Genomic DNA, 128,818 nt, shown 5'->3' with positions numbered 1-128,818 from the left:
ATAAATAAATAGAGCCAGGCATGGTGGCTCACGCCTGTAATCCCAGCACTTTGGGAGGCCAAGGTGGGTGCATCACCTGGGGTTGGGAGTTCAAGACCAGCCTGACCAAACCCCGTTTCTACTAAAAAATACAAAATTAGCCCGGCGTGGTGGCGGACGCCTGTAATCCCAGCTAATTGGGAGGCTGAGGCAGGAGAATCGTTTGAACCTGGGAGGCAGAGGTTGCGGTGAGCAGAGATCTCACCATTGCACTCCAGCCTGGGCAACAAAGAGCGAAACTCCATCTCAAAAAAAATAATAGGCCGGGCACGGTGGCTTATGCCTGTAATCCCAGCACTTTGGGGGACCGAGGCGGGCGGATCACGAAGTCAGGAGATCAAGACCATTCTGGCTAACACGGTGAAACTCCGTCTCTACTTAAAATACAAAAAATTAGCCAGGCGTGGTGGCGGGTGCCTGTAGTCCCAGCTACCCAGGAGGCTGAGGCAGGAGAATGGTGTGAACCCAGGAGGCAGAGCTTGCCGTGAGCTGAGCTGGCACCACTGCACTCCAGCCTGGGCGACAGAGCAAGACTCCGTCTCAATAATAATAATAATATTAGGCCGGGCGCGGTGGCTCAAGCCTGTAATCCCAGCACTTAGGGAGGCCGAGACGGGCGGATCACGAGGTCAGGAGATCGAGACCATCCTGGCTAACACGGTGAAACCCCGTCTCTACTAAAAATACAAAAAACTAGCCGGGCGAGGTGGCGGGCGCCTGTAGTCCCAGCTACTCCGGAGGCTGAGGCAGGAGAATGGCGTGAACCCGGGAGGCGGAGCTTGCAGTGAGCTGAGATCCGGCCACTGCACTCCAGCCTGGGCGACAGAGCGAGACTCTGTCTCAAAAAAAAAAAAAAATAATAATAATAATAATAATAATAATAATAATATTATTAATAAAGTAGGCTCACAACCGTAATCTCAGTACTTTGGGAGGCAGAGGCGGGTGGATCATGAGGTCAGGAGATCAAGACCTTCCTGGCTAACACGGTGAAACCCTGTCTCTACTAAAAATACAAAAAATTAGCCGAGTGTGGTGGCGGTTGCCTGTAGTTGCAGCTACTCAAGAGGCTGAGGCAGGAGAATTGCTTGAACCCAGGAGACGGACATTGCAGTGAGCCAAGATCGTGGTGCCACTACACTGGAGCCTGGGTGACAGTGAGACTCCGTCTCAGAAAAAAAAAAAAAAAAGAAAAGAAAATTCCTGATAAAATGCTTAAAATAGCCGGGCGCGGTGGCTCAAGCCTGTAATCCCAACACTTTGGGAGGCCGAGATGGGCGGATCACGAGGTCAGGAGATTGAGAACATCCTGGCTAACATGGTGAAACCCCGTCTCTACTAAAAAGTACAAAAAACTAGCCGGGCGAGGTGGCGGGCGCCTGTAGTCCCAGCTACTCCGGAGGCTGAGGCAGGAGAATGGCGTAAACCCGAGAGGTGGAGCTTGCAGTGAGCTGAGATCCGGCCACTGCACTCCAGCCTGGGCGACAGAGCAAGACTCCGTCTCAAAAAAAAAAAAAAAAATGCTTAAAATAAATTATCAGTGGATGAAACTTGTTTTGAGAAGCTGGTGCTCCCCCTACCATCCCACCTGGTACCCCAGTTGATAGTCAGCTGACTGCCAGCCAAGAACTGTGTTACCTTTACCCTGACTATCATCTTTCTGGATCCAGTCTCAGATCTAATGGTTAGATAATGATTCTCTTCTCCTATAAAATGTCCCTATTAGAGTGAATCTTAATTGGCCTACAAGGGACCTTTTTTCCTTGCATGTAAGATTGTAATAAAGTGTTCACTCATGCTCATAGCTATGTTGTCCAAAAAAGTTTTCTTTAATACACCAAGAACTAATACTGCAGGTTTGTAGGAATGGAAAGGAAGGACACCAAAGTAGCTCACTGTGCGATTGTGGATGGTGCCATTCCTTCCTTTACACCTTGATATTTGGACCTCATGTATTGTGTTATGGACAAAAACCACTGATAGAGAACATAGACCACATCTAAGAGGACCGCTATTGTCTTTTCAAGGTACGGTCCTGAAGGGGCCCCATCTCTGAAGTTTCAACAGGGCCATTCTACAATTCTAGATGGCCATCTGCTTTTAAGTAATGGGGAAAACGAAAATCCCACCAAGCAGGAATTCCCTGTACTTCTTCAGTTTTATACTGGAACATTGTGGAACATTGTCTACCAAGCTCTTCTGACACTTCATCTGATTTTTTTATTTTTATTTTTATTTATTTTTTTGAGACAGAGTCTCATACTGTCACCCGGGCTGGAGTGCAGTGGTACAATCTCGGCTCACTGCAACCTCTGCCTCCCGGGTTCAAGTGATTCTCCTGCCTCAGCCTCCCGAGTAGCTGGGATTACAGGCGTGTGCCACCATACCCAACTAATTTTTTATGTTTTTAGTAGAGACAGGGTTTCACCATGTTGGCCAGGCTGGTCTAACACTCATGACCTCATGATTCGCTTGCCTCGGCCTCCCAAAGTGCTGGGATTACAGGTGTGAGCCACCATGCCCTGCCTATTTATTTAGTTTTTGAGATAGAGTCTCACTTGTCTCCCAGGCTGGAGTGCAGTGGCGCAATCTCGGCTCACTGTAACCTCTGCCTCCCAGGTTCAAGCGATTCTGCTGCCTCAGCCTCCCGAGTAGCTGGGACCACAGGCACGCACAACACCCGGCTAATTTTTTTTTTTTTTTTTTTTTTTGAGACTGAGTTTTGCTGTTGTTTCCCAGGCTGGGAGTGCAATGGCTCAATCTCAGCTCACTGCAACCTCCACCTCCCCCGCCCAGGTTCAAGTGATTCTCCTGCCTCAGCCTCCCCAGTAACTGGGATTACAGGTGCCCGCCACCAAACCCAGCTAATTTTTTTTTTTAATTATTTTTAGTACAGATGAGGTTTCACCATGTTGGCCAGGCTAATTTTGAACTCCTGACCTTAGGTGATCCAACCACCTCGGCCTCCCAAAGTGCCAGGATTACAGGTATGAGCCACCATGCCCGGCCTATTTATTTATTTATTTATTTTGAGACGGAGTCTTGCTGTGTCTCCCAGGCTGGAGTGCAGTGGTGCAATCTCGGCTCACTGTCACCTCTGCCTCCCTGGTTCCAGCGATTCTCCTGCTTCAGCCTCCCATGACTTTTTTTTGTTTTTTAATTTTATTTATTTATTTTTGAGACAGAGCCTCACTCTGTCATCCAGGCTGGAGTGCAGTGGTGCAATCGTGGCTCACTACAGCCTCGACCTCCCTGGCTCAAGTGATCCTCCTACCTCAGTCCCCTGAGTAGCTGAGACTACATATGTGGGCAACCAGATCCAGCTAATTTGTGTGTGTGTGTGTTGTCTGTTTTTTTGTTTTTTAAACAGGGTCTCACCATGTTGCCTAGGCTGTTCTTGAACTACTCCTGAGCTCAAGTGATCCTCCCATTTGACCCTCACAAAGTCTTAGGATTACCAGCGTGAGCCACTGTGCCTGGCCCATTATTTTGACTTTAGCTACTTTCTTTTTTTTTTTTTTTTTTTTTTTTTTTGAGACGGAGTCTCGCTCTACCCAGGCTGGGGTGCAGTGGCCGGATCTCAGCTCACTGCAAGCTCCGCCTCCTGGGTTCACGCCATTCTCCTGCCTCAGCCTCCCGAGTAGCTGGGACTACAGGTGCCTGCCACCTCGCCCAGCTAGTTTTTTTGTATTTTTTAATAGAGACGGGGTTTCACCGTGTTCCCCCAGGATGGTCTCGATCTCCTGACCTCGTGATCCACCCGTCTCGGCCTCCCAAAGTGCTGGGATTACAGGCTTGAGCCACCGTGCCCGGCCTCTTTTTTTTTTTTTCTTTTTCCTTTTGACAAAGAGTCTTGCTCTTGTTGCCCAGGCTAAAATGCAATGGCACGGTCTTGGCTCACTGCAACTTCTGCCTCCCAGATTCAAGCGATTTTCCTGCCTCAGCCTCCTTAGTAGCTAGGATTACAGGCACTTGCCACCACGTCCGGCTAATTTTTATACTTTTAGTAGAGACAGGGTTTCACCATGTTGGCCAGGCTGATCTCGAACTCCTGACCTCAGGTGATCCGCCAACCTTAGCCTCCCAAAGTGCTGGGATTATAGGTGTTAGCCACTGCGCCTGGCAACTTTCGCTACTTTCTGTCAATTTCCTGTTCCTTTCCCTCTCTCCTACTTTTTGGATGCTCTTGTAACTGTTTATTTTCTTTCTTATTATTTTTTTTTTTCCAAGACTGAGTCTTGCTCTGTTGCCCAGGCTGGAGTGCAGTGGCCGGATCTCAGCTCACTGCAAGCTCCGCCTCCTGGGTTTACACCATTCTCCTGCCTCAGCCTCCCGAGTAGCTGGGACTACAGATGCCCACCACTACACCCGGCTATTTTTTTTTTATTTTTAGTAGAGACGGGGTTTCACCATGTTAGCCAGGATGGTCTCCATCTCCTGACCTCGTGATCCACCTGCCTCAGCCTCCCAAAGTGCTGGGATTACAGGTGTGAGCCACCATGCCCAGCCAACTATTTATTTTCAAGTAGAGTCTTGCTCTGTGCCTCAGGCTATCATGCAGTGGCACTATCATAGCTCACTGCAACCTTGACCTCCTGGGCTCAAACAGTCCTCCTGCCTCAGCTGCCTGAGTAGCTGGGACTACAGGTGTGCACCACCATGCTAATTTTTTTTGCGTTGTAGTAGAGGTGAGGTCTCCCTATATTGCCCAGGTTGGTCTCAAACATCTGACCTCAAGTGATCCTCCCACTTCAGTCTCCCAAAATGTTGGGATTACAAGTGTCAGCCGCTGCACCCAGCTAACTTACTATTTAGCTGTTGATTAGTGTCTAGACTCAGTAAAGTTAGATAGTAATTTGCATAATATTCTCCTTTGGAATAACTGCTCTGGCATAACAGACAAGCCTGAAAGAAATTTACCAGTTTTGTATCCAATTTCCCAACATAATTGCAACATCCTTACCGCCCCCAACACGGTCTAGAATATCCATTGCTCCTTCTTTCAACCATCTCTATTTTTCTGCTGCTTTCATCATTAATGAGTTCAATAACATCTTTGACATCTGCTCACCCTGTTTTTGTATGAGAGTCATGTGTGTTTGTTCTTTGAGACAGGGTCTCATTCTGTCACCCAGGCTGGAGGACAGTGGCATAATCATGGCTCACTACATCATGGACCTCCTAGGCTCAAGCAGTCCTCCTGCCTCAGCGTCCTGAGTAGCTGAGACCACAGGTCGTGCCACCACGTCCAGCTAATTTTTTGAATTTTTGGTAGAGATGGGGTTTCACTATATTGCCCAGGCTGGTCTTGAACTCCTGAGCTCAAGTGATCTGCCTTCATCAGCCTCTAAAGTGCTGGGATTGCTGGCATGAGCCACCATGCCCAGCCTGGGGAAATTTTTTTTTTTTTTTTTTTGAGACAGAGTCTTATTCTGTCGCCCAGGCTGGAGTGCAGTGGTGGGATCTCGGCTCACTGCAACCTCTGCCTCCCAGGTCCAAGTGATTCTGCTGCCTCAGCCTCCTGAGTAGCTGGGATTACAGGCGCCCATCACCACGCCTGACTAACTTTTGTAATTTAAGTAGAGACGGGGTTTCACCATATTGGCCAGGATGGTCTCAATTTCCTGACCTCCTGATCTGCCTGCCTCGGCCTCCCAAAGTGTTGGGATTATAGGCATGAGCCACTGTGACCGACCAGGGACACATTTTAAAAGTCAAAAACGTGACTCTTAGCCAGGTGCGGTGGCTTATGCTTGTAATCCCAGCTATTTGGGAGGCTGAGGCACAAGAATCACTTGAATCCTGGAAGTAGAGGTTTCAGTGAGCCGAGATGGTACCACTGCACTCCACACCTGAGTGACAGAGCAAGACTCTGTCTCAAAAAACAGAAAATGTATATATATGTAGATAGATAGATAGATACACATACACACACGCACACACATATATATCCCTATTTTATTTCATTTTTATTGTGGATTTTTTTTTTTTTTTTTTTTGAGACAGTCTTGCTCTGTGGCCCAGGCTGGAGTGCAGTGACACATCTCGGCTCACTGCAACCTCCACCTCCCAAGTTCAAGTGATTCTCCTACCTCAACCTCCTGAGTAGCTGGGACTATAGGCGCCTGCTGCCACACCCGGCTAATTTTTGTATTTCTAGTAGAGACAGGGTTTCAACATGTTGGACGGGCTGGTTTTGAACTCCTGACCTCAGGTGATCTGCCCGCATCGGCCTTGGGCTATTTTTTATTGAAGAATAACATATGTACAGAAAAAGTATATAATCACAGGTATGCGGCTTGACACATTTACGCAAAGTGAATGTTCTGTATAACCAGCAGCTAAATCAAGAAACCCCATATAGTCACTGCTCCTTCTAAAGCAATCACCATTCTAACTTCTAGCCACATACATAAATATTCTCTTAATTTGTCTTAATTTTCTCATAAAAATTGAAAGTATAATATGTACTCTTTTGTATCTGGCTTCTTTCATTCCACATTATATTTATAGCATATAGTTATAGTTCATTCATTCTCATTTCTGGATAGTATTCCACGGTGTGACTAAAGCAGGTATTACATGATTATGTGGAATGATTGGAACGCTCTTACACTGCTGTGACTTTAAATAACCACTTTGGGGCCAGGCGCAGTGGCTCACGCCTGTAATCCCAGCACTTTGGGAGGCCGAGGCGGGCGGATCACGAGGTCAGGAGATCGAGACCATCCTGGCTAACACGGTGAAACCCTGTCTCTACTAAAAATGCAAAAAATTAGCCGGGTGTGGAGGCGGGTGCCTGTAGTCCCAGCTACTCGGGAGGCTGAGGCAGGAGAATGGTGTGAACCCAGGAGGCGGAGCTTGCAGTGAGCTGAGATGGCGCCACTGCACTCGAGCCTGGGCGACAGAGTGAGACTCCGTCTAATAAATAAATAAATAAACAACTAAGCACTTTGGGCTGGGTACAGTGGCTCATGCTTGTAACCCCAGCACTTTGGGAGGCTGAGGCAGAAAGATTGCTTGAGCCTAGAGGTTTGAGACCAGTAGGGCAACATAGTGAGTCCCTGTCTCTACAAAAAATACAAAAATTAACAAAGCATGGTGGTTTATGCCTGCAGTCACAGCTACTTGGGAGGTTGAGGGAGGAGGATCACTTGAGTCCAGGAGACGGAGGTTGCAGTGAGCCAGAAAACAAAACAAAACAAAAAACAGAAAAGAAAAGAAATAGTCCCTAAATGGCCAGGCACGGTGGCTCTCACCTGTAATCCCAGCACTTTGGGAGGCCTAGGAGGGCAGATCATTTGAGTTCAGGAGTTCGAGACCAGCTTGACCTACATGTAAAACCTTGTCTCTACTAAAATACAAAAATTAGCTGGACATGGTGGTGGGCACCTATAACCCCAGCTCCTCGGGAGGCTGAGCCAGGAGAATCGCTTGAATCCAGGAGGTGGAGGTTGCAGTGAGCCAAGATCGTGCCACTATACTCCTGCCTGGGTGACAGAGCATGATTCCTTCTCAAAAATAAACAAACAAAAAATGCCCCTAACTGGGAACTGCTTAAATGTCCATAATAGAAGAAAAGACAGGGCCAGGCGAGGTGGCTCATGCCTGTAATCCCAGCACTTTGGGATTCCAAGGTGGGCAGATCACTTGAGGTCAGGAGTTCGAGACCAGCCTGACCAACATGACGAAACTCCATTTCTACTAAAAATACAAGAAATTCAGCTGGGCGTCATGGCGCACGCCTGTAATCCCAGCCACTCGGGAGGCTGAGGCGTGAGAATCACTTGAACCTGGGAGGTGGAGATTGCAGTGAGCTGAAATGTTGCCACTGCACTCCAGCCTGGGTAACAAAGTGAGACTCTGTCTAAAAAAAAAAAAAAAAAAGAAAAGAAGAAAGAAAAAGAACAGTGTATTGTACTGCACGCACATATTTTGTGCATCTGCTTGGTTATAAAACCTAAATGGTAGAGTTGATTGCACCACATCCTGGACAGACTAGAGAATCTCCCCTTGCACTGGGCTCCACCAGCCTTACAGTTTTCTTTGCTGACGAGTGAGAGGAGCAGGTCTCCCAGCCATGATACAAGCTGCCCCCAAAATTTCTTTTTTTTTTTTTGGAGACGGAGTCTCGCTCTGTTGCCCCAGGCTGGAGTGCAGTGGCGAGATCTCGGCTCACTGCAAGCTCCGCCTCCCAGGTTGACATCATTCTGCTGCCTCAGCCTCCCAAGTAGCTGGGACTACAGGTGCCCGCCACTACACCCAGCTAATTTTTTGTATTTTTTAGTACAGACGGGGTTTCACTGTGTTAGCCAGGATGGTATCGATCTCCTGACCTCGTGATCCGCCCGCCTCGGCCTCCCAGAGTGCTGGGATTACAGGCGTGAGCCACCACGCCCGGCCCCCAAAATTTCAAAGAGCTTTTTCTTACCACATTTTCCATTAAAGGATGGGTGGGTAGGGGATGAAAGTTTCAGCAGCTTGCCCTGTATTTAGGGAAAAATAAAATTCTTTTTTTTTTTTTTTTTTTGAGGCAGAGTCTCTCTCTGTTGCCCAGGCTGGAGTGCAGTGGCCGGATCTCAGCTCACTGCAAGCTCCGCCTCCCAGGTTTACGCCATTCTCCTGCCTCAGCCTCCCGAGTAGCTGGGACTACAGGCGCCCGCCACCTCCCTGGCTAGTTTTTTGTATTTTTTAGTAGAGACGGGGTTTCACCGTGTTAGCCAGGATGGTCTCGATCTCCTGACCTCGTGATCCGCCCCTCTCGGCCTCCCAAAGTGCTGGGATTACAGGCTTGAGCCACCGCGCCCGGCCGGAAAAATAAAATTCTAACATAACTCTTCTCAGGGACCTCCAAAATATCTCTGGGCTGGCAGGTCCCTGTAGTTTTTTTTATTGAATTTCCTCAAATGCATGTATGTCAGCTAATACTTCCATGGTACCTGTTTCTTCTGCTCTTGGTACATCGATATTATTATTATTATTATTTAATTATTATGAAACAGGGTCTTGCTCTGTCGTCCAGGCTGAGGTACAGTGGCACAATCACAGATCACTGCAGCCTCCACCTCCTTGGCTCAAGTGATCCTCCAGTCTTAGCCTCCCAAGTAGCTGAGACCACAGGTGCACACCACCGTGCCTGATAAATTTTTTTTTTTTTTTTTTGAGATGGAGTCTCACTCTGTTGCCCAGGCTGGAGTGCAGTGGCACGATCTCTGCTCACTTCAAGCTCCGCCTTCTGGGTTCACGCCATTCACCTGCCTCAACCTCCCGAGTAGCTAGGACTACAGGCATCCGCCACCATGCCCGGCTAATTTTTTTTTTTTTTATTTTTTTTTTGTATTTTTAGTAGAGACGGGGTTTCACCGTGTTAGCCAGGATGGTCTCGATTTCCTGACCTCGTGATCCGCCTGCCTCAGCCTCCCAAAGTGTTGGGATTACAGGCATGAGCCACTGCACCTGGCCAATTTTTGTATTTTTAGTAGAGATGGGGTTTCACCATATTGGCCAGGCTGGTCTCAAATCCTGACCTCATGATCCGTCTGCCTCGGGCTCCCAAAGTGCTGGGATTACAGGTGTGAGCCACCACGCCCAGACAGAATTTTTTCTTTTTTGTAGAGAAGGGGGTCTCCCTATGTTGCCCAGGCTGGTCTTGTACACCTGACCTTAAGTGATTTTCCTACCTAGGTCTCCCAAAGCGGTGGGATTACAGGTGTGAGTCACTGCAAAGGGCCAGTACATTATTATGCTGATGAAAGACCTGTTTTTTTTCTAGTTCCTGGGATGGCTGTAGGGAGAGTTATTCACACTGTGAATGAGGAGGCATTCTCACAGAAGTTCCTCCACAGTGTGGAAGAAGTACTACCATTTGGCCCCAACCCCTGGAGACACCTGGAGAACAGAGGAGGAGACCATTGGCCAATAAGAGGCATTCCATTGTGTTGCAGCCTGCTGACCAGCAAGCTATAGGTTTTTTCCCTTTCTTCCTTGCTGATCCAATCGCAGAGTCTTTGAGGAGGTGAGAGGTACCGAGATCCAGGCTGGAAGCGGAGTGATTCATCTACCTGGTTCTGAAGGGATAATGTTGCCCCCTAGAGGACATTTTGGAAATTATTAAATTATTAAGGAAAATTAAGGACTTGTTTTTGGTTGTCGTCTGGTTCTCAAGGGAACAGTGGTGCTTCCTTGGGATCGTTTTGGAAACTTACCTTTTTTTCATCATCATAATGGTGAGGGGTTTGTTACCGGGACTAGAGGACAAGGACCAGACATGCCAAGATGTTCTGCAATATAGCATTCCTAGTTAATAATCACCTAATGAATAAAGTTAATGGTAGCTCTTAAAAAGTGGGGAAAGGACAGTTTATACTAAATTATGCTAAGCTGTAACACTAAACTGTACAGTTCTTTTGAAATTGTTCACATAGCAAGGTCATAGTTGACTCCTGGCCATTTGAAAGATTTAAGCCACCACTCTTGGGATAATGAAACTTTTCTTTCTTTTTTTGAGACGGAGTCTTGCTCTGTCGCCCAGGATGGAGTGCAGTGGTACGATCTCAGCTCACTGCAAGCTCCGCCTCTCGGGTTCACGCCATTCTCCTGCCTCAACCTCCCCAGTGGCTGGGACCACAGGCGCCTGCCACCAGGCCCAGCTAATTTTTTGTGTTTTAGTAGAGACGGGGTTTCACCGTGTTAGCCAGGATGGTCTTGATCTCCTGACCTCATGATCCGCCTGCCTTAGCCTCCGAAAGTGCTGGGATTACAGATGTGAGCCGCCGCGCCCGGCTGAAAGTATTTTGGAACTAGATTGAGGTGGTGGTTGTATAATATGGTGAAAGTACTAAAGGCCACTGAATTGTGCACTTCAAAATGCTGCCTAATTTTATATTATGTGAATTTCACCTCAATAAAAATCTCTCTCTCTCTCTCTTTTTTTTTTTTTTTCTTGAGAAGGATTCTCGACCTGTAGCCAGGCTGGAGTGCAGTGGCACAATCTCAGCTCACTGCAACCTCCACCTCCCAGGTTCAACCTGTTCTCCTGCCTTAGATTTGCGCCACCACGCCCAGCTAAATTTTTTTTTGCTTTTTTTTTTAGTGGAGACGGGGTTTCACCATGTTAGCCAGGATGGTCTCGATCTCCTGACCTTGTGATCCGCCCGCCTCGGCCTCCAAAGTGCTAGGATTACAGGCGTGAGCCACTGCACCTGACCAATAAAAATGTTTTTTTAAAAAAGGATGTATGTTTCCAAACATGAGACTATAACATCACATTTAATTTTTCCCAGAAATTATAAAAAAGTAGAAGTGAGGAGAGGAAAGGGAGACACTTTTAGACATTTAATGAATCTACAAGTACAGGAGAAAATAATTTATGCAGCAATTAGCTTTATTTCCAGGGCTCTTTTTCACAAAGTGATCATTTTACAAGAGTTATGGCATAGGCACGGGTAAGAACCCGGGTCCCTCCCTAACCAATTACGAATTACTATATGCCGTAGACCTTCAGGATTACTTTCTTTCTTTTTTTTCTTTGAGACAGAGTTTTGCTCTTGTTGCCTAGGCTGGAATGCAATGGCATAATCTTGGCTCACCGCAACCTCCACCTCCCAGGTTCAAGCGATTCTCCTGCCTCAGCCTCCCGAGTAGCTGGGATCATAGGCATGTTGCCACTATGCCTGGCTAATTTTTTTTTTTTTTTCTGAGACAGTGTCTCGCTCTGTTGCCTAGGTTGGAGTGCAGTGGCACGATCTCAGCTCACTGCAAGCTCCGCCTCCTGGGTTCACGCCATTCTCCTGCCTCAGCCTCCTGAGTAGCTGGGATTACAAGCGCCTGCCACCACATCCAGCTAATTTTTTTTTTGTATTTTTAGTAGAGAGGAGGTTTCACGTGTTAGCCAGGATAGTCTCAATCTCCTGACCTCATGATTTTCCCGCCTTGGCCTCCCAAAGTGCTGGGATTACAGGCGTGAGCCACCATGCCCGGCCTAATTTTGTATTTTTAGTAGAGATAGGGTTTCTCCACTTTGGTCAGGATGGTCTCGAACTCCCAACCCTCCCGGGTTCCAGTGATTCTCTCCCCTCAGCCTCCTGGGTAGCTGGGATTACAGGCACACGCTACCACACCTGGCTAATTTTTATGTTTTTAGTAGAGACGGGATTTCACCATGTCGGCCAGGCTGGTCTCGAACTCCTGACCTCAGGTGATCCTCCTGTCACTGCCTCACAAAGTGCTGGGATTACAGGTATGAGTCACCGTGCCTGGCCTAATTTTTATTTTATTTTATTTATTTATTTTTTTTGAGACGGAGTCTCGCTCTGTCGCCCAGGCTGGAGTGCAGTGGCCAGATCTCAGCTCACTGCAAGCTCCACCTCCCGGGTTTACGCCATTCTCCTGCCTCAGCCTCCCAAGTAGCTGGGACTACAGGCGCCCGCCACCTCGCCCGGCTAGTTTTTTGTATTTTTTTAGTAGAGACGGGGTTTCACCGTGTTAGCCAGGATGGTCTCGATCTCCTGACCTCATGATCCACCTGTCTCGGCCTCCCAAAGTGCTGGGATTACAAGCTTGAGCCACCGCGCCCGGCCAGTTTTTATATATTTTTTTGTAGAGATGGGGTCTGGCTGTGTCTCAAACTGCTGGCCTCAAGTGATCCTCTCAAAGTGTTGGGATAACAGACATGAGCCACTGTGCCTGGCCTGTTGAAAGTTTTTCAAACATTATAGGTCCTTTGCCCCATACTTGCAGCAAGTCAATAGTGGGAGACACCAGGTTGCAGCAGAGAAAGAGGTTTAATCATAGGGCCACTGAAAACCAAGGGAGGAGATGGAAGGAAACCACGAATCCACCTCCCCAGGGAGTTCGGGGGTTTTTAAGGGTTTTGGAGTGGGTTGAAGTGTGGAGATCATTGGTTGGTTGAGTGCAGGGTGAAGTAATGAAACAGGGAGTTGAAGAAACTCTATTCTCCTGTCAATTTGGTTCCTCTCTGGGGTCTTCACACTGGTTGGCATCAGCTGTTCTGCTGGAATTCAGGATCTGAAAAACATCTTAGGCACTTTTTGTTTTTTTTTTGAGACAAGGTCTGTTGTCCAGGCTGGAGTGCAGTGGTGCCATCATATCTCATTGCAGCCTCCAATGCCTGGGCTCAAACGATTCTTCCACCTTAGCCTCCCAAGTAGCTGGGACTACAGGCATGCGCCACCACACCCAGCTAATAAATTTTTTTTTTTGTAGAGACAGGGGTCTTGTCATGTTGCCCAGGCTGGTCTTGAACTCCTGGTCTCAAGTGATTCTCCTACCTCAGTCTCCTAAAGTGCTGAGATGGGATTACAGGCGTGAGCCAGCACGCCAGGCGCCAACTCTTTTTTTTTTTTTTTTTTTTGAGACGGAGTCTCGCTCTGTAGCCCAGGCTGGAGTGCAGTGGCCAGATCTCAGCTCACTGCAAGCTCCGCCTCCCGGGTTCACGCCATTCTCCGGCCTCAGCCTCCCGAGTAGCTGGGACTACAGGCGCCCGCCACCTCCCCGGCTAGTTTTTTGTATTTCTTAGTAGAGATGGGGTTTCACCGTGTTAGCCAGGATGGTCTCGATCTCCTGACCTCGTGATCCACCTGTCTTGGCCTCCCAAAGTGCTGGGATTACAGGCTTGAGCCACCGCGCCCGGCCTACCAGGCGCCAACTCTTAAATAAAAATACATGATTCCGCCAGGTGTGGTGGCTCGCGCCTGTAATCCCAGCACTTTGGGAGGCCAAGGTGGGCGGACCACTTGATGTCAGGAGTTCGAGATCAGCCTGGCCACCATGGTGAAACCCTGTCTCTACTAAAAATACAAAAATTAGGCCGGGCGCAGTGGCTCAAGCCTGAAATCCCAGCACTTTGGGAGGCTGAGACGGGCGGATCATGAGGTCAGGAGATTGAAACAATCCTGGCTAACACGGTGAAACCCCATCTCTACTGAAAAATTAGCCCGGCGTGGTGGCAGGCGCCTGTAGTCCCAGCTACACAAGAGGCTGAGGCAGGAGAATGGCGTGAACCTGGGAGGTGGAGCTTGCAGTGAGTGGAGATCGCGCCACTGCACTTCAGTGTGGGCGACAGAGACTCTCCTCTCAAAAAAAAAAAAAAAAAGGCCGAGCGCGGTGGCTCAAGCCTGTAATCCCAGCACTTTGGGAGGCCGAGACGGGCGGATCACGAGGTCAGGAGATCGAAACCATCCTGGCTAACACGGTGAAACCCCCTCTCTACTAAAAAATACAAAAAACTAGCCGGGCGAAGTGGCGGGCGCCTGTAGTCCCAGCTACTCGGGAGGCTGAGGCAGGAGAATGGCGTAAACCTGGGAGGCGGAGCTTGCAGTGAGCGGAGATCCGGCCACTGCACTCCAGCCTGGGGGACAGAGCGAGACTCCGTCTCAAAAAAAAAAAAAAAAAAAAAAAAAAATTAGATGGGCGTGGTGGCTTTTTTGTTTTTTTTTTTTGAGACGAGCGTCTCTGTCGCCCACACTGAAGTGCAGTGGCAGGATCTTGGCTCACTGCAACCTCTGCCTCCCAGTTCAAACAATTCTGCGGCCTCAGCCTGGCAACTGGCTGAGACTATAAGCATGCGCCACCACACCCGGCTAATTTTTGTATTATTAGTAGAGAGGGAGTTTCACCATCTTGCCCAGGCTGGTCTCAAACTCCTGACCTCGTGATCTGCCCTCCTCAGCCTCCGAAAGTGCTGGGATTACAGGCATGAGCTACCGTGCCCTGCTAAAAAGCGTATGATTCTAACATCAGAAATCCTCCTACCTCAGCCTCCCACGTAGCTGGGACTACAGGCTCAGTGCCACCACACCAAGCTAATTTTTGCATTTTGAATAGAGATGGCGTTTCACTATATTGTCCACCTGGGGCCATCCCTGTTTTCTTTTCTGTTATTTTTATTTTATTTATTTATTTTTTTGAGACCGAGTCTCGCTCTGTCTCAGGCTGGAGTGCAGAGACATGATCTTGGCTCACTACAACCTCCAACTCCTGGGTTCAAGCGATTCTCCTGCCTCAGCCTCCCAAGTAGCTGGGACTACAGGTGTGAGCCACCATGCCCTGCTATTTTTTTTTATTTTTATTTTTAGTACAGACGGGATTTCACCATGTTAGCTAGGCTGCTCTCGAACTCCTGATCTCAAGTAATCTGCCTGCCTGGGTCCTCTGAAGTGCTGAGATTACAGGTGTGAGTCACCGCGCCTGGCCTATTCCTGTTTTCTTAATGCTTCTCTCTCCCACTGGGCCGTGACTGCCTCTAAAGCAGAGATGTGTCCATTTTTATTATTATTGTATGTCCAGGGCTGGGCACAAAGTGCAACACATAGTAGGGACATGAAAGGCTGGGAACAGTGGCTGATGCCTGTAATCCCAGCACTTTGCAGGGCAGAGGCGGGAGGATAGCTTGAGGCCAGGAGTTCGAGACCAGCCTTGGCAACACCGCGGGACCCCATCTGTATGGGAAAAAAAAAAAAATTGACAGTTCAATGTCGCCTCTGATAAGCCTTCCCTGACCACCCCTGTTACTCTGTAGCCCCATGTCCTGCTTTATTTTTCTCCAAAGCATTTATCATCGCTGGGTTTATATTTATTTCTCTTTGGGTTTTTCTCACTGGATCGTAAACTCCATGAGGACAGGGCTTTGTCGATTTTACTCAATACCTTATTTTACAACATCCCTATTGCTGGGATCTCAGTATGCGCTCCTTAAATATTTGCAGAATTTAAGCGCCTCATAAGTGACCACGTGAGCAACGCCCTCGGGGCCTCAACCCGCGCCATTTTGGGGGCTAGGATTGGTTGGACCCTCCGTCACGTGACATGCAGTCGCCCGACCGCCTTTGAGTCTCGTGAGGTACTTTTGGTCCCAGGCTCTGCGGACGAGGTACTGCGCAGGCGTGGGAGGGGGGGGGGGGGGGTCTGCGCACGCGCAGAAGCACCCCGGGTGTGCTGCCGGCGGAGGTTGGTGGCGCGCGGGGCCGGCGGGCGGTTGGCGTGAGCCGGACCTGAGCTGAGGCAGGAAGAGCCGGCGCCATGGTGGAGAAGGAGGAGGCTGGCGGCGGCATCAGCGAGGAGGAGGCGGCGCAGTATGACCGGCAGATCCGCCTGTGGGGACTGGAGGCCCAGAAACGGTCAGCGCCGGCGCGGCTTGAGGCGCCGAGGGTCTGGAGGGGGCGTCTAGTCTGAGGCGTTTGCGGCCCGGAAGGAGCGGGAAGGTGTGATTTGAAGGGAGGAGGCGGGAATTATGTGCCCCGGGATCGTCTCGCTCCTGAGGGAACTGGAGGAGTTGATTGGGGATGTTTCTGGAAGGTCTGGGAAGTGGTTGGGAGGGCCGTTCCGAAGGATGGGAGCTCTGAAGGGGGCGTTGGGGAGTCCTGAGAGAGCGGGAGAATTCAAACTCAGGAAATCCGAGGCCCGAAAGCGGTGATTGTGGGATTTAGGCCGCGGTTAGGGGATAAGAGGGGCTGGGGTACGTGGAAGGGGTGAGGTGAAGGACATAGTTCATTCATTCGATGGTGTGGGACCCGGTTCCGTGTGGATACGGGGGAGACTGGACTGGCCAACCGGGCCGACGGGAGCTTCCATTCTTGTGGGTGCTCAGGGGCGGGCCAGTCTGAAAGAATGCGGGTTTTGAGGAGTTTTGGAGCAAGTTATGTCAACTGGAACTCTTGAGAGGCTCGGAGAGTCTGGAGGGGGACGGCAGTAGGCTCCCGAAAAGGTTGCTTGTGTCTGGTATGGGTCTGTGCCTTGGTAAGACAGGAGACATAGTTTGGGCTTTGTGGAGTAGCTTAGGGATGGGGTTTTCTTTTCTTTTTTTCTTTTCTTTTCTTTTTTTTTTTCGACGGAGTCTCTCCCTGTCGCCCAGGCTGGAGTGCAGTGGCGCGATCTCAGCTCACTGCAAGCTCCGCCTCCCGGGTTCAAGCGATTCTCCTGCCTCAGCCTCCCGAGTAGCTGGGATTATAGGGGCCCGCCACCACGCCCGGCTAATTTTTGTATTTTTAGTAGACACGGGGTTTCGCCATGTTGACCGGACTGGTCTCGAACTGCTGACCTCAAGTGATCCACCCGCCTGGGCCTCCCGAAGTGCTGGGATTACAGGAGTGAGCCACCGCACCAAGACATCTTTTGTTTTGTGCAGTTGGGTGATCTCGGCTCACTGCAGCCTCTGGCCTCCCAGGTTCAAGACTTCCTCTCACCTCAGTCTTCTGATAGCTGGGATTACAGGCTCATGCCACCACACCCGGCTAATTTTTGTATTTTTAGTAGAGACAGGTTTTCACCATGTTGGCCAGGCTGGTCTGGAACTCCGGACCTCAAGTGATCTGCCCGCCACAGCCTCCCAAAGTGATGGGATTACAGACTTGAGCCACTGTGCCAGGCTTTTTTTTCTTTTTTTTTTTTCCTCCTCTCTGTCGCCCAGGCTGGAGTGCAGTGATGGGATCACAGTTCACTGTAGCCTTGACCTCCAAGTCTCAAGTGATATTCCCTCTTTAAGCCTCCCAAGTAGCTGGGACTACAGGCGCACCCCACCACATCATCCGACTAATTTTTGTATATTTTTTTTTGTAAGATGGGGTTTTGCCACGTTGCCCAGACTGGTCTTGAACTCCCAAGCTCAAGCGAACCTTGGCCTCAAGAGATCTACCCCCAACTCAGACTCCTAAAATGCTGGGACTACAGGCCTGAGCCACCATGCCTGGCCTCACCGATCAATATTTTTACTTAGCCGGGAGGCAGTGGCTCACACCTGTAATCCCAGCACTTTGGGAGGCTGAGTTGGGGGGAGGGGATCTCTTGAGTCCAGGAGTTTGAGACCAGCCTGGGTAACGTTGCCAAAGCCAGTCTCTACAAAAATACGAAAATTAGTCAGGCATGGCGGCATGAGTTTATAGTCCCAGCTAGTCTGGAGGTTGAGGTGGGAGCATCACCTGAGCCCCTAGGAGGCGGAGGTTGCAGTGAGCCGTGGTTGCGCCACTACACCCCAGCCTGGGTGACAGAGTGAGGAGGCCCTGTCTCAAAAAAAAAAAAAAATTCCACAAATGTGTACATATGTGTCAGTCATTAAAGGATGGTGAAGTGGGAGGGTTGTTTTGATAGGTTGGCTGGGAAAGGGCTCTGAAGAGGTAACATTGAGCCTCTTATGAAGGGAAAAAGCCTTGTGATCATCTAGGAGAACTTTCTTTTTTTTTTTTTTTTTTTTTTTTTTTTGAGACGGAGTCTGGCTCTGTCGCCCAGGCTGGAGTGCAGTGGCTGGATCTCAGCTCACTGCAAGCTCCGCCTCCCGGGTTTACGCCATTCTCCTGCCTCAGCCTCCAGAGTAGCTGGGACTACAGGCGCCCGCCACCTCGCCCGGCTAGTTTTTTGTACTTTTTAGTAGAGACGGGGTTTCACTATGTTAGCCAGTATGGTCTCGATCTCCTGACCTCGTGATCCGCCCGTCTCGGCCTCCCAAAGTGCTGGGATTACAAGCTTGAGCCACTGCGCCCGGCCTAGGAGAACTTTCCTAGCAGAGAGAACAGCAAGTGCAAATTCCCAGAGGCCCAGGCATGATCGTCAAATTAGAGAAATAAGGTGGCAAGAACCAAATGAGTTGAGTAGCTTTTATTCTAAGTGTGTGGGGAAAACCTGTTGGAGTGTTTTGAGTGTGGGAGTAACATGATCTGTGTTTTTTTTTTGTTTGTTTTGTTTTTTTGTTTTTTTTTTTTTGTTTTGAGATGGAGTCTTGCTCTGTCGCCCAGGCTGGAGTGCAATGGCTCAGTCTTGGCTCACTGCAGCCACCGCCTGCCAGGTTCAAGCAATTCTCCTGCCTCAACCTCCTGAGTGGCTGGGACTATAGGCACCTGCCACCACACCCGGCTAATCTTGTGTATTTTTAGTAGAGACAGGGTTTCACTGTGTTAGCCAGGATGGTCTCCGTCTCCTGACCTCGTGATCCGCCTGCCTTGGCCTCCTAAAGTGCTGGCATTACAGGCGTGAGCCACTGCGCCTGGCCTGGTTTGTGTTTCCATTCCTGGCAGAAATGGAAGTAAAGATTCTGGCTGGACTGTTGCAGTAATCTAGTTGAGACAAAAGTATTGGTGGCTTGAAACTCAAGAGAAGAGGTCAAATATATATATTCTGGATATATATATGTTTTGAAGGTAGAAGAGGGAACAGGATTTGGGGCAGAAATCCAGTATGACACCACTGTTTTTGGCTTGAGCACCTGGAATGATGGAATTGCCATTTTGAAAGATATGGGGAGCTGTAGGTTTGGTGGGGTCAGGGAAAAGTCAGTTCTCTTTTAGGTTTCAGATTTTTTTTTTTTGAGACGGAGTCTCGCTCTGGCCCAGGCTGGAGTGCAGTGGCATGATCTCGGCTCACTGCAAGCTCCGCCTCCCAGGTTCATGCCATTCTTCTGCCTCAGCCTCCCGAGTAGCCGGGACTACAGGCGCCCGCCACCATGCTCGGCTTTTTTGTTTGTTTGTATTTTTAGTAGAGACGGGGTTTCACTGTGTTAGCCAGGATGGTCTCGATCTCCTGACCTTGTGATCCACTTGCCTCGATCTCCCAAAGTGCTGGGATTACAGGCATGAGCCACCATGCCCTGCCCAGATTTGTTTTTTTATACAACTAAGTAGAAATATGTGAGGGGTTGAGTTCAGAGGTAAAATCTGGGTGATGGTGGGCATTGTGTGAGTACAGTGTATAGAATTAATGGAGGGGTTGGGGAAGCAGACACGTCAGGAGAATTTAGTTTGAGGGGGTGGGAGCTTTCAGGAGGTTTTGGAGTGTGCAGTGGTGGGATGGGAATTACCTCAGGCTCATTTCAGATCTGTGGGGTCTTTGATGGGGTCGGGGATGTCATCATGAGGCATTAACATTGGTGGGAAGGTTGAAGCCACCTGGAATAGATTGGGAATTAAGTGATGAGAATATGCCTCTGGACATAGGTGGGCTGCATTGATTTTAGGGGCTGCTATTTTCTGGATGGAGTGGAAAGAGGGTTTATGTGAGTTGGAGGAAACTTTGAGGAAGCTTGGGGTGTTATGAGGTCCTAAAGGGTTGAGGAGGGGATTCTAAAGTCCTGGAAGGGTTAATCGAAGGGGTTTGTGGCAGTAGATAGTTTTGTTTGAAGTGGGGCAAAGTTGGTGAGATTTAAACTGGAATGTAGTTAGGGAACTTTCGCAGGGATAGGGATCATTTTTCTGAGAAGCAGTGAAGAATGGATGGGGGGCCTCTGAGTGGTAGATGACCTAAGGGACAAGTCAAGGTCAGGGCATGGAATTTGTGGGAGGTGGGAATTATTCTGAGGGAGTGGAGCTGTACTGAATTTGATGGAGAACATGAAAAGGACTGGCTGGGGGTTGTAGGAGGGAGGGAAGAGGTTATTTGTAATTTGTACTCTATTTTTAGACAGTCTTAGAGAGTTTATTAAAGTGTTTTTATGTCCATTTTCAGCGAAGTCTTTAAGAAATTAAACATTTTTTGTGTGTGAGTACACAGGTGTATATATTTTGGGGGTATGTGAGATACTTTGATACAGGCATACAATGGGTAATAATCACATGAGGGTAAATGGGGTATCCACCACCTTAAGCACTTATCCTTTGTGTTACAAACAATCCAATTATATTCTTTTAGTTACTTTGAAATGTACAACAAATTATTGTTAACTAGTCACCCTGTTACGCTATCAAATACCAGATCTTATTCATTGTATTTAATTATATTTTTGTACCCGTTAGTCATCCCTCCTTCCCCTCTACCCCCCACTATCCTTCCTAGCCTCTGGTAACCATCAGTCTACTATCTGCATAAGTTCAATTGTTTTTTTTTTTTTTTTTTTTTTGAGACAGAGTCTCGCTCTGTCGCCGGGGCTGGAGTGCAGTGGCCGGATCTCAGCTCACTGCAAGCTCCGCCTCCCGGGTTCACGCCATTCTCCTGCCTCAGCCTCCCGAGTAGCTGGGACTACAGGCGCCCGCCACCTCGCCCGGCTAGTTTTTTTTGTAGTTTTAGTAGAGACGGGGTTTCACCGTGTTAGCCAGGATGGTCTCGATCTTCTGACCTCGTGATCCGCCCGTCTCGGCCTCCCAAAGTGCTGGGATTACAGGCTTGAGCCACCGCGCCCGGCAAGTTCAATTGTTTTAATTTTTTTTTAGTTCCCATAAATAAGTGAGAGTGTGCAAAGTTTGTCTTTCTATGCCTGACTTATTTCACTTAACATGATAACCTCCAGTTCCTTCCATGTCGTTGTAAATGACAGGATCTCATTCCTTTTTTTTTTTTTTTTTGTAGGCAGGGTCTCCTTCTGTTGCCCAGACTAGAGTGCAGTGGTGTGATCACAGCTCACTTCAGCCTTGACCACTTGGGTGCAGGTGATCCTCCCACCTCAGCCTCCCAGTAGTTGTGACTACACCATGTGCCACAAGCCCAGCCAATATTTTAGTAGAGGTGGGGTTTCACCAGGCTAGTCTCGGGCTCCTGGGCTCAAATAATCCTCCTGCCTCCCTTCAAAGTGCTGGGATTAGAGGTGTGAACCGCCATGCCCAGCCTTTGTACCAGGATTTCTTTCTTTCTTTTTTTTTTTTTTTTTTTGTTGAAACAGACACTCTGTCGCCCAGGCTGGAGTGCTGTGGCGCCATCTCACCGCAAGCTCCGCCTCCCAGGTTCCTGCCGTTCTCCTGCCCCAGCCTCCCGAGTAGCTGGGACTACAGGCGCCCACCACCACACCCGGCTAATTTTTTGTATTTTTAGTAGAGAGGGGGTTTCACCGTGTTAGCCAGAATGGTCTCCATCTCCTGACCTCGTGATCTGCCCGCCTTGGCCTCCCAAAGTATTGGGATTACAGGCGTGAGCCACCGCTCCTGGCCTTTTTTTTTTTTTTTTTTTCTTTTTTGAGACAGAGTCTCCCCCTGTCGCCCAGGCTGGAGTGCAGTGGCGCAGTCTCGCCTCACTGCGAGCTCCGCCTCCTGGGTTCACCCCATTCTCCCACCTAAGGCTTTGGAGTAGCTGGGACTACAAGCGCCCGCCACCACGCCCGGCTAATTTTTGTATTTTTAGTAGAGATGGGGTTTCACCTTGTTAGCTAGGATGGTCTTGATCTCCTGACCTCGTGTACCACAATTTCTTTCCTTTTTTTTTTTTTTTTTTTTTTTTTTGCTCGCTCTGTCGCCCCAGGCTGGAGTGCAGTGGCGTGATCTTGGCTCACTGCAAGCTCCGCCTCCTGGGTTCATGCCATTCTCTGGCCTCAGCCTCCCGAGTAGCTGGGACTACAGGCGCCAGCCACCACGCCTGGCCAATTTTTTGTATTTTTAGTAGAGACGGGGTTTCCCCGTGGTCTTGATCTTCTGACCTCGTTATCCGGCCGCCTGGGCCTCCCAAGTGTACCACAATTTATTTATCCATTTGTCTTTTGATAAACACATGGGTTGCTTTCAAATCTTGGCTATTGTGAAGAGTGCTGTAATAAACATGGGAGTGCAGATACCTTTTTTTTTTTTTTTTTTTTTTTTTAAGACCAAGTCTCACTCTGTCGCCCAGGCTAGAGGGCAGTGGCATGATCTCAGACCAGTACAACCTCCGCCTCCCAGGTTCAAGCGATTTTCCTGCCTCCGCCTCTCGAATAGCTGGGATTACAGGCACCTGCCACCACGCCCAGCTAATTTTTGTATTTTTAGTAGAGATGGGGTTTACTATGTTGGCCAGGCTGGTCTCAAACTTTTGGCCTCAGGTGATTGGCCCTCCTTGGCCTCCCAAAGTTTTGGGATTACAGGCGTGAGCCACCACACCAGGCCTGATTGATTTTCATTTGGGTATATACCTAGCAGTGGGATGGCATTTTCACCTAACTCTTTTCTTTTTTTTTGAGATGGAGTTTCACTTTTGTTGCCCAGGCTGGAGTGCAATGGTACAATCTCAGCTGACCACAACCCCTGCCTCCCGAGTTCAAGCAATTCTCCTGCTTCAGCTTCCCGAGTAGCTGGGATTATAGGCGTGTGCCACCACGCCCGGTGTAAAATTTTGTATTTTAGTAGAGGTGGAATTCCTCCATGTTGGTCAGGCTGTGAACTCCTGATCTCAGGTGATCCACCCACCTTGGCCTCCCAAACTTCTGGGATTACAGGCGTGAGCCACAGCCCCCAGCCTTCACCTGAGTCTTATAGCAGCTCTCTGGAGTAGGAAGGGCAGTGATTTCCTTCTCTGTTCAGATGAGGAAGGAGGCTCCACAGAGCAAATTGACTTGCCTCTAAGAGGGCTCTAGGTGGGATAGGAGAACTCTGGAGACTGGAGTTCCTTTATGAAATGGAAGCCCTGAAAATATGCAGACTGATAAGATGTACAAATTGTGGGGCATTATATAAGACAGTTGTCCTAGTTTTCTTCCAGAAGTCAGTTTCATGGGAAAAACAAGTGAAGGGACTGTTGTGGATTAAAAGGCCATCACGGTAACTCAGCCTGTAATCCCAGGACTTTGAAGGGCTGAGGTGGGTGGATCACCTGAGGTCAGGAATTCGAGACTAGCCTGGCCAACGTGGTGAAACCCCGTCTCTACTAAAAATACAAAAAAAAATTAGCCAAGTGTGGTGGTGGGTGCCTGTAATCCCAGTTACTTGGGAAGCAGAGGCAGGAGAATCACTTGAACCCAGGAGGCGGAAGGTTGCAGTGAACTGAGGTCGTGCCATGGCACTCCAGCCTGGGTGACGAGAGTGAAACTCCGTCTCAAAAATAAATAAATAATAAATAAATTAAAATGGAGTAAAGAAGCAGCTTCCTAGAGCAGATTTGGTTGCTTAAATTGAGGCCAAGTTTCTGGAGTTTTTATTGATATTTGATAATTACAACTAAAATTTTTTTTTTTTTTGAGACAGAGTCTCGCTCTGTCGCCCAGGCTGGAGTGCCGTGGCCAGATCTCAGCTCACCGCAAGCTCTGCCTCCTGGGTTTACGCCACTCTCCTGCCTCAGCCTCCTGAGTAGCTGGGACTACAGGCGTCCACCACCTCGCCCGGCTAGTTTTTTGTATTTTTTAGTAGAGACGGGGTTTCGCCGTGTTAGCCAGGATGGTCTCGATCTCCTGACCTCGTGATCCACCCGTCTCAGCCTCCCAAAGTGCTGGGATTACAGGCTTGAGCCACCGCGCCTGGCCAACTAAATTTTTTTTTTTTTTTTTTTTTTTTTGAGACGGAGTCTGGCTCTGTCACCCAGGCTGGGGTGCAGTGGCCAGATCTCAGCTCACTGCAAGCTCCGCCTCCTGGGTTTACGCCATTCTCCTGCCTCAGCCTCCCGAGTAGCTGGGACTACAGGCGCCCGCCACCTCGCCCGGCTAGTTTTTTGTATTTTTTAATAGAGATGGGGTTTCACCGTGTTAGCCAGGATGGTCTCGATCTCCTGACCTCGTGATCCGCCCATCTCGGCCTCCCAAAGTGCTGGGATTACAGGCTTGAGCCACCGCGCCCGGCCCCCTAAAATTTTTTTTTCTCACTCTGTCACCCAGGCTGGAGTGCAGTGGTGCAGTGATGTGATCTTCAGCTCACTGCAACCTCCCCCTCCCCCCCGCCAGGTTCAAGGGATTCTCCCACCTCAGCCCCACAAGTAGCTGGGGACCATATGCCATAACACTCAGTTAATTGTGTGTGTGTGTGTGTGTGTGTGTGTGAGAGATGGAGTCTTATGGGAATTAACTGACATAATACATACAAAGAGCCTACAGTGCTTGGCACATAGTAAATGTTAGATAAATGTTGGCTATTATTATTTTATTATGTACCAGATTTCTATAATTCTGCTGATGGACACAGATTTGTTTTGGTGTGTATATTAATTCATAGCCATTTGAGTAATAGTATGTCCTAAATGCCAAGGAAGTTATTGGTTCTAGGGATACAGTGGTTTCTGGAGTTTACATTCTAATGGGGGGGTCAGTAAACATATAAACAAGTAGTGTAGCTTTAGCACAGTGATGTGTGCCTGTGATCCCAGCTACTGGAGAGGCTGAGGTTGGACGATCACTTGAGCCAGGAGATTGAGACGAGCTTGGGCAACGTAGTGAGGCCCTATGTCAATCAAAACAATGGGCAACATAGGCCCCATCTCAATAAAAACAAAAACAAATAGCATAATTCGAGATAGAGGATGTGGACCTATTTTAAATTAGGTGGCCAGTATGGACCTCTCTGAGGAGGTGACAGTTGAGCTGAGACCTAAAGAATGTGTCCCTCAAGAAGTTGAGGGAAGAAGCAGCGGGAAGCACTAATGCCAAGGTCCTAACGTGGGAGCAAGGTTGATGTTCTCTAGGATCAGCCTCCCGAGTAGCTGGGCCTACAGGCATGTGCCACCATGCCTGGCTGATTTTTTTTGTTTGTTTGTTTGTTTTGAGGTGAAGTCTCACTCTCTAGCCCAAGCTGGAGTGCAGTGGCGCGATCTCAGCTCACCTCAAGCTCTGCCTCCTGGGTTCACGCCATTCTCCTGCCTCAGCCTCCCGAGTAGCTGGGACTACAGGCGCCCACCACCTCGCCCGGCTAGTTTTTTGTATTTTTTTTAGTAGAGACGGGGTTTCACCATGTTAGCCAGGATGGTCTCCATCCCCTGACCTCATGATCCTCCTGCCTTGGCCTCCCAAAGTGCTGGGATTACAGGTGTAAGTCACTGCGCCTGGCACACCCAGCTAATTTTTATTTTTTTTGTACAGATGGAGTCTTACTTTGTTGCCCAGGCTGGTTTCCAACTCATGGGCTCAAGTGATCCTCATGCCTTGCCTTCCCAAAGTGCTGGGATTACAGGTGTGACCCACTGCATCCAGCCTGCTGTAGTTTTGTAGGACAGAAATGATGGTGGCTCAAACTAGAGTGGTGGATGTGGAAGTCGAGGGAAGTAGATGGATGATGCTACCGTGAATGTGTATATTTTTCTTTTCTTTTTTTTTTTTTCTCCAGACGGAGTCTGGCTCTGTTGTCCAGGCTGGAGTGCAGTGGCATGATCCACTCACTGCAAGCTCCAGCTCCCGAGTTTACGCCATTCTCCTGCCTCAGCCTCCCGAGTACCTGGGACTACAGGCGCCCACCACCACTCCTGGCTAATTTTTTTTTTTTTTTTTTTTTTTGTATTTTTAGTAGAGATTGGGTTTTTATGTGTTAGCTAGGATGGTCTCCGTCTCCTGACCTATGATCTGCCCGCCTGGGCCTCCCAAAGTGCTGGGATTACAGGTGTGAGCCACCGCGGCCGGCCGAATGTGTATCATTTTTGTGCCCACTAGGGTTTTTTTTTTTTTTTTTTTGAGAAGGAGTCTTGCTCTTTCACCCAGGCTGAAGTGCAGTGGTGCGGTCTCGGCTCACTGCAGCCTCCGCCTCCTAGGTTCAAGCGATTCTCCTGTTTCAGCCTCCCAAGTAGCTGTGATTACAGGTGCCTGCCACCACGCCTGGCTAATTTTTTTTTTGTTTTTGAGAGGGAGCCTCGCTCTGTGGCCCAGGGTGGAGTGCAGTGGCGCCATCTTGGCTCACTGCAAGCTCCGCCTTCTGGGTTCACGCCATTCTCCTGTGTCAGCCTCCTCAGTGGCTGGGACCACAGGCGCCTGCCAGCATGCCCGGCTAATTTTTTGTGTTTTTAGTAGAGACAGGGTTTCACCGTGTTAGCCAGGATGGCCTCAATCTCCTGACCTCGTGATCCACCCACCTCGGCCTCCTAAAGTACTAGGATTACAGGTGTGAGCCACTGTGCCACACCCGACTAATTTTTGTAATTGTAGTAGAGATAGGGTTTCACCGTGTTGGCCAGGCTGGTCTCTAACTCCTGACCGCAGGTGATCTACCCACCTCGGCCTCCCAAAGTGATGGGATTTGTAAACCCAGCACTTTGTGGGAGGCAGAGGCAGGAAGATTGCTTGAGCCCAGGAGTTAGAGATCAGCCTGGGCAACATAGTGAGACCCTGTGTCTACAAGAAAAAAACCAAATCCTTAAATTAGCCAGGTGCAGTGGTGTGCACCTGTAGTCCCAGGACTCAGTAGACTGAGGTGGCATGATCACTTGAACCTAGGAGGTTGAGGCTGCAGTGAGCCCATCTTGCCACTGCCCTTCAGTCTGGTTTCACAAAATGAGACCCTGTTTCAATAAAACAAAACAAAACGTAAGCATGATATTTGGTGTCGATGGCAGTTGAGTAATGAATTTTATTTTATTGTATTTTTTTGAGATAGAGTCTGTCACCCAGGATGGAGTGCAGTGGTGCAGTCTTGGCTCATTGACACCTCTGCCTCCCGGGTTTAAGTGATTCTTCTGCCTCAGCCTCCCAAATAGCTGGGATTACAGGTGCCTGCCATTAACACACCCAGCTAATTTTTTTTTTTTTTTTTTTAAACAGGCTAATTTTTTTTTTTTTTTTTTTTAAATAGTCTCGCTGTGTCGCCCAGACTGGCATGATCTCAGCTTACTGCAAAACCACCTCCCGGGTTCAAGTGATTCTCCTGCCTCAGTGTCCCGAGTAACTGGGATTACAGGCACCCGCCAGCACGCCTGGCTAATTTTTGTATTTTCAATAGAGACGTAGTTTTGCCATGTTGGCCAGGCTGGTCTCGAACCCCTGTACTCAAGTGATCTATGCCCGTCTCGACCTCCCAAAGTGCTTGGATTACAGGTGTGAATCACCACACCTGGCCATAATTTTTTTTGTATTTTTAGTAGAGCGGGGGTTTCACCAGGTTGGACAGGCTGGTCTCAAACTCCTGACCTCAGGTAATCCACCCATCTCAGCCTCCCAAAATGCTGGGATTACAGGCATGAGTCACTGGGCCCAGCTGAGTAATGAATTTTTAAAAACTGCAGAGCAGAGTCTGTGGAGCTATGTAGAAATGTGGGTCGTGGAAAGGAGATTTATTGTCAGGGACTTTTTATATGTAGCTGTTGCTGAAAGAGTTCGGGGAGGGGGAGTGCTTGCTGGTGTCGACTCAGCCATGATTAAAAAGGCTTTTTTGAGGAAATGGCATTGGAGTTGGGTTTTGAAGAGGAAAGGCTTAGCTAGGCATTGAGAGGAAGAAATGGTGCATTTTGTGAGGGTGGAATGTTGTGATTAAATTTTATTTAATTTTTAATTAAATTAATAGCAAACTTATTAGCCAGCAGAACTTGAATTGTGTGAAACTATTCTTAGTTATTACTAAATCCTTTTCAGTATGAATAATACATTTGCTGCAGAATTATTAATGAGTTTGGTTACATGATGCAGCCCAAGATCTTGATGAGTTGTTTCATAATATATGATGTAAAGTCTATATTTCCTTTTTGAAATCTGAAAAATTGTGATTCTGAAATACTTCTGGTTCAAGAAATTTCAGATAAGATATAGTGGATCTGTTCTGCTTCTTATTGACCTCAGACAAGCCTTGGGATGGCCTGACCTCTGATTGCCTTTTTTCAGCCTCATCTTCTGTCACTTTACAGATTTAAAAAGCTAAAAACAAGGCCGGGCGCGGTGGCTCATGCCTGTAATCCCAGCACTTTGGGAGGCTGAAGTGAGTGGATCACTTGAGGTCAGGAGTTCGAGACCAGCCTGAATAACATGGTGAAACCCTGTCTCAATCAAAAATACAAAAACTAGCTGGGCATGATGGCAGGTGCCTGTAATCCCAGCTATTCGGGAGGCTGAGGCAGGAGAATTGCTTGAACCTGGGAGGTGGAAGTTGCGGTGAGCTGAGATCAGCCACTGTACTCCAGCCTGCGTGACAGAGCAAGACTCCGTCTTTAAAAAAAAAAAAAAAAAAAAAAAAGGGTTAAAACAGTTGCCTGTGTACATCCTCTTTTCGTGCCACTGTGTGTTTTGCTTGTGTATTATACCTAACTAGTGCCTCTTCTCAGGACCTCTTCTTCTGTCATACTAGTTTGAGCCACCATCATCCTCCCTCACCTTAACTGTGACATCTTCCTACCCCCATGGCTTTCCATCATGCTTAGAAGAAAATCCAGAATCCTTCTATTGCATGTAAGAGCCTTCATGATGTGGCCTCTGGTTCCAACTTTTCAGCCTGTCTGTCATTCCTATCCCTAGAACATGCCAAGCGCTCCTGCTTCAGGGCTTTTGCATTTGCTGTTTTCTCTATCTGGAATTTTCTGCTCCCAAGTATCTGTGTGTTTGTCCTTTATTTCATTTTGATTTTTGCTCATATGGCATTTCCTCAGAAAGGCTTGTGTGATTTCTCTGTCTCAAATAGTGTTTTCATCATTCTTGATTCCTGTCACATTTGATTTTTATCACTTTTTCACATAATATGTATCTATTTGTTTATCTGTCTCCTACTTTTTCATGAGGGCACGGACTGTGTCTTTCTGATTCACTGCCTTATTTCCATACCATAGAAGGATGCCTGGCATAGTAGGTACTCAATAAATATTTGTGGAATGAATTATTATGTGCAGTATGGATTGGAGCCTGTCTCTTTCCTAGATTTGAGGCGTGATGGCTCAATGCAGTTAGAACCAAAATGATTTTTTTTTTTTTTTTGAGACAGAGTCTCAATCTTGTTGCCCAGGCTGGAGAGCAGTGGCGTGATCTCGGCTCACTGCAACCTTCACTTCATGGTTTCAAGTGATTCTCCTGCCTCAAACTCCCAAGTAGCTGAGATTACAGGCGTCTGCCACTACACCCAGCTAAGTTTTGTATTTTAGTAGAGATGGGGTTTCACCACGTTGGTCAGGCTGGTCTCAAACTCCTGACCTCAGGTGATCTGCCCATCTCAGCCTCACAAAGTGCTGGGATTACAGGTGTGAGCCACCGTGCCTGGCAAACCAAAATAATTTGTGTATTTTTTGTTCTGTGATTCTGCAAGCTTACTGTTCTGTATCATCAGGTTAACAATGTTTGTCTTACAGGCTGCGGGCCTCCCGGGTGCTTCTTGTCGGCATGAAAGGACTTGGGGCTGAAATTGCCAAGAATCTCATCTTGGCAGGAGTGAAAGGACTGACCATGCTAGATCACGAACAGGTGCGCTGTTGTCAGCTCATTCCTCCCCTGCTCTGGCTCCCCTTTCCAGTATGAAGACCTGCAGGTTTTGTGAGTTCCTACTTGTGCCTTAAGGGCTGTGAAAGGAGGGCTAACATTAATGAACCATTGCCTCTGGAGACTGAAGGTGCTATTGTTGGGTTTGAATTCCAGCTCCACCACATCTAGCTGTATGAGCAGTGGAGACTCACATCCCCTCATTGAGCTTGCCTGTCTGTAAAATGGGATTAATAATATCTCCCTTGGTGGTTGCTTGTGAGGCATAGAGAAGTGTTTTTCCAGTTTGTGCCTGAAAATGACCTGAGTGACTAACTGAAAATGCAGAGTGGCCTGGAGGCTTTGTGGTGCCCTAGCTTTCACCCCTAGTGATTCTCATTTAGGTCTGAGATGAGCTCAGGAGTATGTGCATTTAAAAGATATTTTAGGGCTGGACGCAGTGGCTCATGCCTCTAATCTCAACACTTTGGGAGGCTGAGGCAGGTGGATCATATGAGGTCAGGAGTTTGAGACTAGCCTGGCCAACATGGTGAAACCCTGTCTCTACTAAATATACAAAAATTAGCCAGGCATGTTGGTGTGCACCTGTAATCCCAGCTACTCGGGAGGCTGAGGCACAAAAATCACTTGAATTTGGGAGGTGGAGTTTGCAGTGAGTTGAGATGGTACCACTGCACTCCAGCCCGGGCGACAGAGCAAGACTCCGTCTCAAAAAAAAAAAATAATAATAAAATAAAATAAAATAAATAAATAAATAAATAAATAAATAAATAAAAGGTGTTTCAGGAGATTGTGATTTAGGTGGTCCACAGTCATCACTTTAAAAAACACTGGATCAGAGAGAATGTGTGCAGACTGCTTTGTATAGTGCTTGAACCTAACAAGTATCCAGTAATTAGGAATAATGATCTGACATGCTGTTTGTTTGTTTTTGTGAGACGGAGTCTCGCTGTGATGCCCAGACTGGAGTGCAATGGCGCAATCTCGGCACACTGCAACCTCCACTTCCCAGACTCAAGCAATTCTCCTGCCTCAGCCTCCCAAGTAGCTGGGATTATAGGCACGTGCCACCACGCCTGGCTAATTTTTTTTTTTTTTTTTTTTTGAGACGGAGTTTAGCTCTCGTTGCCCAGGCTGGAGTGCAATGGCATGATCTTGGCTCACTGCAACCTCAGCCTCCCAGGTTCAAGCAATTCTCCTGCCTCAGCCTCCTGAGTAGCTGGGATTACAGGCATGCAACACCATGCCCTCCTAATTTAGCATTTTTAGTAGAGATGAGGTTTCTACATGTTTGTCAAGCTGGTCTTGAACTTCCCAACCTCAGGTGATCTGCCTGCCTCGGTCTTCCAAAGTGCTGCGATTATAGGCGTGAGCCACCGCGCCCAGCCATGCCTGTCTAATTTTTGTATTTTTAGTAGAAACGGTGTTTCACTATGTTGGCCAGGCTGGTCTCGAACTCCTGACCTCAAGTGATCCACTGGCCTCAGCCTCCCAAAGTGCTGGAATTACAGGTATGAGCTACCACACCCTGCTGACATAATGCTGCTTGATTAATATGATGGTAGAGCCCAACTCCAGTGTAGCTTTCTCTGACCAGGCTCATCTTCAAGGTGAAAATAAGTGCTTCTTTCTCTACATTCCCATGCCTCAGTGACTTTTTATTTATTTTATTTATTTATTTTGAGACAGAGTCTTACTCTGTTGCCCAGGCTGGAGTACAGTGACGCAACTTCAGCTCACTGCAACCTCTGCCTCCCGGGTTCAAGCACTTCTCATGCCTCAACCTCCCTAGTAGCTGGGATTACATAACTACTTCATCTGGTTGCAAGAATCCAACATTGGAGGCCAATCACAGAACAGTGATTCTGACACCACAGGTGTGAGCCACTGCACCCATCTTAGAACATACTATTTAGTTTATGTTCAAAAAGCATCTGATAGTACCTACTGGGTGCCCTGAAGTCTGCTAGGTGCTGGTGATAGAAAGATGCTCACGGGGCCGGGCGCGGTGGCTCAAGCCTGTAATCCCAGCACTTTGGGAGGCCGAGACGGGCGGATCATGAGGTCAGGAGATCGAGACCATCCTGGCTAACACGGTGAAACCCCGTCTCTACTAAAAAGTACAAAAAACTAGCCGGGCGAGGTGGCGGGCGCCTGTAGTCCCAGCTACTCCGGAGGCTGAGGCAGGAGAATGGCGTAAACCCGGGAGGAGGAGCTTGCGGTGAGCAGAGATCCGGCCACTGCACTCCAGCCTGGGTAACAGAGCCAGACTCCGTCTCAAAAAAAAAAAAAAAAAAAAAAAAAAGAAAGATGCTCACGGTTTGATTCCCATTCTCGAGTTGTTTTTTTTTCCCCCCCAGAAACCAGAGCAGGCTACCTGACTCAGGTTGCGAGACATGAAAGATTTCCTGGAGTCCTGATCTAAGTCTTAAAGAACAAGGAGGATTTGTCAAGATAAGGACCTGTGTTTAGGCAGGGGACATAGCAGTGTTACAAAGGCACCCAACAGTGTGGTAGAAATGGAAGATAAAAGTAATTTGGTGTTTTTAGAGTGTGAGATCCAAAGTGGTGGGTAGGGACAGGTTGCTGGTGAAGTCCAAGTCAGGAGGGGCTCCTAGGAAGCCCCACTGTAAGCTGTTACTTAATCCTCTGGGTGGTGCAGATTCACTGAAGAGTTTCAAATGACAGGAAGGGTGACATGGTTAGCTTTGGGCTTTATGTGTAGATCACTAATTACTGTATTAACTATGGTTGGCACAAAATACAGGGCAGAAGACCACTTAGACAGCAGTTTTTAGTAGTTTAGGTAAGAGGCGAAAGTGGCCTTGCTGATAGGGATGGCAGGAAGCACACAGATGTGAGAAATAGATTTAGGTGGTAGAATCGGGAGGTCTGTGTATGGGAGCTTAAAGAAAGCCAGGAATAACCAGAGCAGCCAACACTAAAGGGGCTAGGCACTGTTCTCAGAGCTGCAGTTGTATTATCTCAGAGTCCTCACCACACATCTGAGATAAGGACCCATTATCATCCCTGTTTTATAGATAGGAAAACAGAGAAAAAGGAAAAAAAGTATTGGCCCATCCAAGGCCCCAGTGGTATGGCCGAGACCCAGGCATCTTGACTCCAGAGCCCATGTTCTCAGCCACCTCACTATGGAATACTCTCGTGGAAATAGCAAGGCTATGAAGACCAGGCTTCTGGCTTGAGTGACTGGGTGGGTGGTTGGTGGACTCCGGAGACAGCACACAGAAGCAGACAGACACGTAGGGTCTATGTATATCTGAGAGGAAATGGCTGATGGGCAGTACAGTACAGAAGACTCAGGTGGATCAGGAAGAAATCTTTACCAGAAAGAGTGATTTGAAAAATAACAGCAGATTTTGGTAGAAACTAAAGAGGCATTGAGTTGGTTTATGGAGCTATACAGAGTGAAAAGATGAGTAGTTCTGAGATGGAATCTTGGGGACAACCACACCTAAGAGGGCCCAAATTGAGACTAGAATGTGTAGCAGGGGAGGAGAGCATAGCAAGGAAGGTGTGATCTGTGGACTGATATTGATGAAGTGATAATTGTATGTGTATTTTTATTTTTTTTGAGACAGTCTCACTGTCACCCTTGCTGGAATGCAGTGGGCATGATCATGGCTCACTGTAGCCTTAACTTCCTGGGCTCAGGGTATTCTCCCACTTAAGCCTCCCAGTAGCTGAGACTACAGGTGCACACCACCACACCTGACTAATTTTTCGTATTTTTTATAGACACTGGGTTTCGTGATGTTGCTCAGGCTGGTCTTGAACTTTCTGGGCTCAACCGTATTTTCGTTGTTGTTGTCTGTCTTTTTGAGATGGAGTCTCACTTGTCACCCAGGCTGGAGTGCAGTGGTGAGATCTTGGCTCACTGCAACCTCCGCCTCCTGGGTTCAAGTGATTCTCCTGCCTCAGCCTCACAAGTAGCTAGTATTACAGGTGTGTGCCACCACACCTGGCTAATTTTTGTATTTTTAGTAGAGATGCGGTTTTACCATGTTGGCCAGGCTGGTCTCGAACTTCTGACCTCAAGTGATCCTCCCACCTCAGCCTCCCACACTGCAGGGATTACAGGCATGAGCCACCGTGCCCGACCTCAACTGTATGTTTTTATCCGTGTCCTCGTTTTGTATGGGATTCCCACATTCTTGCTCAAGGTCACACAGTTGTTGAGCCAGGATTTGAATCAAAGATTGAATTCAGCCTGAATTATTTCAGAGCCTTACTGTTAACCATTGTGTGGTGCAGCTTCTCAGCACGTAATGAGATCCCTGAAAGAAGCAGGATGGGATGGGTCAAGGATACAGGGTTAGCCTGGAATGGGAAGTGGGCCAGCTCATTTTCTTGGAGGAAAAGGTAGTAAGATAGAGAGTGTGCTATGGATGGTTGGTAAGAGGTGATGAGGGGAGATTACTTTTGTTGAATCTAGTCTTGGTGAAGGTGGCAAGGTTATTTGCAGAGAATAATGGTTCAATTAGTTGTTTGATGTGTGAAGAAATCCTTTGAGAGCAGTATGGAATCTCTAATCTTACTGGTGGCTGTTAGGGGATTATATTATTCTGTCTTTGAGGCTCTGCTCTGCTGATATTCAGCCTTAGGAGTGAAATAATTCCCCTGTTTCAGTCCCCACTCATCTCTCCTCCTCTCTGAGTTTTTTATTTTTTATTTTTTTTGAGACGGAGTCTTCTTACTCTGTTGCCCGGGCTGGAGTGCAGTTACGTGACTTCGGCTCACTGCAGCGTCTGCCTCCCAGGTTCAAGCAATTCTCCTACCTCAGTTTCCTGAGCAGCTGGGATTATAGGCGTGCCCCACCATGCCTGACTAATTGTATTTTTAGTAGAGACGGGGTTTCACCATGTTGGCCAGGTTGGTCTTGAACTCCTGACTTTGTGATCTGCCCGCCTCGACCTCCCAAAGTGCTGGAATTACAGGCCTGAGCCACCCTGCCCAGCCTCCTCACTGCAAGCTCCGCCTCCCGGGTTTACGCCATACTCCTGCCTAACCCTGCTGAGTAGCTGGGACTACAGAGTAGCTGGGACTACAGACGTCCGCCACCTTGCCTGGCTAGTGTTTTTGTATTTTTAGTAGAGATGGGGTTTCACCATGTTAGCCAGGATGGTCTCATCTCCTGACCTCATGATCCGCCCATCTCAGCCTCCCAAAGTGCTGGGATTACAGGCTTGAGTCACCGTGCCCGGCCCCTCTCTGAGTTTTAATCTAATTTAAGAGTTCATTAAGAAACTGGATGTGAGGCCGAGCACGGTGGTTCACTCCTGTAATCCCAGCACTTTGGGAGGCTGAGGCAGGCGGATCACGAGGTCAGGGGATTCGAGACCATCCTGGCTAACACGGTGAAACCCCGTCTCTACTACAAATACAAAAAATCAGCCGGTCGTGGTGGCGGGCGCCTGTAGTCCCAGCTACTCATGAGGCTGAGGCAGGGGAATAGCGTGAAGCTGGGAGGCGGAGCGTGCAGTGAGCCGAGATTGCGCGATTGTACTCCAGCCTGGGAGACACCAAGACTCCGCCTCAAAAAAAATAAAATAAAATAAATAAACAAGGCCGGGCACGGTGGCTCATGTCTGTAATCCCAGCACTTTGGAAGGCCGAAGCGGACAGATCACGAGGAGATCAAGACCATACTGGCTAAAACGGTGAAACCCCGTCTCTACTTAAAAAATAAAAAACAACACACACAAAAATTAGTCGGGTGTGGTGGCGGGCACCTGTAGTCTCAGCTACTCGGGAGGGTGAGGCAGGAGAATGGCATGAACCCAGGAGGCAGAGCTTGCAGTGAGCCGAGATCGCACCACTGCACTCCAGCCTGGGAGACAGAGCGACTCTGTCTCAAGAAAGAAACTGGATGTGGTGGCTCACACCTGGCAGCCCAGCTAATTGGGAAGCTGAGGTGGGAAGATCACTTGCGCCCAGGAGTTTGAGGCTGCAATGTGCTATGATCGTGCCTGCGAATAGCCACTGCACTCTAGCCTGGATGACATAGCCTGTCTATATATATATATTTATTATTATTATTATTTTGAGACGGAGTTTTGCTCTTGTTGCTCAGGCTGGAGTACAAATGGCACAATCTCGGCTTACTGCAACCTCTGGCTCCCCGGTTCAAGTGATTCTCCTGCCTCAGCCTCTGGAGTAGCTGGGATTACAGGCATGCGCCACCATGCCTGGCTAATTTTGAGGTTTCACCATGTTGGTCAGACTGGTCTTGAACTCTGAACCTCAGGTGATCCGCCTGCCTTGGCCTTCCAAACTGCTGGAATTACAAGCGTGAGCCACCGCGCCTGGCCTTAGTCTGTCTATATTTTTTAAAAGTTCATTTCAAGCATTGTTAATTTTGTCTGATTTTTGAACTGGTTTGATTTTTTTTTTTTTTTTTTTTTTTTGATATAAGTTTTCTCATGAGGTTGCAGTTTTTTGTTGCTTTTTGAGAGAGGGCCTTTCTGTGTTGTTCAGGCTAGTCTTGAGCTCCTGACCTCAAGCAGTGGATCCTCCTGCTTTGGCATCCCAAATTGCTGGGATTACAGATGTGAGCCACTGTGCCAGGCCACACTCCACACTGGTCTAGTTTTTTTCTTTGAGACGGAGTCTTGCTCTGTTGCCCAGGCTGGAGTGCAGTGGTATGATCTCAGCTCACTGCAGCTTCCGCCTCCCGAGTTCAAGTGATTCTCCTGCCTCAGCCTCTCAAGTAGCTGGGATTACAGGCACACACCACCACACCTGGCTTATTTTTGAATTTTTAGTAGAGACAGCATTTCACCATGTTGACCAGGTTGGTCTCGAACTCCTGACCTCAGGTATCCACGTGCCTCGGCCTCCCAAAGTGCTGGGATTACAGGCGTGAGCCACCGCGCCCTGCCCACACTGGTCTACTTTTAAACCACTGGAAGACAGAGACTTAATCCTGTAAACTACTGGTGTATTTCCCCAAATGCTTATAGTTGGGCACATGCTAAGTATTTAGTCAATTCTTGCCACTGGTCATCAGTCATTTGTTAGCAGTTACAAATTTGCATAGGAGAAGAAAGCATGGATTTTTTGTTGAGAGTGAATTTTCTTTATAAACACAAGGGGGTGCTCTTTAACCATCAATGACCAGTTTAAAAAAAGTTTAAAGTCATTTTAAAGCCTTGGAAGGAAGCCTGCATAAGGAAAATTGCTACAGGAACAATAATACATTTTAGGGCCGTGCTCTGTGTTTCATGCCTGTAATCTCAGCACTTTGGGAGGCTGAGGCGGACGGATCACAAGGTCAAGAGATCAAGACTATCCTGGCAAACGTGGTGAAACCCCGTCTCTACTAAAAATACAAAAATTAGCTGGGCGTGGTGGTGCGCGCCTGTAGTTCCAGCTACTTGGGTGGCCGAGGCAGGAGAAGAATCATTTCAACCCGGGAGGTGGAGGTTGCAGTGAGCCGAGATCACGCCACTGCACTCCAGCCTGGCGACAGAGCAAGACTCTGTCTCAAAAAAAAAAAAAAATTTAAGTGGTAGGTATTTTAGCTGTGCTTTAAAATTTAAAGATTGTCTTTGAGATTTATTTTCCCTAAAAATTCAATAATTTAAAAAATACATATATTATTCCTAGGTATCTCCCGAAGATCCTGGAGCTCAGTTCTTGATTCGTACTGGGTCTGTTGGCCGAAATAGGGCTGAAGCCTCTTTGGAGCGAGCTCAGAATCTCAACCCCATGGTGGATGTGAAGGTGGACACTGAGGATATAGAGAAGAAACCAGAGTCATTTTTCACTCAATTTGATGCTGTAAGTTTCTTAATGTAAAATCTGCTGTGGGAAGTAAACAAATTAAGGTGCTAGTTGTGTACTTTCAAATCCCAAAGCAATCTGAGAGCATTCAAATATCAAATTCTGAGCTTTTTCCCAATAAAATGTATAAGCTGTTCTGTTGTTTAGGCTTAGTATATTGTGTGAATGTGTTGCCAGAGAGGTCCAGTCTGTTGGATCTGCTGTAGTTATTGGTGACTTGCTGTCTGCTGGCTTCTTCTCTGGGCATATGTTCCCTCAGCCAGGTTTCGTCTTTGGTGTTTTGTCTTCCTTCCAGAATCTTTGCACATAACTTTAATCCATGTTATTGCAAATGTTTTCTTCCGAAAACTTAACAAGTTGGTGATTAATTTCTGTGGCAGAGGCATTTTTTTGTTGGAAATATCAAACTACAGCTTGTGTTTTGTCTTAAGAAAAAGCACACCTGATCTTGGTCTATCTATGTCTGTCTGTCTGTTTCTCACAGTCACGTTGACCATGTTGCCATGGATAACTAGAGAAAAATCACTGTTGTCATAAACCAAATGAGGCATATCCAGCCTCATTTGGTTTCACTGCCAAATCTATGTGGAGGTGAAAGGATAAATTAAATTCTTTGTCAATGTCTGCGACCTTTCAGACATAGTTCCCTGCATTCTGGAAACGCTTAACAAATCTTGAGAACTGTGAAATAGTCATAGATGAGCTACTAGTTTTTCAAATGAAAGGTCCCAGTATGTTATATGAGAGGTTAGAATTTGGGTTAGGTAGTTTGTTTTTTAACGCTTTTTTTTTTTTTTTTGAGATGGAGTTTTGTTCTTGTTGCCCGGACTGGAGTGCAATTGTGTGATCTTGGCTCATTGCAACCTCCGCCTCCTGGGTTCAAGTGATTCTCCTGCCTCAGCCTCCCAAGTAACTGGGATTACAGGCATTGACCACTATGCTTGGCTAATTTTTTGTATTTTTAGTAGAGTTGGGGTTTCACCATGTTGGTCAGGCTAGTCTTGAACTCCTGACCTCAGGTGATCCACCTGCCTCGGCCTCCCAAAGTGATGGGATTACAAGTGTGAGCCACCGCACCCAGCCTGTTTTTTACACTTTTCTTTCTTTCTTTCTTTCTTTTTTTTTTTTGAGATGGAGTTTCACTCTGTCGCCCAGGCTGGAGTGCAGTGGCATGATCTCAGCTCACTGCAACCTCCACCTCCCTGGTTTAAGCAGTTCTCTGCCTTAGCCTCCCGTTTTTACACTTTTCTATTTCATATGTGCATCTGTTCAAATATGGGCTTGGAAAGATGGATCATCTGTGCATTTGTCCTGTTTTCTTTTTCCTAGTCCCTTCTATTTTTTAACTTCAGGTATTGGGACACTTTCCATTTGGACATAAGTCTTCATTTTCTTATCTGTAGTAACCACATTTATTTTATGCCAGGTGTCCCTCGAACTCGTAGAAGTAGAAAGAGGGTTTGTTAAAACTGAAGTGTGAGGCCAGTTGATTGTGTAATGTGTGTGCATGGGACCATGTTGTCTGCCTTGCAGGCCGTGTTTGGCTGGTCCTTGCGGGTTTGATAGTTACTTTAGACTCTGCAGGGTTCCATTTGATCAATTGGTTGCATGTTCACCTGTGGATTTCTTACCTTTTAGATGGGATTTTTCCTTGGGTGGCTGCATCCTTTGAAACACCAAAGGAACACATTTCTCTGTGAGTGTTATTTCGGTATTCAGGCTGCTAGACAACAGCAAAGAGGGTCTATCAAGTGAAAATGCCCTTTTGTTCAGGAGAAAGCATGTGCAATTTGGAAGTTGTCTTTTGACCATGATCACAAAGCTTCTCCCAGAAAGACGGTATTTTGTGCAGTAGAACTTAGCCATTTCCAATACCTCAACTTACTGGAATACAACCTGGAGGCCCCAGAGCAACACTGATAATTCCACTGAGTGAATCACCAGTTCATTGTCTAAGCCCGAATGGAAGGTCACTTGGTCTATAACCTTTTCTTTTGTCCTTAAATTCAGATAAAGTTTCACACCGCAATCTGTGGAAAAATGATCTCAACAGGACTTGTTTATCTTCTTTATCTTAACATATCAATCAAAAGGAGGGGGAAAAAAGCGCTTGCATTTAAACATGACCTTTGGGTCAGTTTAAAAAACTGGTTTTACTTCTCACTGTAGCTTATTTGGATTTTTTTTTTTTTTTTTGAGACAGAGTCTCGCTCTGTCGCCCGAGCTGGAGTGCAGTGGCCGGATCTCAGCTCACTGCAAGCTCCGCCTCCCGGGTTTATGCCATTCTCCTGCCTCAGCCTCCCGAGTAGCTGGGACTACAGGCGCTCGCCACCTCACCCAGCTAGTTTTTTTTGTATTTTTTAGTAGAGACGGGGTTTCACCGTGTTAGCCAGGATGGTCTCGAACTCCTGACCTCGTGATCCGCCCGTCTCGGCCTCCCAAAGTGCTGGGATTACAGGCTTGAGCCACCGCGCCCGGCCGCTTATTTGGATTTTAATAGATTTAACGGTTTAGAAACAACTTGCTAAGTTATTTTTTTTTTCATGAAAACTATGAGATGTGTATATGTTCATGGATTACAGAAAACATTTGTTGAATGGCTTTTACTTTTTAGCTAAACATTTTATTTTGGCTGCAGAACATGACAGTCTCATAACTTATATTTTCTACACATTGAAACCTGCAACTTTTCTTTTGTCTTCTAGCCATAGGACGCAAAGAACCTGTTGTACCAGTTTGAAACGTGTTTTAAACATGCCCAGAGAGACTGTTCATTAAGATTTATTTAGACATCAGGGCAGTGATTCACAGTATGCAAAACTCACACCCAGCCAATTTCTTTCTTTCTGCAGGTGTGTCTGACTTGCTGCTCCAGGGATGTCATAGTTAAAGTTGACCAGATCTGTCACAAAAATAGCATCAAGTTCTTTACAGGAGATGTTTTTGGCTACCATGGATACACATTTGCCAATCTAGGAGAGCATGAGTTTGTAGAGTAAGTGTTGGGAGAGGTGGGGAGAATGTAACATTTTCTCCTTTTTATACTTTTAAAAAAAAATTATGTATGTATGTATTTATTTATGTGTAGAGACAGGATCTAAGCTATGTTGTTCAAGCTGGTCTTGAACTCCTGGGCTCAAGTGAGCCTCCCACCTTGGCTTCCCAAAGTTCTGGGATTACAGGCATGAGCCATTGCGCCTAGATGACAACATAACACTTTTCAAAATTTAGTCTTATTTACTGGTAGAAAACACCCATCTAAGGAAATAATTTGATTATAATACTTAGAACATTCTGAAACCAAGTCATTAACAACTTGCCACATACAATAGATTGTGGGTTCAGAATTTTAGGAGGTATGCCCCTGCTCTCCAAAATGATGGACTAAATCTAAAGCCTAAAGCAAGCAGAGTTTTACAGCAATAAAAGTACACCACATAGGCATTTGTTTGATCAGTCTGGGCTTCATGTGGTAAAGTCACATTTTCTGCATAGGGAAGGCTTGCTCTGATTGTAAACATTTGTTCTCCAGCCTGGGCTTACATGTTTTCTTTTTTTTTTTTTTTTTTTTTTTTTTGAGACAGAGTTTTGCTCTTGTTGCCCAGGCTGAAGTGCAATGGCGCAATCTCGGCTCACCTCAACCTCCATCTCCCACATTCAAGCGATTCTCCTGCCTTAGCCTTCCCAAGTAGCTGGAATTATAGGCATGCACCACCAAGCCTGGCTAATTTTCTATTTTTAGTAGAGATGGGGTTTCTCCGTATGGGTCAGGCTGGTCTCGAACTCCTGACCTCAGGTGATCCGCCCACCTCGGCCTCCCAAAGTGCTGGGATTACAGGCATGAGCCACCGCGCCTGGCCTACTTACATGTTTTCAAGTTGAGAGACAGTAAAATGAGTACAAAATAGTTGAGTGACTCTGGAGGCACATTCAGCCAAAGTCTACCTTGGAAAAGGTATCCAATATACAGAGAGACGACTCTGGTAGAGCAAACAGACCTCATCCTCTCATGTTGAACATTGAGGCTGCAGAATTTGGTAATTCTCACATGACAGGACTTGTAGTGTTTTGACTTTGTAGTCTCTGGGTGAAAGATGGCAGATGATCTGTTATTGTAAAACTATATGAGTTAGGTATTTTGGCTGCAGTTTCTGACCACCCCCTCCAAAAAGAAAGACAGGCTCTGTGAGGTAGGAGCTTCCTACCAGGACACTGAGAACTGTTCTCTTGTTCAGCCTCTCAGGCAAATCACTGAAATTTCTCTGGTCTCCAAGTTTCTTTCCTGTAAAATCAAGATGGGGGAAGGACAGTCATGTTCCAGACATCTCCTAACTCTAGTGTTTTATGGCTTTAGGATAATCTAGTTCTTTGGGCATATTATTATTATTTATTTATTTTTTAGGGACGGAGTTTTGCTTTTGTTGCCCAGGCTGGAGTGCAGTGGCGTGATCTCGGCTCACAACAACCTCCGCCTCCCAGGTTCAAGCCATTCTCCTGCCTCAGCCTCTGGAGTAGCTGGGATTACAGGCATGTGCCACCATGCCCGGCTAATTTTGTATTTTTAGTAGTGACAGGGTTTCTCCATGTTGGTCAGGCTGGTCTCAAACTCCGGACCTCAGGTGATCCACCCACCTCAGCCTCCCTGAGTGCTGGGATTACAGGCATGAGCCACCGTGCCCGGCTATTATTTTTGAGATGGAGTTTTGCTCTTATCACCCAGGCTGGAGTACAATGGCACGATCTTGACTCACTGCAACCTCCACCTCCCGGATTCAAGTTATTCTCCTACTTCAGCCTCCCGAGCAGCTGGGACTGCAGGCGCCCACCACCATGCCCGGCTAATTTTTGTATTTTTAGTAGAGATGGGATTTCACTATGTTGGCCAGGCTGGTCTCGAACTCCTGACCTCAGGTGGTCCACCCACCTCAGCCTCCCAAAGTGCTGGGATTACAAACGTGAGCCACTGTGCCTGGCTTCTTTGGGTGTGTTTTAAAGAAGTCATAGTAGGCCGGGCGCGGTGGCTCAAGCCTGTAATCCCAGCACTTTGGGAGGCCGAGACGGGCGGATCACGAGGTCAGGAGATCGAGACCATCCTGGCTAACACGGTGAAACCCCGTCTCTACTAAAAATACAAAAAACTAGCCGGGCGTGGTGGCGGGCGCCTGTAGTCCCAGCTACTACGGAGGCTGAGGCAGGAGAATGGCGTAAACCCGGGAGGCGGAGCTTGCAGTGAGCTGAGATCAGGCCACTGCAGTCCAGCCCGGGCTACAGAGCAAGACTCCGTCTCAAAAAAAAAAAGAAGTCATAGTAGTGGAAAGCAGTCTAGATTATTTTAATATAAGATGCCCACAGCAGAGGGGCAGAATTAAGTTTGGCAATTTTTTTTTTTTCCTGAGACGGAGTTTCACCCAGCTGCCCAGGCTGGAGTGCAATGGTGTGATCTCAGCTCATTGCAACCTCCGCCTCCTGGGTTCAAGCAATTCTCCTGCCTCAGCCTCGCGAGTAGCTGGGATTACAGGCGCGCACCACGACGCCCGGCTAATTTTTTGTACTATTAGTAGAGATGGGGTTTCGCCATGTTGGCCAGGCTGGTCTCAAACACTTGACCTCAAGTGATCTGCCCGCCTTGGCCTCCCAAAGTGCTGGGATTACAGGCGTGAGCCACTGCACCCGGCCAAGTTTGGCTATTTATTTCATGATTCAAGTAGAGTCTTTACAAAGTAATCACTTTGATTTATTCAGAGCAGCTGTGTGCCTGGCAGTGTGCTGAGCAACGTATGCTGCTCTGTTTTTCCCACTGTAATTTCCTGAGTGCCCAACAGTGTGAGTACCAGACTCATCATGTTATCAATGGCAGAGCTGGGATTTGAACCGAGATCTGACTCCAAAGCTTTTGCCCTTAACCACCATCCCAATCTGTGACCTGGAGAGGCTTTTTTTGATTCCAGTAGCATGATTCCTAGGGTAAAATTACATTCCCTCCCCTTGTCACCCTCTAGGGAGAAAACTAAAATTGCCAAAGTTAGCCAAGGAGTAGAAGATGGGCCCGATACCAAGAGAGCAAAACTTGATTCTTCTGAGACAACGATGGTCAAAAAGGTATGTGTAATGTGGGAGCAGAGGTCAGAAACCCTAGGGCCTTGGAGGGGACGGGCAATGATGATTGAAAAGGAGAAGAGAAAGCACTTCTTGAAGGGGTGGGGCGAGTGCTTGTCCTATCTAAAGGGAGACTGCCACAGCTTAGTGTCAGCCAGCTGTTGCTGTGAGGGAATGTGGGCCCAGTGATTCCAGATGGGATTTTTCAAGACAATGAGAAATGCAAACTTTTGTAGGCTCTGTCCCATACTTTTTTTGTGTGTGTGTGAGATGGAATTTTTTTCTTGTCGCTCAGGCTGGAGTGCAGTGGCATGATCTCGGCTCACTACAGCCTCCACCTCCTGGGTTCTAGCAGTTCTCCTGCCTCATCCTCCCAAGTAGCACCCCTGGCTAATTTTTTTTGTATTTTTAGTAGAGACAGGGTTTCGCCATGTTGGCCAGGCTGGTCTCGAACTCCTGACCTCAGGTGATCCACCCGCCTTGGCCTCCCAAAGTGCTGGGATTATAGGCGTGAGCCACTGTGCCCGGCTCCAAACTTCTTTTTTTTGTTTGTTTTTTTTTTGAGATGAAGTCTCACTGTGTCCAGGCTGAAGTGGTGCAATCTCAGCTCACTGCAACCTCCGCCTCCCAGGTTCAGGAGGTTCTCTTGCCTCAGCCTCCTGAGTAGCTGGGACTACAGGCATGTGCCACCATACCCAGCTAATTTTTGTATTTTTAGTAGAGATGGGATTCCACCATGTTGGCCAGGATGGTCTTTATCTCTTGACCTCGTGATCCACCTGCCTCAGCCCCCGTCAAAGTGCTGGGATTATAGGCATGAGCCACCATGCCCGACCAGAAAACTTTTTTTTTTGTTTTTTAAGTGGCAAAACACCAGCCCTTGTTACAATAGCAAGACCCTGTGTCTACCAAAAAAAAAAAAAAAAAATGTAAAAATGTGTCTGGTGTGGTGAGCACCTGTGGGCCCAGCTACTCAGAGGCTGAGCGTGGAGGACTGCTTGAGCCTGGGAGGTGGAGTCTGCAGTGAGCCATGGTCACACCACTGCACCCCAGCCTGGGCAACAGAGCAAGATCCTGTCTAAAACAAAAAAAAAAAGCAAAACAAAAAATTTTTTGTATTTTCTCTGCTAAAAATATAAAAATTAGCCGGGCAAGGTGGTGCATGCCTGTAGTCCCAGCTACTCAGGAGGCTGAGGCAGGAGAATAGCTTGAACCTGGGAGGCAGAGGTTGCAGTGAGCCGAGACGGCAGCACTGAACTCCAGTCTGGTGACAGAGCGAGACTGTCTCAAAAAAAAAAAGTTTTCTTTGCCTGTTTTTTCCTTTTGCCAAACAACCTTTAATAAGAAAAGTCTTTCAATGTTGACAGGTGTTATCAGATTCATATTTGTTAAATGTAGTTTATATTAGGGTGCTCAGCCTCTATTTGGATCAGGTGCAATAATTACATTTATAGAAAGGAGTGAAGAAGAGGTCAGAAGACGATGGTTTCTGTTGCTAGTGCTGGAATCTGAGATGGGAACCATGCGATGGGGAAAGCAAGATGAAGGGGCCAGAATTGGTTTCATTGAACTGAGAGGAAAGACATGACCAAGCCCATATTTACTCTTTGCTTTGTAGATTTAAATGTTGAGAAAGAAAAACAGTTGGTCAGAATGTTGAGTTAAATTACGCTAACGAGGGGATTCTAAAGAGTTCAGAAACCACAAAAGAGACTGCAGAAAACCACAAAAGTGGAACTCTCAGACTCTCCAGCAAGGCGGCGTTGGAGATTTTCTTTCTCTTTTTGTGTTTGTGTTGGAGTAGTTTGGTGCTGTAAGTGTGATACAGAGGAATTAAGCCCTAATTTTAGTGTCTATTCACAGAACCATAATTATCCAGAGTGAACCTTGGTGTTTTGGCCAAAACTTGGGTCCCTTTCTTTCTGCCTTTCTTTCTTTTTGAGGCCCAGTCAAGATTTATCTGAATAGCTCCATGAATTTGGTGGGGGGAGATAAATTGTTAACAAACGGAGGAGTACAAAAGCTGCTTTGTGGGTGCTGTCAGTTTATAAATCACACCCTCTTACAAGTGTGACACTTGGCCTTGGTGTGAAGGGTTTTATGGCTTAAGGGCCTTCTCTGATTGAGGCGGGTCTTTCACATTCAAATGGAGAGAGTGCCTAGCTTTGTTAGCCATTCACAGCTGGAAGTTTCCCTGGAGTCAGTTCTGATGGTGCCCACTGGGGTGGATCTGGAAACCTTTTGGGAACCACTTTATGTCGCTATGAGGAGAATGTAGGCAGCCCAGGCCTTTGCCTACCATTACGGAGGGCCCTACAGGCACAGAGGTTTTTGTGCAGCCTCTTCCTATGTGGAGCTGAGCTGGAAGGTATCAAAATATTCCCCAGCTGACATTGTTAGTCAGCTGTTACACTTGAACAATTCAGGCTCAGATTCCAACCCCAAGCCCTTAAGGTTACGAGGCATTCAGTGCATTCCTGCTGACAATCCCCGGGATTCCAGATCTTGCCTTTGTGTGGCCTCACCAAGGGCCCTGCGGACAGAGTGGGCTGGACTGGGTTTTGGCCATGGCTTTGTCACCTTGCAATAACATGCCTCCTTCCGTTTTGGTACAGATGGCCCTGTGATTTCAAGGTTCTCTTCCAACACCAAAGATTCCTTGATTCTGATGCTGCCGTTTTGCCTAATTGTACAGAATAACTAGTTGGGTTGTGCTCAGAGAGTGCAGGGTGGGGGTGGGGAAGCAGCCGCTTCCTGTTTCCTGTGAAAGGTTTTCTGGTTAGGGTTCCCTTCCCCTCCCCCTTTTCCCTAGGTTTAATCAAAGGTTGTAAAGCCACTTTTGCTTCAAGGTACACTTTGTGCTCCTAAATTAGTAACGTTAGAAAACAAAAAGGAAAAACAGCCTGTGGTTTTCACACCCTCTAGGAAGCTGGTGGGCCTTTCTAGCACCTGTGCCATTCTGATAAATAAGGCCTTAAGAAAATGCCTTTTCCAGAAATAGGTGCTCAGTAGTTTGTTTGCTTTCTTTGGTGCCCAGGAGAAGATTTGAGACGGATTTCGTCACAATCAGGTCTCGGGCACAAGCCTCACATGGACACTGACGTTCAGGAGACAGAGGAGAGAGCAATGAGGTGGTGGTGAGGAAGTGCCCACAAAGGTTTCCCAGAGGAAGAGTTGTTTGTGTTGGCATGTGAGGGACAAACTTTCCAGGCACCAGAGCCAGGAGCAGTGCTCCGTCCGAGGAAGTAGGATAAACTGAAAGACTGATGTAGGGGCAGAGTTGCTCTGGCTGCCCTCACTGCCACAGCCCTTTCTGTGAGTTGCAGAATGCCTGCTGTGTGCAAGGCAGTGTTGAGTGCAGGGAATCACATCCAGTCTTCTTGTCCACACCTACAGCTGATAAAGAAGCTACGAGAAATTAAGTGACCTGACCAAGGTCACACAGCTGTGGAAGAAGGCGAGAGCGTAGACAGTGGGTACGGGCATAGGCTCACCCTATGATTTACAAAGAAGGATCCCCCTGAAGTTTCTAGGGTAATGTGACATATTAGGAGGATGGTAGGATAAAATGTGTGAACATCGGGATCATTCTGGAAAACCTTTAGGGTAAAAGGCCACTGTCATGCTCCCATGTTTACGTTTCTTTATGGTGAGTTATTTGTGTTAGGTGCTGCCAGAGATGATGAGATGCCTGACAGTGGTTACTCTCTAATAGCTCTTTAAAAATTAAAGACAAAGTAGGATTTGTTCCTGACTGCACCAGAAATACAGATTTAATTTTACTTCTGCTCCTGAAATAGGTGACTAATTTGGAGTACTATTAATACTCTTTTCATGAATTAGTTGAGAAATTCCACAGTTGAGGAGTGATTCATTCTTTTGACTCCCTCTTTCTGAGCAATTTGTTGACAACCTTCTCATCCTCTCCCACACCCATCATTAAAGAAACAGTCGAGTTCTTTTTCTTTCATGTGGTACCTTGGTTTCCACTGCTGATGGCCCTTGAGATTGATTGTCTCTGACTCCCCCCTTTCCATTTGAAGCTCCATAGGGGAAAGGCAGTCTTGTTCACTGCTAGACTCCTAGTCCAGTGTCTAGCACAGTCATATCCAGGGAATATTTGTTCAGTGTACTGGTGGCTGTTAACTGCAGCATAATCCAACAACCCTGGAGGAAATTATTTTCTTCCTTTTTTTTTCTTTGAAGCAAGGTCTCACTACTCTGTCACCCAGGCTGAAGTGCAGTGGTTCAAACACTGCTCACTGCAACCTCCCAAGTAGCTGGAATTACAGACATCCACTACACCTGGCTAATTTTTAATTTTTAAAAATTGTTATTATTTCTGCGATGGAGTCTTGCTCTGTTACCCACGCTGGAGTGCACTGGCACAATCTCGGCTCACTGCAGCTTGTGCCTCTCGGGATCAAGCAATTCTCCTATCTCAGCCTCCGGAGTAGCTGAGACTGCAGGTGTGCGCCACCACACTTGGCTAATTTTTGTGTTTTTAGTAGAGACGGTATTTCTCCATATTGGCCAGGCTGGTCTCAAACTCCTGACCTCAAGTGATTCACCCACCTCGGCCTCCCAAAGTACTGGGATGATAGGCATGAGCCACAACTTCCAGCCTGATTATTTCTGTTTTAAAAAAGAGTAAGAAGTGACCTTCTTTGTTACCTATGAAATGAATTAACTTTCTGGTATATTAATTCTCATGGTTTAGGTTATTTGAGCTAAGCTGAGAGAACAGAATATCAAAGAAGACAATAGACTTGCCCAGAAATATTTAGAAGTCATTCAGTTGCCTGGACTGGAACCCTCGGGCCAGAGAGGTCCAAAATCCCGGCCTTTTGTTTTTTGTTTGTTTGTTTGTTTCTTTCTTTTTTTCTTTTTGAGATGGAGTCTCGCTCTGTCATCAGGCTGGAGTGCAGTGGCATGATCTCAGCTCACTGCAACTTACGCCTCCCGGGTTTAAGTGATTCTCCTGCCTCATCCTTCCGAGTAACTGGGACTACAGGTGTGCGCCACCATGCCCAGCTAATTTTTGTAATTTTTTTTTTGTTTTTTGTTTTTTTTTTTGAGACGGAGTCTCGCTCTGTCGCCAAGGCTGGAGTGCAGTGGCCGGATCTCGGCTCACTGCAAGCTCCGCCTCCCGGGTTCCTGCCATTCTCCTGCCTCAGCCTCCCGAGTAGCTGGGACTACAGGCGCCGCCACCACGCCCGGCTAATTTTTTTTTGTATTTTTTAGTAGAGACGGGGTTTCACCGTGTTAGCCAGGATGGTCTCGATCTCCTGACCTCATGATCCACCCGTCTCGGCCTCCCAAAGTGCTGGGATTACAGGCTTGAGCCACCGCGCCCGGCCTGTTTTTGTTTTTTGAGGTGGAGTCTCACTTTGTCGCCCAGGCTGGAATGTAGTGACGCAATCTCGGCTCACTGCAAGCTCCACCTCCTGGGTTCATGCCGTTCTCCTGCCTCAGCCTCCCGAGTAGCTGGGACTACAGGCACCCACCACCATGCCCGGCTAATTTTTTTTCTTTTTTCTTTTTTTTTTTTGAGACAGACTCTGGCTTTGTTGCCCAGGCTGGAGTGCAGTGGCCGGATCTCGGCTTACTGCAAGCTCCGCCCCCCAGGTTTACACCATTCTCCTGCCTCAGCCTCTTGAGTAACTGGGACTACAGGCACCCGCCACCTCGCTGGGCTAGTTTTTTTGTGTTTTTTTTAGTAGAGACGGGGTTTCACTGTGTTAGCCAGGATGGTCTCGATCTCCTGACCTTGTGATCTGCCCGCCTCGGCCTCCCAAAGTGCTGGGATTACAAGCGTGAGCCACCACTCCTGGCCAATCCTGCTAATTATAATCAGAACTACTTGGTTCAAAGGAGTGAAAATAGGGCAACGAGGGTTGTAAATTTGCAGTTAGGTGGAAAGCTGATAGCAAGTTTTCCAGGTCGGAGAGTTAGTTGGGGTGGGGGATACTAATGTTAGCTTATCTGTCTATATTTAATTTTGTATATTATGTATTTTTGAGATAGGATGTAACTCTGTAGCCCAGGCTGGAGTGCGGTGGCACGAACACAGCTCACTGCAGCCTTGAAATCCTGGGCTAAAGGATCCTCCCACCCACCTCCAAGGTAGCTGGAACTGCAGGCGTGTGCCACCATGCCCTGCTAAGTTTTTTGGGGTTTTTTGTTGTTGTTGTTTTGTTTTTTTAGATGAATTATCTTCCTGTGTTGCCCAGGCTGATCTCAAACTCCTGGCCTCAAGTGATCCTTTTGCCTTGACCTCCCAAAGTGCTGAGATTATAAGCATGAGTTACCGTACCTGGCCTATATATTTTTTTATTGTGATATTTCGTGCACAAAAGAAGATATGCAACATCCATACAGATAACGGAACAAAACAAACACTATCCACTTTAAAAACACAAACATTTTTAGTACTTTTGTACCAATCTGTGTGCTGCTTCTCTATCTTCTGTTTCTTCTCCCTGTGCCCTCACCAGGTAAGTAACCCCAGAGCTACTGGTACATTTGTGTGAATTAAAAAAGACACCTGGAAGGGGCAGATACAGCCCTGCTTGACTTCCTGTTTTATCACGTGTTTATAAATCTAAGCAATGACATGGAACTTATTATACAATATTTTAGGCATAAATTAAGAATGATTTAGCTTACCATCATAGACCTGCCACTCAATTTGAAACACCAAACATTACTGGTACGGTGAGGCCCTCTGGCTTTCCCTCCAACAGAAGTTACCACGCTCCTCAGTTGGGTTTCTCATTCCCATGCATTTCTTCTTACTACTTATGTATGTATTTCCAAGCAATACATAGAATTGTTTTGGATGCTTTTTAGCTTCTTAAAAACTGGTTTTATGTTGTATGCATGCTGCCACCTGCTTTTAAGGAGCAGCAACATGTTTATGAGGCCATCTGTTTATATGTTGTTCTAGGGCTTTGCTGTCCATTTTGGTAGCCACTAGCCACAGGTGGCTATTTAAATTAATTAAAATCAAATAAAATAAAGATTTAGTTCCTCAGTCTCACTGGTCACATTTCAAGTGGCCAGTGAGTACATGTGGCCATTGGCATCTGTATTGCATAGCACAGATTACATTCTGTTCCATCATCACAGCTAGTTCTCTTGGATAGCCCTGCAGGGCATTTCTTTTTGTTTTTTGTTTTGTTTTTATTTTTGTTTTTTGCTAGAGTCTTTGTTGCATGAATGCATTACTATTTATATATCTATTTTTCTATTTATGAGCATTTGAGTGTGCAAGTTTTTGCTGTTACAAATTGTGCGGCATAAGCATTTTGTTTGTGTGTGTATAGATGATCTCCTTGGTCTATTGTGTTAATTTCTCTTGGGTATGTACCTGGGAATAAAATTAAGATAAGGGCATTTTCAGCTTTACCAGACCCTGTTAAGTTACTCTCAAGTGGTTTTATCAATTTATATTCTAGAACCAAGAGTATGTATCAGTAACATTTGGTAACTTCAGGCGTTTTTTTTCCATTCTGCTGAGTGTGAAAAATGTGTTTTGATTGTGGTTGTCATTTGTTAGAATACTTTTTAAAATCTTTTTAAAGATTCTTGGCCCCTCTAATCCTCCACCCCCCCCACCCCAGGAATTTTGATTGGGTAGGACCTGGGGATTATATTAATCTTTATATGCAGAATTATATTACCTGTTACTAATGTTCAGCCTGATTTAAGAAGTAAAATAAGGCTAGGTGCAGTGGCTCATGCCTGTAATCCCAGCACTTTGGGAGGTCAAGGTGGGCAGATCACTTGAGCCCAGGAGTTCGAGACCAGCCTGGGCAACATGGTGAAACCCCCGTCTCTACCAAAAATACAAAAATTAGCTGGGCGTGGTAGCACATGCCAGTAGTCTCAGCTACTGGAGAAGCTGAGGCAGGAGGATTGCTTGAGCCTGGGAAGTGGAGGCAGCAGTGAGCTGAGATTGTGCCACTGTACTACATCCTGGGTGACAGAGCAACAAACATACTGTCTCAAAAAAAGAAGTTTTTTTTTAAGTAAAATAAGTTCATAATTCCAAATGTGGAAAATACAGAAGTTAACGAAATGTTAATCCTACTACCAAATAACTGTAACCTTCCTTTCAGTATTTTTCTATGTATATACAACAACATTGGGGCACTGTTTAATACATATAATATATAAGGTTAGCTCTCCTTATTAATGGGTTTTGCATTCATGGATTCAACCAACTGTGGATCAGAAATATTTGGTGTGCTTGGAGTACATCCAAAAAAAATATTAAAATCATATTAATAAAATATTTGGGAAAAAACATTGTGTCTATCTGTTCCAAACATGTACAGACTTTTTTTTTTGTCATTCTCCAAGCAATACAATATAACAACTGTTTATGTAGCAATTACATTAGGTATTATAAGTAATCTAGAGATGATTTAAAGTATATGGGAGGCTGGGCACAGTGCCTCACTCCTGAAATCCCAGCACTTTGGGAGGCCAAGGTGGGTGGATCACTTGAGGTCAGGAGTTGGAGACCAGCCTGGCCAACATGGTGAAACCCCATCTCTAATGGAAATACAAAATTAGCCGGGCATGGTGGGGCACACCCGTAAACCCAGCTACTCAGGAGGCTGAGGCAAGAGAATCACTTGAACTTGGGAGGCAGAGGTTGCAGTGAGCCAAGATCGCCCCATTGCTCTCCAGCCTGGGTGACAAAGCAAGACTCTGTCTCAAAAATAAATAAATAAGCAAATAAAGTATATGGAAGGATGTGCATAAAGTATATGCAAATACTACACCATTTATTTATTTATTTAGAGACAGAGTCTTGTTTTATTGCCCAGGCTAGAGTGCAGTGGCGCGATCTCCTCCGCCTCCCAGGTTCAAGTGATCCTTTGGCCTCAGCCTCCTGAGTAGCTGGGATTACAGGCTCGTGCTACCACACCCGGCTAAGTTTTGTGTTTTTAATAGAGGGCGTTCCACCTTGTTCGCCAGGCTGGTCTCAAACTCCTGACCTCAGGTGATCCACCCACATTGGCCTGCCAAAGTTTTGGGATTACAGGCGTGAGCCATTGCGCCTGGCTTGTATATGTGTGTGTATATATATATGTACATGGTTTTGTCTTTTGCTTTTTTTCACTCAAGCACTCCCCAAATCTGCTTTGGGGCGCGTGATTTTAAATGTCTATGTCATTTTTCCTCTTCTTGCCTAGCTGTAATCTATTTTATCAGTCTCCTATTGTATCGAGGTTATTGAGGTTATTGCCATTTCCTACTATTCTAAATGGCTCCTAACAAGAACGATTTGATGGTTGGTGGGTTATGTGGAGAACTCATCTTATTTTTTTTTTTTGAGACAGAGTCTTTCTCTGTCGCCCAGGCTGGAGTGCAGTGCACTGCAACCTCTGCCTCCCAGCTTCAAGCGATTCTCTTGCTTCAGCCTCCCAAGTAGCTGGGACTACAGGTGCTTGCCACCACGCCTGGCTAATTTTTTGTATTTTTAGTAGGGATGGGTTTCACCTTGTTAGCCAGGATGGTCTCAATCTCCTGACCTCGTGATCCTCCCGCTTCAGCCTCCCAAACTGCTGGGATTATAGGCTTGAGCCACCGCGTCGGGTGAGAATTCATCTTTTATATTTACTCATAGGTTTTTAGCAAATGAAAAGCAGGTCGGATTCTGTCAGCTCATGCGTATTTATTGAAAGTCTAGTCTGTTCAGTGCTGTGCCTTTTCCTACCTCAGGAAACTGATCCCCATTTGAAGAGAGGAGGTGAGTTAATGCTGTAAGAGGGCTTGTTACTAGTTTTTTTTTTTTTTTTGAAATGGATTCTTGATCTGTTGCCCTGACTGGAATACAGTGGCGCAATCTAGGCTCACTGCAACCTCCACCTCCTGGGTTCAAGTGATTCTCTTGCATCTGTAGTACCTGAGTAGGTGGTACTACGGGCACCTGCCACCACACCTGGCTGATTTTTGTGGGTTTTTTTTTTTTTTGAGACAGAGTCTTGCTCTGTCACCCAGGCTGGAGTGCAGTGGTGTGATCTTGACTCGCTGCAAGCCCTGCTTCCCAGGTTCACGCCATTCTCCTGCCTCAGCCTCCCAAGTAGCTAGAACTACAGGTGCCCGCCACTACGCCCGGCTAATTTTTTATATTTTTAGTAGAGATGGGGTTTCACCGTGTTAGCCAGGATGGTCTCGATCTCCTGACCTCGTGATCCGCCCTCCTCAGCCTCCCAAAGTGCTGGGATTACAGGCGTGAGCCACTGTGCCTAGCTAATTTTTGTATTTTTAGTAGAGAAGGGGTTTCACCATATTGGCCAGGCTGGTCTCGAACTCCTGACCTTGTGATCCACTTGCCTCAACCTCTCAAAGTGCTGGGATTACAGGCATGAGCCAAGTCTTATTTATTTATTTATTTATGAGACGGAGTCTTGCTTTGTTGCCCAGGCTGCAGTACAGTGGCATGATCGTGATCTCAACTTGCTGCAACCTCTGCCTCCTGGATTCAAGTGATTCTCCTGTCGCAGCCTCCCAAGCATCTGGTACTACGGGCATGTGCCACCATGTCCGGCTAATTTTTATATTTTTAGTGGAGACAGGGTTTCACTATGTTGGCCAGGCCGGTCTCAAACTTCTTTTTTTTTTTTTTTTTTTTTTTGAGGCGGAGTGTAGCTCTGTCGACCAGGCTGGAGTGCAGTGGCCGGATCTCAGCTCACTGCAAGCTCCGCCTCCCGGGTTCACGCCATTCTCCGGCCTCAGCCTCCCGAGTAGCTGGGACTACAGGCGCCCGCCACCTCGCCCGGCTAGTTTTTTGTATTTTTTTTTTAGTAGAGACAGGGTTTCACCGTGTTAACCAGGATGGTCTCGATCTCTTGGCCTCTTGATCCGCCCGTCTCGGCCTCCCAAAGTGCTGGGATTACAGGCTTGAGCCACCGCGCCCGGCCCGGTCTCAAACTTCTGACCTCAGGCGATCCACGGCTTTTCTGATGTGCCTGGGCTTCCCAAAGTGCTGGGATTATAGGTGTGAGCCACCGCACCCCACCTTGTTATTAGTCTTAACTAGATTGTTGATTGAAATCCTTAAGCCCAGAATTGTATGTGAAGGATGGTGGAGAGTGGCTCAGGCATTCTAGGCAGAGGCATTCTTGAGCTGAGGAAATGGAGAAGAGGAGGCATGTAAGTTACCTGTTTTCGGGTGTTCATTCCAGTGGATAGTGGATGCCACTCCCTGGCAGACACTGTGGGCGCCTCACCTGAAAGACTCCTGATTCCCTGAAGGCATTGTGAGGTATATTTTTTCTTTATAAACCTAATGCCAGTGGAGTGGGTAAGGCAGGTGTACCGCCTTTTGCATCTGCTGCTACAGGTTAGGCAGCTTGGTTAAGTTTTGTTTTGTTTTTAATTATTATGAGTTAGTTTAAACCAAAAGGGATGTTAAGTAGACTGCAAGAAGCACTGAATATTGTTATCTGAGAGGAGTAATAAAGACCAGGGCCACTGGGGAGTCCCAGAGGCATTAGGAATTTGTGGCCTTTCCCTTTAGAGAATTGTCATTATGTGTATCTGCATCTCTGCATTCCAACTTTCACATTTTCCGTTCCCAGGAGAGAAAATCTGATTGGCCTGGTTGGGGCCCTGTGCCCACTTCTGGCTGTCACCTGTGGCTTTCTCCCCCAGTTGTAGAGCACAGTATGGATACCTGGGACCCCAGAAATCTCCTGCCCAGACAACCCCAAGCTTCTTGTGAGCTGCTTCCCTATTTTGCCTGTGCAGTGCAGGCCTTGTCACAATGTCTGAATGCTTAGGCCAGGGGCATGGGGGTTTGGTAAGAAAGGATGAGCTGGGTAGCCACACTCAAGTGCAGACCCACCAGTATTGTGGGACAGAGCCAGGCATGGGAAGAGAAGTGGGCACGGATGGGGGCCAGCTTTCCCGATGTGCCTTATTCTGGCATAGAACTCCTAAGGAGTGTGAAAATTTCAAATTTGATCCAGGCCTTCCAGGTGGTTATGAAGAAGGCGTATTTGTCAAGACAGGATAATACAATATACTTCACTTAATAGTTTGTTAGTGTGATTTATAACTAAATATGTAGACATGATATATGGGTGTTCATTCATACTCTTGCCCCAGGCCCTGAAAGTGTTAGCTCACAGGCAAGACCTGCCTGGGACTGAAATTCTAAAACACCACACCCATCCCCTACTCCGTTTCATCATATAGTAGCCTAACATATTAGTTGGTTCATTGCTTATAGTCAGGCAAACAACAGAGACTCCAAATTGAACTCTTGATAATTTTTGAAACCTGCCTGGTAATACTGTGTTTCCTCATTCTGATGGCATTCCCAGACCATATTGCAAATGACTTGATGTGTATTTCAAACTTGTTGAGAAGGGCCTGGTGGTCTGTATAGCAGGCATTAAATGTCACCAGGCCGACTTCATGACTTATTTCTTGAGGTCAAACAGACCCATTGACAAAAAGATTTGAGGGCAGTGAAAACATCTTGTATACTATCTTTAACAATGGATTTAACTCCTGAAGGAAAGCCACCTAAAAATGACTGTTTAATCTTCACTAGCAAATTGAACGTTTTTTTGTTTTTTTTTTTGAGACGGTGTCTCACCCTGTTGCCCAGGCTGGAGTGCAGTGGCATGACCTTGATTCGCTGCAACCTCCACTTCCCAGGTACAAGTGATTCTCCTGCCTCAGCTTCCCGAGCAGCTGGGATTACAGGCACCTGCCACCGTACTAGGCTAATTTTTTTGTATTTTTATTAGAGACGGGATTTCACCATGTTGGCCAGGCTGGTCTCGAATTCCTGACCTCTAGTGATCCACCCACCTTGGCCTCCCAAAATGATAGGATTACAGGTGTGAGCTGCTGCACCCGGTCAACAATTTGAACTTTAAAACATTTATAAGGGCCGGGCGCGGTGGCTCAAGCCTGTAATCCCAGCACTTTGGGAGGCCGAGACGGGCGGATCACGAGGTCAGGAGATCGAGACCATCCTGGCTAACACGGTGAAACCCCGTCTCTACTAAAAAATACAAAAAACTAGCCGGGCGAGGTGGCGGGCGCCTGTAGTCCCAGCTACTCGGGAGGCTGAGGCAGGAGAATGGCGTGAACCCGAGAGGCGGAGCTTGCAGTGAGCCGAGATCCGGCCACTGCACTCCAGCCTGGGCGACAGAGCAAGACTCCGTCTCAAAAAAAAAAAAAAAAAAAAAAAACAAAACAAAACAAAACATTTTTATATATATATATATTTTTTGAGACGTAGTCTTGCTCTGTCACCCGGGCTGGAGTGCAGTGGAACTCAGCTCACTGCAATCTCTGCCTCCCAGGTTCACACCGTTCTTCTGCCTCAGCCTCCTGAGTAGCTGGGACTACAGGCGCCTGCCACCATGCTGGGCTGATTTTTTTTGTGTTTTTAGTAGAGACGGGGTTTTACCATGTTAGCCAGGATGGTCTTGATCTCCTGACCTCGTGATCCGCCCACCTCAGCTTCCCAAAGTGGCAGGATTACAGGCGCGAGCCCCTGCGCCCAGCCAACAATTTGAACTTTTATCTGTCAAATCTGTTTGCATCCTTAGCAAGCTTTGTAAACGGCCTAGTAACTGATAGATCTTGGTTCACTTAGCTTCCCAAATTACGCTGTTATCGTCTTGTCTCTCTGTTCTTTAAATATCTGGTTGGGAGGGCATGGAGAGAGAGGAAGGAAGAAAGACACCTCTGTAAGTTTGAAATTATTTGCATCCCCCACTTGCCATCGCCTACCACCAACCTTTTAAAAATATAGAGTCTATACCACGCGTGGCCTAAAATAATTTTTTTTAGAGATGGGATCTAACAGTGTTCCCCCAGCTGGGCTATCTTAAACTTCTGAGGAGTAGCTAATTCTAAGAACTGCTTTTTTCTGGCTAGTAACAGTGGCTCAGGCCTATAACCCCAATATTTTGGGAGGCCAAGGCAGGCAGATCACCTGAGGTCAGGCGTTCGAGACCAGCCTGGGCAATGTAGTGAAATCCTGTCTCTACTAAAAGTACAAAAATTAGTCGGGCATGGTGGCGTGCACCTGTAGTCCCAGCTACTGGGGAGGCTGAGGCCTGAGAATTTCTTGAACCCAGGAGGCAGAGGTTGCAGCGAGCTGAGATCATGCACTGCACTCCAACCTGGGTGACAGAGGGGGAGACTCTGTCTGGAAAAAAAAACAATAAAAACCAAAACTGTTTTTTTGTGTGTGTGTTTATGTGTGAACCATTTGTGAAAGTGGTCCCAGCATGATGCCACATGTGTCATTTCCAAATATTTCAGTCTTTTTTTTAAATTTTTTTTCTGTCACTCAGGCTGGATTGCAGCAGTACAATCTGACTCACTGCTGGCTCTACCTCCTTTGCTAAAGCAATTCTCTTGCCTCAACCTCCTGTGAAGCTGGGACCACAGGTGCATGCCACTGTACCCAGCTAACTTATAGAGATCAGAGTCTCACTTTGTTGCCTAGGCTGGTCTTTGACTCCTGGACTCAGGTGATTGTGCCACTTTGGCCTCCCAGGGTGCTGAGATTACAAAAGTGAGCCACCACACTCAACCGTAAATGTGTGGTGGTGGTGCTGGTGGTGGTTGTTTTTGAGACAGAGTTTTGCTCTTGTTGCCCAGGCTGGAGTGCAATGGTGCGATCTCGGCTCACTGCAACCTCCCCCTCCTAGGTTCAAGCTATTCTCCTGCCTCAGCCTCCCAAGTAGCTGGGATTACAGGTGCCCGCCACCACGTCCGACTGATTTTTGTATTTTTAGTAGAGACGGGGTTTCACTATGTTGGTCAGGCTGTTCTTGAACTCCTGACCTCAGGCAGTCCACCCACTTCAGCCCCCCAAAGTGCTGGGATTACAGGTGTGAGCCACCATGCCTGGCCTTGTAAATGGTATTTCAAAGTAAAAATATATGTCATTGCATTTATCAAGATAATTTGAGCTTTATAGGTCCTAGCCATCCTTCTGCCTACCACTGGGCTTTTGCAAATGCTGTTCCTGTTTCCACAACCTGGAGCTTTGTCCCATCTCCTTTATTGTTTATCTTGCTGTTACTTATTATTGTCATGTATCATCATTAAACCATTCCTCTGCCAGGAAACATTTAATTTTTGTTTTTGTTTACTATTACAAAAACGTTTTATAGAATATTGTTAGACTTACATTCTTGCCCCTCATTGTGGAAGTATTCCTGTAGTGTGAATACAGCCAGAGGTTTTTTGTTTTGGTTTGGTTTTTTTGAGGAGTCTCACTCCTTCATCAAGGCTGGAGTGCAGTGACACGATCTCAGCTCACTGCAAACTCCACCTCCTGGATTCAAGCAATTCTCCTGCCTCAGCCTCCCAAGTATCTGGGAGTACAGGCAGCCGCCACCACACCTAGCTAATTTTTGTGTTTTTGTAGAGATGGGGGTTTCACCATGTTGGCCAGGCTGGTCTCCCAACTTCTGACCTCATGTGATCCGCCTGCCTCAGTCTCCCAAAGTGTTGGAATTACAGGTGTGACCCACCGCTCCTGGCCCAGCCAGAGTTAAAGAGCCAGAATGGAAGCAGGTCTTCGGGAGCTTGGCTCTGTCTTCCTTCAGTGCAGGGAGTTTGTGTTGTCCATCCCCAGCCTCAAGGTAAGCACATAGTGAGTGTTCAATAAGCATTTCTTGGATCAAATGGCCCCTGCTTCTTTTAATGTTCAGTAAACTTTAAATAATGAGATTTTTCTACAATAGAGAAGACCCACTGCCTTGTGATTGAAAGTCAGCGTATGTTATTCCTAAGCAGTTCTGCCTTTTTTCCACAGAAGGTGGTCTTCTGTCCTGTTAAAGAAGCCCTGGAGGTGGACTGGAGCAGTGAGAAAGCAAAGGCTGCTCTGAAGCGCACAACCTCCGACTACTTTCTCCTTCAAGGTGAGGCCTCAAAGCACAACTTACCCAGGGAGGGCTTTTGGCTCAGATTCCTGCAGATGTGGTTGCAAGGTCCAGATGGTTTTGTGATGTTTGCCTTGGGTGACATTCTTCATTGGCTAGTTCTCAGTGATCACTTGAGAAAGGCACGTGAAGGGGATGAGGTCCACCACTGAACTCTGGATTCTGATGACTTTTGCTTTTTTTACTTGTTGAAATAACCTCCATAACTTGACCCTATGGTGATAGTGTTACAGGTCACAGATTGAGCAGCCTCAGCCTCTTTTTTTTTTTCTTTTTTTAAACAGAGTCTTGCTCTGTCACCCAGGCTGGAGTGCAGTGGGGTACAATGTCAGTTCACTGCAACCTCTACCTCCTGGGTTGAAGCGATTCTGGTGTCTCAGTGTCGCCAGTAGCTAGGATGACAGGCATGCGCCACTGCACCCGGCTAATTTTTGTATTTTGAGTACAGATGGCGTTTCACCATGGTGCCCAGGCCCTGAAGTACTGGATTATAGGCATGAGCCACCATGCCAAGCCTGATCGACCAATTTCTCTTCACCCTTTTTTTTTTTTTTTTTTTTTTTAAGACGGAGTCTCCCTCTGTCGCCCAGGCTGGAGTGCAGTGGCCGGATCTCAGCTCACTGCAAGCTCCGCCTCCTGGGTTTACACCATTCTCCTGCCTCAGCCTCCCGAGTAGCTGGGACTACAGACGCCCACCACCACACCCAGCTAATTTTTTTGTATTTTTAGTAGAGACGGGGTTTCACCGTGGTAGCCAGAATGGTCTTGATCTCCTGACCTCGTGATCCGCCCATCTTGGCCTCCCAAAGTGCTGGGATTACAGGCTTGAGCCACCGCGCCCGGCTTTTTTTTTTTTGAGACAAAGTCTTGCTCTGTTACCCAGGCTGGAATGCAGTAGCGCGATCATGGCTCACTGTAGCCTCTACTTCCTGGGCTTAAGTGCTCCCCATGCCTCAGCCTCCTGAGTAGCTGGTACTACAGGCACACACCACTGTGCCCAGCTAATTTTTGTGTATTTTTTGTAGAAGCGAAGTTTCTCCATGTAGCCCAAGCTGGTATTGCATTCCTGAACTCTAGTGAAATCCCCGCCTTGGCCTTCCAAAGTGCTGGAGTTAAAGGCATAAGCCACCAGTGCTTAGTCCCCTCTTCAGAATTCTTTCACTGCCTCAAAACCAGCCTCAGGCTCATGAAAGGTGGGGTTGTTTTTCCTCTTACTATTAATGAACTACTTATCAGTCCATCTTTGCTGGTGCTCAGGAGACTATTAGTAAGTATTGGTTGGCTTTTCAGTGTGCTTCCTGTGCCTAGCACTGTTTTGTTTGTTTTTGAGATGGAGTTTCGCTCTGTCCCCAGGCTGGAGTGCAGTGGTGCGATCTTGGCTCACAGCAACCTCTGCCTTCTGGGTTCAAGCGATTCTCCTGCCTCAGCCTCCTGAGTAGCTGGGACTACAGGCGTGTGCCACCACACCCAGCTAATTTTTGTATTTTTAGAAGAGACAGGGTTTCACCATGTTGGCCAGGTTGGTCTCGCTCTCTTGACCTCGTGATCCGCCCACCTTGGTGTCCCAAAGTGCTGGGATTATAGGCATGAGCCACTGCGCCTGGCAAACCTGGCACTTTCGATTTAATTTTAATTTTTTTTTTGAGATGGAGTCTAGCTCTATTGCCCAGGCTGGAGTGCAGTGGCACGATCTCAGCACACTGCAACCTCTGCCTCCCAGGTTCAAGCAATTCTCCTATCTCAGCCTCCCGAGTAGCTGGGATTACAGGCGGGCGCCACCATGCCCAGCTAATTTTTTTTTTTTTTTTTTTTTTTTTGAGATGGAGTCTGACTCCATTGCTCAGGAGTGCAGTGGTGTGATCTTGGCTCACTGCAGCCTTCACCTCCCGGGTTCAACCAATTCTTCTGCCTCAGCATCCCGAGTAGTTGGGATCACAGGCACCTGCCACCACACATGGCTAATATTTTGTATTTTGAGTATTTTTATATTTTTTTGTATTTTCACCATCTTGGCCAGGCTGGTCTCAAACTCCTGACCTCAGGTGATCTGCCCACCTCAGTCTCCCAAAGTGTTGGTATTACAGGTGTGAGCCTCTGCGCCCGGCTGCAGCTAATTTTTGTATTTTAGTAGAGATAGGGTTTCACTATGTTGGTCAGGCTGGTCTTGAACTCCTGACCTCAGGTGATCCGCCCGCCTCAGCCTCCCAAAGTGCTGGGATTACAGGCGTGATAATTCTTAAAATAGTATTTTTGTTGTTGTTGCTTTTTATGCATTTATTTTTTTGAGACAGAGTCTCACTCTGTTGCCCAGGCTGGAGTGCAGTGGTGCAATTTTGGCTCACTGCAACCCCCACCTCCTGATTCGAATGGTTCCCCCGCCTCAGCCTCCTGAGTAGCTGGGATTACAGGTGCCCGCCACCACACCCAGCTCATTTTTGTATTTTTAGTAGAGATGGGCTTTCACCATGGTGACCGGGCTGGTCTCAAACTCCTAACCTCAGATGATTTACCTGCCTCGGCCTCCCAAAGTGCTGGGATTACAGGTGTGAGCCACCATGCCCAGCAGGGTGAACTATCTGAAAGTCCCAAATATCCATTTGTATGGAAATAATTAAATGGGTTGAGCAGGAATGAGTCTTGCATGTGAGTGGGCTGCACTCAGAAAATGCCTCCTCTTGATAGTGGTACCAGGTGTGGAAGAGGCGCCAGCAGTCAGAGCAGAGTCTTCTCCAGTCTGGGGTTCCATGTGGGAGCAGCATCTGGGGCCTTTGGGAGAAACATGTTGCTGACTGCCTCACACATAGAAAGCCCTCAGGGAACAGTGGCTGCTAATTTGCCAAGGTTTGGGTCTGACTTGAGCATCTCTAACTGCTGCTTATGAAAGGAGTCAACTGGCCTTTGAGTTTACCCTTATCCAGTGGCTATCAACTGGGGACATTGGCAGTGATGTCTGGAAACATTTTTTGTTGTTAGAGCTGGGTGGGAAGATGTTACTGGCATCTAGTGACTAGAGGATAGGGGTGTTACTAAATATCCCACAGTGCACAGGACAGGCCCCCCATGACAGAGAGTTATCCAGCACAGAATGTCAGTAGTGTGCTGAGGTGAAGAAATCCTGATTTAACCCTCTGCAGTTTCCAGAATATTTTCTCATTCATCTCAACATCACAGGGGTCATTGAACTGAGGGGACAAAACTGTTATCTAGGAGCAAAGTGGATATTCAGTGCAGGTGCTACTGGCCATCAGCATCAGAAGTTACGGGGCTGGAAGAGTGGGCAGGTGGTTAAGAAACAGTAGCTTTATGACTTCTGTGGCAGGCAGTGGCGCATGATTGTTCCGAACAAGGCCTTTGGGCCAGGCGCGGTGGCTTACACCTGTAATCCCAGCACTTTGGGAGGCTGAGGCGGGCAGATCACGAGGTCAAGAGTTGGAGACCAGCCTGGCCAACATGGTGAAACCCACCTCTACTAAGAATACAAAAATTACCTAGGCATGGCGGCGCGTGCCTGTAGAATCGCTTGAACCCAGGAGGCGGAGGTTGCAGTGAGCCAAGATCACCCCACTGCACTCCAGCCTGGGTGACAGAGACACTGTCTCGGGGGAAAGAAAAAGAACAAGACCTTTGGAATCAAAACAGACCTGGCTTCCAGTGGACCACTACCATGTTCTTTTAGATGGGTGATCTTGAGCCACTGACTTCAAATTCCCTGAGCCTCAGCCTCAGATTCCCCTCTGCAGCTGGTGGTATTAATAGCAGTTGCCTGAGGGCCTTTGTGAGATTAAGGTGATATACATGCAAAACACCTGACACAGAGCAAGTCCTAGAGAACTCTGTCATCTGTGAAGATATGTGCTTTTTTTCTTTTCTCTCCTTTTTTTTTTTTTTTTTTTTGGCATGTACACTTTTCAACTCTGGAGTAGATGATTTGTGATTGGCTCTGTTTTTCCCTTTTTTTTTTTTTTTTTTTTTTGGAGATGGACTCCAGCTCTGTCACCTAGGCTGGAGTACTTTGGCACAATCTCAGATTACTGCAACTTCTGCCTCCTAGGTTTAAGTGATTCTGCCTCAGCCTCCCGAGTAGCGGGGATTACAGGCGCACACCACCTCATCCGGCTAATTTTTGTATTTTTAGTAGAGATGGGTCATGTTGGCCAGGCTGGTCTTGAACTCCTGATCTCAGGTGATCCACCCGCCTTGGCCTCCCAAAGTGCTGGGATTCCAGATGTGAGCCACTGCGCCCAGCCTGTTTACCCTTAATTCCATCCCTCAGTGGGGATTATGGCAACAGTCTTGTGAAGCCTATGACACTTTGCTGGATAATATATCCTATCATGTTTACCGCTCTCTCCCAGATGACATTATCTGTCTTTTTCAGTTTTGAGTTCCAGGGCTTTGGATATGGTGATCAAAACATTCAGTTCAGTTGTTAACAGTCAGAAATTTCTTTTTTGTTGTTGTTGTTGTGGTAAAAAGCACATAACATAAAATTTATCATTATAACTTAAGTGTATAGGTCAGTAATAATCATACAATGTTTTACTTTATTTTTTTCTTTTTTTTTTCCTTTTTTTTTTTTTTTTTTTTTTTTTTTTTAAGATGGAGTCTCGCTCTGTGGCCCAGGCTGGGGTGCAGTGGCCCGATCTCAGCTCACTGCAAGCTCCGCTTCCCGGGTTTACGCCATTCTCCTGCCTCAGCCTCCCGAGTAACTGGGACTACAGGTGCCCGCCACCACACTCGGCTAGTTTTTTTTTTTTTTTTTTGAGACGGAGTCTCGCTCTGTCGCCCAGGCTGGAGTGTAGTGGCCGGATATCAGCTCACTGCAAGCTCCGCCTCCCAGGTTTACGCCATTCTCCTGCCTCAGGCTCCCGAGTAGCTGGGACTACAGGTGCCCGCCACCTTGCCCGGCTAGTTTTTTATATTTTTTTTTTTAGTAGAGACAGGGTTTCACCGTGTTAGCCAGGATGGTATCGATCTCCTGACCTCGTGATCTGCCCGTCTCGGCCTCCCAAAGTGTTGGGATTACAGGTTTGAGCCACCGTTCCCGGCTCATTTTTTGTATTTTTTAGTAGAGACGGGGTTTCACCGTATTAGCCAGGATGGTTTTGATCTCCTGACCTCGTGATCCGCCCGTCTCGGCCTCCCAAAGTGCAGGGATTACAGGCTTGAGCCACCGCGCCCGGCCTATTTTTTTTTTTATTTTTTTCTAAGACGGAGTTTCGTTCTTGTTGACCAGGCTGGAGTGCAATGGCACGATCTCGGTTCACCACAACCTCCACCTCCCAGGTTTAAGCAATTCTCCTGCATCAGCCTCCTGAGTAGCTGGGATTACAGGCATGCACCACCACGCTCGCAAATTTTGTAATTTTGGTAGAGACAAATTTTTGTGTTTTTGGTTTCTCCATGTTGGCCCGGCTCTCTCAAACTCCTGACCTCAGGTGATCCTCCTGCCTCAGTCTCCCAAAGTACTGGGATTACAGGCGTGAGCCATCGTGCCCAGTCAATCATACAGTGTTAAAAGGAAGCAACCCCAAGTATCGTCTAGGCCAAGAATGGCAAATACGTATTTCCCATTCCTTCCATCCCTCCCCTATGAAAGACATGGCTAAGGAAGCCCTCCACGTTGGCCAGCACATCTAAACCATCAAGCCACCTGCCCTATAGCTTCAGAATTCTTCATACAGCACTGCTTGCCGTAATTCTGTCCTGGCACACAAAATGAACCACTTTTCAATTCTACTTAGTCCAACTCTCTTTTCATGATAAAAATGAGGCCTAGGCCGGGTGAGGTGGCTCATACCTGTAATCCCAGCACTTTGGGAGGCCGAGGCGGGTGAGTCACTTGAGGTCAGGAGTTCGAGACCAGCCTGGCCAACGTGGTAAAACCCCGTCTCTACTAAAAATACAAAAAATTAACTGGGCATGGTGGTGGGCGCCTGTAATTCCCACTACTAGGGAGGCTAAGGCAGAAGAATCACTTGAACCTGGGAGGTGGAGGTTGCAGTAAGCTGAGATAGCACCATTGTGCTCCAGCTTGGGAAACGAGCGAAACTCTGTCTCAAAAAAAAAAAAAAAATAGACTGGGCGTGGTGGCTCACGCCTGTAATCCCAGTACTTCGGGAGGCCGAGACGGGCAGATCACGAGGTCGGGAGATGGAGACCATCCTGGCTAACGCAATGAAACCCCATCTCTACTTAAAATACAGAAAAATTAGCCGAGCGTGGTGGTAGGTACCTGTAGTCTCAGCTACTCGGGAGGCTGAAGCAAGAGAATGGCATGAACTCGGGAGGCGGAGCTTGCAGTGAGCTGAGATTGCACCACTGCACTCCAGCCCGTACCACAGAGCGAGATTCTGTCTCAGAAAGAAAAAAGAAAAAAATTAGCCAGGCATGGTGGCGCATTCCTGTGGTTCCAGCTACTCAGGAGACTGAGGCTGGAGAATTTCTTGAACCCAGGAGGCAGAGGCTACAGTGAGCCAAGATCCTGTCATTGCACTCCAGCCTGGGTGACAGAGCAAGACTCTGTCTCAAAAAAAAAAAAAAAAATAATGAGGTCTAGAAAGGAAAGGACTCTTATGTTCATATGGGCTGTGGTCCGATATTACTATGTCTCAACCCAAGTCTTCCAACTCTTCCAGGGTCCAGTTCTTTTACACCACACACAGTGCCCTTCATAATATTTTGCATTTCCAATATAACCTTTCCTCGGCTTTTCTCTTTGTAGCAGATGACAAGTCCTAACTTTTATTGTATTGTATGTATTGTACATTTCTGAAAATGTTTTTATTCCCTCTTGGTCCTCCTGAGCTGTTGTGTCTCTACAGGAGTGCTAAACCTGAAACTATAAGGAGTGTTCGAAATGCAGTGGGCACAAGGATGTGATTTACTTTCTTTTTTCTTTTTCTTTTATTTATTTTATTTTATTTTATTTATTTTTTGAGACGGAGTCTCGCTCTGTCGCCCAGGCTGGAGTGCAGTGGCCGGATCTCAGCTCACTGCAAGCTCCGCCTCCCAGGTTCACGCCATTCTCCTGCCTCAGCCTCCCGAGTAGCTGGGACTACAGGCGCCCACCACCTCGCCTGGCTAGTTTTTTGTATTTTTTAGTAGAGACGGGGTTTCACCGTGTTGGCCAGGATGGTCTCGATCTCCTGACCTCGTGATCCACTCGTCTCAGCCTCCCAAAGTGTTGGGATTACAGGCTTGAGCCACCATGCCTGGCCCTTTTTCTTTTATTTTTTTTGAGAGGAGTCGCCCTCTGTCACCCAGGCTGGAGTGCAGTGGCGTGATTTTGGCTCACTGCAAGCTCTGCCTCCCGGGTTCACACCGTTCTCCTGTCTCAGCCTCCCGAGTAGCTGGGACTATAGACGCCCGCCTAATTTTTTGTATTTTCTTTTTTTAGTAGAGACAGGGTTTCACCAGTTAGCCAGGATGGTCTTGATCTCCTGACCTCGTGATCCATCCGCCTCGGCCTCCCAAAGTGCTGGGATTACAGGCGTGAGCCACCACGCCCAGCCCTGACCTCATATTGAGAAATACTTCTTTCAATATTTTGCTTGGTCATTCATAGAAATGAGATTCTGCAGTAATTTGACCTCATTGAATTTTTCCAGGAGAGCATGGCAGCTTCCCCAGGTGAGGTTACCTTCTGCCAAATATACTTCCCATTAAGTGTCTTTATGACCTGGGGCAAACAAGTCAACTTATATCTTTAGGATTTTGTTTACTGAATTATAAAATGATAGGATTAAGTTAGCCAGCCAATCTCAAGTTTCTACATTCTGAGTAGTCAGTGAGAATGTAATAAAATAAAGTTCCTTCCTGTGTGTTGTCTTTCAGCCTTTTAAAATTTTATACTTTCAACACCATTTTGTGTATTTCTTTCCCCCGCCCGCCCCAGTAGGAGTCTCACTTTCTTTGCCCAGGCTGGAGTGCAGTGGTGCAATCTCGGCTCACTGCAACCTCAGCCTCTCAAGTAGCTGGGATTATAGGCATGTGCCACCAAGCCCAGCTAATTTTATATTTTTAGTAGAGACGAGTTTTCTCCATGTTGGTCAGGCTGGTCTCCAACTCCTGACCTCAGGTGATCCGCCCACCTCGGCCTCCCAAAGTGCTGGGATTACAGGCATGAGCCACCGGGCCTGTCCTGTGTATTTATTTTATTTTATTATTATTATTTTTTTTGAGACTGAGTCTCTCTGTTGCCCAGGCTGGAGTGCAATAGCGCCATCTCAGCTCACTGCAACCTCCACCTCCCAGGTTGAAGCGATTCTCCTGCTTTAGCCTCCTGAGTAGCCGGGATTACAGGTGCCTGCCAACATGCCCAGCTCATTTTTGTGTTTGTAGTAGAGATGGAGTTTCACCATGTTGGCTAGGCTGGTTTCCAACTCCTGATCTCAGGTGATCCACCTGCCTCAGCCTCCCAAAGTGGGATTATAGGTGTGAGCCACCGTGCCCAGCCGGGTTTTTGTTTTTTTGTTTGTTTTTGTATTTGGGAGATGGAGTCTCTCATCATTGCTGGGGCTGGAGTGCAGTGGCGCAATCTGCAACCTTTGCCTCCAGGGTTCAAGCGATTCTCCTGCCTCAGCCTCCGGAGTAGCTGGGACTACAGGTGCGTGCCACCACACCCAGCTAATTTTTTGTATTTTTAGTAGAGACAGGGTTTCACCGTGTTAGCCAGGATGGTCTCGATCTCCTGACCTCGTGATCCACCCACCTCGGCCTTCCAAAATGCTGGGGTTATAGGTGTGAGCTACCGTGCCCGGCCATATTTCTTTTAAATTATTATTTAATTAATGTAGTAGACATTATTTCATTAATTTAAATAGAAGATTCTCCAGTTAATCCTAAAGTTTTATTATAGTTAGAATCGTATTTTTGCTGTAGCCTGTTTTGCTTGCCACCCATAGCATTAAAGGTGAAGTCCATATCGAGTGGTAAGCAGTGCTTTGTCAGGGAAGAAGCACAGACTTTGGAGACCAATAGACCTGAGCTCAGCTCACAGCTCCCGCCCCCATCTCAGCTAGGATAAGCTTCAGTGTGTAAATTTTAGATCTCGCCTCCTGACCTGTCAAGTGGGCTGAGGGGGAAAATTCTTTCTCCCAGCTGTAAGGAAGGTAGTGAGATGGTAGATGTGAAAGGTTCCAGGGACACAGCTTTTGTTGTTGTTTTGTGAGATGGAATCTCACTCACTCTGTTTACCAGGCTGGAGTGCAGTGGCATAATCTCTGCTCACTGAAACCTCCTCCTCCCAGGTTCAAGCAATTCTCCTGCCTCAGCCTCCTGGGTAGGTAGTATTACAGCCATGCGCCACCATGCTCGGCTCATTTTTGTACTTTTATCAGAGACAGGATTTTGGCATGTCAGTCAGGCTAGTCTCGAACTACTGACCTCAAGTGATCCACCCACCTTGGCCTCCCAAAGTTTTGGGATCTCCCAAAAGATTGCAAGCATGAGCCACCGTGCTGGGCAACCCAACTTTTATACCATTCTGGTTTTTCTCTTTGGCTCTTATGGGAACATTTTACAATCACATACTGTGTAGCACCAGGAAGGATTTTTTACGATCAAAGTTAGCACATTAGAAGTAGAAATAATTTAAAAGTGGCCTTGAGGCCGGGTGTGGTGGCTCAAGCCTGTAATCCCAGCACTTTGGGAGGCCGAGACGGGCGGATCATGAGGTCAGGAGATTGAGACCATCCTGGCTAACACGGTGAAACCCCGTCTCTACCAAAAAAATACAAAAAATTAGCCGGGCGCGGTGGCGGGCACCTGTAGTCCCAGCTACTCGGGAGGCTGAGGCAGGAGAATGGCCTAAACCCGGGAGGCGGAGCTTGCAATGAGCTGAGATCCAGCCACTGCACTCCAGCCTGGGCAACAGAGCGAGACTCCGTCTCAAAAAAAAAAAGTGGCCTTGATTTTTTTTTTTTTTTTTTTTTTTTTTTGCCTACTGTAAAGTCAAGTCTCAGTAACATTCTGACTTCAGAATGTAGGGTGGCTTTGGGGGATATCCAAGTTGAGTGGTAAACTTTGTAGGCACTACTCTTGTTTCCATGTTCCTGGCACCTAAGTTGATATATTTTCTCACAGTCTTGTGACAATCTTTAAAGTATAGTTGTTATCTCATTTTTCTTTAGGGAGACCAAGGTTGAGCATGGTTATGACTGCTGAAAATCATCATATCCATGGTTTTATAGACAGTCAGAATTTAGACCATGAGGTTGTTTTACCTGTGGACTTAGTTTTCAACATATTTAAGATAGATCTGTAGGTTGGGTGCGATGGCTTATGCCTGTAATCCCAGCATGTTGGAAGGCTGAGGTGGGCGGATCATTTGAGGCTAGGAGTTCGAGGGCAGCCTGACCGAGATGGCAAAATCCCGTCTCTACTAAAAAATACAAAAATTAGCCAGGTTTGGTGGCACACGCCTCTAGTCCTAGCTACTTGGGAGGCTGAGGTGAGAGAATCTCTTGAACCTAGGAGGCGAGGTTGCAGTGAGCCAAAATTGTGCCACTGCACTCCAACCCTGGGCGACAAAACGAGACTCTATCTCGAAATAAAATAAATTAAATATCTCTAAACTAATACATCTCATTAAATTTCAAATTTGGAGTTCTGAGTTAGGGAAACAAGATCACCACGATACTAGAAAAAACTGGTGCAGATAGTATTAGACACAAAGATTATCTGAATTTAGGCCCAGATAATTGTCTTCTTTTTCCCCAAGAAACATTTGAATTGTATTTCTGTTAGATAAGCATCATAGTAAAAAGTCTTCAAACTTTTTGAAGGCATAAAATGTTTTCTTTGTTAAACCCTCCCCATTTTTCTGTCTTCTAAATTTCTAGGGGAACTAGTGTTAAGTTTTTTAGTATCTTGTTGAAAAATGGTTAACAATTATCGTTTGTATTTGTGTAATCAAACTGTGAAACACTGGTTGGGAACTTGCTTGTTTACACTTGATGGTGTAAATTATAGGGAAAGCGCATATATAGAGTGGCTTCTTTTGCTTTCTTGGCAGCATAATGTTGTATCCTTTGGATGTACCATCATCTATGACCAGTCTCACCTTGAAAGGCATGCATGTTTTCCATTTTTCCCAGTGCTTGGAATTTGTTTCCAAAATTGTTTCTAGGAACATGACTAATGTGACTGACGATGCCTTAGGAATTCCTAGTGGGGACAAGGTGCTTGGCCTGGATGCATACCTAAGAATACCTCACAAAGAAACCTGATTTTGTTTCACCATTGCCTAATGGCGCACATAGTAGGTGCTCAATAAATAAATATTTTTCGCATGAGTGGTTTTTGCTTGTCTGGTCATTTGCCCTATTGTAGAGGGAGAGCAGTGTGCCCACTGGGGTCCCCACAGGGTCATTTTGCCTTCATGTCTGCCTCTGTGGCACCAATTAGGCTTTTGATTCCAATGTTGCGCTGGGCTCTCACAGGTAGATGTTTTTTATTGCCCCATTCACAATTCAGCCACCCGCTGTCCACATGCATGTGCTTGCCATGTTTAGGTATTGGGTGTTTTTCCAGTTTACTTAATAAGTTAGTGGCCAGACTGAATGCTTCCTGCTGCATTTTTCCACTGTCTTGAGAGTTGGCCTCGCTATCTATAAGCAAAAGGTCTCGTCTTTTTATTATTCTCCCATGGCATGTTGCAAAACAATAAGCGTGAGCTGGTTTCCTGTGGCAAAAAGTTGACTTTGATTTGTTCTTTTTGAGGTTACTGTGAGTTTATCATAACAGGAGTGCTAAAAATATCAAGTCTGGTATGGAAACAGCATTCACTTACCAGCATGAACAATAACATACAGGTTTAGCCTAGAGCAGGAAGAAATGGACTTCATCTCAAGAGGAGAATACTTATCAGAGAATTCTTGGCAATCTTAACTTGCTCAGTCTCTGTTCTGATGAGTTATGGAAAAGTACTTAGACCATCTTTGAGCCACAGAATTGAAGCTGAAAATATTCTTAGACCAAACATTTTGTGAGCACCTGCTTATGTACCAGATCTCATGGCTGGGACTCGTCAGAGGAAGAGGAATAGAATAAGTCTCCTTGCCGATGTAAAATACAAACAAATAATTCTACTCCTTGTGAGGACAGCCATAACAGAGGGCTATAGAAACTATCATGTGTTGTTCCCGGTTTTTGTTTGTTTTTCCCCCCAAAACAGGGTCTTGTACTGCTTTCCAGGCCGGAGTGCAGTGGCACAGTCATATCTCACTATAACCTTGAACTCCTGGGCTCAGGTTATCCTTTCATCGCGACCTGCAAAGTAGCTGGGACTACAGGCGTGTGCCACCATGCCCAGCTATTTTTAAAAATTTGTTTGTACAGATTGGGACCGGGGGGGTTCTTGCTATGTTGCCCAGGGTGATCTTGAACTCCTGGCCTCAAGAAATCTCTCACCTCAGTTTTCCAAAGAGGGACTATAGGAAAGCACCACCATGCCTGGCTCATTGTTCTGTTTTTAAATACATTTGCATTATTCCATAATAATCAAAAGTATTTTATTATTTGAGCTTAGGAAACTGAAGGTCTGGCCATCTCTGGGGAGTTGTGAAGTCTTGACAGAGGAGGGGAGATCTGAGCTATAATTTGCAGAACAGGTATTTGCCAGGTGGGAAAGAGGGAAGAATATTGCAGAGCAACACATGCCCAGGGCCAGCAGGACAGAGGCTGAGCCTCAGAGGGACTGGAGCTTAGAGAGAGCGGACCAGTGGTTTCCCTATTGATCGAATATCAGAATCTGGCCGGGCGCAGTGGCTCATGCCTGTAATCCCAGCACTTTGGGAGACTGAGGCGGGCAGATCATGAGGACAAGAGATTGAGACCATCCTGGCCAACACAGTGAAACCCCGTCTCTACTAAAAATACAAAAATTAGCTGGGCATGGTGGTGTGCACCTGTAGTCCCAGCTACTCAGCAGGAGGAGGGAGGAGAATCACTTGAACCTGGGAGGCAGAGGTTGCAGTGAGCTGAGGTAGCGCCACTGCACTCCAGCCTGATGACAGGGCAAGACTCCGTCTCCAAAAAAAAAAATCTATCTATCTGTCTCTGTCTGTCTATCTATCTATGATAATCACCCAGGAAACAGTTGAAAAATGCAGAGTCCCTGCTTCTAGCTCATGTTACTGAATCCAGATAACCAGGAGTGACTTGCGTGTCTGCATTTTTTCTATACCACCCAGGTTTCTCAGAAACCAGCCAAGTTAAGGGAAAGTACTACCATAGGAAAGGGAAACCCATTTCCCAGGCCAAAGCCTTTGCTTACTTGTTTATGTTTATGTTTATTTTATTTTATTTTTATTTTATTTTTTATTTTTGAGACGGAGTCTTGCTCTGTCACCCAGGCTGGAGTGCAGTGGCGCGATCTCGGCCACCGCACCCGGCCTTATTGTATTTTATGTTTGAGACAGAGTCTAGCTTTATTGCCCAGGCTGGAGTTGCAGGTACAATCTCAACTCAATGCACCCTCCGCCTTTTGGATTCATGTGATTCTTCTGCCTCAGCCTCCAAGTAGTGGGGATCACAGGCACACGCCACCATGCCTGGCTAATTTTTGTAGTTTTAGTAAAGACGGAGTTTCACCATGTTGGCCAGGCTGGTCTTGAACTCTTGACCTCAAGTGATCCATGCACCTCGGCTTCGCAAAGTACTGAGTTTATAGGCATGAGCTGTCGCGCCCAGCCTGCGGTTTTCTTTTTCCTTTTTCTTTTTCTTTTTTTTTTGAGACGGAGTCTCGCTCTGTTGCCCAGGCTGAAGTGCAGTGGCACAATCTCGGCTCACTGCAAGCTCCTCCTCCTGAGTTCACGCCGTTCTTCTGCGTCAGCCTCCCGAGTAGCTGGGACTACAGGCACCCGCCACCATGCCCAACTGATTTTTTGTATTTTTAGTAGAGACGGGGTTTCATCGTGTTAGCCAGGATGGTCTTGATCTCCTGACCTCGTGATCTGCCCGCCTCGGCCTCCCAGAGTGCTGGGATTACAGGCGTGAACCACCACGCCCAACGTGTTTTTCTCTTAAAATGTATTAATTACTGTATTTTAAATTACATTTGTGCACTGAAGCAGGGAGGAAAAAGGAGCTAACCCAAGTAACTGTTGAATATAGTATTTTGACTGTATACCCTCAAAGTAAAGGAAAAAATCTAGCCAATCACAATGGCTCACAACTGTAACCCTAGCACTTTGAGAGGCTGAGGCAGGTGGATTGCCTGAGCTCAGGAGTTTGAGACCAGCCTGGGCAACACGGTGAAACCCCATCTCTACTAAAATACAAAAAAATTAGCCAGGCGTGGTGGCACGCTCCTGTAATCCCAGCTACTGGGGAGGCTGAGGCAGGAGAATTGCTTGAACCCTGTAAGCAGAGGTTGCGGTGAACTGAGGTCCTGCCATTGCACTCCAGCCTGGGTGACAGAGTATCTTTTTTTTTTTTTTTTTTTTTTTTTTTGAGACGGAGTCTTGCTCTGTAGCCCGGACTGGAGTGCAGTGGCCGGATCTCAGCTCACTGCAAGCTCCGCCTCCCGGGTTTACGCCATTCTCCTGCCTCAGCTTCCGGAGTAGCTGGGACTACAGGCGCCCGCCACCTCGCCCGGCTAGTTTTTTGTATTTTTAGTAGAGACGGGGTTTCACCGTGGTAGCCAGGATGGTCTCGATCTCCTGACCTCGTGATCCGCCCGTCTCGGCCTCCCAAAGTGCTGGGATTACAGGCTTGAGCCACCGCGCCCGGCCAGAGTATCTTAAAAAAAAAAAAAAAAAAAAAAAAAAAAAAATGGGGGCCGGGCGCAGTGGCTCACGCCTCTAATCCCAACACTTTGGGAGGCGGAGATGGGCGGAATACAAAGTCAGGATCGAGACCATCCTGGCTAACACGGTGAAACCCCGTCTCTACTAAAAATACCAAAAATTAGCCGGGCGTGTTGGTGAGCACCTGTATTCCCAGCTACTCGGGAGGGTGAGGCAGGAAAATGATGTGAACCCATGAAACGGAGCTTGCAGTGAGCCGAGATCGCACCACTGCACTCCAGCCTGGGGGAAAGAGTGAGACTGCATCTCAAATAAAAAGAAAAACTCTAAATAAATATTGAACTCTACTTAGTAGGGTTTTTGTTTTGAGATGAGGTCTTGCTCTGTACCCCAGGCTGGAGTGCAGTGGCATGATCATAACTCATTGCAGCTTCTCCCTCCCAGCTCAAGTGATCCTCATGTCACAGCCTCCCAAGTACCTGGGATTATAGGCAAGTAGTAGGGATTACAGGCATGCAATACCACACTCAGGTGATTTTGGTATTATTTGTAGAGACGGGTCTAACTGTGTTGCCCAGGGATAGTCCCTGTCTCCTGGGCTGAAGTGAGCCTCCTGCCCAAAGTGTTGGGATTACACGTGTGAGCCACTTTGCCTGGCCTAGTAGGTTTTTCACAGTGGTGTGGGTTAGCAATTCTGAAACTACTTACTGTTTCTTCTAAGATTGAGCAGATAGATAAATGTAGTGTTGATAATGAGAATCAAGTTTTCTTATTGTCAGAAAGGAGTGTTCCTATGAATATAGACAGTGAGAAAGGCTAGAAGGAACCATGTGGTATTGGATTGGAATTGAAGTTATCTAGATGAACTCATGGTTTCTTATATGTAGATGTAGCAATATGTATGTGTGTATGCATATCCACTTTTACACATGTTTATTTCCTAGAACTATTTGTTGAGAGGGTTTATGCCCAGAGACATCCCAGAAGCACTGAATGCACGCATGCCAAGATGTTAATACCTTTCCCCACTAAACAGAAACCAGGGTTCCTTGGAGAAATGGCTGATTCCAGTGCTAGGGTAGGAAAATTACAGGTGAGCTTGGAATATCCTGCTATGCCAGAAAGTAAGGAAGTGCTCTAAGAATGATAAGGGGCCGGGTGCGGTGGCTCAAGCCTGTAATCCCAGCACTTTGGGAGGCCGAGACGGGCGGATCACGAGGTCAGGAGATCGAGACCATCCTGGCTAACACGGTGAAACCCCGTCTCTACTAAAAATACAAAAAAACTAGCCGGGCGAGGTGGCGGACGTCTGTAGTCCCAGCTACTCGGCAGGCTGAGGCAGGAGAATGACATAAACCCGGGAGGCGGAGCTTGCTGTGAGCTGAGATCCAGCCACTGCACTCCAGCCTGGGTGACAGAGCGAGACTCCGTCTCAAAAAAAAAAAGGGGGGGTGAAGAGAAATTGGTCGATCAGGCTTGGCATGGTGGCTCATGCCTATAATCCAGTACTTCAGGGCCTGGGCATCATGGTGAAACCCCATCTGTACTCAAAATACAAAAATTAGCTGGGTGTGGTAGCATGTCAGAAGAACAAGAAAAATAATCAATTAATATAAACAAGGAATTATGAAGATAACAAAATCTATCTTTGACTATCACCATAGTAGTAACAATTCTTTCAAGAATCAAGATGCTAAAATCAATGGGGAACAGTTTGTGGTGAAACAGTGGAGATGTTTCCTTATCACATGCTTTTATGCTATGCCTGGTGGCGCACCCCTATAAATGCCAATATTTTGGGAGGCTGAGGCAAATTGATCACTTGCGCCCAGGAGTTTCAAGACCAGCCTGGAAAACAAAGCGAGACCGCATCTCTACAAAAAATACAAAAGTTAGCCAGATACAGTGGTGCATGCCTGTAGTCCTAGCTACTCGAGAGGATGAGATGGGAGGATCCATTGAGCCCAGGAGATCGAAGCTGCAGTGAGTTGTGATTGCACAGCCGCACAACTGCCGAGGCGGGCAGATTACTGAGACCAGGAGTTTCAAACTGGTCTGGCCAACAGGGTGAAACCCCCTGTCTACTAAAATACAAAAGTTATCTGGGCGTGGTGGCGTGTGCCTGTAATCCCAGCTACTTTGGAGCCTGAGGCGGAAGAATTGGTTGAACCCAGGAGGCAGAGGTTGTAGTGAATCAAGATCACGCCACTGCACTGTCACCTGGGTGACAAAGCCAGACACCGTCCCAAAAAAAGAACATGGGAGATGATGATAACCTTTTACTCTCAGTGATCATGTATAGGAGAGCTTTAGAAATAGTTCTGTTGGCCGGGCGCGGTGGCTCAAGCCTGTAATCCCAGCACTTTGGGAGGCCGAGACGGGTGGATCACGAGGTCAGGAGATCGAGACCATCCTGGCTAACACGGTGAAACCCCGTCTCTACTAAAAAATACAAAAAACTAGCCGGGCGAGGTGGCGGGCGCCTGTAGTCCCAGCTACTCGGGAGGCTGAGGCAGGAGAATGGCGTAAACCTGGGAGGCGGAGCTTGCAGTGAGCCGAGATTGCGCCACTGCACTCCATCCTGGGCGACAGAGCGAGACTCCGTCTCAAAAAAAAAAAAAAAAAGAAATAGTTCTGTTTTCTCCTTTTTAATTTATTTTTATTTTTGAGACAGTCTCGCTCTGGCACCCAGGCTGGAGTGCAGTGGTGCGATCTCGGCTCACTGCAACCTCTGAGTCCCAGGTTCCAGCGATTCGCCCACCTCAGCCTCCTGAGTAGCTGGGATTATAGGGGTGCGCCACCACGCCTGGCTTATATTTGTATTTTTAGTAGAGATGGGGTTTCGCAGACTGGTCTCGAACTACTAGCCTCAGGTGATCCTCCCACCTCAGCATCCCAAAGTGCTGGGATTATAAGTGTGAGCCACTGCGCCTGGCCACTTTTTAATTTTACATAATTTTTTTTTAAAGACAGAGTCTTGCTCTAAGGCTATAGTGTAGTGGTATGATCACAGCTCATTGCAGCCTCAACTTCCTGGACTCAAGTGATCCTCCCACATCACCCTTCTGAGTAGTTGGGATTCTTGTAGGCAAATTTTTAAATTTTTTTTGTAAAGAGGCCTCACTTCGTGGCCTAGGCTGGTCTTGAACTCCTGGGCTCAAGTGATCCTCTCACTTCTGCCTCCCAAAGCATTGGGATTACAGACGTGAGCCACTGCACCCAGCCTGTTAGATAATTTAGAAAACTTTCTTTCCTCATTCTTCAATTTCCCCTCATTCACACTCCCAACTTTCCTGTTTTGTGATTTTTAAATGACTTTGTCTTTGGATGCTGGCTTGATTTGGTGATTAGTTCTCTTCAGAAGAAACTTCTTATTTTAGAACTTGTAACCTTTGCAAAGCAGGCCATAGGCAGCCATCGCTATTTGGGTATGACGTTTCCCCAGTGGGTTTTTGGTGTCCAGTAATGACAAAAACTGCTGAGAAGGAGACAGCCACAGGGAAATGGGTTCCGATAATGGGGCAGCAGCTGAGTGCTTGTTGATTTGCTGTTGTCATGACCACAGATGTTTAAAAATAATTTGTAAGGAAAAGGAAAAAAAAGCATAGTTGTGTGTGTGTGTGTGTGTGGTGTGTGCGCGTGTGCACACCACTGCCTTATCAGTGGTAGAGAATGCAGACCACAGTCATTCAGAAAGGAAGAAGGCACCACCCTGCAAACAGGAGAGGTGAGGGGAAGGGCAGAGGTGACCCACAAATGCGACTCCGTGCCTTACAGCAGAGAGCTCATGAGAGAACAGAACTGGTTAGTCACCGACGCTGCTCCTCAGTCTGCAAGAGAGGTTCAGCAGCAAGTCTATGCCACACAGTACTGGAAGGATTAGATGAAGGCGTGGCACACATTGTAAATTAATAGCTCTTGGTTACAGGTGGGGTGCCGTGGCTCATGCTTATAATCCCAGCCCTTTGGGAGGCCAAAGTGGGAGGATTGCTTGAGGCCAGTAGTCCAAGACCAACATGGGCAACACAGCAATACCCTGTCTCTCTCTCTTTTTTTTTTTTGGGAAACAGTCTCATTCTGTCACCCAGGCTGGAGTGCAGTGGTGCGATCTTGGCTCACTGCAACCTCCGCCTCCCAGGTTCAAGCAGTTCTCCTGCCTCAGCCTCCTGAGTAGCTGGGATTACAGGTGCCCATGTCTGGCTAATTTTTGTATTTTAGTAAAGATGGGGTTTCACCATGTTGGCCAGGCTGGTCTCGAACTCTTGACCTCAGGTGATCCACCCACCTTGGCCTCCCAAAGTGCTGGGATTGATTACAGGCGTGAGCCACTGTGCCTGGCCGGTTCATGTACTTTACATGCACTGTGATCATATTAAATCTTCATTACATCCTTACTAGATCAGGTCTTGTCCTGTTTTGACATGAGGAAATTGAATCTTGGAAGGACTAAGTCATTTGTCCAGGGTCACCACACTCCGTAAGTGTTAGTCTAGACTTGAGCCAGAGCCGTCACACTGTCATCCCCAGGGCCTTGTGTTTAAGCATTGCCTGACAAAGTGCTCAGATGTTAATTATTAGCATTAGTAATAATACCATTACGATGATTATTTTGTCTGAACTTCACAGACGCCTCGTGACATTTTCTTATTCCACTTTTGCAGATGGGAAACTGAGGTCCACCAAGATCAGATTACAATAATGGGCAACATTGTCAGCAACCTGCCTTGCTGTTTTTCTTTACAGGCCCACATCTCCCCCACTCCCCCACCCCCTTGGCAGTAGCCTGTGTTTGAGCTGCTCACAGGCCCCAAGGCCCAGCTGCAATTCTTGTTTAAAGCCTCACATCTTTTCTCTGACTGTCAGACAACAGTCACGGGAATGTCCTGTGCCATGTTCCCTCGGCAAGAGGGGTTGGCAGAGAGCAGCAGATGCCTAGAGTCAAGGTCATGTGCTGCTCAAGTGCTGGGCTGGAGACAAGACCCTCTCTCCCTGCTGCTTGTGACCAGGCAGGGTGGCTCTGAATGTAGAGGGCTCTGTCAGAACAGTTCTGTGACCAGAGGGTGTGGTTGACAAAGCAATGCATTAGGGGCCCATGGAAGTTTATACTTGTTTTCCACATTATTTCCCTGTGACTTTTAGATTTTTTTTTTCCTTTTTCTTTTTGTAAACTAGTTTTTTCATACTAGTTAGAATGTTTCAGTTTAAAGGTGAGAGTCAAGCTCTGGAATCACCTGACTTTTTTTTTTTTTTTGAGACGGAGTCTCGCTCTGTCACCCAGGCTGGAGTGCAGTGGTGCAATCTCAGCTCACTGCAAGCTCCGCCTCCCAGGTTCATGCCATTTTCCTGCCTCAGCCTCCCGAGTAGCTGGGACTACAGGCGCCCGCCACCACGCCCGGCTAATTTTTTTTGTATTTTAGTAGAGACAGGGTTTCACCGTGTTAGCCAGGAGGGTCTTGATCTCCTGACCTCGTGATCCGCCCGTCTCGGCCTCCCAAAGTGCTTACAGGTGTGAGCCACCACGCCCAGTGGAATTGCCTGACGTTTTTAAGGAAAGGAATCGAATATTGGGCTGGGGCTAGTCTGAAATGGTGGTTTAGATTATTCTAAATTGGTGGGCTCTAGGTTAGGGGCACCAAATCCGTTTTCAAGTGATTTTCGTAAAAATTGGCATGTCTTCTATTTTGTCTCTGTTCCAGAAGTGACCCTATAACATAGAGGTTAAGAATGTGGTGACTTTTAAATCCGTCATGACCATAAACCTCTCCTAAGCCTCAGTTTTCCTACCACTAAAATGGGGGTGGTAACAGTTGTACCTACCTTGTTCAGTCTTTTTTGTTTCTGTTTTTTTGTTTTTCGGACAGAGTCTTGCTCTTGTTGCCCAAGCTGGAGTGCAATGGCGTGATTTTGGCTCACTGCAGCCTCCACCTCCTGGGTTCAAGCGATTCTCCTGCCTCAGCTTCCCAAGTAGCTGGGATTACAGGCGCCCGCCACCATGCCCATATAGTTTTTGTATTTTTAGTAGAGGCGGGGTTTCACCACATTGGTCAGGCTGCTCTTGAATTCCTGACCTCAGTTGATCCACTCGCCTCGGCCTCCCAAAGTGCTGAGGTTACAGGCATGAGCCACCGCATCCCGCCCCCAAAATCTGAAATGTTTTGAGTGCTGACATAACACTCAAAAAAATGTTTATTGGCCCCGGGCGCGGTGGCTCATGCCTGTAATCCCAGCACTTTGGGAGGCCGAGGTGGGTGGATCACCAGAGGTCAGGAGTTCAAGACGAGCCTGACCAACATGGTGAAACCCCGTCTCTATTAAAAATACAAAAATTGACCAGGTGTAGTGGTGGGTGCCTGTAGTCCCAGCTACTAGGGAGGCTGAAGCAGGAGAATCACTTGAACCCAGGAGGTGGAGCTTGCGGTGAGCTGAGGTCCTGCCACTGCACTCCAGCCTGGGCAGCAGAGTGAGACTCTGTCTCAAAAAAAAAAAAAAAAAAAAAGGCTCATTGGAGCATTTTGGTTTTGGGATTCTTAGATTTGGGGTGCTCTATCAGTAAGCACATTGCAAATATTTCAAAGTCTGAAAATACCCAAAATTCAAACACTTCTGCTCCCTGTCATTTTGGATAAGGGGGGCTCATCCTGTGTAAACAACACTGCAGTGAACGTTTATAGGTAATTCATTCAGTGGGTAAAGGTCAGGACCTTTTATAGGGATCCTTAATACCACATTTTTACATGGTTCACTGAGTGTTCGTGCTCCCCTCCGCTCAAGGTCCCTCAGCCTTGCTTGGGTTGAGTCATCTTGGTCTTTAATTTGGTAGGCAAAAAATGGCATCTTGTTTTTGAGCTTGTTTCTGAGAAAGTGCATGCTCCTTTCCCCCATCAACAACTTTCATCCGGCACCTCGGAATCTCTTCAGTAGAGTGAGATGCAAATAACGAGGCACAGCTTCTTTCCCTTTTCTGAGCTGATGCCTGGTGAGGCCATAGACTGGGTTTCACTGCAAAGACGAAAGCGTGGGCAGGACTTGGAGCACAAAAAGGGGGCATTTCAGAGTGAGTCTTCAGGGGCGGCTGCTCCGGAGGTGAAGTTTTCTAGAGAAAGAGATGAAAGCACCACGTGGCTGTGGCAACAGACAGAGGCTTATGAGCCTGCCCTCTGGAGATTGTGAGCTCCATGTGTGAGGGCAAGGCCTGGGGCTGTCTGGGTCGCTTCTGGGTCCCCAGCACAGCTAGCATAGGGTAGCGGTGGAGAGCAGGTGCTCAGGAAGTGATTTTTGAAGAATGGATGAATGAATATACATGCACACACATACTTTTAAGTTTCTGGGTTAGGGAGAAAAACAGAATGAGGTAAACAAAGGAAAGTAATGTGGAGGTAAACTGAGCAGATGGCAAGATGCCATGAATGGTAAGAGGCCAGGAGATCCAGAATCAGGGTGGCTTCTATGAAGTATCCCTGCCTCCTCCCCCAGCCCAGCTATGTCCCTCCTCTGAGCTTCACACCTATAGACTGTTCTGCACCCTAGCCCTCAGATGCAGTGGTGAAAGTGGGACTCCTATTGTGTTTCCCTGTTAAGGGCAGACATGGTGCCCTGTGTATCTGCTGCTGCTGTTTTCTTTTTTTCTTGCTGAGTATTCCGTGTGTAGCATGTTTGTAATACTTGCTAAGAGACAGAACCATCCCAGATAGCTCGAACACTTTTCAGTTCAGTCAGTAATAGACCAGGTCTGCTTTGGATTTCCAGGAGCTCTTGTCACTTTATTTTTTTTCTGAGCCAGGGTCTCGCTTTGTCACCCAGCTGGAGTGCAGTGGCACAATCTCAGCACTCACCGCAGCCTCTGCCTCCAGGGTTCAAGCAGTTCTTGTACCTCAGCCTCCCAAGTAGCTGGGACTACAGGTGCCTGCCACAATACCCGGCTCATTTTTGTGTTTTTAGCAGAGACAGGGTTTCACCATGTTGTCCAGGCTGATCTCAAACTCCTGACCTCAGTTGATCTGCTTGCCTTGGCCTCTCAAAGTGCTGGGATTACAGGCGTGAGCCACCGCGCCCGGCCTCTGGATTGCCCGGCCTGTGTCACTGTGTCATGAGCCCTTTTCCCCTAGTTATCCTTTATTCTTCAAACAGGCTTCCTGTGTGACATATTTTTTCAGTGCCAGCTATGGAGCAAGCCCTGTGCCAGGTGTCAAGTATATAGTAGTAGTGAACAAACAGACATGGCCTCTGCCCCACAGAGCATAAAAATCTAATGGAGGAGACAAGCCAATCCTTGTACTAATTCATTTCCACAGGTGAATATAAAACCACAAACTGGGCTGGGTGTGGTGGCTCATGCTTGTAATCCCAGGACTTTCAGAGACTAAGGCAGGTAGACAACTTGAGCTCAGGAGTTTGAGACCAGCCTGGGCAACATGGTGAGACCCCGTCTCTACAAAAAATAAAAAACGAGCCAGGTGTGGTGGTGCATGCCTGTAGTCCCAGTTATTTGGGAGGCTGAGGCAGGAGGATCACTTGAGTTCAGGAGGTCCAGGCTGCAGTTAGCTGAGATTGTGCCGCTCACTCTAGCCTGGGTGACAGATTGAAGCCGTGTCTCAAAAAAAAAAAAAAGAAAAAAAAAAAATCACAAACTGTGCGTAAGAGTGTCTGAGGGAAAAACAGGTTGCTAAGGGAATGTCAGGAGACAGGGAGGTCTGAGGCAGTGTTGTGTCCAGAGCACACAGCTGAATTAATGGTAATGCAGCTAAATGAGCTACTGTGTGGCACAGGTCACCACAGCAAGTATCAGCTTTTCTAGGGCGAGTGTGAGCTGGGTTTCTGCACTTTGCTTAAGAGCAGTGACAGACCTGGAAGATATTGCCCCAGGCACTCTTGGGTGCTTTACATGTATTGGTTCATTTAATCTTCAAACCCCACAAGTGCCCTTGGGATTCCCATTTTGCAGAGGAGGCTCAGGGTCCTTGTCACTTGCCCAAGGTCACAGTAAGTGAAAGAATAGGGAGTCTAGAGCTGTGCTCTTCCCTGCTGCCCTCCAGTTGGAAAGCTCTCCAGGCCAGGGACAGGCTTTGCAGAGAGAAGGTGCAGAGGACGGGACAGACAGATATTCAGGGACTGTGAGGACCGAGGTGGTTCTGCCAACTGTGGAGGGCCTGGTCACTTGACAAGGCACCTCTTTGCACCCCACTGAGGCTCTCTCAAAGCCCCTTTTCCAGTTAGGACATTTTGTTATCTCCTGTGTAGTTTTTGTTGATTGCCCTCTGAAATGCTGTGAGAGGACCGATCATTCTGCCCTTGCCTGCCCAGCCCAGCACCTGGCACAGTCATTGCTCAGTGTATATTTTTATTGAATGAACAATTGACTGAATGTCAGGCCCAGGGCTTTGCCTTAGGAAGTAGGCTGTTAGATAAGAGGACTACCATACTTTGCATTTTTTTCTGGAAATTTATGTCACCTGGGAGTAGAGCAGATTACCAGGCTGTTTCCAGAGATAGCAACTCTCCATAAAGTGAGCCAACCCTGGAGCCGGGCGCAGTGGCTCACGCCTGTAATCCCAGCACTTTGGGAGGCTGAGACAGGTAGATCACGAGGTTAGGAGTTTGAGACCAGCCTGGCCAACATGGTGAAACCCTATCTCTAGTTAAAAAAAAATACAAAAATACAAAAATTAGCCGGGGGTGGTGGTGGGCGCCTGTAATCCCAGCTACTCAGGAGGCTTAGGCAGTAGAATCGCTTGGACCCGGGAGGCAGAGGTTGCAGTGAGCAAAGATTGCGCCACTGCACTCCAGCCTGGGTGACAGAGCAAGAGACTCTGTCTAAAAAAAAAAAAAAAAAAAAGCCAACCCTGAGGAGGAGTCTATGTTCAGCCGCAGGGGGCCAGAGAATTGGGGCCGAGGTGTCTGGCACCGAAAAACTTTAGGCCTTTCTCAGGTAAATGAAGTTTTGATATAGATTCAGCTTCCCTACCCCCCATAATTGAAACTGTTTTGGGGGCCAGCAATTAGGGGCTAATTTGTGACAGTGACTTCATTTTCTTCCTATTAAAATAGTGGTTTATTCAGTAGCCTTGGTGAATAAATGTAGGCATAATAGTTAAATGTAATAGAAGTTTATGTAACAAACAGTGATTAATAATGTTGCTGTCCAGATTCCTGTTATAGCTCTAACCTGATGTTATGAACTGAGATTAAATTTGAATTTGAGTGCTTACATTATTTTGTAAAGGTGGTAGTATATCCACATATCCACAGTTTTTTCTTTTAAATATGTGAAACTGTGCTTGGTTTCTCTTTTCCAAAGTTGGCCTTTTCCATTACATGGGCAAATCCTGAACCTAAGCCCAGACACTAGCCCATCATCTCCAGCGATGAATGTCATCCCCCCAGACTTCAGCAACCTGAGTTAATTAAAAGGTTCAGATGAAGTTAATCAAGTTTGGAACTCTAATTTTGTGCAGTGTTTTGATACGATTTGATGAGTCATCTTTTGGTGGAGCAGCTCTCTATCCCTGACAGTGTTTGATCTTAACGGAACAGTTTTATAATGTGTAAACTGGTGGGAGGTGCTCTTCAGAAATGCAGAGTCAACAGTGGTATGTGTGTGCGCTGGCTCTTCGGGCGGGGCGCAAAGCAGAACAAAGAGGAGAATTTAATAAGCAAGAACTTGTCAGGGGCTAGGGTCAGTTCTGAGGCTGCTGCCTGTCAAAAACAAGGGTTTCTTCCTGCCCCCCTCCACTGCTGCTAACTGGAGTCTGACCTTCGAGAAAGAGTGAAAAAAGACAGCTTCTGTTTGTTTTGCTGCAAATAAGTGGCTGGACTGATTGGCCCCCTTCCCAGAGGCCCTGCAAGGACTTCAGATGTGGTCAGCGAGGTATGTGGACGGTGCCAGCCTGCCGGCCCTCGTCCAACCAAACTACACCAGGAACAGGCAAGGGGCCCAGAGAAACAGCAGGGCCAGCTGCCGCTGCCTTTGCTCCTGCTCTTAATGCCATCCTATTTATTCCTGGTCTTACTCTCTCAAGATTGATGGGCAAGGTTTTGTATGACCTCCATCCCCACTTCTCACCCACTGAACTTACAGCTTGAAATTAACAGAGGCAAGACCCATCTGGAAAAATGCATTTGACAAAAACATGATCAAATGGGGGATCCCCTGAGGTGGGTAGCAAAGAACCAGACCACTTGGAATCCTAGGTGCTGTGTCCCTGTATGGACCTGCAGTTTCTTTTGGATTCCATTAGGGTTAAGAAGCACAATTTCTGAAGCTAGATTTGAGTTTACATTTCTGCTCCAGTACTTGGGAGTTACAGTGACCAAGTCGTTTAATGTTTCTGAACTTCAATTTCCTGATCTGCAAAGTAGGAAGGGTAGGCCGGGCGTAGTGGGTCATGCCTATAATCCTAGCACTTTGGGAGGCTGAGGCAGAAGGATTACTTAAAGTCAGAAGTTTAACATAGTGAAGCCCTGTCACTACTAAAAATACAGAAGTTATCTGGCCGTGTCTGTGGGTGCCTATAGTCCCAGCTAGTGGGGATCCCGAGGCAGGAGAGTCACTCGAACCCAGGAGACAGAGGTTGCAGTGAGCTGAGATCATGCCACTGCAATCTAGCCTAGGCGACAGAGCGAGACTCTGTCTCAAAACAACAACAACAATAAAAACCAGTAGGAAGGGTGATAATAATTAGCCCAGGTTATTGTGAAGATTCCATGAGTGCTAATGCATGTGAAATGTTTAGTATGGTGTCTGGCACATAGTAGGCACTATAATGCTTTGGGCTTTGGTACTCCCACAGCTATGTTTTCAAACCAAAAGATGAAAAGCTTTGTGGTAACAGCTGAAAAAAAATCACCTCTTGTTGGTCCCATGTGACAGTTGGTGCTTCTGTCCCAGTGACACAGAAATAAGAAGAGCCATCTAGCACAGGACTCCTGCCACTGTCCACCAACTTGCACCTGGAAAGCAGGCAGCCTCAGTTGCCACGTGACTGCTGCAGGGCATCAGACTATGCCCTATGAGCAGCCTGTGCTCAGCATCGCCTCCATCTGCTCAGGCAGTGTTGATACCCATTCTGGGTCTTGTTGCCCTGTTCTCTCAGGAGTGATTGACAGGACTAGCATTCGACGTTTGATGTAATATCCTCTGCTTTGGCTATACTAACAGATGGCTGGATTCTTTATTTTTATTCATTTATTTACTTAATTTTTTTTTTTGTTGTTTTTTTTTTTTTGAGACAGAGTCTCACTCTGTCACCCAGGTTGGAGTGCAGTGGCACGATATCGGCTCACCATAACCTCTGCCACCTAGGTTCAAAAGCGATTCTCTTGCCTCAGCCTCCCCAGTAGCTGGGATTACAAGCGCCTGCTACCACACCCAGCTAATTTTTGTATTTTTAATAGAGATAGGGTTTTACCATCTTGGCTAGGCTGGTCTTGAACTCCTGACTTTGTGATCCACCCGCCTTGGCCTCCTTTATTTTATGGAACATTTTTGGAAAAGAGGCTTGGTCCAAACAGGCAGTACTTTCCACTTCTGCAGTCATTTCTCTACCCTGCCCCCAAATGGTTACTCAGTTGCATTTATTTATTTACTACAATCGGAGTACCGGCAGCACATCTACAAAATTAGAAGTCCTGGGTGGTAGCAGATCACTGCTCTCTGGTATCCAGATGGTCACAGCCTTACAGCTTTTTTTTGAGACAGAGTTTCGCTCTTGTCGCTCAGGCAGTGGCATAGTATCGGCTCACTGCAACCTCCACCTCCTGGGTTCGAGAGATTCTCTTGCCTCAGCCTCCCGAGTAATAGATTTCAGGCACCCACCACCATGCCCGGCTAATTGTTTTGGTATTTTTAGTAGAGATGGGGTTTCACCATGTTGGCCAGGCTGGTCTTGAACTCCTGACCTCAGATGATCCACCTGCCTCAGCCTCCCAAAGTGCTGGGATTACAGGCATGAGCCACTGTGCCTGGCCAATTGTCATAGCTTTCAGTTGGCTACCAAGTGTTGAGGTAGCATTGACGGTTGCAGAAGCTGTGTTCTTGAAAAAGAGAAGAGAGTAACATTCTCAGAAAGCAAACAGTATTCAGAGTCCATGGGTTTTCTGGAGCTTTTTTCTTTTCTTTCCTAGGATGAAGTGCAGTGGTGCAATCTTGGCTCACTGCAAGCTCCGCCTCCTGGGTTCACGCCATTCTCCTGCCTTAGCCTCCCGAGTAGCTGGGACTACAGGCATCCACCACCACACCTGGCTAATTTTTTTTTTTTTTTTTTTTTTTTTTTTTTTTTTTTTTGTATTTTTAGTAGAGACGGCGTTTCACCGTGTTGTCCAGGATGGTCTCGATCTCCTGACCTTGTGGTCCGCCCGCCTCGGCCTCCCAAAGTGCTGGGATTACAAGTGTGAGCCACCGCGCCTGGCTTCTTTCCTTTTTTTTAAAGAAATTACCAGCCGGGTGCAGTGGCTCATGCCTGTAATTCCAGCACTTTGGGAGGCCAAGGCAGGAGGATCACCTGAGGTCAGGAGTTTGAGATCAGGAATTTATGTATTTTTAGTGAAACCCCGCCTCTACCAAAAACACAAAAAATTACCTGGGTAGGGCTGCAGGCATCTGTAATCCCAGCTACTCGGGAGGTTGAGGCAGGAGAATGGCTTGAACTCGGGAGGCAGAGGTTGCAGTGAGCCAAGATCGTGCCATTGCACTCCAGTCTGGGCAACAGACTGGAGTGCAACAGACAATGAGACTGTCTCAAAAAAAAAAGAAAAAGAAAAAGAAAAAAGGAAATTACTTCTGCTCTGATGTACAGAGCCCCATCTATACTGGACACCTGAAAGTTACCAGAGAAATACAGGCCAGGGGCCTTTGACATTGGCACTGAGAAAAGCATAGTGCAGAAGCAGGGTGTGTCTTTTTTTTTAACCTGGGCATCTGTGATTTGAGGTCTTCTTGGAACACTTTATAACCCATTTCTGAACTTCTCCCAGGTTTCAGTGGAGCCACCTGTTGTAGCTTCTAAAACTCTGTCCTCCTCAGTTGTTCTCCCACCCATTGCCTTCACAGTTGCAGAGACCGAGATTCACTCACTCGACATTGGACCTTTAGCACCCAGGTCTCTCTGGCACAAAGTAAATGTTCGGCCAGGCTGGTGGAGTGACTTCTACTTAGAGAATGGTCCTCAACATAGGCTGCTCATTACCAAAACTATCTGGTCTTTAAAAAGTGTGACTCTGATGCTTCAGTCTGGGGTGGGTACCAAATACTTGCTTTTTTTTTATTTTTTATTTTTATTTTTTTTGAGACAGCGTCTCGCTCTGTCACCCAGTTGATCTCGGCTCACTGCAAGCTCCGCCTTCCGGGTTCACGCCATTCTTCTGCCTCAGCCTCCCGAGTAGCTGGGACTACAGGTGCCCGCGACCACGCCCGGCTAATTTTTTTGTGTTTTCAGTAGAGACGGGGTTTCACTGTGTTAGCCAGGATGGTCTCAATCTCCGACCTCGTGATCTGCCTGTCTCAGCCTCCCAAAGTGCTGGGATTACAGGTGTGAGCCACCGTGCCTGGCCCAAATACTTGCATTTTTAAAGAGCCTCACAGCAACTCCTGGTAGTTTTCAATTTACCTTAACTTTTATGTAGGAACCCCTTGTCCTGGTAGAGAGTATAATTTGCTGAATAAGTCTACTTTTTTAGTCAACATATACGGAAGAGACATCAATGAAAGAACTGGCAAACTGTAAAGCCTCGTCTCCAGGTGTGAAATATGGTCCCAGCGCACTCAGGGCGTGGGCCTAGAAGCTGATCCATGTCTCTATGTCTGTTCTGAAATATCCTGTGTGATGTGGGAGAAGGAATATTGTCCTTAGAGACAAGGCTTGAGACTGGCTGTGCCCTTTCCTTGGGCAGCATGTAGGGAGAAAGAATGCCCACCCACAGGCACGTTACCTGTGGACAAGGTGTAGTGGGCAGTTAGAAGGTGTCGGTATGTTAATCAGTCTTTTTTTTTTTTTTTTTTTTTTTGAGATGGAGTTTTGCTCTATCACACAGGTAGAGTGCAGTGGCGTGATCTTGGCTCATTGCAACCTCCTCCCAGGTTCAAGTGATTTTACTGCCTCAGCCTCCCAAGTACCTGGGACTGTAGGTGTGCGCCAGCATGCCCGGCTGATTTATGTATTTTTTTAGTAGAGACAGTATTTCACCATGTTGGCCAGGCTGGTCTCGAACCTCTGACCTCATGATCTGCCCGCCTCAGCCTCCGAAAGTGCTGGGATTGCAGACGTGAGCCACCATACCTGGCCAGTGTTTTTTTGTTTGTTTGTTTGTTTGTTTTTTCTGAGATGAGATCTCACTCTGTCGCTCAGGCTGGAGTGCAGTGGCGTGATCTTGGCTCACTGCAATCTCTGCCTCCTGGGTTCAAGCAATTCTCCTGCCTCAGCCTCCTGAGTAGCTGAGATTACAGGTGCCTGCCACCACGCCTGGCTAATTTGTTGTATATTTAGTAGAGACAGGGTTTCACCATGTTGACCAGGCTGGTCTCAAACTCTTGACCTCAGATGATCCACCCGCCTCGGCCTCCCAAAATGCTTGAATTACAGGCATGAGCCACTGCACCCAACCTAATCAGTCTTTTGCTCCTATTTGTCTTTGTTTGGGATAAAAGTTCTAGCCTTACTGGGGTCTTCCTACACAATAGTTCTGACTCACAGCCATCATCTGAACCTTTCCTCTGGTTTACAACCAAAATTAAAAACATCCATTTATGGGGATTGAGATAGTTTTCATAGTAAAGGAGGTTTTGTTTGTAATGACGTGCCTGTTTGATGGGTCTAAGTATTTGTCTGGCCTTTCTGGCTAAAGCAGCCTTTGAACTGGTCCTGCCTAGAATGCATACCTCCCACTCCTTATCATCTCTCTTCTGGGTCCCTTCCCCATTCCCTTCCCCTTCCCCTTCCCCTTCCCCTTCCCCTTCCCCTTTCCCTTCCCTTCCCCTTCCCTTCTCCCTTCCCTTTTTTCTTTTCTTTTCCTTTTTTTCTTTCTTTTTTTTTTTTTTTGATAGGGTCTCATTCTGTCACCCAGGCTGGAGTGCAGTGATGAGATCTCTGCTCATGCAGCCTTGACCTTCTGGGCTCAAGTGATCTTCTGCCTTGGCCTCCTGAGTAACTGGGACTACAGGCACCACCATATCTGGCTAAATTTTTTTTTTTTTTTTTTTTTTTTTTTTTTTTTTAGTAGCAGTGAGGTCTCACTATGTTGCCCAGGGTGGTCTCAAACTCCTGGACTCAAGCGATCCTCACGCCTCGGCCCCCCAAAGTGTTGGGATTGCAGATGTGTGCCACCACACTCGGCCTCTTCTGGGCGTTTTTTTGTTTGAGATGGAGTCTCACTCTATTGCTCAGGCTGGAGTGCAGTGGCACGATCTCGGCTCACTGCAACCTCTGCCTCCTGGGTTCAAGCGATTCTCCTGCCTCAGCCTCCCAAGTAGCTGGGATTACAGGTGCCTGGCTAATTTTTGTATTTTTGGTAGAGACAGGGTTTCACCATGTTGACTAGGCTGGTCTTGAACTCCTGATCTCAGGTAATCCTCCCACCTCGGCCTCCCAAAGTGTTGGGATTACAGGCGTGAGCCACCACGCCCAGCTTTTTTTTTTTAATTTTACTTTTTTGAGACAGAGTCTTACTCTCACCCGGCTGGAGTGCAGTGGCACAATCTTGGTTTACAGCAACTTCTGCCTCCTGGGTTCAAGTGATTCTCTTGCCTCAGTCTCCCGAGTAGCTGGGAGTACAGGTGTGTGCCACCACGCCTGGCTAATTTTTGTATTTTTAGTAGAGATGGGGTTTCACTATGTTGGTCTCAAACTCCTGACCTCGTGATCCACCTGCCTCAGCCTCCCAGAGTGCTGGGATTACAGCTGTGAGCCACCGCACCTGATTCTTCCAGGTGTTAATAGAGCCTTTTTCCTCTACTGGAAGCTTCCACTGCTTTCTGCCCCTTTCAAACTCATACGTCATTGAATTGTTGTTTCCTCAGGGAAGCCTTCTTAATACCACTCTACAGAGGGTATCAGACCCCCTATTATACTATCACAGCACTTTTCACAGTAAGGTAAATTGCGTTTACAATTGTTGGATTGCCTCTCTGACTATGTTTGTTGAATAAATAAAAAAGGTGGCCAGGTGCAGTGGCTCACGCCTATAATCCCAGCACTTTGGGAGGCCGAGGCGGGCAGATCACGAGGTCAGGAGTTTGAGACCGGCCTAACCAACATGGTGAAACCCCATCTCTGCTAAATATACAAAAATCAGCAGGGCATGGTGGTACGTGCCTGTAGTCCCAGCTACTCAGGAGGCTAAGGCAGAAGAATCGCTTGAACCCGGGAGGCAGAGGTTGCAGTGAGCCAAGATCGTGCTATTGCACTCCAGCCTGGGTGACAGTGTGAGCCTCCATCTCAAAAAAAAAAAAAGAGCGACTTTATAACCTGCCTTCTTTTTTTTTTTTTTTTTTTTTTTTTTTTTGAGAAGGAGTCTCGCTCTGCCGCCCAGGCTGGAGTGCAGTGGCCGGATCTCAGCTCACTGCAAGCTCCGCCTCCCGGTTTCACGCCATTCTCCTGCCTCAGCCTCCCGAGTAGCTGGGACTACAGGCGCCCACCACCGCGCCCGGCTAATTTTTTGTAGTTTTAGTAGAGACGGGGTTTCACCGTGATAGCCAGGATGGTCTCGATCTCCTGACCTTGTGATCCGCCCGTCTCGGCCTCCCAAAGTGCTGGGATTACAGGCTTGAGCCACCGCGCCCGGCCATAACCTGCCTTCTTTTTCTTTTTCCCAGTGCTCCTAAAGTTCCGTACAGATAAAGGAAGAGATCCCAGTTCTGATACATATGAGGAAGATTCCGAGTTGTTGCTCCAGATACGAAATGATGTACTTGACTCACTGGGTATTAGTCCTGACCTGCTTCCTGAGGACTTTGTCAGGTTGGTCTCAGTATTTATCACTGTTTAGTCTGGACAGATGAAGTTTGTTTTCAGGATTTGCCTTAATTTGAGGAGCTCTTTTATTAGACCCAAAGCCCTGCAGAGAGCCCCTGCCACATTCTGCTCGCTCCTGTCGACTTCTGCCTCTTCACTAGAATAGCAATATATAAAAAATAAAGAGGGGGCAGATTCTGATTTTTACAATAAGTATCTTATATGCACGTTCAAAATTCAAGGCAATATAAGATCTGTAAACACTATTCTCTACCTTTTTTCACTTTACGTGATCTTGTTATTTCTTGATGACATCTCCAGATCAGTATATAGTTTGCTCCCTCTTTTCCACAGCTCCTCAGTATTCCAGTGTGTGAAGCGATGGAGTTTATTAAACCAGTTGCCTGCTCACTCAAGTTGTGTTCAGGCTTTTCTGTTTTGTTTTGTTTTGTTTTGTTTTGTTTTGTTTTATTTTGTGACAGAGTCTCGCTCTGTCGCCCAGGCTGGAGTACAGTGGCGCGATCTCCGTTCACTGCAAGCTCTGCCTCCCGGGTTCACACCATTCTCCTGCCTCAGCCTCCCGAGTAGGTGAGACTACAGGAGCCCGCCACCACGCCCGGCTAATATTTTGTATTTTTAGTAGAGACAGGGTTTCACCATGTTAGCCAGGATGGTCCCGATCTCCTGACCTCGTGATCTGCCCGCCTCGGCCTCCAAAGTGCTGGGATTACAGGCGTGAGCCACCGCACCTGGCCCGTGGCAAAGATTACAGGCTTTTCTGTGTAACACTGTAGTGTGTGACCTTGTGTTGTACGTGTGCAGGTATAACTGCAGGATAATTAGGAGGAAGGGAGTTGATGGGTCAGAAGGATGTAATTTATCATTTGATCGGCATTGCCACTTTGCCCCCATTGGTATCCTATCAATTTATACCCCCAGCAGCACAACCACCCATGTTCCCAGCATCCTCTCACTTGGACACTGCATGCTTTCACCTTATGTGACTGCCTCTTTGCTCTCATAAACAGGCTTAGGATTTGATTGGAGAAGACCAGATGGTGACTAGGTCACAATCTCCTTTTTTTTTTTTTTTTTTCTCTTCGAGACAGTTTGACTCTTGTCGCCCAGGCTGGAGTGCAATGACACAATCTCGGCTCACTGCAACCTCTGCCTCTCAGGTCCAAGCAATTTTCCTGACTCAGCCTTTTGAGTAGCTGGGATTACAGTTGCCCACCACCATGCCCAGCTAATTTTTTTTGTATTTTTAGTAGAGATGGGGTTTTCCATGTTGGCCATGCAGGTCTCGAACTCCTGACCTCAGATGATCCGCCCACCTTGGTGTCCCAAAGTGCTGAGATTACAGGCGTGAGCCACCACACGCTCCATCCATAATCTCCTTAAAGCAGCTCTGGGATCATGCACTCACCCTAATTCCCTTTCCATGTCTTGAGGGGCTTCCTAAACTCGGCTTTGCAGTGCCTCCAGCTTGTAGCAGTAATGATGGCTACAGTTTACTGAGCAGCTATTATGTACTAGGCATCAGGTAGTAAGTAGCCAACCCAGATCCCACCCCAGGTATCATCACAGTGCTTGCTCTAGCAACAACATGCTACCTTGGTTTCTTATCAACAGTAAGGTCTGCCAGAGTCCCTAGTCCCTCCTTTCTTCCCTTCCTGCTGGGAACTTCAGGTAGGCAACAGCAAACCCCACTCCATTTAGGGCCAGCAGTGGTCTTTGAAGCACCTGCGGTGCCCTGACCCAATAAGCCATGATTGTCCTGGTGCAGTGGCTCAAACCTATAATCCCAGCATTTTGGGAGGCTGAGGCCGGCAGATTGCTTTGAGCTTAGGAGTTTGAGGCCATCCTTGACGATGTGGTGAAACCCTGTCTCTACAAAAAATAGAAAAATTAACTGGGTATTGATGACTGGTGCTTGTAGTCTATATATATATACACACACACACACACATACATATACACACACATATTTAGAAATTTGCCTTAAGGAATTATTTCAACACCTGTGTCTTTGTCAAGACGTATAATTACAGTGTTGAACAGCTTAAATGTCCCTCAGTAGGTTATAGAACAGAACAAGTAATAGTTGATAATATTTGGGTTTAAAATTATACCTATTTATTTATTTTTTGAGACAGTCTTGCTCTGTCACCAGGCTGGAGTGTAATTGTGCAATCTCAGCTCACTGCAACCTATGCCTCCCAGGTTCAAGCGATTCCCCTGCCTCAACCTCCTGAGTAGCTGGGACTACAGGCGCACCCCACCACGTCAACCTAATTTTTGTATTTTTATTACAGATGGGGTTTCACCATGTGGGCCAGGATGGTCTCAATCTCTTGACCTTGTGATCCACCTGCCTCGACCTCCCAAAGTGCTGGGATTACAGGCATCAGCCACCAAGCCTGGCCTAATTATACCCATTTAGATTGTGCACTTTTTAAAACGTCTAGAAGGGGCTGGGTGCGGTGGCTCACACCTGTCATCCCAGCACTTTGGGAGGCCGAGGCAGGCAGATCATGAGGTCAAGAGATCGAGACCAGCCTGGCCAACATGGTGAAACCCCATCTCTACTAAAAATACAAAAATTAGCCGGGTGTGGTAGCAGGCGCCTGTAGTCCCAGCTACTCGAGAGGCTGAGTCTGGAGAGTGGCATGAACCCGGGAGGCGGTGCTTGCAGTGAGCCGAGATCGCACCACTGCACTCCAGCCTGGATGACAGAGCGAGACTCCGTCTCCAAAAAAAAAATGTCTAGAAGGATGTGCACCAAACTGGGGAGACTGGAGGTAGTGTTCTGTAGGGAGGCTTTCCCTTTCACTTGTCTGTGTTCCAGTTTGCTTGGTGAGCACACGCCATTGTGTTCAGGAGTAGGAGCTGGCAGAGCACACTTCCTTTGGGGAAGTGGTGGAATAAAGTGATTTGCTCACTAGGATGGGTGACTTGGAGGGGCAGGTGACTGTGTCATCTAAAATTTGTCCTCTGGATGCCCCATCCTGGCCCAGAAGGGCTGGTTTCTATGTGGGTTGTGAAGACTCTTTCTGCCCTCACACTTTAATTTCAGGCCTCAAATTTCCCTTGCCTCCTACATGTTAACACAGGCCTGCTCCCTGACGTTTGTCTGGGAATAGCATATAGAACCCACTGCCCATTATGGGTAAGAAGAGAATTGCGAGAATGTGACCAGGGCGTTGAAACATCTGATATCTCTAGGACAGATATAGGAAGCACAGATATAGTCTTTCCTTTAACTTATAAAGGTAAAAATAAAAGTATTGTGAAAGAATTTCTGGTTGCCAAAGTTCAAAGGTCTTTTCCAACCACTTATGAACCCCTGGCTCAGATTTCATTTTCATGCCTAGATGCCAGCATTAACACTGCTGTCTGAATCTGGCCCTCCTGCTAGAAGTTGTTTTTATTCAGTAGAGTCTACTACTGAATTTCTCCAGATGTCATGGTCACAGTTCTGTTCCCAGTGCTCCATTTTCCTTGTCTTCCTTCTCTTTTAGTTACTGCTTCTCCGAGATGGCCCCAGTGTGTGCAGTGGTTGGAGGGATTTTGGCACAGGAAATTGTGAAGGTAAAACATCACTATGGAGCAGAAAATAGTTAACCATGACTTTGTATATGTGCTAACAGAGAGAATGGAAACTGTCTTAGACAGCTGCCTGCTTTCTCTTACCCCATTCATCTTTGTTTCATGCCCTACCCATTTCCACCTCATCCCATTTTCTCTGGCCCATCCAGGTGGCTGTTCAGCAAATGACCTTGGAGTGCCAGCTCTGTGCTCAGCGCACAGTTGGCCATAGTGCCCCGAAGGTGTGATCTGCTCTCCCCTAACTGTGTTGATCTGCTCTCCCGTAACTGTGTTAGTTATCCAGTGCCTGTTGTTTTGGTAAGGGATTCTGCTTCTCATGGCTCTTATAGTGAGTACTATCATGATCCCCACGTAAGAGGAAGACACTGGGGCCCATGAAAGGGGCTCCAGAACCTGTGCTTTTTTTTTTTTTTTTTTTTTGAAACGGAGTCTCGCTCTGTTGCCCAGGCTGGAGTGCAGTGGCCGGATCTCAGCTCACTACAAGCTCCGCCTCCCGGGTTTACGCCATTCTCCTGCCTCAGCCTCCCGAGTAGCTGGGACTACAGGCACCTGCCACCACACCTGGCTAGTTTTTTGTATTTTTTTTAGTAGAGACGGAGTTTCACTGTGTTAGCCAGGATGGTCTCGATCTCCTGACCTCGTGATCCGCCCGCCTCAGCCTCCCAAAGTGCTGGGATTACCAGCTTGAGCTACCGTGCCCAGTCGAACCTGTGCTCTTAACCTCTGTACAGTTTATCTCCATTCATCACCATGGCATCAAAGCCCTCCCTTTTTTTTTTTTTTTTTTTTTTTTTTTTTTTTTTTTTTTTTGAGACAGAGTCTCACTCTGTCGCCCAGGCTGGAGTGAAGTGGCACGATCTCAGCTCACTGCAAGCTCTGCTTCCGGGGTTCATGCCATTCTCCTGCCTTAGCCTCCTGAGTAGCTGGGACTACAGGTGCCCGCCACCACGCCCAGCTCATTTTTTGTATTTTTAGTAGAGATGGGGTTTCACCGTGTTAGCCAGGATGGTCTCGATCTCCTGACCTCGTGATCCGCCCACCTTGGCCTCCCAAAGTGCTGGGAATACAGGTGTGAGCCACCACACCCGGCCAAGCCTCCCTCTTTTTAACCCACACACTGTAGGTATTTGCAGAGAAATCAATGTCTGTGTCCCCATGAACACACCAGGAGCCCCTCAAGGCTCTGTACAGGATGACCCGTGACCCTGTTAGGTAGGTGTTAGTGTCTCTCTAAGAAAGGAAGCATTTCATACAGGGTCACATAGCCAGTAACTAGCACAGCCTTTTGAGGGTCTTCTGGAACATTTGGGTGCTAAAACTATCCCATACCCCCAAACATATTGTACATTCTTTGCGGACTTTCCTAGTTGCCCAAAGATGTTAAGTTTGCCTTTTGCAGGTTCTTGGCTGCCTTAGTGGACTCCAGTGAGGCTTTTTCCTTCTTTCTTGTGGAGCAGAGTCATGCCTGGTTAAATAATTGGCCATGTCCATGTACATGTCAAGTTTGAACTTAGGAGGACAATTTGGAGACCCAGCCCTTAACACTTTGTCTTGGGGTCTGTAAATTCTGGAGACATTTGACTCAATTTGTTAGTCACACCATTTTCCTATGGCTTTTTTTTTTTTTTTTTTTTTTTAATCTATTCTTTTCTGATTCTTCTCTCTGGTCTAAATTCTTCCTTTGATCAACCTAACTTTCTTCTATGTGATGGGCACTGAGGAGATATTTGAATGGGGAAGAAAAGTGTGCAATGGCCATACCTCTTTTCCTTGCTCAGTTTTATACGTAACCCAGAGTGATGTGAAAATTACAGTTTATATGCCCAATCTGAGAAGAGGGTAATGGCCACCCAGAGAACTATTTGAGCAGTATTCTGAGGCTCCCTGTAGACAAACTGCAGGAAAGAGTGCAGCAATGGGAACGGTCTAAGTGGTGAATGGGAATGTACATATTTTTGTAGACTAAAGTGATGACACCACCAATAATAATAGACAAGACTTACTGAAAGCCCCCTGTCTGCCACACAAAGACAGTGTTTTTTACGTGGATACTCATTTCATCTCCCACTGGCCCTATGAGGTAAGAACTCCTGTGATCCCTGGTTTATAAAAGAGGAACTAAAGTGCAGGAAAGAAGTTGCTTGCCCAGGCTAGTGTGGTGCCAGGATTTGGGCCCAGGCACTCTGGTTGCTGAGCCTGTCCTCTTCACCACGTGGCAGTCATGTGTCAGGTGTTGCCTTCAACGGCACCGTCATGTAGAGACTGCATGGACCCCTGGGCAGCTGCCCTCGCACCATCAGCCTCACTTCTGTACATCCCGTTGGGGGGCTCCCCCTAAATTTTTCATGTGGGATGGAGACTGGATGTTGGGGCAGGTAGCCTTGACCCCGTTGGTGGTGGTAGCTTCTCACATCCCCATCCTCACACAGCCCCCTCCTTCCTGCCTGCTGGAGACAGCTGGTGCCCAGCATCTTGTTTCTGTTTATCCCAGATAGCCAGAGTACTCTGCATTCTTGGTTGCTGGGTGTGTTTGGAATCTCCTCCTACCCCATCTTGCTTGGGAAGCACTTTACCTTTTGCCCCATGTTCACCCCATACCCTGCTCTCATCCCCAGTACTCCTTCATACTTATCACAGGTCAGCCTTCAGCCAGCTGGCAGGCAGGGCCTACAGTCCAAGGGCCTCAGACTCGCCTTTCTCTCCTGAGACACTGTCTGAGCACCTATGGAAAGCTTACACTAGGAGATGGGGGCAAGCGCAAGTCTACTCCCTTGGAATCATCTTTTGCGTCTTTCCTTTCTTATATCCTTCTAGATACCCTATTTTATATCCATGTCTACTTCCTTAGCTTTGTAGCAGTTTTCCTTTCTCTCCATCCCCACCGTCCACGGCAGGTCTCCCTGTCTATGGTAAGAGAGGTGATAGTGAAAGCAGCAGCCGTCCCAGGCTCCTGGTAAAACACGTACCATCTCCTGTATCTTGGGTTTGAGGGTCTAAGAGTTCCAGCTGTGGACTGTTGGACCCTTCCACCTGGCTGGGTTGGTGGCATCCCCAGTATTGGTAAAGGACTCCTGGCCTCTACTAATAGCAGCTCCTGCTTACTGAGAATTTACTATATGCTAGGCACTTTACAAGGCTGGTCACATTTCATTCTCACCAAAAGCTCTAGCAGGCAGTGCTTTTTATTTGCCTATTTTATACGTGAGCCCAGAGAAGCAAACTTCTTTCTGATCCAAGCTCCATGTGGACAGAGACCTTCTCAGAATCCTTAATGTCTAGCCAAATACCTGGCATAAAGTAGATGCTGAATAAATTTTCCCTTGACTGGGTGCAGTAGCTCAAGCCTGTAATTCCAGCACTTTGGGAGGATTACTTGAACCTAGGAGTTCAAGACCAGCTTGGACAACATGGGGAGACCTCATGTCTACAAAAGTCCCAGCTACTTGGGAGGTGGTAGGAGGGTCTGTGTGGGAGCTGGGGAGATGGAGGTTGCAGTAAGCCAAGAATGTGCCTCCCACCTGGGCAGCAGAACAAGATCCTGTCTCAAAAAATTAAAATTAAAAACATTTTTAAATAAATAAAATTTCCCTGGAAAAATGGCTGGATAACACTATTTGTATATAGTAGATGTGATTGTCCCCATTTTATGGATGAGGAAATGAAAAGGGTTTGTTGCTGAGTTTGAGGAGGAGCAGTTCAGGATGTGTAGCGCCACCTTCCTCATGAATGATGGGACGGTGCTCCTGGGAACCATTAAACCCTGCCCTGGCAGCTTGCCTAGGTGATGTCCTCTTTAAATGGTGGCTTGTGGTGAAATTTCAATCCTTTCTAGATTAAGCACCTGTTTGGAAATTTGTGGACAATTGTAAACCCTTTCTCATAAGAGTCAGTATGTTGTTTCAGGGGCTGACCCTACCTCAAAAGACAGGTCTTTTGTTAGATATGGGATTTTGCCATGTTGCCCAGGCTGGTCTCGAACTACTGGGCTCAAGTGATTCTCCCGCCTCAGCCTCCCAAAGTGCTGGGATTACAGGTGTGAGCCATTAAGCCCAGCCCTGTTCTTGTCTAATTTTAAAGTGCTCTGTCTGGTAACCCCACAAGATAATCACCATTGCCATTGCTAAATAGTATTGTCCAGACCCTCTGGATCCCAGCCCTGACCCCCTTTGGAAGCCTAGCGATTTTATGTCCTCATGGAAGATCCCCCTTCTGGATCAGTGTGCTCCTTGATTAAATGTGTCCCCTTAGGTGATCAAGGCCATAGCCTAAGAACTGCCACCTTTCTGAGTTGAATAGTCATGAATAATTATTTCTGCTGTTGCCCAGTGGTGGTACAACACAGTGTTAGTCATTGCTTTAGTCTTAAGGTGTTTGTGTGTGTGTGTGTGTGTGTGTGTGTTTTTTTTTGGAGATAGGGTCTCACTCTGTTACCCACGCTGGAGTATAGTGACTCTATTACAGCTCACTGCAGCCTCAATCTCCCAGGCTCAAGCGATCCTCCCACCTCAGCCTCCCGAATAGCTGGCACCTTGGGCACGTATCATCATACCTGGCTAACTTATTTCAGTTTTCCTTTTCCTTTTCCTTTTTCTTTTCTTTTCGAGACAGAGTCTTACTCTGTTGCCCTGGCTGAGTGCAGTGATGCAATCTCAGTTTACTGCAACCTCTGCCTCCCGGGTTCGAGCGATTCTCCTACCTCAGCCTCCCAAGTAGCGCGCCACCACACCCGGCTAATTTTTGCATTTTTAGTAAAGACAAGTTTCACCATGTTGGCCAGGGTGGTCTTGAACTCCCAACCTCAGGTGATCTGTCCACTTCAGCCTCCCAGAGTGCTGGGATTACAGGCGTGAGCCACCGCACCCGACCTATTTCAGTTTTCATGTAGACGGGGTCTCACCATGTTGCACAGGGTGGTCTTGAATTCCTGGGCTCAAGTCATTCTCCCACCTCGGCCTCCCAAAGTGCTGGGATTACAGGTGTGAGTGTGCCTGGCCCTGGCCTGCTTTAAATTTTTGAGATACATAGTTTAACCCAAGCTAATACATTTCTTATTCTCATGTTAGGTAGAGAAGGTAATGTTTGGTGGTTAAATAATCTCCTCATGGACACAGCTTGTAAGGGACAGAGCAGAGATAGGACAATCAAAATTGTCTCCAGACATTGCCAAATAGCCCTTTGGGATCTAAATCAACCCCAGTTAAGAACCACTGCCCTAGACTGCTTTTAGAATTTTTTTTTCCCTCTATTCCTCTTAAAGCACTTGAGATAAACTCTCTTTTCATTTTTCTCCCTAGGCCCTGTCTCAGCGGGACCCTCCTCACAACAACTTCTTCTTCTTCGATGGCATGAAGGGGAATGGGATTGTAGAGTGCCTTGGCCCCAAGTGAACTCAAGACTTGGCAGCCCCGGAGATGCCAATTGCAGCATGCCCGCCTGTATTCCCTGTCCCCTTCCTTCATGAAGGCATCTCCAGGCAAGGAAAACTGAAGTCATTGGCCCAGTACAAAACATTTCCTGCGACGAAGGAGGTGGTGCCGACGTGCTGCTTCCCATCACAAGCAGCTGCTCGACAAGGGGCGCAGGGTGGCTGTCTTTGTTCCAGCACTGTTCAGGCTGCCTGTCATCCCGGGCCTGCCAGCTCCCCTGAGTGATGAGCACTTCTAAGCACCCCTCTGCCCTTTGTCTGTCCTTATGCAGTCACAGCCTCGCCAGCCCTCTGGGGCATTGTGGGAGATGCCTGCCAGGAACGAGCATGCTCTGTTGCTTGGGAGCCTCTTGCCACCTTCTTGGACTTACTCCCCACCTGATGTCTTACAGAGAAAAGTGTGACTTCAGGTTGAGAGTAGGCCCAGGCCCCATGAGGCACCAGTGGAAGCACAGCTCCAAGTTCAGACAGGTGCCCTTAGAAAGGAAAACCATGACAGGCAAATGCATTTCCTCTGGAGTTTGAGACCCTGACAAACAACAGGTGGCATCTGGTGTGCTGTTCTTGAGTTTTCATTTAGGATTAGTTAAGTTCCAGCTGGGTGTTGGGAGAAAGGAGATGTTACCAAGTCTTGGATGTTAGGGCAAGACCCTGCAATTTGAGTATTATTAGGAGAGCTTGTCTTTCAATGCAGGTTCCTGGGGCTTCAGGGCTGGGAGGGAGGAGCCTGCCCTTTTAACAGAACCCCAGTCACATGCGGCCCAAGCCACTCAGAGGCTGTTGCATTTCAGGGTTGTGTTGGTCCTTTGTTTACCTCCTAAACCACAGCTGTTTGTGTTTCACATATGTTGTGAATTTTCCTTGGTTCTTTTTAAAGGAATGATAATAAAGTTACTTGCTTTAGGATTTGCTTGTTTTTCTTCCACTTCAGAAGCTTCTGAGAGAGAATGGGATGATCCTACCAGTTGCCTTTTCAGACCTGAAGAAATCTCCCTTGAGACTCAACTCAGAGATTCTTCCTCTCTCTCACCATTCCTGCCACCATTTTTTCTGGATGATGCAGCAAGAGTTAAATTGTTCACATTCTAGAGTGTGTAGAAGCTTCTGGCTCCAGTTGTCTAATGGGTAATTCAGCTAAATAGTGGCTATTTTCAGTGACAAGAATTATAATAATAAAAGGAAGTCAAAAGTGATGCTTAATATGCCCCAAGTCCCACAGCCGCTACGGGTCAGAGCTTTTATTGGAAGACCAGGTTTGCCTTGATGCAGCCAAAGCACGTTCCAGTTCACCCCACTCTTGCTCCTGTTTCTTCTTTATGTAAATTGTGTGATGTTTCAATAAATCAGTCTCTCCTATTCCAATCCCACAGCAGTCAGTTGGGGAGAAAACTGGTCTCCACTATAGGAGGGCCTCCGTTCCTCAACCCTGCATCACCTGCTCCCACCAGAGGTGAGACAGGCTGCATTTCGGAAGGGATCCATGTCTGGCCACCCTTAGTGCAATCAGTGGTGTCAGGGTCAGCAGTTACATTGCTGCATGAATTTCACATGGTCTTTAAATTTTGAGCTAATTACACTCTTGACTGTAATGTGCAGCCTGGGTCACAAGGGGGAGCAGGTGGGTCTGGATTGATAAAAACAAAATTGTAGAATCCCCGGAAGCTTCAAACTTTTCCGCCCTGTACCTCTAATGGTAGAGACTAAGTCACCAAGAGGACCCCTCAGGAATCGAGGGGAAAGCTGCCAGCCCCAGGCAAGAAATACCTAGTTTCTACAAATTTCATAAACTCCCACATGATGTTTGTATTGATCATTTAAAAAAAAAAAAAAAAAGGCCAGGCATGGTGGCTCACACCTGTAATCCCAGCATTTTGGGAGGCTGAGATGGGCAGATCATGAGGTCAGAAGTTCGAGACCAGCCTGGCCAACATAGTGAAACCCCATTTCTACTAAAAATACAAAAAAATTAGCCAGGCATGGTGGCGGTTGCCTGTAATCTCAGCTACTGGGGAGGCTAAGGCTGAGAGGAAAATCACTGGAACCCGGGAGGTGGAGGTTACAATGAGCCGAGATCGCATCACTGCACTCCAGCCCAGGTGACAGTGCAATCCTCCATCTCAGAAAAAAAAAATCTTCAGTTGGTCAGGTGTGGTAGGAGGCTGAGGTGGGCAAATCATTTCAGTCCAAGAGTTCGAGACTAACTTGGGAAACAAATCAAGACCCCATCTCTCCAAAAAAAGAAATAGCTGAGTATGGTGGCTTGTGCCTATGGTCACAGCTGCTTGGGAGACTGGGGCAGGAGGATCACTTGAGCCCAAGAGTTTGAGGCTGAAATGACCTGCATTTCGCCACTGCACTGAAACCTAGGTGACAATGCGAGATACTGTCTCAAAAAAGAAAAAAAATCTCAGCACTTTGGGAGGCCGAGGCAGGCGGATCACAAGGTCAGGAGTTCAACACCAGCCTGACCAACACAGTGATACCCCATCTCTACTAAAAAAAAAGTACAAAAATTAGCTAGGCATGGTGGTGTGCGACTATAATCCAGCTGCTCAGGAGGCTGAGGCAGGAGAATTGCTTGAGCCTGATGGGAGGTGGAGGTTGCAGTGAGCTGAGACTGCGCCACTGCACTCCAACCTGGGCAACAGAGCGAGACTCCATCTCAAAAAAAAAAAAAGTTATCTTGACATATGTTCTATTAGCTCGTTACAGGTGTGGAAGAGATGGCTTAGGTTGCAGGTGACAAGTTTAATGATAACAGTTAACGGTCATTATACCCATGCAACCTGCCTGGTACTTTTCAGAGTCCTTGTTCTTTGAGTTGGAATCCCCACAGCAACCCCATGGGGGTAGATGCTGTTCTCCCGCCTGTGCTGGAGATAAGGAAACAGCCTCATGGCACAAGCAAGGGAGAGATGGAAATGGCGTTGATTGTGAAGGCCATGATGCGGGGTACTCAGTAGAGATTCATGTAGTGGCACGGCTTGTTCGCTCAGTGGGAATAAGATTTTGGACTTTCCCTTCACAAGTCCCTGAGACCCAGTAGTCACTGAAAAGCATCATGTCGGCCTTCATGAAAGAGGGCCTTCAACTAGGTCCAGAAGGGTGGTGGGTTTGGTTTCTAAGCTTGTAAAATATTCAAGCAATATACAAGTATAAAGAGAAGATTCCTCTCTGCTGCAGGGCACAGCCTGTCAGCACAATGTTGGCCACATAATAGTAGCAGCTGACTTCACAGCTAAACTGTATTTTGGAGAGAAATATGAGATGCTTTTTGGACATGTTAGCAGTATCCTTTTTTTTTTTTTTTTTTTTTTTTTTTTTGAGACAAGTCTCGCTCTGTCACCCAGGCTAGAGTGCAGTGGTGCGATCTTGGCTCACTGCAACCTCCGCCTCCTGGGTTCAAGCGATTCTCCTATCTCAGCCTCCCAAGTAGCTGGGATTACAGGCCCCCACCAACACGCCCAGCTAATTTTTATACTTTTAGTAGACAGGGTTTCACCATGTTGCCCTGGCTGGTCTTGAACTCCTGACCTAAAGTAATCCACCTGCCTCAGCACCCAAAATGCTGGGATTATAGGTGTGAGCCACCACGCCCAGCCTAGCTGTACTGCATCCACTTTTTTTTTTTTTATTTTATTTGAGATGGAGTCTCACTCTGTCACCCAGGCTGGAGTGCAGTGGCACAATCACCGGCTCACTGCAACCTCTGCCTCCCAGGTCCAAACAATTGTCTTGCCTCAGCCTCCCGAGTAGCTGGGGTTACAGCCACCCGCCACCACACCCGGCTAATTTTTTTTTTTTTTTTTTTTGTATTTTTAGTAGAGATGAGGTTTCACCGTGTTAGCCAGGATGGTCTCGATCTTCTGACCTCATGATCCGCCTGTCTCGGCCTCCCACAGTGCTGGGATTACAGGCATGAGCCACTGCACCCGGCTAGCTGTATCTACTTTCATATCCACTCCCTGGAGGTCACCCCTGGTAACTGTTGAGAGTGAATCCTTCCAGACTGCCATGTTCAAACCTAGATTCTACCACTTAACCATGTGACCCTCGCCACACTACTTTGTTGCCCCATCTCTAAAATGGGTAGAATAATGGTACATACCTCAGATATGTGAAGATTAAAAAATGAATTCATTCTTTGAGTCGAAATTTCTCAATGTTAGCTGCTATTTTACGTATTCAGAAATAACTATTTTTCTCCAGTGTACTTTTTTCTCAGTATGTCTCAGAGATCCTTGTATCTCATGCATCAAATTCCAAAACCAAAACGGGTGAACCATTAACTATTGAATCAGTCTGCTGCTGAGTGACATTAGCTTGTTTTGTTTGTGCACACTTAGGAAAGACTTCCCAAAGCCAAGTTCCAGGGTTAGCGAGTATATAAATGCATTTTAGAAGTTGGTTTTTGTTGGTTTTTGTTTTGTTTTGTTTTTTGAGATAGAGTCTCGTTCTGTTGCGCAGGCTGGAGTGCAGTGGCGTGATCTCAGCTCACCGAAACTTCCACCTCCCAGGTTCAAGCAACTCCTCTGCCTCAGCCTCCTGAGCAGCTGGGACCATAGGCATCCACCACCACACCTGGCTAATTTTTGTATTTTTAGTAGAGATGGCGTTTCACCATATTGGCCAGTCTGGTCTCAAACTCCCAACCTCATGATCCACCCTCCTCAGCCTCCCAAAGTGCTGGGATTACAGGCGTGAGACACCGTGCCTGGCCAGTTTTGTTTTATTTTGTTTTAGTGACAGGGTCGTACTCGGTCGCCCAGGCTGGAGTGCAGGGGTGTGCAATCATGGCTCACTGAAATCTTGATCTTCAGGGCTCAAAGTGAGTCTCCCACCTCAGTCTCTTGAGTAACTGGGACCACAAGCAGGCACCACCATACCTGGCTAATTTTTCCCCCTGGCTAACTTTTTAAAAATTATTGGCTGGGTGCAGTGGTTGACACCTGTAATCCCAACACTTTGGGAGGTCAAGGTGGCTGGATCACCTGAGGTCAGCAGTCACCAGACCAGCCTGACCAACACGGTGAAACCTCATCTCTACTGAAAATACAAAAATTAGCTAGGTGTGGTCCACATGCCTGTAATCCTAGCTACTCTGGAGGCTGAGGCAGGAAAATCGCTTGAACCTTGGAGGTGGAGGTTGCAGTGAGCCGAGATCGTGCAATTGCACTCTGGCCTAGGCAACAAGAGTGAAACTCCATCTCAAAAAAGTTATATACATATTTTTTAGTAGCCATGAGATCTCACTATGTTGCCCAGGCTTAACCTCTGGCCTCAAGTGACCCTCTTACCTCAGCCTCCTAAAGTACTGTGATTACAGATGTGAGCTACTGCATCTGGCTGGTACTTTTCTTTCTTTCTTTTTTTTTTTTTTTTTTTGAGATGGAATCTCACTCTATCGCCCAGGCTATAGTGCAGTGGCATGATCTCGGCTCACTGCAACCTCTACCTCCTGGGATCAAGCAATTCTCCCACCTCAGCCTCCCAAGTAGCTGGGATTATAGGTGCACACCACCACACCCGGCTAATTTTTTAATTTACAATTTTTTTACTTTTTATTTATTTATTTTGAGATGGAGTTTCACTCTTTGGTTTTTTTTTTTTTTTTTTTTTTTTTTTTTTTTTTTTTTTTGAGGTGGAGTCTCACTGTGTTGCCCAGGCTGGAGTGCAGTGGTGCATCTCAGCTCACTGCAAGCTCCACCTCCTGGGTTCACGCCATTCTTCTGCCTCAGCCTCTTGAGTAGCTGGGACTACAGGCGCCTGCCACCACGCCCGGCTAATTTTTTTTGTATTTTTAGTAGATACGGAATTTCACCATGTTAGCCAGGATGTTGTCGATCTCCTGACGCTGTGATCCGCCCGCCTTGGCCTCCCAAAGTGCTGGGAATGCAGGCGTGAGCCACCATGACCGGCCAGAGTTTCACTCTTGACACCCAGGCTGGAGTGCAGTGGTGTGATCTCGGCTCACTGCAACCTCCACCTCCTGGGTTCAAGTGATTCTCCTGCCTCACCCTCCCAAGTAGCTGGGATTACAGGTGCCCACCACCACACCCAACTAATTTTTATATTTTTAGTATAGATGGGATTTCACTATGTTGACCAGGCTGGTCCCGAACTGCTGACCTCAAGTGATCCACCCGCTTCGGCTTCCCGAAGTGCTGGGATTACAGGTGTGAGCCAACAGGCCCAGCCAGAAATCTACAGATGTTAAAGCCTCAGTGAATCCCAAACGGGATAAATATGAAGAATACTATGTTTAGAAAAAACATCTAGGTGGCTGGGCGCAGTAGCTCAAGCCTGTAATCCCAACTACTCAAGAGGCTGAGGCAGGAGAACTGCTTGAACTTGGGAGGCAGAGGTTGCAGTGAGAATCACGCCACTGCAGTCCAGCCTGGGCGACACAGCGAGACTCAGTCTCAAAGAAGAAACAAAAAAAACAAAAAAAGGGAGGCTGGGCGCAGTGGCTCATGCCTGTAATCCCAGCATTTTGGGAGGCCAAGGTGGGCAGATCACCTGAGGTTGGGAGTTTGAGACTATCTTGACTAACATGGAGAAACCCCGTCTCTACTAAAAATACAAAATTAGCCGGGCAAGGTGGCGCATGCCTGTAATCCCAGCTACTTGAGAGGCTGAAGCAGAAGAATCACTTGAACCCAGGAGGCGGAGGTTGTGGTGAGCCGAAATTGTGCCACTGCACTCCATCCTGGGCAAAATGAGTGAAGTTCTGTCACAAAAAAAAAAAATAAATAAAAATAAAAGAACCTCTATTTGTCTCCATGCTTAAATATTTGTGAGCAGGGCAAAGGCCATGCAGAGAGTGTTCACACCCAGGCCAAAGCCCTGCTTCGCCTTCACTGCAGTGCATGGCAATCCCTTTGTTAGAGGATGCGACGTCTTCCCATAACTAGCTCTCCTTTCTCATAATATGTCTTAGAATTATTAACATGGTTGAATTTAGGTCTACCATTTGTTTCCCATTTGTCCCACTTTTGTTCCCCTGTTTCTCTTTTCCTGCCTTCTTTTGGAGTTTTTATTTGATTACTTTTTTGTTTGTTTGTTTGAGACAGAGTCTTACTCTGTCACCCAGGCTAGAGTGCAGTAGTGTGATCTCGGCTCACTGCAACCTCCATCTCCCGGGTTCCAACAATTTTCCTGCCTCAGTCTCCCAAGGGGTTATAGGCTCCCACCACCATGCCAGCTAATTTCTGTATTTTTGGTAGACACGAAGTTTCACTTGATCAGACTGGTCAGACTGGTCTTGAACACCTGACCTTAAGTGATCCACCCACCTCAACCTCCCAAAGTGCTGGGATTACAAGCAGGAGCCTCCTCACTCAGCTAAATGTTCTAATAAATACCCACATACCCACTATTTTGCCACTGCAGTTTTTGTTGATCATTATCTGTCATTTTTCTTAATGTTGGTAAAGCTCTAGTTTATTCCTGCTAATGGATGTATACTGTTCTGTTGTATGATTACATCAGACTTTGTTTTGTTTTGTTTTTTTGGTTTTTTTTTTTTGTTTTGAGACAGAGTCTGGCTGTGTCGCCCAGGCTGGAGCACAGTGGCATGGTCTTGGCTCACTGCTACCTCCACTTCCCGGGTTCAAGAAATTCTCCTGCTTTACCCTCCCAAGTAGCTGGGGTTACAGGTGCCTGCCACCACACCAGCCAATTTTTGTATGTATGTATGTATGTATGTATTTATTTATATTCTTTTTGAGACAGAGTCGCACTCTGTCACCTAGGCTAGAGTGCAGTGGCGCAATCTCAGCTCACTGCAAGCTCCACCTTCCGGGTTCACGCCATTCTCCTGCCTCAGCATCCCGAGTAGCTGGGACTACAGGCGCCCGCCACCATGCCTGGCTAATTTTTTGAATTTTTAGTGGAGATGGGGTTTCACCGTGTTAGCCAGGATGGTGTCGATCTCCTGACCTCGTGATCCGCCTGCCTTGGCCTCCCAAAGTGCTGGGATTACAGGTATGAGTCACCGTGCCTGACCCTATTTATTTATTTATTTATTTATTTATTTATTTATTTATTTAGAGACGGTGTCTCACTTTGTCACCCAGGCTGGAGTGCAGTGGTGCGATCTCGGCTCACTGCAAGCTCTGCCTCCCGGGTTCATGTCATTCTCCTGCCCCAGCTTCCCGAGTAGCTGGGACTACAGGTGCCCGCCACCACGCCCGGCTAATTTTTTTTTGTATTTTTAGTAGAGACGGGGTTTCACCGTGTTAGCCAGGATGGTCTTCATTGCCTGACCTCTTGATCTGCCTGCCTCGGCCTCCCAAAGTGCTGGGATTACAGGCGTGAGCCACCATGCCCGGCCAACCCTATTTATTTTTAAGACGAAATTTTGCTCTTGTTGCTCAGGCTGGAGTGCAGTGGCACAATCTCGGCTCACTGCAACCTCCTCCTCCTGGGTTCCAGCGATTCTTCTGCCTCAGCCTCCCAAGTAGCTAGGATTACAGGTGCTTGCCACCATGCCTGGCTAATTTTTGTGTTTTTAGTAGATACAGACTTTCACCATGTTGGCCAGGCTGGTCTCAAACTCCTGACCTCGGCTTACCAAAGTGTTGGGATTACAGGTGTGAGCCACCTGGCCTGGCCACTACATGAGACTATTTACCCTTCCACCTGCTGTTGGATACTTAGATGGTTTTGTGCTTTGCCAGTACTTGGATACTTGTATGCACCCGTGTTCTTCTAAGGGGGATGCCCACAAAAGCTATTGCTTGCCACAAGGTATGTGCATTCTCATCTTGACACCATGTCTGAGTCTGTTTTGTCTTGCTTTGACAGAATTGCACAGACTAGGAAACATGTAATGAACAGAAATCTGGTTGGGCGCGCAGACTCACATCTGTAATCCCAGCCCTTTGAGAGGCCAAGACAGGTGGATCACTTGAGAGCAGTAGTTCAAGACCAGCTTGGCCAACATGGTGAAACCCCATCTCTACAAAAAATCAGCACGCTTGTAATCCCAGCTACTAGAGAGGCTGAGGCAGGAGAATCGCTTGAACCCAGGATGCACAGGAGGCAGTGAACTGAGATTGTGCCACTGCACTCCAGCTTGAGAGACAGAGTGAAATTCTGTAGGAGACAGAGCAAGACTCCCTCTCAAAAAAAGAAAAAAAAAGAAATCTATTGGCTCACAAATCTGAAGGTTGAGAAGTCCCAGATGGTGGGGCCGGTATTTGGTAAGGGCCTTCCGACTTCATTGTAACATGGAGGAAGGTATCTCATCTGAGAGACAGAGGGATGAACTCATTCTTTAATAAGGAACCCATTCCTGTGAAAACTCACTTCCGTGGTCATGGCGTTAGTGCATTTCTGAGAGCAGAGCCCTGGTGACCTAGTTACCTCTTGAATGTCTCACTTCTAAAATCTGTAGCACTCCGGATTAAATTTCCAACCCAAGAACTTCGGGGAACTCATTCATATCACAGCACACGGTTTTATCAAATACCTCTCCAAAGTGATTGTTCCCAGTTACCACACCCTGGCCATCCAGATGGGCCATTTCCCCTAGCGTCCCTTTAGCAGCAAGGATAGTTGGGAAGGGGTGGATCTGGGACTGACCCTGTGTCTGTAAATATTATATAATTATATACCCTGCTTCAGAGTCCCCCTTTGTTGCCCTGGAATGCAGTGGTATGATCATAACTCATTGTAGCCTCCAACTCCTGGGCTCAAGCTATGATCCTCCTGCCTCAGCCCCCTGAGTATTGGGTACTGTAGGCTTGTGCCACTATGCCCAGCGAATTAAAAAAAGTATTTGTGTGTGTGTGGAGATGAAGTCTTGCTATGTTTCCAGGCTGTTCTTGAACTCTTCAAGTGATCCTCCCACCTCAGCCTCCCAAAGTGTTGGGATTACAGGTGTGAGCCACCACACCTGGCCTATACCTTGCTTCTCTTTCTTTCTTTTCTTTCTTTCTTTCTTTTTTTTTTTTTTCTTTTTCTTTTCTGGAGACAGAGTCTCCCTCTGTCACCCAGGCTGGAGTACAGTGGCATAATATTGGCTCACTTGCAACCTCCACTTCCTGAGTTCAAGGGATTCTGCTGTCTCAGCCTCTTGAGTAGCTGGGATTACAGGCGTGCATCACCACACCTGGCTAATTTTTGTATTTTTAGTAGAGACGAGGTTTCACCATGTTGGCCTGGCTGGTCTAGAACTCCTGATCTTCGCCCACCTTGGCCTCCCAAAGTGTTGGGATTATGCCCCCCCTTCCTTCCTCCCTCCCTCCCTCCCTCCCTCCCTCCCTCCCTCCCTCCCTCCCTTCCTTCCTTCCTTCCTTCCTTCCTTCCTTCCTTCCTTCCTTCCTTCCTTCCTTCCAGACAGGGCCTTGCTCTGTCACCTAGGCTGGAATGCAATGGCACAATCTTGGCTCGCTGCAACCTCCACCTCCCAGGTTCAAGCAATTCTCCTGCTTCAGTCTCTTGAGTAGCTGGGATTACAGACACTCACCCCTACGCTCAGCTGATTTTTGTCTCGATCTCCTGACCTCAGGTGATCTGCCCACCTCCCTGCTTCTCATTGAGGTCTCTGTCACTCAGTTATCAGTACAGGGAAAGGGCTCAAGGGCAGTGTGTGGCCATGGCCATTTGCAGATGGCAGTAGGAGCGACCCTTTCTACATTTACTCAACACAGCTGCCTATGCCCAGCCTGGTTAAGCCTCAGGGCAGTGTGCGGGGACTCACTGTGATCTTAGCTCCAGGTGCTCCTCCAGCTGGAGAGGCAGCCTACGGCTGATCACAGTGCAAGGCCAGATGTCCCTTTCTGTCTCTGTGAGGGCAGAGATGAGGTCTGTCTCATGACTCTATCCCCAGCACTTGTCACAGTGGTGCCTCTGAATATGTTATGGGTCATTCACTCATCCATTAAATATCAAGTGCCCTTACAACATACTTTATCCACTGGGGACAAAGTGAGGATAAAGCAACAAAGAACCCCTACCCTTTTGGGGACTTCACTTTTTTTTTTTTTTTTTTTTCTTTTTTTTTTTTTTTGAGACGGAGTCTCGCTCTGTCACCCAGGCTGGAGTGCAGTGGCCGGATCTCAGTTCACTGTAAGCTCCGCCTCCCGGGTTTGCGCCATTCTCCTGCCTCAGCCTCCCGAGTAGCTGGGACTACAGGTGCCCGCCACCTCGCCCGGCTAGTTTTTTGTATTTTTTAGTAGAGACGGGGTTTCACTGTGTTAGCCAGGATGGTTTATTTTGTTTTTGAGACAGGGTCTCACCCTGTCACCCAAGCCTGAGTGCAGTGGCTTGATCATAGCTCACTGCAGCCTCCAACTCCTGGGCTCAAGTGATCCTCCTGCCTCAGTCTCCTGAGTAGCTGGGACTACAGACCCACACCACTATGCCTGGCTAATTTTTTTTTTTTTTTTTTTTGTAGAGATGGGGTTTCACTGTGTTGCCCAGGCTGGTCTTGAACTCCTGGGTTCAAAAGATCCACCCATCTCAGCCTCTCAAGGTGCTGGGATTACAGGCATGACCCATGGCACCAGGCCGAGCTTCACTTTTACCAGGAATGGGGATGATGAAGGCTGGGAGTGCCCCAGTCTGGTGGAGCTCAGGCCCCTTAGCCTTTCTTCTGATGGAGCCACAACTGCCGGGGCCCGCCTCTCCCACCCACTCACAAGCAGGGCTCACAGAGCCTCTGATTAGAAGACCTCTCTAAGGCCACGCTGCAGGGAAGGCAAGCAGAAAGAGTATCCACTGTTCCAATCTGATTTTATTGAAAAGGAAACATACAAAAATCATGTACAAAAAAAATTAACCAAACATGTACAGAAAATTCATTCCGGTATCTACAGCAGCGCATATACAGTATCTTACAGGCTGGGCCATCCCTCCCCACTCCCAGACTCCTCCCTCTTCCGAGATTTCCCCCCCTCCCTGACTCCCCGTCTTCCCCCCAGCGCTTGGCCCTGGGGACTAAGGCTGGGGCGGCTTCAGCCAAAATCTCCCACCCCCCAAATGAATGCCAGTGGTCACACGTGCTCTCTCTAAACCTATGCAATGGGATTGATGGGGCGGGGGGCGGTCGTGGGCAGAGCACAGGATTCACAGTCTGGGCCCCTCCTGGCCATCCCCGCATGAAGGTGAGGCAGGCACGCCCACCACCCGCCGGCTGGCTCAGGGAAGATGGCTGGGCACCTGGCTGGAGCAACCGGCAGACGCGCCCCACTCTCTGGCTCCAGGAGGCTAGTGGTCACGTTTGGCTCATTTGCTCTTCACGGGCCCCCTCCAGGAGGAGGGGGGGAAGCACCAGGGGCCTGAGGCCAGGCCCAGAGTGAAGGAGCACCGAGAGGAGAGCCCCCCCTCAGTGTCACCCCTGCAGCTGGAACGGACACCAGTACAACAGCCTTTCCTGAGATGGTGGTGGGCGGCAGAGGCGGGCGGCTCAGTCCCCACCCCCTTGGTCACCGCCGCCTTCCGATGCTGAGTCCATCAGCCCTCCCTCCCCTGGCTTCTTGGCCAGGGACCCAGGAGTCCGCATCTCTGTCAGTGCACCCCAGGCTGGGCTGGGGCTGGAGTGGCTGCCCCGGCCTGCCCCCGGGATAGGCAGGGCTGGGAGTCCAGTATGCTACATGGTGCAGAGAAAGTCCCCCGCGCTGGCCAGGGTGTCAGGAGGTGGGAGGGGCCTGCCCCCCGAGTCCCTGACGTCCACCGGGCGGGTGCAGGCACCTAATTGGGCTCCATTTCGGGGGCTCTGTGGCCCCTGGGTAAGGGCAGGAGTCCCATGATGAGATTGTACAGGACCCTCCAGGGCGAGGGGCGGTGTCGCTGCTGCTCCTCTTGTCTCTGGGGAAAAGAGAGAGACCGGGCAGTTAGCAGGGGACTGAGTATGGTGATGGGAGAGGGGATGGTCAGCTCCAGCAGTGAGGCGACCGTCTCGCCCACGCTATTCCAGCTCCTCCCCACACCTGGGCTAATGTCCATGTCTTGGAGGTCACATCCTCATCCAGGACCTGAGACCAGGAGGCAGAGGACAAACACGGAATGTCTTCAGCAGAGAGCTGGGCACCCAGCGAGTGTGTGGCACATGTTAGCTGTGGCCGCCCCAGCCCTGCTGTACACTTAGGAAAGACATCCCACAAGGGGCTGAAGGATGGACTGCAACCTATCCTACCCCTCCCTGCAGGGCCGGCAAGATGAGGAGAAAGGAGCAGGGTGCCCACAGTCTTGGCAGTTCTAGAACAATCTGTGGAAGGAGGAGAACTGGGAAGAGTTCACCCACCCCCCATTGCAAAGGCTTCAAAAGAAGCACCTCTAGGCAATGCTGAGTGAAACCCTTGCCCTCTCTCCAGTGGCAGGGTGAAAACAAGGTGGTCTCTAGGGCCCTCTCAGCTCCAACATGCCAGGAAGTGGGAAGGCGGGAGGCTAAGTCCTAGGAAAGGCTCCCGACTGGTAAAAATTAAAGGCAATACTAAAAAGTGTACGGAGGCCCAGCGCGGTGACTTATACCTGTCATCCCAGCACTCTGAGAGGCCAAGGTGGGAGATCACCTAAGGTCAGGAGTTTGAGACCAGCATGGCCAACATGGTGGAACCCTGTCTCTATTAAAAATACAGGCCGGGTGCGGTGGCTCATGCCTGTAATTGCAGCACTTTGGGAGGCTGAGGCGGGCAGATCACGAGGTCAGGAAATTGAGACCATCCTGGCTAACACAGTGAAATCCCGTCTCTACTAAAAATACAAAAAAATTAGCCAGGCGTGGTGGCGGGCGCCTGTAGTCCCAGCTACTCGGGAGACTGAGGCAGGAGAATGGCGTGAACCCAGGAGGCGGAGCTTACGGTGAGCCAAGATCGCGCTACTGCACTCCAGCCTAGGTGACAGAGCAAGACTACGTCTCAAAAAAAAAAAAAAAAAAAAGAGGCTGGGCAAGGTGGCTCATGTCTGTAATCCCAGCACTTTGGGAGGCCAAGGCAGGTGGATCACCTGAGGTCAGGAGTTCAAGACCAGCCTGGCCAACTTGGGGAAACCCCATCTCTACTAAAACAACAAAAACTAGTCGGGCATGGTGGCACGCACCTGTAGTCCCAGTTACTTGGGAGGCCAAGGCAGGAGAATCGCTTGAATCCGGGAGGCGGAGGTTGCAGTGAGCTGAGATTGCACCACTGCACTCCAGCCTGGGCGACAGAGCAAGACTCTGTCTCAAAAAACAAAACAAAAAAGCATACAGAGAGCTGCAGTCCTCTGCTACTCCCTGTAGCTCCACAGGCAGGCTCTGTGCTAAGTGGGGACAACCTAACCTCCTCCCCTTCAGGTGCTGGGGAAGGAGAAACTCACTTTACAGAAGGTTAAATGATCCTCATCTTCCTCATGTTACCTGGCAGTGAGTCGCCTGGTACCAGCCCAGTCTCCTCAACACTCCCTAGCAACTCTTGGGGCCAGGAGATGGTGGCAAAGTGGGCACATCGGATTGGCGTAAGTTATAAAACCCACCGCTGTCAAACTGCTGTGGGTGCCACCTGGTGAGCAAGCTAGCAATCATCTAGTAAGGTGGGCAGACCACCCAGGTACCTATTCTAGAAACACAAGAGCACACCTGGAAATATGCATGTGTAGGAGAGGAAAAAAGGCAATAAATAATGGCCGGGCACAGTGGCTCACGCCTGTAATCCCAGCACTTTGTGAGGCCAAGGTGGGTGGATCACCTGAGGTCGGGAGTTCAAGATCAGCCTGGTCAACACAGTGAAACCCCGTCTCTACTAAATATACAAAAATTAGCCAGGCATGGTGCAGGGCATCTGTAACCTCAGCTACTTGGGAGGCTGAGGCAGGAGAATTGCTTGAATCCGGGAGGTGGAGGTTTCAATGGGCCAAGATCGTGCCATTGCACTCCATCCTGGGCAACAAGAGTGAAGCTCTGTCTCAAAGAAAAAAAAAAAAAAAAAAGCCAATAAATAAAATCTGAAATATATTTAAAAATAGGCTGAGTGAGGTAGCTCAGGCCCATAATTCCAGCACTTTGGGAGGTCGAGGCAGGAGGATCACTTGAGGCCAGGAGTTTGAGACCAGCCTGGGTAACACAGAAAGACCTGATCTCTATAAAAAATAAAAATAAAATAAAAATTAGCCAGGCATGGTGGACCTGCCTGTGGTCCCAGTTAGTTGGGAGGCTGAGACGGGAGGATCCCTTAAACCTAGGAGTTGGAGGCTGCAGGGAGCTGTGATTGAACCACTGCACTCCAGCCTGGGAGACAGAGTGAGACCCTGTCTCTAAAATATAAAATAAAAATACATATCTATCCTAAATATCCATCAATGAGAAAATGAATAAGGATACTATGTTTATCCAACAGAATACTATGTAGCAGTGAAAATGGCTTTTTTTTTTGTTTGAGACAGAGTCTCATTCTGTCCTTCAGGCTGGAGCGCAGTGGCTTGATCTCCTGACCTCTGCTCACTGCAGCCTCCATACCTCCACCTCCTGGGTTCAAGAGATTCTCCTGCCTCTGTCTCCCAAGTAGCTGGGATTACTGGTGTGCCACCATGCTCAGCTAATTTTTCTTTTCTTTTTTTTTTTTGAGATGGATTTTTGCTCTTGTTGCCCAGTCTGGAGTGCAGTGGCACTATCTCAGTTCACCGCAACCCCCGCCTCCCAGTTTCAAGCAATTATCCTGCCTCAGCCTCCCGAGTAGCTGAGATTACAGGCCTGCGCCACCACACCCAGCTAATTTTGTATTTTTAGTAGAGACGGGGTTTCTTCATGTTGGTCAGGCTCCCCTCAAACTCCCGACCTCAGGTGATCCGCCCTCCTCAACCTCCCAAAGTGCTGGGATTACAGGTGTGAGCCACCGGGCCTGGGCTTAATTTTTATATTGTTAGTAGAGACGAGGTTTCACCATGTTGGTGAGACTGGTCTCGAACTCCCAACCTCAAGTGATCCACTTGCCTCCGCCTCCCAAAGGGCTGGGATTACAGGCGTGGGCCACTGCATCCGGCCGAAAATGGCTGTATTTGTTGTTTCTTTCTTGCAATGGTCTTGTTCTGTCCCCCAGGCTGGAGTTAAGTGGCCCTTCATGGCTCACTGCAGCCTCGACTTCCCTGGCTCAAGGGACCCTTTCACCCCAGCCTCCCGAGTAGCTGGGACTGCAGGCTGGCACCACCACACCCGGCTAATTTTTATATTTTTTGTAGCAACAGGGGTCTCATTATGTGGCCCAGACTGGTCTAGAACTCCCGGGCTAAAGCGTCCTTCCAACTCCGCCTCCCAAAGTGCTGGGATTACAGGCGTGAGCCACCGAGCCTGGCTGAACATATGGTGAATCTGAAGCCTAATATTGAGGGAAAAACGAATTCTGGGGAGGAACAAAAACTATGTCATGTAGGCTAAGCTAAGACTGCCCCATGATCCTAAGCCCTGGTTCTGGCCTGGTAAATATGGAGTAAAAGCAACACCTGCAGGGGTTGAGACAGGCCAACTTGAGAGATTTCCTTTGGATGCAGGGACGGGGAGGGGATGGGGAGAGTGAGGAGCTTCACCACATGCGTTTCTGCGGTTTTGTTTGGTTTGTTAATAAGCAATGCGGGTGTAATGTTCAGACTGAACAGAGCTGGCTAGTGGGCGCACGATGTTTGTGATTTCCCATTCTCTGCTGTGGGCTTCGAATATCTGTTTTAAAAAATCGGGGCCGTGCCAGGGGCTGGGGGCGGGGCCTCCCGCGGGGCGGGGCTCCGAGCCCTCCCCTGCAGTCCTCAGCCCGCCCCGGCACCCGGGAAGCTGTGTGGCGCTGCGGGCCGCGCGAGAGGGACGGCAGGGGGCGGGCGCGGCGCGGCTGCTGACTCACCAGCTATAAATAGCCTGGGATATATGAGCCGCGCCGCCCAGCGACGCCCTCAGTCCCCGCGGCCGCGGGCCACGGGCACGCCGCTAGTCTCCGCGGCGGCCTAGTCCCCGGCCCTGGCCCTGGCCCGGGCTCGGGCTCCGGCTATGCCAGCCGCGGCGCGGAGTCTCTGGGCGGCTCTGCGGACGCGCGATCCCCCCCACCCACTCACCCCCCACCTGCCTGTCCGCGGAGCGACCCAGCCGCGCAGGGCAGCAGCTGCCGCACATCTGGCGGGGGCCGCCTGCCGCCCCCTCCTCCGGCGGGAAGTCCCACCTGCCGTCTACCCCACCCCCAGCACTCACCCGCCGCTCGTACTGCGCGTTGAGGTCGTCCGCCATCCGCCGCAGCTGGGCCCCGATCTCCTGGGCCCACTGTTCCTCCTCCCCGCGGACTCCCGGGGCCGCCTGGGTGGGACCGCCCGCCAGGGCCCCCGGGGCGCTGGGCACGGGCGACTCCAGGTGCTGCTCCGCCAGCGAAAGCGAGGGCTGAGGACCTTGGAGAGGCAGAGGGGCGCGGTCAGCACCCACTACCCCTCCAGGCCTCGAAGTGTACGGGCCCACTTCCCTCTTTCCCAGCTACTGCTCCCCGACTCATTTCTAGTGATCTCTTCGCCCCGTCTTAGAGTCAATTTCTCAGCTTTTCCTCCCTAGGCACCAGAAAGCAAAAAGGACCTGGGGACGCCGCTCTGGGGTCACCTGTCTGGCCAGCTACGTCCCCACGGCCCTTGTCAGTGTGGAAGGTAGACGGCCAGACAGGTGACCCCGGGGGTGGTCAGGCTTAACGACCTCTATTTCCCAACGGGGACACATCTTGCCTGTTCCATGTGACAGGCAGGGAAACTGAGGCCCGCCCGTAGGGAGTATCCCAAGGTCACACAGGGATACAGCGACTGAACCCCACCCAGATCACAAGCCTCAGGTCTCCTGCCCTCTCGTGTCCAACCACAGGGAAGCCACACCTCCGGATGTGGCAGAGGCCTAGAGACCAGAAGGCCAGAGACTGTGGCAGCTTCAGAGCGCGGGCCTGGGGGCTGGGACGCGGGAGATGCCTTCCTGCCCCACCCCCTTCTGAGAGCCCTGGGAGGCTCCTGCCCTCCCGTCCCACTAGATCCTGGTCTGAGGGTTCGCTAAGGCCTACAACCAGGGCCTCAGTTTCCACATCTATGACCTTGGCTTGAAATCGGTGTCCCCTTCCAGGGCTTCCAGGAACTGAGCTAGGGAAGTTTTCTCTTTCCTTGCTCCCCTTGGGCTGCCGGGACAGGATGGGGGATGGGAAACCAGGACTCACTTTCCCGGGCTACAGTGCCTGCTGGCAGGGATGGGGCTCCCCGGGCACCACAGGGTTAATAGCCCATCAGGCAGGGGACCTTTAACCCTTCTCTCCCCAAGACTCCCCCCTCCCCGAGGGGACTTTCCCAACACAATGGCCCCTCCCCCTCTCCTTCCTCCGCCGGGACTGCGGAGAGGGCCAACCCTGGCCAAAGAGATGCAAATAAAGGCAAAGGCCCCTCGACCCCTCCCCAGAGCCCAGAGTTGACAGCTCGGCCCACACTCCCTGCAACAAGAATCCTCCAGGGGGTCTAGGGGACCCAGACTGGGGGAGGGCAGCTCGGATGCAGCTGTTGCCCCAGGCCCGGAAGAGACAGTGGGCTGCAATTCGGGGACTGCAGTCAGATTCCAGGAGGGACTTCCCACTTGACCTCCCCCTCCACCCCCAGCCTCCGTCTTCCTGCTTCTTTCAACACAAAGACCACATTGGCCACACCCTCCCAGTGGCCCGGCCGGGCTCGCCACTTCCCCCCTACCCCGTCCTCTCCCACTTCTCCAGTTCCTCCGAGTCTCAGGTCCTCTCTCTTCCCGACTCCTATCACCCCGGGGGCGGGGCGGGCACTCACCGTCCGGGCGTGGGCCTCGGGGCCGGCTGCGGGGACCCCCAGGCCAGCGGGGGCCCCCCAGGGCGGCGGTGACGGCGGGTGGGGCGGTGGGGGCGCAGAGGTAGGCAGCGGGCAGCAGGGCGGGGGCGGCGGGGGCGGCAGCCAGGCCGGGCTCGCAGAGGCCGCAGGACACTGCCGAGGGCACCAGGCGGCCGAGCGGGAAGGGGCGCGGGCCGTCGCGGGCCAGGCCCTCTACGGGCTCCGGGGAGCTGCCCTCCTGGCGTGCGCGGGCCATGGCGCTCCCTGGGGCCTGCGGGACACGGGAGGAGGAGCAGGTCAGCAGGGAAGTACCAGGACCCACTGTACCTCCAGTCTACCCGGGGTCAGGACCCAGATGGAGAAGAGTGGAGGTGTGTGTGCATGCGGAGGGGGTGATGGCCCCACAGAGACACGCCCAACCAGGGGATGACACCACCGGGTCCTGGCTGGTCTGGAGAGCCTCCCCTGCATACGGTGATGGGCACACAGGAGGGACAGGGAGCACAGGATGGCTCTCACAGCAAAGACAGGGCTCACACAGGACGGATGGAGGGGTCTAGCAGGTGTGTGTACGTGGGCTGTGACAATCCCACAACACAAACTCACTCCACTTGGGACTCACAGCATGGGCTGGTAGGGACAACTTTCCCAACACAGCGACGGGCACACAGGGAGGGCAGCGAGGCACAGTGAGGCCCCCACAGCACACACACAAGGACTCACATGGGACTGGCCTGCCTGACCACCCACCCCACCTCCCACTTGCACACAAACACTGAGATGGCCCCAGTCTCAGACATCACTACTCAGTACACACAACATACACACACACATACACCCCGACCAAAGCAGGAGCATCCAGACAGACCATCACAAGCACTCTACATACTGCGCACACTGGCTGGCACAACCCATCCCCACACACACATCCAAACTGTCAAAGTCTCACACACTGACCCACTGTTGATATGCCCAGGGGCACATGCAAACACAATGCAGCCATTGCAAACACACACACACACACACCAGCTAGGCACTGCCTCAGTTCCCAAACATGCCCCTCTCCACACACACACACACACACACTCTCACTCCAGAGATAAGACCGGCACACCTCTGGACTCACATATCAACACAAAACAGACACCCACGGACACACATACATCAACACCCCCAAAACACACCCACATGTCACCAACTCTCAGGACACACGTAAATCAGGCACACACAGACACATGCCATCAGACCTCAACACACCACCAGACACGAAGGCTATGACCAGCAGACACCAACCCACCGTCCTCACGCAGCCCTCAAACACCATCACCAACTGTCAGCAACACACACACACACACACACACACCCTACAGCTAACTCTAATCCCACACAGCCCAGCAGCGCACACACCTAGCGCACCCACAGAAAACACTGGTCTCACGTGACTGACATAAACACTACACACACGCAGCCCACATGACACACATGAGCCAGCCGATCACAGTGACAAGTCCCTCAGACCCAACACACACACGCATACACTACACACACACACACACACACACAGAGGCTCAGAAACAACCCCATCCAGAGGCTTCGAGCAACACCCACCGTCTACACTGTATAGACCCCACAGATCCTGGGCCCTCAAATCCCAGACGCTGATGCCAGACACACAAGCCAAACCCAGACTGAAACAATCCCCCACCACACACACACACACACACACACACACCTGAGAACTCACACAGACACCTGGACAGAAAACAAGACATTTGCATTTAGCAGGCGCAGCATCGCAAACGCTGGGCAAAGACACACATGCCCCGGAGATACAGAGACAGCCTCAGCCAAGACAGAAACACACAGGCAAGACACAAGCGCACACACCGCACGCTCGGGCAAGACACACACAGAAACACACAAACAGCTCACTCCAGCAACACACACACACACTACAACCTCCACACCCCAGCACACGCAGGCAACAGACCCCCAGTATCACCCCAAAACAGCACACACAGACAACTCTCACCGAGAACACACGCAGGTCCACCCACCCCACAGGCAGGGCACCCACAGACAGAACCCCACACAAACAGGCGCGGGGACTCACGCAGACACCCCGACGGGTCAGAAACCCCAACATTCCTCCGGATCGACACCACCACTCGCTGCAGAACCCAGCACAAACTCAGAGCCAGACACGCGCACACACCCAGGCGAGACACCTGCAGATCCACAACCCCGCACACGCGCGCTCCCACGGCGGTCCCAGACGCCCCCCTCCGCTGTCACAGCCCCCCCCACCGCCGCCACGTGCGCCCGCCCCGCCCGCCAGGCGAGCGCGGGGCCAATAACCGGCTGTTGCTGGGGCGCAGCCCCCGCCCGCAGGAGCCGCAGACTCCACGGCCCGCGAGCCGCCCCCCGTTGCCGCCCCCAGCGGGCGCGCGCCCTGGGTGTGGCCGCCCCTCCGTGCCGCCCCCCCACCCCTCCCGGACTTTGGGGGCTGGGGCACCCCGGGGTCGACCCTCTTCCCCGGGGCCGCACTGGCCGCCAGGGGGCGCTGCCGAGCCCGCACCCCATTGTTTGTAAACAAACCCGCCAGACCGCCGAGGCACCTGTGCGCCCAGACCGGCGCCCCAACGCCGAGCTGCCTCTCACCCGGCGACCCCGGCCCAGGGTCCCTCGCGGGGTTTGGAGGGAGGCGCGGTGGGGGGAGGCAGGGCGCCCACACTGCTCTCCGCCTGCACTCCCGTCACCTCCTCCAGGGAGTCCACCCGGCCTGGCCGATCGCCGCCGGCGAGGAGTCAGGGCGCGCACACTCACCCCGGGGGCATGAACACGCCGGAGGGGGCGGCGGTGGGGGGCGGGCGGCTTCCTTCAGGAGGGCGCGCCCGCCAAGCGCCGCTCTCCGCGGCGGCTGTTGCTGGGGCTGTCGCTGCTGCTGCCGCTCTAACTGCAGTGGCGGCTGCTGTGGCTGTGGCTGCTGCCGCTCCCCGGGCCGCAGGCGGGTCCGCGTAGTGGCCGCCGCTGCTGGGATCGCTGGTGCCGCCGCCACCGCCAGGCGCCCGCTCGCATGTGGCTCGCGCCGCGTCTCAGGCCGCCCGGCGGATCCCGGGCCCGCTCCAAAGCCGCCCCGCCCCGCCCCGCCCCGCCCCCGCCCGGCGGGTCCCACGCCCCGCCCCCGCGTGACGCTACGGCCCCGCCCGCCCGCCGCGGACAAGTCGGGACTTGCAGACGCGCGCCGCGCCCCCCCTACCTTCGCGCCGGGGGTTTCCCTGCAGCCGGGGACGGGGCAGGGCCTGGCCCAAGGCGAGGAGGACCCAGGCGCTGTGCAGCGGGGTGCAGGGAGATCGCCCAGACACCGGGACAGTCGGACACACACACTGACTGGGACCCACAGATCCACACCCCCAGGGATGCGTACACAGACCGACCTACGGGCGTTCCAGGGTCCACCAAGTCACGTGCAGGCAGAGCCCAAAGGATGTACTCATGGACACAAGGCCACAGTCTCACAAATCCACACACCATGGACAGGGGCACGAACACACACACTCACTGATGGGGGTACCAACCACACACACACCCAGACGCAAATGCACGGACCCACTAACAGGGTTCCCCGGACAAGCAGACGGACACAATGGCAGGGCCTCACACAGTTGCACAAACACCCACACTGATGATCACACCTGGGCCCACGAACTGTGTTCACAAACAACCCTACCGAACAGGCACCCACACCACATACACGGTGGTGCAACCACAACAGACACAGGCGGAATGCTTGTCTGGAAACACAAACTTGCTGATAGGCACAGGGGACACACACACACACCCAGACACACACAGACACCTGTTATACCTGGACACACAGCCAAATCCAAATCACACTCCAAGAGGGACATACACAAATGCACTCACGCAATTTCACAGCTAACACATTAAAACTATCAGAAACTGACATTTGCCCCCCACGATGGCTCACATTTGTAATCCCAGTACTTTGGGAGGCCAAGGTGCACGGATCTCGCCTGAGGTCAGGAGTTCGAGACCAGCCTGACCAACATGGTGAAACCCTGTCTCTACTAAAAATAGCAAACTCCGTCTAAAAAAAAAAAAGAAAAGAAAAAAGAAAAAAGGAAGGAAACTGACATTCAGAGACACAGATCAAATCAGACATAGACATAGAAGAAACTGACCACCGACACATGTCATGAAGTCACACCTGTGACAGCTTCTTGCTAACTGGTCCACTGCACATACACCGGAGCATGCACACCTGACCACACTCACCACAAATCTGGCAGGGGACCCACGTCGCAGAAGAAGCCCTGGGGACCTGGCATGGACATGCCCGGGCAGACCCCACGCCAAATTTTATCCTGTCTCATAGTTTTCTATTCCCTTTCCTTTTTCAGTTTCTCATTGTTACTTCCTTCTCTGCTCTGGTTCAGGGAGTTTGGAGTTTTGTCCTTCCTTCTTCCAAAGCTGTGGACTCCTGTCTCCTCCTCTATACTTTCCATCCCTACCGGGTCGCACCCAATCACAATCGCCTCATCAGAGTGAGTCACCTTCCAGTGCCTAGCATGGGGCTGGCTGAGAAAAGATGTCAGACTTCTCAAACTTGACTGCCTCCAAGTACACACTCTTAGCTTCCCCAAGAAAAGCAGTTAATCTATATCTCACATGAAATTTCCCCATTTGAAACATTGGGAACGCCTCAGCTTTCCTCTCTCTTTCGCTTTCCCTGATTATTCATTCTCCCTTCCTTCTTCCTGGTGTTTTCCAAACTGTGGTTCTTGAGTAAACCATGGATTATGACATATGACATCACTTACATGGATCTTACTTTTTTTTTTTTTTGAGACAGTCTCGCTTTGTTGCCCAGGCTGGAGTGCAGTGGCACGATCTTGGCTCACTGCCACCTCCGCCTCCTGGGTTCAAGCAATTCTCCTGCCTCAGCCTCCCGAGTAGCTGGGACTACAGGTGTGCGCCACTACACCCAGCTAATTTTTGTATTATTGGTAGAGACGCGGTTTCACCATATGGGCCAGGCTGGTCTTGAACTCCTGACCTCAGGATCCGCCCGTCTTGGCCTCCCAAAGTGCTGGGATTACAGGCATGAGCCTCCGCACTCAGCTTTTTTTTTTTTTTTTTGGATAAAAGATTCACTCTGTGGCCCAGACTGGAGTGTAGTGGCACAATAGATAGTCTTGTGGTACAATAGCCTTGCAGCTTCAAACTCCTGGGCTACAGAGATCCTCCTGCCTCAGCCTCCTAAGTAATTTTTATTTTTATTTTTATTAAAATTTTTAAATTTTCTTTTTTTTTTTTTTTTTTTTTTTTTTTTTTGAGACGGAGTCTCGCTCTGCCGCCCAGGCTGGAGTGCAGTGGCCGGATCTCGGCTCACTGCAAGCTCCGCCTCCCGGGTTCACGCCATTCTCCTGCCTCAGCCTCCCGAGTAGCTGGGACTACAGGCGCCCGCCACCTCGCCCGGCTAGTTTTTTGTATTTTTTAGTAGAGACGGGGTTTCACCGTGTTAGCCAGGATGGTCTCGATCTCCTGACCTCATGATCCGCCCGTCTTGGCCTCCCAAAGTGCTGGGATTACAGGCTTGAGCCACCGCGCCCGGCCTAAAATTTTTAAATTTTTAATTAAAAAATTTAAATTTTTAATTAAAAAATTTAAATTTTTTAATGCCCAGCTAATTTTTTTTTTTTTTTTTTTTTAAATAGAAATAGGTGGTCTCACTATGTTGCCCAGGCTGGTCTTGACCTTATGGGCTCAAGCAAACCTCCTGCCTCGGCCTCCCTCAGTGCTGGGATTACAAGTGTGAACCACCATGCCTGGCTGATCTTAATGCATTTTACTCAGTAAGATGCATTCACATCCCAACCAACTTGCGCTTTATTGAGATGTATTTAAACACAAGAACATTCACTCTTTTTAGGTGTATGGTTTGTTTGTTTGTTTGTTTGTTTGTTTTTTTGAGGCGGAGTCTTGCTCTGTCGCCCAGGTTGGAGTGCAGTGGCACTATCTCGGCTCACTGCAAGCTCCGCCTCCTGGGTTCACGCCATTCTCCTGCCTCAGCCTCCCGAGTAGCTGGGACTACAGGCGCCTGCCACCACGCCAGGCTAATTTTTTTGTATTTTTAGTAGAGACGGGGTTTCACCGTGTTAGCCAGGATGGTCTCGATCTCCTGACCTCGTGATCCACCCATCTCGGCCTCCCAAAGTGCTGGGATTACAGGCTTGAGTCACCGCGCCCGGCGGTGTATGGTTTGTAAGTGGTGATAAAAGTACACAATTTTGTATTACCACAACTTCTACCTGCAATTTTACTGGCCCTAGACAAGAGGTTTTGTTAGTGGTGTTTTAATTGAGATAGAATCTGGCTGTGTTACCCAGGCTGGTTTCAAACTTCTGGGCTCAAGCCATCCTCCCACCTCAGCCTCCCTAGTAGCTGGGATTATAGGCATACATGACTGCTTTGACCAGAGTTTTTAAAAACTACACTACAGGCCGGGCACGGTGGCTCACACCTCACTCCCAGTACTTTGGGAGGCTATGGGGCGTGGATCATCTGAGGTCAGGAGTTCGAGACTAGCCTGGCCATCATGGTAAAGCCCCATCTCTACTAAAAATACAGAAATTAGCCGGGCATGGTGGTGCAATCCCAGCTACTTGGGAGGTTGAGGCAGAAGAATTGCTTGAACCCAAGAGAAGGAGGTTTCATTGAGCCGAGATCGCGCCATTTCATTCCAGCCCGAGCGACAAGAACAAAACTCTGTCTCAAAACAACGCCAACAACAACAAAAATACACTACAGGCCGGGCATAGTGGCTCTTGCCTGTAATTCCAACACTTTGGGAGGCCGAGGAGGGTGGATCACTTGAGGTCAGGAGTTCAACACCAGCCTGGCCAACATGGTGAAACCCCCGGTCTACTAAAATACAAAAATTAGCCGGGCATGGTTGCATTGCCAGTAATCCCAGCTACTCAGGAGGCTGAGATGGGAGAATCGCTTGAACCCGGGAGACCGTGGTTACAGTGAGCCAAGATTGCACCACTGCACTCCAGCCTGGGTGCTGAGCGAGACCCCATCTTAAAAAAAAAAAAAATACATATATATATAAAATTTTGAAAAATTATGAAGTCAAGGGAAAGTAATATTTTATGAACATTTTATTGATGTATAGTGAATACATATTAGGTTACAAGGAAAGTATTTTTCTGGCCGTAGATCAAGTTTAAAGACGTTTGAGGCCGGGCGCGGTGGCTCAAGCCTGTAATCCCAGCACTTTGGGAGGCCGAGACAGGCGGATCACGAGGTCAGGAGATCGAGACCATCCTGGCTAACACAGTGAAACCCCATCTCTATTAAAAAATACAAAAAACTAGCCGGGCGAGGTGGTGGGCGCCTGTAGTCCCAGCTACTCGGGAGGCTGAGGCAGGAGAATGGTGTAAACCCGGGAGGTGGAGCTTGCAGTGAGCTGAGATCCGGCCACTGCACTCCAGCCTGGGCGACAGAGCGAAACTCCGTCTCAAAAAAATAAATAAATAAATAAAGACGTTTGAGAAATGCTACTTTAGACACTTATTAAATGAGATCACACTGGAAGTCATTTAGTGCAGTATTGGACATATAGTAAGTGCCTAATAAGTGTTAGCTATTATCACTTGTATAACTAATTATTGCCAGTATTTCCTCTGTGTTTGACAGTGATGAAGTTGAGAGAAGGGCAGTCTCTAGCCCTCTGCTAGCTCATGGTCCCGCCTGTACCTCACACCTCTCACTCACTGAGCAGTGTCCAGACTGCCCATTGCAGGGCAGATACCCGGAGGCCAGATGTACTGGAATGTTCTCTTTTTTTTTTTGAGATGGAGTCTCACTGTGTCGCCCAAGATGGAATGTGGTGGCCTGATTTCTGCTCACTGCAACCACCACCACCTCCTGGGTTCAAGTGATTCTCCTGCCTCACCCTCCTGAGTAGCTGGGATTACAGGCATGTGCCACCATGCCCAGCTAATAATTTTTGCAGTTTTAGTAGAGATGGGGTTTCACCATGTTGGCCAGGCTGGTCTCGAACTCCCAATCTCAGATGATCCGCCTGGCTCGGCCTCCCAAAGTGCTGGAATTACAAGCATGATTCACTATGCCCAGCCTGTAATATTCTTTTATTCTTTTCCTCCTCCTCCTCCTCCTTCTTCTTTCTTCTCCTCCTCCTCCTCCTCCTCATCCTCCTCTTCCTCCTCCTCCTTCTTCTTCTTCTTCTCCTTCTTCTTTTTTCTTTCTTTTTTTTTTTTATAAAGATGGAATCTCACCATGTTGCCCAGGTTGGTCTCAAACTCCTGGGCTCAAGTGATCCTCCCTCCTTGGCCTCCCAAAGTGCCTCGATTATGGGCATGAGCCACCATGCCCGGCCCCGGAATGTTCTTTCTTTCTTTGTTTCTTTGTAGAGACAGGGTTTCACC

The 128,818-nt window shown here is 48.3% G+C and overlaps 2 protein-coding genes across 6 annotated transcripts; one reads left to right on the top strand and one right to left on the bottom strand.

Moving 5' to 3' along the window:
• Window positions 1-15,971: 15,971 nt before the first annotated feature.
• SAE1 (SUMO1 activating enzyme subunit 1) lies at window positions 15,972-102,485 on the top strand. 3 transcript variants are annotated; one of them, XM_037991888.1, is made up of 9 exons: window positions 15,973-16,175; window positions 29,878-29,989; window positions 37,634-37,807; window positions 40,663-40,805; window positions 43,810-43,909; window positions 59,727-59,832; window positions 92,407-92,551; window positions 96,067-96,136; window positions 101,449-102,485. In XM_037991888.1, the coding sequence occupies exons 1-9, from the start codon at window positions 16,078-16,080 to the stop codon at window positions 101,539-101,541; spliced, it is 1,041 nt and encodes a 346-aa protein (XP_037847816.1). In that variant the 5' UTR covers window positions 15,973-16,077; the 3' UTR covers window positions 101,542-102,485. The 3 variants fall into 3 exon arrangements, with proteins under 3 accessions (XP_072872358.1, XP_037847816.1, XP_037847817.1); XM_037991889.2 differs by lacking the exon at window positions 96,067-96,136; XM_073016257.1 differs by lacking the exons at window positions 92,407-92,551; window positions 96,067-96,136; window positions 101,449-102,485 and adding an exon at window positions 88,893-89,053 and having other exon boundaries at window positions 15,972-16,175.
• Window positions 102,486-113,304: 10,819 nt separating this feature from the next.
• On the bottom strand, window positions 113,305-124,963 carry BBC3 (BCL2 binding component 3). 3 transcript variants are annotated; one of them, XM_007997337.3, is made up of 4 exons: window positions 124,638-124,963; window positions 120,321-120,609; window positions 118,729-118,919; window positions 113,305-114,395 (listed from the first exon to the last, which is right to left on the bottom strand). In XM_007997337.3, the coding sequence occupies exons 2-4, from the start codon at window positions 120,592-120,594 to the stop codon at window positions 114,279-114,281; spliced, it is 582 nt and encodes a 193-aa protein (XP_007995528.1). In that variant the 5' UTR covers window positions 120,595-120,609; window positions 124,638-124,963; the 3' UTR covers window positions 113,305-114,278. The 3 variants fall into 3 exon arrangements, with proteins under 3 accessions (XP_007995528.1, XP_007995527.1, XP_072872357.1); XM_007997336.2 differs by lacking the exon at window positions 124,638-124,963 and adding an exon at window positions 123,165-123,435; XM_073016256.1 differs by lacking the exon at window positions 124,638-124,963 and adding an exon at window positions 122,554-122,575.
• Window positions 124,964-128,818: the final 3,855 nt, after the last annotated feature.

Source organism: Chlorocebus sabaeus, chromosome 6 (genome assembly GCF_047675955.1).
Source record: "Chlorocebus sabaeus isolate Y175 chromosome 6, mChlSab1.0.hap1, whole genome shotgun sequence".
Taxonomy (NCBI): Eukaryota; Metazoa; Chordata; class Mammalia; order Primates; family Cercopithecidae; genus Chlorocebus; species Chlorocebus sabaeus.
This window is presented reverse-complemented; position numbering and strand designations above follow the sequence as displayed.

Excerpts from the sequence above, each read along its gene's own strand:
- SAE1 (XM_037991888.1), top strand. The coding sequence starts at position 16,078 with ATGGTGGAGAAGGAGGAGGCTGGCGGCGGCATCAGCGAGGAGGAGGCG. Across the intron at positions 29,990-37,633 it reads CCATGCTAGATCACGAACAG|GTATCTCCCGAAGATCCTGG; the intron begins GTGCGCTGTTGT and ends TATTATTCCTAG. Across the intron at positions 43,910-59,726 it reads AGACAACGATGGTCAAAAAG|AAGGTGGTCTTCTGTCCTGT; the intron begins GTATGTGTAATG and ends TTTTTTCCACAG.
- BBC3 (XM_007997337.3), bottom strand. The coding sequence starts at position 120,594 with ATGGCCCGCGCACGCCAGGAGGGCAGCTCCCCGGAGCCCGTAGAGGGC. Across the intron at positions 118,920-120,320 it reads CCGAGGCCCACGCCCGGACG|GTCCTCAGCCCTCGCTTTCG; the intron begins GTGAGTGCCCGC and ends TGCCTCTCCAAG. Across the intron at positions 114,396-118,728 it reads ACGCGCAGTACGAGCGGCGG|AGACAAGAGGAGCAGCAGCG; the intron begins GTGAGTGCTGGG and ends TCTTTTCCCCAG.